General features: G+C 43.6%; 7 protein-coding genes and 1 long non-coding RNA gene across 12 annotated transcripts; 4 read left to right on the top strand and 4 right to left on the bottom strand.

The window, feature by feature from the left end:
• Positions 1-38,426: 38,426 nt before the first annotated feature.
• Positions 38,427-42,362, bottom strand: LOC134079497 (uncharacterized). 2 transcript variants are annotated; one of them, XR_009939075.1, is made up of 3 exons: positions 41,962-42,362; positions 39,870-40,000; positions 38,427-39,323 (listed from the first exon to the last, which is right to left on the bottom strand). It is a non-coding gene; the product is annotated as an uncharacterized LOC134079497 (long non-coding RNA). The 2 variants fall into 2 exon arrangements; XR_009939074.1 differs by lacking the exon at positions 41,962-42,362 and having other exon boundaries at positions 39,870-40,466.
• A 6,478-nt stretch (positions 42,363-48,840) lies between these two features.
• Positions 48,841-55,091, bottom strand: si:dkey-5g14.1 (lysosomal proton-coupled steroid conjugate and bile acid symporter SLC46A3). 2 transcript variants are annotated; one of them, XM_062536412.1, is made up of 6 exons: positions 54,979-55,091; positions 54,437-54,656; positions 52,821-53,688; positions 51,823-51,906; positions 50,988-51,144; positions 48,841-50,134 (listed from the first exon to the last, which is right to left on the bottom strand). In XM_062536412.1, exons 2-6 carry the CDS (start codon positions 54,626-54,628, stop codon positions 50,038-50,040), a joined length of 1,398 nt encoding a protein of 465 aa, XP_062392396.1. In that variant the 5' UTR covers positions 54,629-54,656; positions 54,979-55,091; the 3' UTR covers positions 48,841-50,037. The 2 variants fall into 2 exon arrangements, with proteins under 2 accessions (XP_062392396.1, XP_062392397.1); XM_062536413.1 differs by having other exon boundaries at positions 55,008-55,027.
• A 7,300-nt stretch (positions 55,092-62,391) lies between these two features.
• synj1 (synaptojanin 1) lies at positions 62,392-89,932 on the top strand. 2 transcript variants are annotated; one of them, XM_062536410.1, is made up of 29 exons: positions 62,392-62,475; positions 63,968-64,124; positions 64,358-64,444; positions 64,976-65,243; positions 65,515-65,740; positions 66,107-66,190; positions 68,097-68,158; positions 69,963-70,059; positions 70,354-70,529; positions 70,847-70,928; positions 71,125-71,277; positions 71,706-71,871; positions 72,799-72,990; positions 73,504-73,588; positions 74,132-74,272; positions 74,681-74,873; positions 75,789-75,947; positions 76,315-76,471; positions 76,760-76,880; positions 77,082-77,294; positions 77,444-77,522; positions 77,929-78,094; positions 78,522-78,707; positions 78,896-78,934; positions 79,261-79,389; positions 83,121-83,158; positions 83,550-83,742; positions 84,103-84,449; positions 85,847-89,932. In XM_062536410.1, the coding sequence occupies exons 2-29, from the start codon at positions 64,001-64,003 to the stop codon at positions 86,960-86,962; spliced, it is 5,079 nt and encodes a 1,692-aa protein (XP_062392394.1). In that variant the 5' UTR covers positions 62,392-62,475; positions 63,968-64,000; the 3' UTR covers positions 86,963-89,932. The 2 variants fall into 2 exon arrangements, with proteins under 2 accessions (XP_062392394.1, XP_062392395.1); XM_062536411.1 differs by lacking the exon at positions 78,896-78,934.
• A 476-nt stretch (positions 89,933-90,408) lies between these two features.
• cfap298 (cilia and flagella associated protein 298) lies at positions 90,409-94,415 on the top strand. Its single transcript, XM_062536409.1, has 8 exons — positions 90,409-90,503; positions 90,783-90,958; positions 91,039-91,206; positions 91,316-91,383; positions 91,767-91,925; positions 93,622-93,753; positions 93,840-93,935; positions 94,073-94,415. The coding sequence occupies exons 2-8, from the start codon at positions 90,820-90,822 to the stop codon at positions 94,181-94,183; spliced, it is 873 nt and encodes a 290-aa protein (XP_062392393.1). The 5' UTR covers positions 90,409-90,503; positions 90,783-90,819; the 3' UTR covers positions 94,184-94,415.
• Positions 94,416-94,863: 448 nt separating this feature from the next.
• eva1c (eva-1 homolog C (C. elegans)) lies at positions 94,864-98,129 on the bottom strand. 2 transcript variants are annotated; one of them, XM_062536407.1, is made up of 8 exons: positions 97,539-98,129; positions 97,252-97,457; positions 96,902-97,025; positions 96,637-96,786; positions 96,289-96,432; positions 95,863-95,940; positions 95,662-95,751; positions 94,864-95,470 (listed from the first exon to the last, which is right to left on the bottom strand). In XM_062536407.1, exons 1-8 carry the CDS (start codon positions 97,651-97,653, stop codon positions 95,076-95,078), a joined length of 1,302 nt encoding a protein of 433 aa, XP_062392391.1. In that variant the 5' UTR covers positions 97,654-98,129; the 3' UTR covers positions 94,864-95,075. The 2 variants fall into 2 exon arrangements, with proteins under 2 accessions (XP_062392391.1, XP_062392392.1); XM_062536408.1 differs by having other exon boundaries at positions 96,637-96,783.
• Positions 98,130-106,802: 8,673 nt separating this feature from the next.
• hunk (hormonally up-regulated Neu-associated kinase) lies at positions 106,803-117,468 on the bottom strand. Its single transcript, XM_062536406.1, has 9 exons — positions 116,811-117,468; positions 114,043-114,335; positions 113,465-113,520; positions 112,867-113,002; positions 112,606-112,733; positions 110,870-110,996; positions 110,453-110,621; positions 109,864-110,017; positions 106,803-109,064 (listed from the first exon to the last, which is right to left on the bottom strand). The coding sequence occupies exons 1-9, from the start codon at positions 117,045-117,047 to the stop codon at positions 108,316-108,318; spliced, it is 2,049 nt and encodes a 682-aa protein (XP_062392390.1). The 5' UTR covers positions 117,048-117,468; the 3' UTR covers positions 106,803-108,315.
• Positions 117,469-118,721: 1,253 nt separating this feature from the next.
• scaf4a (SR-related CTD-associated factor 4a) lies at positions 118,722-131,481 on the top strand. The gene is made up of 21 exons (XM_062535849.1): positions 118,722-118,871; positions 120,585-120,668; positions 120,830-120,874; positions 121,055-121,216; positions 121,585-121,726; positions 122,572-122,738; positions 123,070-123,249; positions 123,572-123,660; positions 124,296-124,443; positions 124,908-125,102; positions 125,701-125,789; positions 126,419-126,609; positions 126,783-126,883; positions 127,169-127,282; positions 127,412-127,568; positions 128,096-128,202; positions 128,431-128,593; positions 128,949-129,029; positions 129,455-129,535; positions 129,749-130,354; positions 130,592-131,481. The coding sequence occupies exons 1-21, from the start codon at positions 118,842-118,844 to the stop codon at positions 131,479-131,481; spliced, it is 3,822 nt and encodes a 1,273-aa protein (XP_062391833.1). The 5' UTR covers positions 118,722-118,841.
• Positions 131,482-133,417: 1,936 nt separating this feature from the next.
• Positions 133,418-139,352, top strand: sod1 (superoxide dismutase 1, soluble). The gene is made up of 5 exons (XM_062536404.1): positions 133,418-133,577; positions 135,060-135,156; positions 135,439-135,508; positions 135,800-135,917; positions 138,915-139,352. The coding sequence occupies exons 1-5, from the start codon at positions 133,506-133,508 to the stop codon at positions 139,020-139,022; spliced, it is 465 nt and encodes a 154-aa protein (XP_062392388.1). The 5' UTR covers positions 133,418-133,505; the 3' UTR covers positions 139,023-139,352.
• The last annotated feature ends 2,722 nt before the right edge of the window (positions 139,353-142,074 follow it).

The raw sequence follows: 142,074 nt of genomic DNA, 5'->3' as shown, positions 1-142,074 counted from the left end.
AAACCACAATAAAAGTCCCCCGTCTATTGTAGGCCAGGGGGGGCATACAGACTAAATACACAGCTGCACACAGATATGCATGCTTAGGATGGTTCAAGGTCCCATATCCCATATTCACAAGTCAATGTGTTTATAACAACTGCAGGAACTGCTAGAAGCCTTATAAAGTCAGTTCATCTGGCTACATCTATCCAGCAGAGCTGTTTTCTAAATGTTTCAAAATACAAACAAATGCAATTACAATTTGCATACGGGCTTTAGATGAATACTTCCCATTTCAGTAGCTACCGACCATTGGAAAACACGTTAATCCGGCAAGAACTCAAACATATGTTTCGTGTTATAACCGGAGTCGATTTTCAGGCGGGTGCACGCCTCGCCACGAAGTAACCGATCTCCTTTCGCTCGTCTGTGAGGTGGGCACAGCCAAACTGAACCGGGGATAATGTGTCACCGAACACGTCTCACTTTACATGACAAAACGGACTTGGTAAATACTTGCATTGCTTAAAAAAAATCTGTAATAACCAAAGGGCTTGAGGACATGTACATTATCAGACAACTGTGTCTATTTTCAAATTACTTAGAGGTTCCTTTCGCGTTAATATCCCTCAGTGACAGACATGGGTCCCTCTATATGCAGAGGAAATAGATTTCACATCGACTTCACTGAAGTCATAGGTATACATACGAATCATGCTCAGTACATCAGTTTGAATTATTTTATGTAGCCAATTAAAGCCAGCGCTTGATCAATAATTATGTCATAGCTGTAAATGTTTTAGATGATTAGAATAAAATGATATCGTATTTGGAAAACTTAATTACCATCAATTTATTTATTAGATAGCCTACTGGAATAACATATCGCACATTGCTATCGCGTCCCTGATCGATACCACACTGATGCGTGTGCATCTGCCGGTAGGTAGGCTACGCTACGCATCATAGACGTCTGAGCTAGTAGTCCAATTTCCCATAACCCTACACAAGTTCAAGTAGAAGGACGAGCTCTGTTCTACAAAATATCACAATCTAAAGAAATAGAGAGCAATGACAAAATAGAGTAAACACAAAATACGTTTTCTGATTGAATCAATAATCATTGCTTGCAGCGCAGCCTACTGACACAAGCGTTATCTCTCTCTCTCTCCCCATTCAAGATTTTCTTGCTAGCAGAGGGCTCTTGTAGAATTCATTGTAGGCATCTCAAGCAGAGAGGTGTGTGCAATTGCATATAATGGGATGCACTCAATAGAAGCACAGACACTTACATTCATCTGATCCAGCCCCGCTGCTGTGTCGATGCGCTCCCGTTGTTCAAAAAAAAAATATCTTATTGGAATACAGCTGTATTCCCCTCAGTGTCGTGTAGAATTCAGATAGAAAAATCGCTCAAGGAGTGATGTGAAGAAACTGCGCTAGATCTACGCGAAATCCATGGTCACAGAGAACACAGAATATTCCTTTATAACAACCACTCTGCAGCCTATTCTTCCAACACTGGACTGTAATTCCTTGGCTTTCCCCCGTCAGGTGAGCGAGTGCGCCCAGTGTTCAATTGCCTGCTGCCCGGCATAAACTAGCGGCTCTCCAATCCTCCGGAGCGTCCGTTCTCGATGCAGCCTCTACGCTACAGCAGGTACCTCAGTTCGTTTCCCCCCTCCAGCATCCAATTCAGCATTGACTGGACGCACAGAGGACACCGCACCTCGCCGAGTGAAATCTGACACCAAGATAAGGCCCGTCCTCCTTCTCCGATTTGGATTGCTAATGTATTGGACACGTGGGGAGCTGCACAAAAGGGGGAGCAGAGGAGAGAAGGGAAAGGAGAGGGAAGGGAAAAAAGGGTTAGGGTTGTTCTTCTTGCAGACTTTGGTGCCACCAAGCTCTGCCTGGGAGTACTGGTTTTCAGACAAAGGAAAAAGCTCAATGTGTGCTCCCTTCAAGCGCTTAAATCAAGTATGAATAATGCATATAGGCTGATGCTCAATTAATGACTACTGTCACGTCAATTAAATTGAAAGACTGAATAATCAATATAGCATACCCAATGTGCGTGGTTTGCATGCGCAGCATAGAGAGCAATGGGTTTGTTACCTCAAAAATTTAACACACAGAAGTGTTTTAAGATTACATTATGCCAGCTGTCTATGTGTGAGATGAATGCCATATGGCGTGGCATTGGCACCTCTACGTGAGTATCAGTGAAGATTATTATGGACTTTATTTGTTAACAGAAATTCATTGTTAAAAGCTGGACCTAGAGAGTGCACTGAATGAATCCCCATTATGAAGGTCCTCATGCACATTATGCATACACTGGCTTCTGAAATCATTACCGCTGGCTCTGTGTCTAGAGTAGTGCTATAGGGTGCTGAGGGACCGTGTGTGTGTGTGTGTGTGTGTGTGAGTGTGCGTGAGAGAGAGAGAGAGTGTGTGTGTGTGTGTGTGTGTGTGTGTGTGCGGTGGGGTGGGGGTGGACGGTATTGCTGACGCAGACCAGTGGAGGACCAGCTCCCTGCACCGCCCCACGGAGCATCAGCAGGACTGCGGGACCATCCATCAATCTGGAGAGTAGGTCAACAATCCACCTGCTTCACTGGAGACGCCGAGGGAGAGAAATGGGGGGAATGGCACCTTTTTTTCCCTCTCGCCCGCCATGCCCTGGAATGGGGAGGCTGGAGCTACTGAATGGGATAGGGAATTCTGGACCAAGCTACCAAGGTGCCCTCAATGTGAACATATGTATGTTAAATGGCAAACAATGTAAATGCACAACACGAGTTTCTTTTGTTTTGTAGACATATAGGCTATACCTATTTCCCTTGCCCTAATATCGAGAACCAACTAATTTACCTCACCTTGAGAATGCTGTACAGATTTTAGAATGCCACATGCTGTGTCTTGAATGGAAGCATTGTTTTGTCTTCATATTTTTTTTTTTTCCTAAACAGTAACATTTCATTGTGAGAGGACATTACCGCAGCATTTTCAATACAGATTCTTAACTTGGACCAGATGCTGCTGACACTGTGATGCTCAAATAGGCCTCTCGAGGAAGATACACCATGACAGTGAAAATTTATTCCCGGAGCAACTCCCCAAGACAGGCCTTGGGAGTAGGACACATTTGGCTCCTGTTTACGTAAAAGCAGACGGGAGCGGTTGCCTCTACCACTTCAGGTCTTCTTACCCGGATTTTATTTGGGTGATGTCGTTACTGAATGACCTCCATAACCAAATCACCTCCTATATCACCTTCAAATTAAGACCTACGCTCACTCGACGTGACTTTAACGGGCAGCAATGCACGGCTAGGGGATCCAGTAACTGATTGGCAGTCGCTGGCTCAGCCGCAATGGGAACTGAGGTCATGAGGTTCTGCCCCGTTAAGAGTTAATGGAGGCTCCTGTCTGGGATGGCTGCTCAATGCTTGGTGTCATTAGAGGACTGTGTGTGTGTGTGTGTGTGTGTGTGTGTGTGTGTGTGTGTGTGTGTGTGTGTGTGTGTGTGTGTGTGTGTGTGTGTGTGTGTGTGTGTGTGTGTGTGTGTGTGTGTGTGTGTTTTGGCAGTGATTCATAAATTAGCATATATAATGTGTTGAAGGACACAAAGCTGTCTTATATGAAAGGGTTCATTAGAGTCTTCTGATGCACAGGACTTTCCGAACTTCATTTGGATTAGAAGCTGTCTGCTCTCAGAGTAATTGCAGTGGAGCCATTTTTCTATGGTGCGAATGTTTTATTTGTGTGTGTGTGTGTGTGTGTGTGTGTGTGTGTGTGTGTGTGTGTGTGTGCATGTGTGTGTGTGTGAGAGAGAGAGAGAGAAAGAGAGGCACTCAAAAATCCCCATCATTAGCGTGCTTTTGGAACACAGCTTGGCCACGTTCGGAGCCGTCCCGCTATCTGGCCATCGCCACACATTCGGTCCCCGTCCAAAGGCGCTGCGCTGTCCAAGCAGGTGTTCATCTCCATTATCTGATTCACACTTCCTTCCCCTGAACTGCCTGGATGAGGTCACCCTCTCGAGCTCTCCGAGAGAGGAAAGGGTGTTTGTTTCCATCGTCAGACCTTGGCAGTTCTCCCGAGGGCTCTCCATTTCAAAAACTCACCGTCAACCCCCATATGGCAATGGACGGTGGCCACAGAGGGATAAAAAAAAAAAAAAAAAAAAAACTCTGATTCTCCATCCCCCACCATGTTCAGATGGTTAAAAAGAATAGGGGATCTGTCAGATGAACTACACATGTCAGCACAGTGCCGAAATTCAATTTGCGCACAAGCTCATTGCGGAGTTCACCGGTTTCACGTTTTCGGCAGAGAGAGAGAGAGAGAGAGAGAGAGAGCGAGCGCGGCGTTGGCGGCCGTCTCGGTGTCACACGTTGCTCTGGGTGAAACTCAACCTCCGATGTTTCTATGGTTCTGACAGCTGTACATACAGCGAGAGGCTCGCGCACCTCCACAGGCCTCCGTCCACACTGGGTCTCCCTTTGCCTTAAACACACCTAGCCTGCTTAGAGAGAAAACAGCCATTACGGAGGGCGCAGGGTGATCATTTCACATGAATGTTTGCAAATGGGAACTAAATTGCCTCTGATGGTTCACTTTCAAAGCCTGATGACTGTTTGATGGTTCCTTTTCGAAAGCCAACGACTGTTTGATAAGAAAATGGGAAAGTCCAGCTGGCATGTCTAGCTACAGTTCAGGAGTTCCCAGACATGAAAACAATGGACCCTAGTTCCCTAGAGCGCATCACACACACACACACTCACACACACACACACACACACCGCATAAGTGCTTAGTACTCTTTGGCAATCTTTCGACTGTTCAAATGGGCCTTATTTTTTGGACATTTTTGTTATGTTCAGGAAGAAGTTCCTTTACATATTATGCTTGGGAAAGGGAAGGCCACAGAAAGCCTCCTCTAAAACATCTGCTCAAGTCCATATGCGTCAGTGTTGGCGGAAATAAGCTCCATCTAATAACGTTTGCTTCCTGTTTCCACTACAAAGGCCCTGACTTATACGACGTCTTCACGCAGTCAACTCTACGCCTATTTTTAAGCTGCAGTGAGCAAACACACACACACACACACACTCACAGACACACACAAACACGTGCACACACACACATACACACACACACACACACAGAGGCAGGAACTCTGGGGCAGGAAGAGACTGTGGACGGTACCCATTCTCTGACAAAACCGAGGTCGAGTATGACCTGCTGTTTGAGCTCGGTAGGGAAACAGTGAGTGACAGCACTAAAGCATTAGCTGAAAGGCTATTTCATCTCTTGGTGTGTGGAGGGCTCGGCTAACTCAGCTGTCTGGCTTCCACTCGGTCTGACTGATTTCTTAAATCCACAGCAAAAATCCTTTTCTCTCTATACTCCTTGTGGGAATGAGAGTTTAGGCTGGTTCTTACTTTAAAGCACTTGTAATCATCATGCTTAATCTTGAATAGTGTAATTTCCATAAAACGCTTACACTGGATATGAAAGCAGAAACATTTATTGTAAGCTATGCTAATTCCACGAGCGCTGGCTTCTAGAGAAGTGTGGAGAAACTTTCTTTGGACAACTTTTCAAAGTCACCTCTGAAAGTTCCTTTCATGAGAACTATCTTGCCGAACATCCCGGTGCTGTGAGCTGCCCTGAAGGCTGGGGTAAAAGGAACAAAACAGGAAGGCATTCTTTTTTTTTCTGTCTTGTAGTTCCTGCTCAGTTTTAGCATTCAAAGCAATTATCATTGAGAAATTGCTAAGTTCCTATGACGATTTTCCAGCTTTTGTGTTGCACGGAAACCCAGGAGGAAGATAATTCACTCTGAATTTCAGTCTTTCTCCCACTCCGTCTTTGTCATTGGCTATCTTTGTTTGTCCTCTCTGCACACACACACACACACACACACACGTGCGTGCGCGTACACACACACACACACACACACACACACACACTACAAACTCATGCCACATGCACAAGGTCATTAAATCACCCCAAGAGACCTCCATGACACATCTCATCTTTTTTAATTGTCTGTGTCTTGCCCAAAATAACAGAGATGGGGATGATGTAAGTTGAAGGGGGGGAAGAGAGACAGGCATAGACAGATACAAAGATCATCCCTCCAGATGCAATGTGATCAGGGGGGAAACGCTACTGCCAAGCCTGTGATCTCTCCCCTAATGAGCCCAGTCCAGCATGGATACCACTGCAGGTCTCCAGAATCACAGAGGTGGAGTGCCGTAGGAGAGGACCACTCACGCCAGGCCGCAGGTCCTTATTTGGCATCGGATTCACTGGACAGTGAGACAGAATCATCCCTACCAAAGAAAAAAAATTCAGGCCTTATACATCCTGTTTCACATCTGGACAAAGTATCTCGGCTTTGAGACAACTGTCTGTTTTGTCTTCATCAGCGAGGATATGTGGCTCTGAACTCCTTGACATGGATGGGGATGAGTTTTCTCCCTGTTTGGGAGAAAAGTGGGGGAAAATCAGCGGCCTCTATTTACAGGCCCCCTTTGGAGCAAAGAGCAAGTTGGTGGAAGTGTGATTTTATAGGTGCGGATTAGAGTGGATTTAATGCAGGACGAGGGATCTGCAGGAGCTGGTTTTGATATACATCCTGCTCGATTCTGGTCTGCATCTCTGAGAGGAACACATCCGTCCACCCCAGCAGAGGCTCGTAAAAGACAAGACACCTTTTAGCTCTGGTGGTTTCTCCTTCCGCCCCCAAAGGAAGTTTCTCCCACACAGGTTCTCCTGATACTGCCGGACACCGTGGACAGAACATCAAGGGGGGCTTTCACGTCCAAGTTCTCCATCAAGTCTTGGAGAGGTCCTCCTGATTGACAGCTCATAAAAGTCAGGATGAAGTCCTGGCCATGAGGTGACCATCAGGGTTCCTACCTTCAAACGTCGAACAGCAGACTTCCCTGCCTCTACACTGAGTTCTGAGCGGACCATAACAATCCACATGAATGGCTGGTGGAAAAGGTCTCCCTACCTCGCATTGTCTGTGGTTTAAAAAAAAAAAAAAGAGAGAAAACAGGAAGTTTCCTGCGCTGAGAACTTCCTGTAGGTTATTTCGCTAACAGTGCAGCCCGGGGCAGGGGGGTGGGTGGACGTGTGGGGGAGGGGGGTGAGCAACATGGCGCACTACACCTCTGCCAGGCCGGCATTCCTCCCTATCAGCTTCCTTCCCCTCCACCAATGCCCCGGCTGTGAACGGCATCGTGGGAAAGAGCCGAAAAGTCACCGCCACGTTGAGTTTTTTCTTTTTTCTTTTCTCATTTTTCTTTGCTCTGAAAATGCTCCGTCACTCATCGCTTATAGGCCCTTGGGCTCACAAGCACACAGACAGACCACTTTTAGACTGTGGCGTGGGTGAGGGTTTTGTGTGTGTGTGTGTGTGTGTGTGTGTGTGTGTGTTTCTCTTATATAGATGTCTGTGTTACATTGAGAATAATAAGTGTGAAAGTGTAAATGCATTTGTTCAACGTCCTGCCATTTTTTTTTTTTTTTTTTTTGCATGAGATTGTGCATGTTCACGACTGTTGCGTGAGATTGACCTCTTAACTTTTGTTGGCCGCTGCCTCCTCTGTTCGGTGCGCTGCTCAAACCAGTCACCAGGCGTGCATTGTGCAGATAGGCTCTTATCAATGCCAATCTTTATTCAGCCCTTATCAGTGACAGAAAGCTTCTCCACGCGATCAGAACCGGATTCAGCCCACCGGCATTTCTGCACGCAGGGGGGGGGGGGGGCTTTGTGCACGGGGTCACATTTCCTCTGTTTTATGACTCCCCCCATTCCCCTATCGTTCTGGCTCTTGGATTATACGAAGGCTTGTTTTATGCGAAAGCCATCCGATCTGGTGTCAGAGAAGTCATCCTCTGAACCCCGCTGCTTCTGTTTAGGAGTTTGGCGCCGCCCTATAGGGCCGAGGTGTGCGGCGGAAGGGGAAGACGGGAAGGTCAAGTGCAACGTGTGTTGGGGGACGGGGGGGGGGACGGGGACGGGGGGGGGTTGCGGTAGATAAGGATTCCCTCACGTAGCTCCAATGGAACTACAACAGATCGTTCAGCTGCTTCCTGTTTATTCCCTTCCTGCTGTGTTGTGATGTGGAGATAAAAACGGGGCGACCTTCAACCTTTGACCTGGAAGACGTGGAGGTCCATCCTGTGATGGCCTCGGCCTGCGTGCAGAGGAGGGCTGAAAGGGTCGAGTTGGGTCCAAGTCCTTTTTTGCAGAGGTCTCGTGTCTCAGTCTGGGAAAGGATGGAGGACTTTCGTCAGACTGGGTCTTAGGCAATGTCTGACTCCTGACAGAACAAATTGAAGAGGAATTTATGATAGATTTGCCCTGCATGGATCATGTCACACAATTATTTTAAAGGAACAGAAACTAAATATCATCATAAAATAAGCATGAATCAAAAGTCAATTCTAGTCGTTGGTACATGACATTACGCACACCTCCAGCCATACGTTTTTTTAGCTAAAACGTTAATGTGGAAACATTAGCGATTAAAAGAGGAAAAAAGCTGCCCGATCTTGAGCATAAACTCATGGGCTATTTGGCCCTGGCCCTGGGTCAAGAACAACTCTTACGCCGCGATAACTCTCACAGCTGTCTTTGCTGAGGGCCAGCACATGGTAACTGCACTTTTCTAAAAATGAGAGGATATGTCACAAACTATTTACAAGATTGAGATCTTTCATGTGCTTTTCGGACGAATTCAAATCGACGAGATGGAGCCGATCCAGACACCACAGAGTTTATTTGCGCTGACTTCGTTTTGAAAGACATTGGCAAACCGAATAGACAGGGAGGCAAGATAGAGGGAGAGACAGGCATGCGTACAGCTGTAAATTCTGATCAGTGTGGATGGATGCTGGACTTTAAATCAAAAAGAGAATCTCTGTTTGGCCTGGATCTATGTCTGTAATCAGGTGGAATTTCCTGCGGCTGTGCTACCAATTGCCAAGCTTTGAGAAACTGTAATATAAAGGTTGGTGCGAAGGTCACTAAGCCATGTCAAAACTACAGTATGTGTAAATATTTGAGTGAACAATGTAATATAGTAATGTATGGCATATCTACTGTAGCACATGTGTTTGAATTAGGCCTAAATGGTTTCCTGTGCTGAAGTAGCTGTTACTGAGACAGAGAGCATTTATCCCACAAACCATAGTAAACATACAGTACACTGTCCCACTTCAACTTGATACACATACTGTACGTGGGAGCAAAACAGAACCATGTGAAGTGCATATGCTTCTATTTACAAATAAATCTTAACTTGATACGCTGTCAAACCATTCTCATTGTTGCCCGGCTATATGATCGATTTGTTTTTGTGCCTGGCATACAGCTACTTACGGGCACCAAATCTTTACAATTTTACCTACATAGTTTTCTTTAAACTTGAGACCTGAATCTACTGGTAAAGTATATCTCCATTATCTCAAAAACATGCTAATAAGTAGTGGTACAATTAGATGTGTGCGAGGCTGTAGAAACGATATCGCACGTGTCTCTGTTAGCAAGAATAACTCCCACGCACCATCAGCTCCCAGACAAATCAGACCAAATATTTACAGAAATGCATTTGTCTCACAAACATGAACAGTTTGTGACATATTTGTTCAATTAGATTACATTTCAGAACACGAGAAACACTGCAACCGGGGCCAACTTGTGAACCTTCCCACCGACAGCACCGCATCTCGAACTTGGCCTTCTATTCAAAACAGGCACATTTTTGATGCAGGCATGACTGTTAGAGAAGTCCCACGGGCAAAAGAAACGAGCATTTGTTGTGCAGGCAATAGTCAACACGCCTCGTTGCATCATACCTGTCATCACAGGTAAATCGTTCAAGCCAGAAAAACATCTGCTTAAGGCGCGTCGCACCCAGCATCCGAATAAATCACCCCAAAAATGTTGACACTTTGTTGTGTCATCTCTGGTGGAGCACAGCTTTGCACAAGGAGGGTAGAGAGTGCAGTCGCTGCACGGTTTACAACAAGCGCATTCCTTGTTTGTCGGACTCCAGCCTGTGTCTGTTTGTGTCAGTGACCTCTCTTCGGGGTCATCTGGAGCCAACCCATAGTGGTGGTCAATAGCGAAGGTCTGGAAAGGGGTTTGTTGCTGAGAGATCCCTCTCTTTTTCCCCCCTCTCTCTCTCACACTCTCTGACACTCTCCCTCTCTCTCTCTCTCTCACTCTGACTCTCTCTCTCTCTCACTCTGACACTCTCTCCCCCCCCTCTCTCTCCCCCTCTCTCTCTCTCTCTCTCACTCTCACTCTGACACTCTCTCCCCCTCTCTCTCTCTCCCTCTCTCTCTCTCTCTCTCGGCTCCCTGCCCTGAGAGGTGATGGCGCCTCTTGGACAGCGCTGCAGCTGCCAGGTAGCTTTAAGGGGAAATGAGCTCATCCTGGCCGTGTTGTAGATGAAAGTTTGAAATGAAGAGGGGTAGTGGGGTGGGGGGACCAAGACTCTGCTAAATCAAACTCCACAGGGCCCCTTCAATCTGAATGTGTTGTAATAAATCCAAGCTGACTGTTTGTGTTGTTCTCTTTCTCTTCAGAATTGTGCTTCAGCGATAAAAACATCACTGTGCTCATGACAGATGTTATGACAGCCTTATCTTCTATAAATGAGGGACAGGGAAAACAGCATAACCATCAGCATTTCATATTTTGACAATCAAGAACCATCAGATGTTGTCTGATTTGCAATGAAAAAAAAAAAAATTAATCATTCATTATAAGAAAACAAAAAAGCTAATCCTAGGTAAAAGAGTTTCAAAATACAACATGATTTGAAGTTGGCTTTTCTTTGGTGTTCGATGACTAACCGCATCTTGGCAGGCTGGGGCCCATGCAGTCACCATCTCCTCTCTGAGTGTGTCCTGCAGACTAATCTTGGCGTTGTATTTACATATGGTTCATGGCAATTTCTTAAACGGATAGTTCCGGTCCTTGATTATGATTGGCTGAATCGCGTTCGATGCCGTTGTTTATAGGACGATAAACCATAGATATATATAGGTATATACAAAGATCGTATAGTTACTATATATTTCGCGTCGTGCCTAACAACGCCCCTTAGCTGTTCGATTATACAGTATAACGCACGGCCTCTCGGGGCTTATTGCTTAATTCAACCACTGCAGGAGCTGAAGTTGGATGGAGGTTGGGTGGAGGGGTGGAGGGGGTGGGGAGGGGGGCTGAGGTAGGGCGAGGGTAGCCAGGGAAATCGAAAAAGGAGAGTGGGTGGGGGCAGGGTGGTGGTCTCGTTCTGCTTGCAGAAGTTTCTGCTTCCTTTTTTTCACGCATGAGCCAAAACAACCATTATTCATCTCCTGCTGATAGAAAGAGAAAAAAAAAAATGAATAGACAGAATACGAAAACAAAAACACCCTGTCCTCCGCAACTAAATGCACATAGGTAACACAAGACTGGCAAACTTGCAGACAGAAAATCAGACAACATAGGAAAAAAAGGAGGCCGAGAAAGAGAATGAGAGGGAGAGGGGGGGGGAGAGAGAGAGAGTGGGTGAATGAGCGAGTGAAAGAGAAAAAAAAGCAGAGCGATAGGCATGGAAAAGCGAGGTGGTGTAACACTGGGGAGAGATCTGCTGCAGTGCTTAGAGGTCCGCCTGCCCGCCACATCACAGGAGCCACTGATTCGCAGCCTCTGTAATTATCGTGCAAAGGGCTATTTCAGTGATATTTGACTATGGATTAGCCTGGAAACCGCCTAAGAGAGGGTTTCCATGGCAAAGCTGGAAGTCGCTGGTAAGAAATAATAAACAGAGCGAGGCTCAAATCAAGATTGGCCGTGACAGCCGGGAGACTCGGCAGTAGCCAGGGCCCGCAGTTTGGGGAGGACCCATTTTGGGGGGGAGGGCGTCACCACCCTAGGTGTGATCGTGCACACAGACAAGGACGTAGACACTGGGTGCGACGCAGGCACAGCTCTGGAGCCATCTTAGATCTGGGTTATTAAATACGGGTTAGCTCTGTTATTATTTTTACCATAGCAACCTCACAGCACTTCCATGGCCATGCATCCACACTGTTTTTCATTAAAATGAATGCTGTGAAATATAAGGTCTCTCCTGAGATGCTGGAAAATAAATAGACTGTCCATCACCATAGATGATTCTTCCGAAAGAGAAACTCAAAGGAAATCAACAAATGGGTCATTGGCACCAACTGTTCTATACTGCAATATTTTCTATATAGACAGAATTGGGAATGAAAATAAATCATGATCTTGTCGACTGAGGAAAGCACATAAACCCACCATGACCAAATTATTTGTCTATGTCTTCTCATGTTATATGAGGTTCATCATGGCCATGAGTACAGCATCCAGATTCTTCTAGTTAGCGTGTGTTCAATTATCCATAGTGACAAAACCTTTCCGTCAGGAAATATTCCGCGGTTGGGGAGTAAATTTGACTTCAAAAGGCTTCAACCACATGTCATTGACTATGAAAACACATGAAATTATCTACCAGTGTGCGTTTAATTAGAAAAAAATACTAATGTATATGACCTCAGACCTACATGGTTGTTTCATGTCGCCAAAAGTTGTGAGCTGCAAAGAAAACATCAAGCCATTGCCTCATAGTCTCGATCCCTGACTAATCATAATTTCTCAGGATTTTATGGGAAGATGACTTATGGAAGCTCATTATCTTTTCTAAAAGATGTCACGACTATGTGAAAGAAACAGTACTGCTTCCTGCCAAACTGTTTCTGAGGTTAAAGCCACAGGTAAAAAAAATGTCACAAGATGTCTTAAAAGGAGCCCACCAGCACTTTGGAAAATGTGCATATTGCCAGAGTTTTCATTTCAGAGTTAGAGTTAACTCCCCAAAGTGACAAAATCTTTATTGGCCAGGTTTGCATAAACAAACAAGGAATTTGACTCCTTGTTAAAGAAATCCTATTTACATGTTGTGACTTGTATAGTTGCAACATAAAGGCTATAAATACCAATGCAAAATGAAACCACAATTTTCACTTGGAACTACAGTATGTTCTCATTGTGAAATGTGAAGCACTACCACTTGGTGATTTGCATGCAGCACCTGAAAAGCTCCGGTGCAAATCTCAAATAGCAGTGCTTCACCTGAATTAGAATGTAATTCCAAGTATGCATGTGCTGTGCTTAGAACATCACTGTGTACCGTTGGTACACACAACAACTAGTCACAACTACAAATAGGACAATGTTGAGGCCTTTTGTCACTTTTGGGAGCTAAGCTAGTTGGTTCTGCCCACCTCAATGATATGCTAAGCTGGGCTAACCGTGGGTGCATGACTGTTACTGTTTACATAGACGAGAATTGTATGCATCATCAAGATTATTCATCTCATCCAACTCTGGGGGCGAGGGCTAATACGCTAATTTTCCAAATTGTTGGCGTGTTCCTTTAAGTTATTTTAATAAGACAAAACAGTGGATCATTGTATTTGTGTGTTTTTGTGAATAAACAGATTTAAGACACGAGAATGACAGCGAAATGAAACTGAGTGCAGTAGAACCACTTATCTTTAATCCTTAAATAATGCTGCACTGATTGAGGATATTTTATAGCCAAACTAACTAACAGTGCCCAGTGCATGCCAACTCCACCCCTCTCCCTTCCCAACACTCTCTCTTCTCTCTCTCTCTCTCTCTCTCTCTCTCTCTCTCTTCTCTCTCTCTCATCTCTCTCTTTCTTTTCAGACGTTGCACAAGCCTGCTGCATGTGTTTGTTTATTGGCAGGCGGAGGAGCTCATTGTTATTTGCAGATAATTTGTTCCTCTGGCTGATGCTGTTGTTTGGGAGCCCATCTGCGCCGCGTCCGGATCAGCAGCGATAAGAGCAACGTTTACCGCCGTCATTAGGGCGGAATGCGAAGGGAGATAGTTATTCAATTCCTCTGACAAAATAATTAGCTGCAGCATGGGTAACATTATTCACCTTTAGTTAGGAAAAGAGATGACACTTTGGACAGAATCTTGAACATGGCTGTGGATTAGTAAAATTATTTATGGCAATCTCTCCACAGAAAAGGATAATATTTGTGCCGAACAAAACTTTCACACTTTCAGCTGTGCAGAGAGCGTCACCGAGCAGCATAAACAACTCTGACCAGATTAAACAAGACCAAAAATGTTTGGTAAATACCAAATACATTATCATGTCAACAGTAGAGAGAAGTATGAAGACATAATAAAACAATTGAGAGCAACCACAGAGAGTTCGGAATAAATGTGGGAGCAGATGACAACGGGTCATTTGAGTGGCAGAGAGGAGGAAAATGAAGAGAAATGATACTGTGAGTGGAGGTAAAGAAGTCAACCAGGCTTTTAGAGGGGTGGTGTGGAGCAGAGAGGGGCAAGGCCTCAGATGCAGAAACAAAGGAGACACAAAGGCCACCAAGGCTATTGAGTGAAGTGACAGGCGCGAGGCCAATGTGGGGGTGTGGGGAGGGGGCACAATTAAAGATTAAAGTTGGTTAGCGACACATAGCAGCTGGGTCGACAGAAGCCGCAGTCTCATAGTAAAACAAAACATGTTTTTGTAAAAAAAAGAAAAAAAAAAAAATGCTTTTCATCAGAGTTAAAGTGTCAGGGATTGTGGCCAAATGTTAGCCTTGGGACTGTCAAGCGCAGTGTACATTACTATTAGGAACAGTTCTGTGTAGAACCAGGCCATGACCATTATCGTATCACAGAGAGGCTCTCACCTGCAGCCTGAGTACTTCATTTCCTGTGTGTGAGAGAATGGAAGGGGGGGGGGGCTCCAGGAACAAAAGGCAGGCAAGCGTTTGAAATCTGGGCGACCTTCAGCAGCAGCCATTACGTTCGGTCATATTTTCACACTTCTCTCCACAAATAAATATGGCGAGCACATGGGTCGGTTCTTGGTCTAGTGGAGAACGCTGCGAGTATTTCGTAGAGCACAGCAGACAGCCCAACGAAACACCCGCCACCTAGAATTCTCAGATTAACGTCAAGAGTAGGCTATGCAATATGCATGCACGCATAGGCCTACTTACTGAGATCCATTGAATGTTTTGGTGTGCTACATAAGGATGTTTATTCAATGTGAAGTTAATGTGGTATCATGAAAATGTTTGACTTGTTATCTCAACAACTTTTTTTTACATAACAACATCACACTCATAGGTCTCTGTTTACACAGTGATGGCAAATATTTATACTTTTGATAGGCCCATATGGTGATCATTTAGCTATGTGTTAAAGCACTATGAAGTGTACCACTGTTGTAGCTGAATGTGGCTTTGTTCAAAAAAGATAGATGAACCATTTGGGAATCAATTTGTTAATTTTCTTATTCGTACAAACACATACAGTACATACACACACACACACACACACACACACACACACACACATCCACAAAAATTGATTCATCCTGAGTTCCATACTGAAGCCTGGTAGGTAAAGCTCTCTCTGAATAGAATTGGTCACGTTGAGGCCATGTGAAGCACCTCTAAATCAGGGTAAATTGTGGCAATTGGGGGCTTGACACATGGGCTGTGGGTGCTCAGATGTGGGTTCCCCTTGCCTCTGAGGTAATTAAATTGTGGTTAGGCAGGGTGAGGGGTGGCCTTTTGTATATCGCAAGGGGGTCTGGCGCACACTTTTATTGAGAACAATCAAACATTAACCAGAGGCAAAGGTGGTAGCCATTTCCTGCAAGAAAGAAAAAAGATTAAGATCAATGAATGTGAGTGGTGCTTTGAGTTGTTTTGACTCAGGAATGAAATAATGCGTGACTTAAAAAGAGGCACTGATCTTATCACCAGGTCATAGTGTGTGGTAATTTGGCTTTTGAAAAAGAATGAATATACTAACTGTATACTCCTGCGCTCACATAGGAAACGCAGTGTAGCCCTTTACGCCAATGGCCTGTCCTTAAAACACACCCAAGCGTGGCTCTATGGCATGTTATCATGAATGTGCTTACTCAAGGCAGTAACAGTCATCAACGTTATATAGTCAGGGGGCCAGAACTGATATTAAAACTTTGTCGGACACTTTTTGGTACAAGCATACAACCTATCCAGTATTGATATTTAACCCCTCAACATGAGTTCTAGACAGGTTGTCAGCTTAGAAAATGTTATTTTGTCCATTTTAACACTATATTCTTAAAAATGGAAAAAGCGGATTTTCCCCCCAAAGTGCTTCCTTTTTCTTCCATGTTACCAACTGTAATTTTGGGCAAATGTGCAATATAATCCAACTTGTGTGCAAGCATGATCATTAAAAAATAATGATCAATAAATACCACAAGAGTATCACATCACAAGGGCCACTGTTGTGTCAGGGGGCCAATTCTGAAAAGGGCTTCCGTTAAGACTTTTGCAGACATGTTTTGGTTCAAGCTGTCAGTGTCACCCTATTTTTTTGTTGTTAGAAGACACAAATAGGTAAGATATCAGGGTGGTTGTGAAGACGAAGTTAAAGGCTTGTAGGGAGAGACATGCAATGCTGCACAAGTTATAATATTTAAATGTTACAGTGAAAATGTAGAACTGTAGATGGTGGTGTATAGTGCTATTTAACTTCATTAATATACCAGGCTGTGACACAAATGATATTTAATGGACATATTACTATAGTTATTCATTCAATCCAAACATAACTGCTCTCTCACTACTTTAGGGTTAGGGGTTAGTAACTAGTTAGCAATAACAACTTTGTTATAGTCGTAGGGCAAAGGTATGTTTTTCCCCTGTAAAACCCGGGAAGTTAACTGAACTCAAATTATTTGAGTATACTGTAAAGCCTGGGAAGCTAACTTATCTGAAATTATTTGAGCAAACCGGATGCCTTGACATTTGAGTTTGGCGACTCATTTAATTTGAGTGTCAATAAGTCATTCAACTGGAGTTATTAGTATATTGTACAGTATGTATTGCATTTTGTGTTGGGATAACTTAAAGGAGTCAAGTAAACTACACTAATTTTATTCACCTAATAACAACTTGAGTGAATTGTCATGACAAGTAAGAATTATGTAGGCCTACACACGAAAAAATGTACTACACAATGTACTCAATGTGTGAGCTATCATTTTCTATGGATTATGGGTAAATGCTTCTTTGATTTTCTAATAAGTATTTGTTCTCTTAGCTGTTAGTTGTGGCTTCTTACTGTTTACCAGGTGATGGGCAAAAATATTGTGTTGATGATTTTCAGAATATGGTCAGATATACCATTAAGGAGAAGCCCATTCTCAAAATATAAAGAACATTTTGAAGTTCACTTTTTCTTGGCCTAATGCAAAGTTGATTGCGTTTCCCAATTTGACTTTGACCTATAATCACTTGAAAGTATCACAAAGTTGAGTATCCCAATGGTGTGATTGAGCCTCCTATTGTCTGTCTGTATTGTCTCTTGGGGAGATACAGACACATTATACATGTTTACATTGAGTAACTATATTACCCCTCTTATGGACAGGATATGAGCTTCAGGAGTAAAGATTTCAGGATTTTTTTATAGGTTTAAATTTCTATTAAATGAATAGGATTACTGCAGAATGATGGTAGTGAAACATAATATTTATCACCATGGCAGTACTGGCCATCATGATATACTGTATCTTCAGATTATCATTACGTCTGTCAGAAGCATTACAAGTGATCTAAGATTTTAAAATCAGCCCACAGGCCAAGTCTGTTATGGATAGTCATCTGCTTGATGGTGTGTGGTGTCAATGTAAATAACACAATAACATAACAGCTATAGTATAGCCGTAAATATAGTTTAACTATTGCATTTAAGATTAAATTTCAGTCAAGATTAATATGTGATAATGTGTTAAGAATACTATGGACAGTGACATTCTGGGAAATGTAATGTGTGGTCAGCCATTTCTTATTGTGAATATACTTCTTGCTATGATTACTTATATTAATTGAAATGAGTGGCATATACAGTCATGGCTGAAAGTGTTGGCACCCCATGCAATGAATAATGTATCATGAATAAATAAATGTTCTTCCTTAAAAGACTGGGGTCATACGTATTGGCACCCCTATGTTAACCCTATGTTCTCAACTCCCATAGAGGCAGGCAGATTTTTATTTTTAAAGGCCACTTATTTCATGGATCCAGGATACTATGCATCCTGATAAAGTTCCATTGGTCTTTAGAACTAAAATTGCCCCACATCATCACACACCCTTCACCATACCTAGAGATTGGCATGGTGTTTTGTTCAGTTTTCTTCAGTTAGCCTATTAGCCTGTTTGATGCTCATTGAGCTCAATGCAAATCAAACCAGCTAATAGGCCAACTGAATAAAACACCATGCCAATCTCTAGTTATGGTGAAGGGTGTGTGATGATGTGGGGCTATTTTAGTTCCAAAGGTCAAGGGAACTTTATCAGGATGCATAGTATCCTGGATCCATGAAATAAGTGGCCTTTAAAAATCTGCCTGCCCCTATGTTAACCCTTTGTGTTAAATTCCCATACATTAGGGTTACATAGGGGTGCCAATACATTTATTTATTTATGATACATTATTCATTCACATAGAACGTTGGTGTCCTTAAAGGTTGGATATGTTCTACTTTTATTACTTAAGGCATTAAGATCAATTTCCAAAAGATGATTTTATATTCCTCTTTTTAGTCAACTTTAACATGGGTGCCAACACTTTCAGCCATGACTGTATTTTACTCAAGTTGAAATTAGGTGAATAAAATGAGTATACAGTAGTTTACTTGACTCCTTAAATTTATCCCAACACAAACTACACACATAGAAATAACTCAGCTGAATGACTTATATACACTTAAGTTAACTTCCCGGGTTTTACAGTGCAGCCAAGCAGTGGTGCTCAGGTAGGCAGCCAACAGAAGGTACCCAGGGACCATGTCCATGTGCTCAGTCTGAGTCCTGGTCAGGGACATCGACACTGCCTGGTACTGCACTGACTTCCACTTTCCTCACATCCACATATCGTCAACTCCAAGCACCTGACCTGTACTCACCAAGCTCCAAGCACCTGACCTCTGTGGTTAAAAGCTGGGGGGAAAGCATGCCATCCTTCATGTGCCTTCTTCTGTTGGCTGCCTATACCCGAGCACCACTGCTTGGATGGGGAAAAATGCCTTTGCCATACGACTATTACAAAGGCATTACTACTAACTACTGTAGTTACTAACCTCTAATCCTAAAGAACTGAGAGAGCAGTTATGTTTGGGTAGAATTGATAACTATAGTGATATGTCCATTAAACACAATTTGTCACAACCTGGTACATTAATGAAGTCAAATAGCACCATAGACCACCATCTACAGTTCCACATTTTTGCCATAACATTAAAGTATTACAACATGTGCAGCAGTGCACTGTCTCTCCCTACAAGCTTTAAACTTGGCTTGACTCATTCCCATAGATAGGGGTACTGATTGATAGAGGTTTGGGAATGCTATGTTATGTTTCCAATCTGATATTCACTTTGAAAACTGGTTCTCTTTAGGCGGAGATTGTTTTTTTCATGTTCTAGGTCTGTTGTCTCTTATACTGTACAATAAATGTTAATTCTGACACTTCAGCAGACATCCCACGAGTGTTAGCTTTCATTCCATACCATTTTTATCTATATGGTCCTTGTGGTTGTGGAGATATTCAACATTTATCGTTGGCATGTCATGTTGAGCAGGAAACCCAAAAAATGGCCTGAAATTGCTTGCACAAGTCAAAAAAAAAAAAAATTTGCTTGACAACCACCATAATATCTTACCTATGGGTGTCTTCTAACTAAAAAAATAGGTTGACTGCTTGTACCAAAACATGTCCGCAAAAGTCTTAACGGAAGCCCTTTTCAGAATTGGCCCCCTGACTAATATTTCAAATAACATCTGAGAACCACATTGCACAGTTTTATCACAAACATCCGATTGGATCCATGACAAAGCTACTCACAGAAAGTTACACTTTTCAGAATAAACCAAAAACATGTGCAATTAGCAATTGTTTTTGTCCCTAAAATCTAGAATTTGCATTATTTGGTACAAAAAAATGAATAAACATCCTATCATTCCAGCAGCACATGATATTTCATACAATAAAAAAATTGTGTGTTTGGCAGTCTCCTTATGAGGATAAAACACATCAAAGACATTAACTCACACGGACAGAATCAGTCATGAGGAATTTAAATACTACGCTGACTTGTTAGTGAGAGTGTGTGGCCTTGTGAGGACGTGAGGGAGGGAGGGAGGGAGGGGTAGAGAGGGAGGGAGCAGCCTCTCCTCCGAGGAGCCAAGGCGAAAGCTTCAGGGAGGGGAGCCAACAGGCATTCTGAAGCGGGCCAGAAAACTCCGAAGTAATCTCTCTGGCTCTCTCAGAAAGTGTCTGCGGTGGAGTCTCTTAATTTTGGGCAGAAAAATAGAAAACACTCCTGAAGGATTGCAAGTGTGTACAGGGGATTCTGGGTAATCAGTCCCAGGTTTTTCAGGGGTGGGGGGGTGGGGGGGGGGACGTCCTTTTCTGTACAGGCCAGAAGACTACAGTTACAGTTACTGCAGTTACCCACAGGTGGTTTCCATTTTAGTCGTTGTAACATCCTCTTGCTCACCTTCGCTGCGGCCTTGTTTGTTCCACCTCAATTTCCACCTTTAGTCTCCTATAAATTCTATAAATATTACACGGAGTGACTCAGAAAGGCTCTAAAAAAATGAATGGCTATTTTTTTCATTATTACTGATAATACACAGCTGTTTTTTTTTTTTTTTTTTTTTTTTTGCAACAGAGCAAGAATGAAATTCATGTGGTCTGCTTGACAATGCCAATTTCTGAGCTGCATTAAAAAAGCATTTGTGAGATTTTGAAACATCTGTAAGTAGCTGTCGCAGGACACCTCCAGCTGTCATTAAGGTGTGGTTTGTGTGATGCAAACTGCTAAAGCATATCGCTTTTTGTCTTATTGAAGTGTCACAGATTAAGCTCTTTGCCTAGCAGAGGTTGTTCCCATCTAATTGAGTAATGTAAACAGCATTCATCACTCAACCATACTCCACCAATACTGCTATTAGAGATGCTTAATCATTTCCTTTAACAGCAAGGTCATTTCTCATGCAGATAAGTGTTACTGAGATGTATAGTCAATGTCAGATGAACTTCGTAATGAACAAAACTGAACTGTCTCCACTGAGTTTGTGGTGGTGCAATGGAAGACATTGCTTTTCAAGGACTTAGAATCAGATGTGTTGTTGTGTGATGTTTTTTTTTGTTGGGCCTGGCTCTGGGAGTTTGGGGTATTTTGGCTTGGCCGGCACCGTTGTGTAAGAAGGAGCCTGTTCACACATGGAACCACAGATGCCACCCACAGCTTCAGGGTCCCTGGGGAGCTGTTTTGGGAAAGAGGGGAGGATGGATGGGTGCTGGGCAGAAAGAACTCTCCCAACATGGGGGATCTCCCTAGATCTGCTTGATGTCCAAATGACAGAAAAGCACCCAAATAGGAGTGCCATTTTTATTGTTGCTGTTGTTGTTGTTGCTGTTGTTGCTTTTGTGTTTTCCTACAGATATATATTTCTCTCTCTCTCTTTCTCTCTGTCTCTCTCTCTCAATGTCTTTCTCTCTCTCACTTTCTTTCTCAAAGATTCAAATTCCAAATGCACATACAAACACACATGAATAGTAAAGAATCTTTACTCACAAAGGGCCAGGAACAGTAATGTACTGTACTGTACTCAATACTAAATTGTAGGGTGACATTTACACAATGAACAAGCAAGGTACTGAACAAAACCGAGGGTTTAAAAAGGCAGGAGCTCTTAACACATTATGGCAAATTAGGGAGCAGCACAACAAGGGGCATGAAAACAATGTTTTTGCAGGCACACATTTTGTTTGATTGTCGTCCACACATTGCTGTGTTGAAATTGAAAGGAAAGGAAAGGAGAGGCGACAGAAAGACACGGACATGATAAAAATAAAAATAAGAGTCCAGAAAAAAACACCAACTCCAAGCTCATGACACTTTCCTGTTCTCCTCACAGTGGTGCTACTGGGATGATGATTAATGTGCACTCTGGGTGGAGCCCGGAGACAGACGTCTTACTCCTCAGACCCTGGCAGGGCTTGAGACGTATCTATCAATGCGCCGGATTACAGCTCGCATATGCGCTCATGCTATTGTTGCCCTGCCGTCGACAAACAGGAGATACAAAACTCAGAAGGCACATGGGCGCAGCGTTATTCATGACCTAGTTCCCATGGATCTAGCCCTATACGTGAGGTGGACCATTCAGCTGGGTACAGACCGACACTCACTCACAGGTCATCCGAAGCATAAGACAGGTTGCACCGTTGCCAATTTAAAAAATATATCACCGCATTTTAATCATAGAGATGCAAATGTCATCTGAGTATGTGATGGTCAAACCATGAAACCATGGACACAAACTGTAAATTAACAGACATCAAAATAGAGCGATCCAGTAAATGTCAAGCCAGTATTTCTAAACACATCAGCATATTTTCGTATTTGCTGTGATGGCAATAGGCCGAGTGTTCCCTAAAGTCTCACAGTAAATATCATTAATATGTTCTGAAATGGGGCCATGCTTTATCCCTTGCACTATGTCCAACATGAAAGGCCTCAGAAGGAAGTTATTAGAGGAAAGAACGCGAATCCTAAATTCACACAGACACAGGTTTTTTCCTCAGGACTGTTCTTATCTAACTGAAGGATACATTTAGGCACGGACTACGTATATTTCTATATTTTTTTGCCTTCTCCCTTTTCATGACAACCAGACTTGATTATCAACCTGTCTGATCTGCAGCCAATAAAACAAAAGAGCCTTCCCAAGGAACAAAATCTTGTTATTACTTCAGATGCCTTTTTTTAATGTTTGCATGCTGTGATTTTGTTTCCACACATGCAAGAACCTCTGTGGCATCATTTTGTTTTTTTTTTATCATTACAGCGCCAGAAATATTCTGAATGGTTGACTAGATGTATGTACAGTATGTGCGACAGGCCAAGGTGAAAATGTAATTGACATGGCCAGGCCCAACGGAGAATGTGCCAAATTAGGAGACAACACATCTTTGCTATGCACAATGAGAAATGCAGCTTTAGAGCAATGGCACAGGATCAGGTCATCTGGGTTTTCAAGTTAGTCAGAATTTTACAACTGATGGTGATTCAAGTCAATGTCATCACCCTACTGACTTTCACACAAACACTGCCAGTCGCCAGGGAGTTGTTCTCCAGAACTATAGGAAGCCAGATCAGACCACACAAGAGTGCAGAGGAAACTTTAATTTCATTCGTATAGACCCATCGTGTTGCTTGTGGACTATCAAGAACCCATTCGGATTTTTACAGAGTATCATCTTGTGAATACTTTGTCTTTTACCAATAACAAACGATGACAATGCATAACTTCAACTACTTAACACTGTGGAGCTGAAAACAAAACAGATCAATACCAGAGACCACAATACACTGTCTTGTACGCACACAAACAGTTTTCTTTTGTTTTCTTTTTTTTAAGTAATGTGAGTAACACAGTTAAAGAATAGCTTTTCTGATTGACACACTAAAACGACTGCTTGAATTGTGTAGCATTACATTAACATCTGAGTTTAGGCACTTGGATTTACAAACTATTTTGAATGATCCAGTGTGTGTGTGTGTATGTGTGTGTGTGTGTGTGTGTGTGTGTGTGTGTGTGTGTGTGTGTGTGTGTGTGTGTGTATAGGGCTCAGGGTGTGCACAGACTTTTGTGAGACTGCGGGCTCTGTGTGCGTGAGTGTGTGCGTGCAAGTTTGTTTCTAGCACAAAGATTAGCCGCAGCGATCTGCTTTCCATTATATCGCATGGGAAAACAACGTCCAATTTAATGTTTAAAAAGCCAGGCCCTCTAATTTACAGCCAGGCTAGAGTGTGACAGCAGGCTTAAACACATTTGCATGGTGCTTCAACTTAAAGCACAACAGGCCGTCTGAAGCATCATCAAAGATGACCTCGCAAGGGCCAGAATTTCCAAAACTAAACATAAGTGCTGGAGTATGTTCCAGTACATATTGATTACACTTCATCAGTTCATGCATTTTGACCACAAGTGTCGAAAAACTGGTGAAGTGAGGGGCGTGTCCAGGGGCATTTTGAAAGATTTTCCAAAATGTACTGTGTGCTCTGAGAAATGTTTTAATTTGGAAAGGTGAGGTGAGGTGAGGTGTGAGGATTGAGCACCCCGTCTAGTCCAGTCTAGATTAGGTAAAGGTGCTGAGTGCGTCATCTCCTGGTCTAGTTTTTATTATTATTTTTTTTTATGAAAGGTGAGACAAAAAAGGCCTCTTGATGAGACTACGATCAGCCTGCCAAAATAATTTCTCTTTCTCGTATATTCACACAATGATCATGCTCCTTTGTCTTCCAAAAGCACATAATGAATTTTTTTCATAAAGATTCTGTGCTCTAGTGTTGGCTTCCAGCCTCTATTGGCCAAAATAACTTGTTCTCTCCTCTCCCTGCTTTGTCACTTGGCGTGCAGACCAGTGATCACCCTGATTAAAGCCACTGGCCAGCAGTGCGCTAAGGAAATTGTTAAGGGGATCTGACAGGCTTTGCGTCTGGTTCGGCCAGATCACTGTCAGGGAAGCGGCCATTGGGTCACACGGCCGACTGCGGCAGATCCACCGTGTCCGAACCTGCACGCCGTCATGCGCCACCGCTAGCCTCCAGCGCTGGGCGGAAGAGGTAAACAGAGCGTTGCTTTCATGCGGCGCCAAGACGCTGGTGCGCATTTTGTCTTGTTAGCGCGATTGTTCCAGCGAGGCGGCAGACATACTGCAGGTTGATATTGGAGGAATGCTGGAGGTGGGGAAAACACACCCCACACACACACACACACACACACACACACACACAGTCACACACACACACACACACACACACACACACACACACACACACACACACACACACACACACACACACACACACACACACACACTCCTTTGCTGCAGTGATTCTCCTCCCATTGTCACGCCAACAGCAGTGTCTTCTCATAATGCCTATCAGATGAAGAGCTGGAAATGACTGTCTGGAGATGCGATGTGACTTTACTGTAATGTCCTGCTCATAACACTCCCATTCAGCATAACTATCAAGCAAGGAATCTTGACATGTAATGGTTTGGGATTTAACCTTTTATCTTCATTAGACTCTTACAGTAATCTCCCACAGCCTTTGATATGTCACCATGAGGAGTGACCAGACTGTCCTAGAACGCTGGACCGCTTTTGAAATCCAGCTGACCTCAGATAGCGGAAACACAGAAATTTGTCAGACACAGAGTTGGCCTATGAGCATGACACTCCACATGAGGCTTTCGAGGGGCGTGTGAGTGTGTGTGTGTGTGTGTGTGTGTGTGTTTGAGTGTGTGAGAGAGAGAGAGACGGAGAGATGGAGAGAATAAGAGAGTGAATCTAAGCCGTAAATCCAACAGGGGAGAGCAGAACCGCGCCCGTCAGAGATACCAGAGAGAAGCGTCCAGGCGCACATCTCCCGCAGCTGTCCAGTAAACGTGCGATGAGAGGATGGGAGAATAAAAACACGGCCTCCGTTAAAGCCTTCCTGTTTCCCCCTGACACACACATCTCGTGATGGGAAGGTTAATGCCTGTCGACGTGATATATTCACTCTAGGCCAAATAAACACATCAAAACGCCAGGCGAGCGAGCGAGCGCGCAGGAGCCAACAACTTTGATTACCTGGCCCCGGTCTTCGCCCCCATCAGCTGCGGGAGCCGAGCCGACCTGACGTCCTGGAGGCAGCCGGCCGGTGAGCGAGCGAGAGAGCAAGCGAGAGAGTGAGCGAGCGAGCGGTCGGGCTCTGGCACAGGCACAGCTCGGCCAGGTGCGGCGCAGATAAAAAGGAAACGATGGAGCCCTCGACATTTCACTACTGGAAGGGAAAGCACTTCCCTGGGAGTAAGAGAGGGGGTGAGGGGGGCAGGAGAGGGGAAAGGGATGGACGGGGGCCGGGGTGGTGTGTGTGTGTGTGTGTGAGGGGGGTATAATAGTGCCGTGGGAGATTACAGATTTGCCAGGGAGAGACAGAGAGAGAGAGAGAGAGAGGAGAGAGAGAGAGAGAGAGAGAGAGAGAGAGAGAAAGAGAGAGGAAGCATGCAGGAGGACTGAGTGTGTGGACATGTCCACTAGTGAAACTCTCTCACTCACTCTTAATTTTTTTTTTTTCATCTCTGGTATAGCAGCAAACACCCTTCTGTCGCGCAGCAGGCCAGGAGAGGAAGTGAGGAGGAGGAGACCGGCATTTCCGTGGAATGACGAGTAGCCCTGGTGTGGCTCCCATCATGCAACAGGACGCGCCAGGGGGCTGCACAGGGGTGCGGCGTCCGGTATCCCCCCCCCCCCTCGCCTGGGCATTTGATCATCTCACAAGGCCGACTGAGTGCTAAATACAGCAACGTATGGTGACAGATATTGCAGGAGGTGGTCAGAGCTCTTACCTTCCCTCGCACGGCCCAACATGCTGTGATGGAACGTGTGGGAGGGGCGCTGTGGCCCAGAGACGGACACACACACACACACACACACACACACACACACACACACACACACACCCCTGTGGCTTTGGCTCTGTGGGGAACTTCTGAGGGGGAAAGCATATCATTTCATTCCCATTTGTCCGGTGGTCATCACTGCTCCTCTTGGGCCGAGCAGTTGCTAGGGGAGAGGGACACAGAGAGGAGCCTGCACGAAGGCCTTGCGGAAAAGCGTGTGCCTGAGCGAGCTATACCCGCCCTTGTTTGTCCGTAACTAGATGCTTCCGCGGTCAGCGCAGGGCCGTCTGCTTTGAGCCCTGGTTGTTGGCCTTTGAAAGGGACTGACCGGTGGTTTTCTGGTTTCTCAGGCCCATGCTGACAAAAGACAATGATACATGTTGGTTGGCACGGTCTGTGCAAAAAAATATTTTATAAATAAAATGCAAGAAAAGTAAAAGGAGAGGGATTTTGTGAGGGGAATTTGGATCTTACGTGTGCAGATATGGTGCGAAGTACAGAGGTGTTCAGTGCATGAGCCAGTGGATCTCATATACAGTACAGTATGAAGGCTGGTACAGTACATACCAGAACAGCATTGTATTAAAGGTACACTAGGTGACTTATCCCCCCTGTACACAATGCAAATGCTTTTGTTGTGGAGGTGAAGGACTAACAACAGGAAACACTATCTCCAAATAGCTATGTCTACTGACAAGGTAATGTTTCACGATTCTTGCCAGATTTGGCGGCTGCTGCATGAAACCTCAAGCTACAAGTTGCATGGCTGGTATTATCGGTAGTGACACGCTACGTCTATGCTGTATACAGTAGCTATGCCAGCAGAACAATTCGCCTATTACAAGTTCGTTGACCATCACATTGGCTTTGTAAAGGTCAAAATATTGCATAGTGTAGTGTACCTATAATGCTCAACTACATTACAGCAGTCTGTGCCAATTTTGATGTAGTTTGATTGCTAATGGCTATGTGTTAATGACTGTCAATGCAAGGAAGCTTCTCCCAGTGTGTGTTGTGTGATACAGAGGAATATAAAAGCATTTATTGTGTCAAGGTTATTCATATTAAATATCACCTCACTGCAGTCGGCTTGGTAGGCACAAAGGAAACATTTAGACAGCCAGAGAATTGACTGCTAGTGATACGTTGTGGTCTCAGACTTACTGAATAGTATACACACTGTGCTCATTTGTGTCAATTCACTGATAAGAGAAAGACATTTTTCAATAAAGACCAAATAAATGTGGTGCTTAATACAGACCTTATTGAGCATTAATATATTAGGTATGTACTGTATTAATGGCTAACATGTGTTTGCTGAAATTAAGTGTTACCCACACAGAATTTTGATTGATGACATTGTCACACCCTGAACAAAAACAAATAGAACCAAACATGAGAAAAAAAGACAGAAAAAGTCATGACTTTGAACATCAGCACTTCTCATCACCAATCATTGTAAATGAATGATGAGTCAATATAGTTTCCTGGCAACAGGATGATGAAATAGAGGCTGGTATCCAAGAAATACGGCAAGGCAAGAACAGCTTATAAAAAGCTGTTAGGAGATCTGAGTGATACACTGTGCACAGAACTTCATAAAAGAAAACGAAAACAGGCCGCACTTAGCATAACATTGCAAAGACACTGAGTGAAGCCGGCTCCTACCTCTGTGTTTCCTAACACACTAAAAACGACAATTATATCAAAGTTGCATCCAGCCCATCCTGTGTGGGTCAGCATGCTGGAGGATGACAGATTAGGACCAACAGACACTTTCCACATTAAAAGTTCTAACAGATCCTACACATATTTTGATAACAGGACCCTATAGCCAGGACATTCTCAATAGGCCTACATGCCATGCAGAAGTTATAGCACAATGATCTTAAAAAGGCAAAGGGAATGGCATCAGCTATTTATGGACTCAATGGCTAACCTAACCAAACACCCTCTTTTGGACACTGGAGGGGAAGTGTAGGAGAGGTCAACCAAAGATAACATGGAGGCATAACAAGGCCACAGTGACTGAAGCCAAAACACTACACAAACCTAGCCTAACGTTCTCAATTCTATTTAGATTGCTTTCGTTTTATTTTCCACCAACAGTACTCGATGATGATCTTGAGAACTTGAATTGCTGTTTTCTGTTTGTTTTCTAAAATTATTGCACAGTCAATATCTTGACGTGATAGCGACATCTAAATATGTTGCTTCTCTCTACAGCCTTTTTGTTGTAAACAAAATCAACCAAAGCATGCGATAGCGACATCTAAATATGTTGCTTCTCTCTACACCCTCTCTGTTTTTAGGTTGTCCATGTAAAATGCTTAAACTGTGGTGTCTGTATATTCTGGTTTTCACCATACTAAGCTCAATTTTTAAGATTGAACATTAGTCTGGGACTAGAGGACTAGAGTATGCCCGTTTCTGATTGGAGCCAAAGGTTCTGGCAGTAAACAGAGGAGATAGATCTGCTGGTTTCCAGCCTGAGCTGCCGGGCGAAATTCAAATTCCCCGGAAGTTCAGGCAGGGTTCACCCAGCCTAGTGTCTGTGCTCACAAAAGGCTCCAAACTCCAAACTGCTGTAGACAAATTCATGTTTGTCATAACCGTATGGAATCCATATTTCACTGCCAAGCACCTCGGCTGATTTTCTTGTAATCTGTAACTCAACATATTTTGGATCATGGCATGCTGCATTTCTGGGCAAAACATTGCTGTTTTTGTTCAGAATTGTGTACCAATACAACAAGTCTTATATTGAATTTCAGGTATTACAGTATGTATATTTACACTATTTGAGGTAGTTAAAAGCCTACTGTACCATGCAAAGTTCAAAGTTCAGACAGTCCAGCTGAACCAGCAAAGTGTGCTTGCAAAAGAAATAATAGCTTTCTCTGGACGGCACTTTACCTCCATAAACATTACTTTCTTTAACTACATGACTTCACAAACTAGAAATGCAATTCCAAGGAATTACCAGTGCATGAAAATGCAAAAATGTAGAAAAAGATAATGTAGATATGGTTACTAAGGTGTTGCTAGGGTAGACATGGTGGTTGCATAATTTAATGAAAGTTGATAGTGTATCAGTAGGTTAAAAGTTGAATATGGATAGCTTAAAAGACAATTTAATGATTGTTGATTGACAGATAGTTTAATGCATGTTGATTGTTGCTAGGGTACTTAAGGTAATTGATAGGCTGTTGGTAGGGTACTTGAGGTAGTTGCTAAGCTGTTGCTAGGGTGGTTACTATAGTGGTTGTCTAGAAAAATCATGTTGGTTGCTATGGAAACTGACATAGATGCTTTATTTCAACGGTTGCTATGTTGGTTGCTAAGTAGGTGGAAGTTTAATATAGTTGGCTGGAGGTATAGTTGATGATAACTGACAGTTGGAATGGTTGAATGGTTGATACACATTAAGTGTAATGAATGATGATAGATAGTTTAATGGATGTTGATGCAGAAAGTTTAATGAATGTTGATATTTTAAAAGTAGATCGTTTAAAAGTTGTTCATAGGCTGACAGTTTAATGCAAAGATATGAAATTGAATTCAGATGTAATCTAAGAGATCCAGTTGATAAAATAGTTCATGCATAATGAGGAAGCAAGAGAGAGAGAGAGATCAATTTAGTTTGAACATCTAACATTCATGTGGTATCAAATGGCATCAGTAAAACATATGGATTGTTTATATAATTGATTCATGGAATATTTGATTTTAATTATCAGCATGTAATTCAAATTAATCAGCATGTAAAAGGTTTGATGATTAGATTCCTCCAAAATCATTAGCCTCAAATACAATAAGCTAGAGACAGTTCATAGAGCACACATCTATACAAATCAAATAGCCTCTGGATGTAGAGTTTGACGTTTTTGACCTTTCATTAAAAAGAATTTTCTTGATCTTTATCTTGATATTGAAAACAAGCAGTATAAGGGCTATTTCATTAATCAGTTCAACTTCATTTTTTGTAATTTAAACCCACCACCAACCCCCCCTCTTTGGAGGACAACTTTATTGTATGAGTGGCCCAACTTTTAATTATTCAATGTCCATTTGTTGGCTTTAAAAAAAGGTAAAAGATTATTGGACGCCACACAATTACACCAAAATCATTGGTTGATCTATTGTACCTTTCATTATAAAGTCTATAGAAATTCAGTTTTGTTTTGTGTCGGGGAAAAGTCAAGGAATTTTATATTTGACTTAGAGTGGGAACCCTGATTTTGGTTTTTGTCATAAAACATTCATCATATTTCATGGCTTCTAGTTGTTATAATATTGATAAAATGGTTCTAAATTAGTAAAATGTGTAAGTTAATATAATGGTTTAAAATGAGTAAAATGTGTAAAATGACATGATGTACAAAAGATTTGATGTACGAAAGACTTGATGAACAAAAAATTAATTAAGAATACAGAACACAGGATCATGATAACTGTAATATGTCTGTATAACACCTGAATGGGCACAGTGCTGAGGATCAGAGATGAAGATGTTATCCAACAATGTGTTCTTCTCAGTGGTCGAGGTGGTAATGAGATTTGTGAATCCTTTAGACTGGAACAACTCATAGATTGGCTTCCTTCCATTGGTCAACATGTCCTCATTGAAATCCCCACAGACTATAACTGGACTATCAGCAATAACATGTAAAGACTCCAATAAATGGCAGAGATTTGGCAAAAATAGGTTCGTGTTGTAATCCGGTGGTCTGTAAATCACTGCAATTAGTAGTGGAACTGGAGCAGCAAATTTCAAAACCAGGAATTCGAGATCAGTCACACCCTGTATGTATGGCATGTGATGGGCTTGAAGATGGCTTTTTACAAACATAGCAACTCCCCCACCATTTTTCTGTGCAAAATGTGAAAGAGTAGTGTATGACACATGTCTATTGCGCTTATACATTCTATAGTTCTCCAAATGGATATTTTCTGGGACAAATGTGCCAAAAAGGTGTGTTTCAGTAAAGCACAAAATATCTGCGAGGCACAATTCATGATGTCTCTTAATGTCATCAATATGGGCTGACAGTCCTTCAGTGTTGTGATGGATCAGTGTTAAAGATGGTGATCTCAGAGTGGGGAGGCAGTGAAGAAGGGGCATGGCATTTCTAAAGTCGACTTTTTGCATACTGTCCACGGAAACGGTCACTTCTGGATCGGCATATATTTTATTTTCATCAAAATCAACTATGCGTAGACCATGTAGTGAAGTCGTTCTGCTGAGAGCAACGTATGCCATGCCAGGTTCAAATATGCGCTGCAACGAGACCACTGCAGAAACTGTCGTCATGCCTTGACATTTGTGTATGGTACAACCAAAGGCTAGAGTCATTGGAAATTGGTGGCGAACCACACCCTTTTTACTAAGAGGTTCCTCTACTCTTTCAATGTACACCAAATTGTCCGGTCCTTCTGGTCCTTTATTGCGATGTCTTTGTCCTGCATTGGGACTGTCCAATTCAACACCAAGCATTTTTACAAGTGATCTGCCATTTTGGTCATGATAAACAATTTTTCCAATCTTTCCAAATGAACCATTCACCAGTCCATCTTCCACATCTATGTTTCTTATTAACATCACACGAGCACCATCAGCAACTTGTAGTCTGTCTGGTAAATCTCCTTTATGTCCTTCAAAAGGTGCACTCTGTCTTTCCATCCGACCAGTTCGTAGATCTTTCTTATAGTCATGTGCATCAATGTTGATCAGTTCAGAGTATAGAGCAGATATTGTGTTTGCATTGTGTTGGTTTACTTCTTTATTTGTAGCAAAAACATGCAGGATGTCTTTGGGACAGTCATCAGCTTGACATATGGCCTGTGCAAGTAGAGCTCTGTCTGATTCAGATAATGCCTCTCCTTTGCGTTTCACTCTTATCCTGTTGAGCAGCTCAGCAAATGGCACATCATCTTTCTGGCGCATGATTTCTGTGAGAGTGACTACTTGGAACCGATCTTTCCAGATATCAAGAACATGATCCTCAAACACACAGAGAGGTTTGGCTTTACCGGGGGGACTTATCTGGTTGAAATCGCCACAGGCAAGTATTGAGACTCCGCCAAAAGGTTTCTTGCTGCCTTTGATTTCTTGCAGTCTCCAATTGACATATGCAAAGAGTGATTTTGATATCATGGACACTTCATCAATGACAATTATTTCAACATTGGATAAGGTTGCTCTCACTTCATCTAGACGGTTTCCAAGGCACTGGTAAGGTGGTTTAAGGCTTCTTGGTAGTTTCAGTACAGAATGCAGTGTCTTGCCAGATATATTGTAAGCTGCTGTGCCAGTAAATGATGTGAGAAGGACAGTGGGCATGGACATGTCTCTTTCCTCTGTGATGCGAGGTAACTTGCGGAGTATCTTTGATGCCTCTATGTAAATGCATTTGATGAGGTGTGATTTACCAGTTCCAGCTCCACCAGTGACAAAGTAAAAGAACTGATCGGCATTCTGTCCACATACGCGTCTCATGCACCATTTACGCACTGTATAGAATATAGATGCCTGCGTTTGATTTAGATTTTGATACATGTTACGGACCACAGTGGGGTCTATTTGAGGAGCCTCAAACATTGGTGCTGCACTTCCTCTGTTTGTGGTACTTGAGCTGTATTCAGGAATGTCATCTCGTTCATTTATTTCGTCTGGATTCATTTCCTCACGCTCAGAAATGCACTCAAGTCGAAGAAGCTCTGTCTCAGGTGCAAGTGTTGTCCATGCATCCTCCATAGGTCCATTTTCTTCTATGTTCTCAATAGCTTTCTCTATTGCATCACTGTTCTTTTCATATTGTGACCTGTTCTTCTTGACAACAGAAACTACTCTCTCATTATAGTCTCTTCCAGGAAGACATATATAGCCTGATGTATAAAATGACTCATACGTTGGAAATCCTGTGGGTTTCAGTTGTGAATCTGAACGATAAGGGAGGTACAGTTTGAGCAATGTGCCATAGAACTTCTCTGGAGTCTTTTGTTCAGAAAATCGGGCATATCTGATAATGGCAGGCTTTCCTCTTGTTCGCTTTTGAATGAAGCCCATTTCATTTTGAAGTGGTAAAACCTTTTTTCCTTCTTTCTGCCTTCCATACACAACTCTGTAAGTGGAAGCAAACTCTGCCAAAAACATTGTTGCAAACTCTGGTGTATCTGGTCTGTTTTTGTATTTATCTGGCATTCCGGACATCCAAACATTCTCTGAATCAGGAATTCTGTTATTCAGGTATCTTAATGGGACACTCATTTTTAAAGCATTGTCATCAGTGGGTATAAATATCACATTTCGAGAGCAAGACTTCAGTTTCAAGCTACAGACTCGTGCAACAGCCTCTTGAACACTAACTTCTCTGTTTTTGGAGTATGCTTGCATGATTTGTTTCATTTCCTCAGTGTCAGAGGTATTGGATTGAGACGTGTCAGACACAACTCTTTTCAAATACTCACTCATCTCATGTTCAGCTTTCGAAATGTATGATAAGATGTACATCAGACAGGAATAAGGGTTCAGGATGAACTGAATATCAATATTTGCATTCCAGGCCCTTAACAAATGCTCATTATAGCCATTAATCCAGCAGTCCTTTGGTTGACGTTTCATCACTAGCACACTGGACTTTGTTAATGAACTGACACAGTTTAGGTATTCCTCATAGCTTAAGTTGCATTGGGCAAGTAGATGTGGGATGCTTTCAAACAATGTTGTGGAATTATTCAGCAATTCCCATAAAGGCCTCAGCTTAGTTTTGGCTTCTTCAGGAGACATGGGAGAGCGGTCATGATCAGATTCATCGTCAGATTCGTCCATGAGCTCTACTGGCATGGGTCGTGTTATAAATGTGCTCTCGACAGGCTGTTTCGGGAATCCAAACCGACAGTGCTTATTTCCTTTCTTACATGACTTTGAGTGCCTTTTGCTGTGGGTTTGCACCTCTGTCACTATTTTGAAAAGCTCAGGGTCTGTATTTGGGTCAGGCAGCTGACATGTTATGTACTTGTCCACAAATTCACACACTCTCTCATCTGGGTCATCTTCAAATACAGGTGCGTTCTTACACCAAACCAACATATGTATATGAGGCGAACCTCTAGCTTGATACTCCACTCGAAAAAAGTAGTCAATGACCTCACCAATGGGCTGTGCTGGTGACAAAAGTAGGTGTCTGAGAAGTGCATCAACACGCTTGTCAAACATGCGCATGGTGGTGACAGGGTTGCTACGTAAGATCTCACATTTTGATGCCCAGTCAAGCTCAGAAAAGTCAACCTGCTCTCCTTGCTGTGCCTTTATTGTTTCTATGACCTCTGGCCATCTCATTTCAGCAGCACTAAATGTACAGAAGAATGTTGGGGTACCCAGCTGACGAAGCATTGCAAAGAGGTCTCTGAGTGTTCTTTCCCAGTATGCGGGAGTACCTCTCAAAGGTTGCATGAATCGTGTGGCATCTTTGTTCCGTATCAGTTTTTGCACTTCATGTTTGTCTTGAAGCAATCTTGCAGTTATTTTGCGTCCATCTCTGGTCATAGGTTTTCCTTTACGCAGTTGAATAGACATAGAAGACTTTGCCAAATGCATTTCTGTGATAAATTGTGCAAAAAATATATAATTGGAGTCGAGAGCAAATCGATTGTCAACACAAAAGAGACGTGCATTGAAATATCTGCTTGGTGATAATTTCATTGGTCTTTGTGTTTCATCCAAAGTGTTCATTCCAGTGGGGAACTGTACAGGGAAAGCCATTGCCTCTAGTTTGGGAACTCTGAAAAAACTCACTGGTCTGTTTCCTTCTGCTGGTGCCACAGTGAATATACCTTCACCAAATGTGATCATTTCCTGTGCAATATCAGCTGGCTGTAAGCATGAATCTATAGAGCATCCACCATTTTGTTGACTTGTGTCCTGCTCAGAGTTAAGTGAATCTTGGTTATCATATAACTCATGTGTTTCATTATTAGGGTGATTGACAGCACTATTTGTTTCTGAATGTTCTGGGTCAGTAATGTCAAACTCGTCCACTGCATCAGTCTCCATTAAATCAACTTCCTCTGCTGCATTGATGTCATTTTCATCTGCCAAGCCATTAATTCCATCCCCAAACGCTTGTGTATCATTAGTTATGGTTATGTCCTTGTACTCTGAATGCATCTCTTTCAGTTTGGATAAGGCACGCAATACTTTGGTCATGTCTACAGTTTGGAACTGGTAATGTCCTGTGTAGTTCATTCTTCTTTTCAACTTCACTTTCAAAAGTTGTGACTGGCTGTTGGGTCTAGGCAAAGCATTGACTGTTGATTCTACCTCTGAAGGGACACACACAACTCCACCATGTATTAATTTCTGCTGGCCTTTGGGAAGACTGATTATTTTTGCAAATGGTATGTACCGTGCAATGATGTGTCTTTCAAGTATATTAAGATTACTGAGCTCTGGAGGAATTGGTGATAGCTCTAACATATTGTTTACAGCAATGGCCGGCATTTTCCCCATCTTTAAGTTTTCATCACAGCTGTAACAAATCCACTCTGTCTTTTCATCTGATGCACAACATGATTGAAGTGCACTGCACTGCTCGCTGCATGTATGTACATATTTGCCTGTTAAGCATCGATCAACCATGCCTCGATTCTTTCGATAACATTCATGATTGCACTCTTTTACCTGGTTATAAAACAAAGCTCTGTGACACACTGTACACACAAAAGTAGGCCCGTTCTGTACATCCATTTGAAAAGATGTGATGGCATCATGCAAAAGTGTGTTTTCTGTTTGTGTTGACTGTTGTTCAACCTCTTGCTCTGATTGAAGTCCAGACAGGCGTGTAAGATGATGGTACTTACGTCGTATATGTAAAGCACAACGCATTTTGAGAATCATTCTCTGGAAACTGTTATTTAGGTCCACACCTGCATTTTTCTTTTTTTGTAGATAACGATAATGCTTGAAAAGGGGGTCATTTCTGTATCTGTCAGTGTAGGTTTCCCTTTTTTTCTGCCTGTATGTTGGATCATTTGCATAGTGATTTTTCATGGTCAACTTCTGTCTTGAACGATAGTTTATATCATGGGCATAACGTTTCTGTATGTAAGCCTGCTGCCTTGATCTGAAATTCATGTCACTTGAGTAACGTTTCTTTTGGTAAGCCTGTTTTCTCGATCTAAAACTTAGGTTACAGGAGTACCAGCTGTTGTAGTATAACTGTTTTTTTAACTTATAGTTAGGTTCATGCATGTAACGATCTCTGAGGTACGATTTTTTATTGTGTTGAATGCTGTTTGCATACCTCTTTCGTTCATATTCCAATTTTTTCATTCTATTCTGTTCGTAATATTTCCGCTGTCTGATTCTGTTGTTCTCACATAAGGACATGTCATTTTGTGCTTTGCCAGTTTTTCGGCGCCTACGATCCTTATTACATTTAGGAAGTGAATTCACAGAAATGGCTGGAACGTGGAACTCTGCAGTCTGAGAAGGTTGCACATTGTCAGTTTGGCTTTCTTGTTCATTATTACACTCAGATGTAAATAACACTGGCATTAACTCATAGACCCATTCATCATGTGATTCAAGGATGGTCCAGAATGCAAGCAAATGATCAATCATGTCATTCAAGTTGACAAAGGTCAACATTACAGCAGTGCCATTGTTTGCTGGAAATCCATATGGTGTTCTTGAGTGTGGATCAAAAAGTCCATATTTATCATCAAATCTGAACAAAGCTATTGTTAAGCAACCTAAAGTTAGCAGTGCAAACGTTACATCATTTGACAAACAAAGCAGTCTTTCAGATAGCTGTATGAAGTCCACACCATCAGGTCCATTTTGCTTTAGATTACCATACCGTGACAGGCATTTCTCAATATGATACATCTGTCCATAGATCTCAACACTATCAGGTAATTCATCAAGAGCCAAGTGGTCATGTGCATCATTGCCTCTCATGCTCAACCCTTCCTGTACTTCACTGTACATCAAGTTACCTTTTTGCAAAACGTAGTCAAGATCATCACTGTTCAGCTCTGTTCGGTAGTGAAGAGTAGCAAGAAATACCAGGGAATTGCAGGTGCACTGCTTGTTACTGCTGTTCCCATATCTTACATCACCTTGGTAATGAGTTGCTTGAACACACGTGATGGTTCTCTGCTCCATGTTAATGTGGGAAGCACTAGTTACCTCATTTACATGTTCTCTGTCATTCAAGTCACTCTGGTCTAATGAAGACTGATGTGTTTCAACTTCAGAAAGGTCCAACTTACGCCAACGTCTCTTTTGAGCCTCTGAGCGGCGACCTTTTCTTCCCATGTTTCAAAATGTTATAAGCTTCAGAAAGTCTATTGGTCAAGTCTAGTTAAATCTAATATTGGTTGTACAAATTATTGGTATTTCACTGATTACACACTAGCAGATGTACTCACTGTTCCACTCACAGGTCAACTTAATTGTAGTATGTAAAGACAGATGAGATAAAGTGTTAATAAACTCAATATCAAAACACTAGGCTAGTATTTATTTCAGTGGTTTATTACAATGATTAGTAGGTCCAAAAATGAATTGCCCTTAAGATTATCAGTCATATGCAGAACTTCAGTCTTGCAGCACAGCTCAGGTGTAAAAGTGGATATACAGCAAAGACAACTTTGACAGATAGTATTGAACTAATATATATATATATATATATATTAGACAGGTTATATATTTCACAGTAATACTGTAGTTCTGAATAGTTCACAGGTAGTTATCGTTATGGTCCAGAATCTTAATTTAGTTCAGAGTATGTGCTTTCAAACTTTACACAAAATATTTACTTTAGTTTAATTATTGATTAAATTATGAAATATGGCACTGGAACTGTTAGGTAGAGGGAGCACTTGATGACACCGATGAAGAATGAGAGGGAGCCCTCAAGTTGAAGTCCTCACACACCCCAAGTTCAGCCTTGCAGCACAGCTCAGATGTAAAAGTAGGTATGCAACAGCAAAGACAACTTTTGACAGATATTATTCAAATATATAAATGGTTGAGGTTTGTAAAGTTCACAGTAATAGTTCTCTATCCGAATAGTTCACAGGTAATTCTTAGTATGTTTCAGAATCTTTATATAGTTCAGAGTATGTGCTCTCAGAAAGTGGTAAATTACTGTCTGAAATATGTTTGGTACTGTATGTTACAGGATGCTGCTGGTTCACAGTGGGATTCAGAGTGTCAGTATAATTCAAAGTAGTATTCACAGTATTCAGTTTCAAATGAGTATTCAAGTCTGAAAAGAGTAATCAAATCTCAAAGTATTCAAGTCTCAAATAAGTATTCAAATCTCAAAGTATTCAAGTCTCAAAGCAGTAATCAAATCTTAAAGTATTCAAATCTCAAAGTATTCAAGTCTCAAATAAGTATTCAAGTCTCAAAGGAGTAATCAAATCTCAAAGTATTCAAGTCTCAAAGGAGTATTCAGTTAGTTTCAAAGGAATATTTAGTCTGAAAATGGCACAGAGTAGAGTATGTACAGAGTAGAGTATGTGCAGTCAAATATGTTCTCAGGAAGTGTTCGGTTCTTGTTGTAGATATGTTTGCAGGTAGGCGTTAGTGGGTTCTGTTGTATATGAGTGCAGTGCAGGGTGTGCAGACAGACAGGCACAGTGTCACACGTGACAGAGACACCACTCTGGCAGAGCTGGTCTGGAACAAGCCTAAAAGGGAAACAAAAAAGAACACACACACGTTACACACTTCCAAAAATAAGGTACACGGCAACATTGCTGCTTTGCTTGCTCCACAGTGAAAAAGCATTATCGTTTCTATCAATTTCAGCAATAGTAATAATGATGTAGCATGAATTAAGTGAAGTGAGCGAAGAAAACTAATCCAAAATCCAGCACAGCTGTACATTAATGCACATCAGGAGCAGATTGTGTAGGCAGCTGTAGATTACATTGTCTGCCATCATCTTTTAGGTCGGACACATTTGTAGTTGTCAATGCCGATGTGGTAGGCACTTAAGAATATGGAGGGCTGGCCATTCTGACATCAAGACAAGAAACCTGTGAGTCAACTAGTTTAACTAGCTTGCTAGTTCTGTCAGTCACATTGCCTCCATAGGTTACAGTAGATCTATACCAAATTGGTGAGGTAGCTATTTTTCTTAAGTCAATTATAATTTACATGTTTGTGTAAGCAAAAAATGTAAGCAAGCAGCATGGCTAATCTAGCTGTAAAAAATAATTAAAATGACATACCTGAAAAGTCTGCAGCACCGCAAAAGACAGAATGAGTCTTGAGATTATTTTTCTTTGGCAAAAACTGCCACACCACAAGTGGAGGTGGTGATGGAGGATGGTGATTGAGTCTTTAGAAAGACTATTGTTTTCTGTTGTGAATAAAGAAAAATGTGTGAAATTGTGACCACTACTATAACTTTACAATGCAACACAATTACCTAACTTCTCATCTGTGTGATCAAGTAGTATCAATAGCATGACTTGTACTCGGGCCAAGCTTAGAAATAAGTTTGTTTGCTGTAACATCAGAATCAGAAACAAATTGTGCTAGTAGGTTGATAGGCTAGACATTTTTAAATTACAAGTCAACAAGTCTATTTTTTCTTTTTTTTTTATGTTTTATCATCCCGTTGTCCATTGCCCGTGTGCCTTATGAAGGTGTCTATGTTGGCAACATCTTGCCTACCTTACATGCTGGCCTAGTCATGTACGTCCTAGTTCAAGTTCAAATTAGTGGAACTTCGACCCCATTGGCGTTGACGTAGTGTTTTTAGCATAAATAAACTAGCAATAAACTAACTTGTTTTCTTGCAGCCTCCGGTACATTAGTCAAATGCAAAATACTGGTGTATTTTTTTTTAGAATGTTCGATGTGCTGCCGTGTCTGGTGTAGCCATGTTCCACTATCATCAAATGTCTGAATTCACGAGAAGGGTCTGACTGCAGAGCCGCAGAGCCACTACACTCACGCCACTACGTCACGCCACTACATCACGCCACCACGTCACCATGTACAGGTTGGAGAACCTGAGAAGAGATTACTCAATGTGATTCCTGTTATTTTAACTTTCATTGCCCTTTTTGTTCAGCAATTTTTTTAAACCTAGCGCTAACGCTGGGTTTCCACAGGGCATGTCACCACGCGCCTGTTAAAATTTCGCCCGAGGGGGGTGGTCACGTTTCGGCTGAGTGACAGGCAGGATACTTTCGTTGAAAACGGTGGTCAACGGTAGCTCAACAGGTTAGCTTAGTGGTTAGTTAGCGAGACAGTAGTGCTTCAGATTATATTCAGTGGTTTATCTAGCCCAAGTATGTTCAGGTGGCATACACACAACAATTCGTTTTAATGTTTTTATGTTGACAACAAGTCATGTTGTACAGAAACGCGATAGTAGTTAATATCAGTGTGTTAGCGATTTCGTTGCTATGTGTTTTCAATAGTTTATAATGGGTCAACAAGCTAACAAGCTAACTCTACCGTTAGAGAGCTTACGTTAAACGTCGACACTGACTGATGACTTGTAGGCTACAGATCAGTTTTACAGTTACAAATGATGTCTACAGTTTCAAAACATGATATACACTTACAAGACGTTTGTAGTCTATTTTAATTCCATAATATTACAAATCTAGAATGAACGGAAGTTGAAAACAGTTCAGATTTCCGGGTTATATCAGTGATATCCACTGCGCATGCGAGGCAAATCTGGCGTGACGTTGTGGTGGCGTGACGTAGTGGTGTGGCTACTGCGCATGCGCGGGCGTGACGTAGTGGTGTTGTGGTGGCTCTGCGGCTCTGCAGACAGATATTATTGGAATTCACGAGTACTACCCGACGTCGGACATAATTCATAGACGTTGTTTTTTACAATTCATACATCGAGTAAAAGTGATGATAATGGATGGCACACAATAGAGATGTTTAGTTAAAGTAGATAATAGCTAGACAGACAGTTAACGTTAGCAGCTAGCTGTCAAACAAGATTAAAGTTACCTCAGGTAACGTAGCAGGCAATGTTAGCTGCTAGCTCCTAACAGTTTCCAAATAGCAGACTTTGAGTCGGCTATGCTATTACCCAACCAATTGTTGAAAACAATTCGTAGTCTTTGCTTTTGGACAACATATACGTCGACTAAAAGTCACTGTACCTGTACCTCACAAAGTACAGGTCTAGAGGTTAGTAGCCTGGTTAACGAGGTCGTTTGCGTTAGCTCGAAAGTTAACGAAAGCCAGCCGTGTTAGCTATTATCAGACTCATTTAAGATACAAAGAACGCCGTTAAACATCGAACAATACCTTTAGTGTTAACATTAAGCAAACACAACTTACTTTGGAGGTAATATGAAGAGTCACAGCAACTTCTGGTCGGAGTCCTTGAAGGCACAGTAGCGACGACACCACTCAGTAGCAAGACGAATGAAGTGTAGTCAGCGAGTAGCTTCTAGCAGGTCGAAGACGAAGTGAATAACTTAGGTTTCATCAGGTCCCTGCACAGGTGTATTAATCAAGCACCATGCAGTCTGCATTGATAATCAAGGTGCTTGATTTTATAAGAGAGACACTGATACAGCTCTCTGAGAGTAGTTGATCAATTTAACTGGCTAGTCTTAAGAGAGCCAGACTGTGCTTAAAGCCTGAGACAGTAAATCATTTAAAAGTTGAATGTAGACTCTAATTAATGTTGATAGACAGAGAGTTTAATGGATGTTGATAGACAGTTTAATGGGTGGATGAGTGAATGGTCTGAAGAAGATGAATGGATAGAAAGTTGGATGGAATGTGCCTTATATTCTTGTAGAATGGAGAGACACAGCTCTCTACTGAGAGTAGTGGATACAGATACAGGTGTAATCAATTTAACTGGCTAGTCTTAAGATAGCCAGAGTGTGTGCTTAAAGCCTGAGACAGAGTAGATTGTTTAAAAGTTGAATGTAGATTGTCTAATTGATGTTGATAGGCAGACTGTTTAGAATGGGTGGATGAGTGAATGGTTTGAAGAAGATGAATGGATAGAAAGTTGGATGGACTTAGGAAGACTTATGTTGATACAGTTGATACAGGGGAACAGAAAATGTAGTCTCAAGAGAGCCAGTGTGCCTGAGAGAGAGAGAGAGCTGCTGCACCTGGACTGGCCACCTGGCGTAACATTCTAATTGCTGCCGTGATGTCATAATGAGCAATGTTAAGTCTATGGGAAAGTTTTTAATAGTTTTTAATTTATAGTTTAAAAAGTATAAAAGTTACAAAGTTGAAAAAAACATTGCACAGGTCTCCTTAGTAAGACCTACGTAGCAAAGTTTGAATCAAGTTTCTACGTTAAACGGTTCAAGCTGAATTGCGAGCGTTAGAAGAAGTTGGAATAATAAGAAACCTAGGAAGAACAGTACAGTGCATTTTCATGCACTGTAATAACCAAATAAATGCAGTCTCTCTGAGGTGCGCGTTCTAATGAACCCAGCTACTTTTAGCCCAGTGAGACCCGACTCTTCGCCATAACTTTTAACATGAGCAGGCTGTGAGAGCTGGTGGTTGGCAGTTCAAAGAGCGGGTTTGGGCTCCAGCAGTCCTGATAAACACAGCAATCGCACTGAGGTTTCTTGTCATGCCTCGAGGCCTTCTGGTGCAGCGCTGTCGGCCAAGTCCTGCGATTGCCAACTCTTGACTACGCAAACATCATCGCTGCACCCCACCTTTTAATTTTCACTATACTGATGACATCAGTTCAGATCTCCTGATCGAGTGGAAAAATTGAGACCTATTTGTTAGGCCGCACCAGACCAAAGTTTCCTTTAATTCCGGTTTGTTTATGCGTACAGACCTGCTTTGAGAAATCAAGGTTGACAGCAGAATGAGTAACAAAGATGATTGTTGTTCTTGCTCTGTGTGTCAGTCTCAAACACCGTAGAGCCGGTAAATGGAGCACAGCATAGGAACAGTGGTGCAGAAACGTTTCTAAATAAACCATCTGTATTAGTTCAAAGGTACAAAGGCCACAGTAGACAATAGTGTCCCAACGGACAGTGGGTCCACGTGTCTCCTGTCAGTCGACTTGTGGCTCGCTTTGTTGTAGCCAGGCTATTGTGAGTAGAGTTACTTCAACAGAAAACAGCCCTGTCAGGATCATACGTACTGTAATTAAGGCTGCCCTGCCTGTTTTGTATGCCCCAGAGATTGAAGAAATGCTTCCACCTATTTGCAGCAGAAAATCAATACACAATGAAATGGTATTCTATTTAGCAGAAATTATGTGTGGTGGTCAGTGTTGGCCAACTTAGAGACTGACATATACACAAGGATTTATTGATTAACAATGACCTTTGGTGACTGTTTTCATGTTCAGATTTCTGCCATTTCCCTTAGAACTTGTCATTGTGTGTGTACAGCATCTTGACAGGTGTCGTGTTTTATTATTAAGCCTCTTATCAGTTGTATTTTCTGATGCTCCCTTCATTTAATTCCATTACATTACATAGGTCATGTGCGACATTCAGCTAAATTCACCTGTTTGATTGTGGAACATTGTGATGGTGAAGTCCACAGAGCAGTGTCCACAACCTTTCATTGTTGCCAGACGTACTGTACTATAAAAAGAACAGTTTCCAGCATGATAGGCAACATGATAGCGCCTTGTCAGAAGAAATCAAACTCCTGGACAGAGAGAGAGAGAGAGAGAGAGAGCTGAACTCCAGATGAGAGAGGGGAGACAAGGAACAAGGCGGGGAGGTGGTGGGCTAAAGGGGGGATGGGGTGGACTGTTGTAAGGATGTGGTTTAAGGAGCGCTCACTGATCTATATTTGAAATTGAAAATAAATAGCCTGTCAATTTACCAAAGTGGTTTGGTTGACTAATGGGAATTAGGGTGAGTCAGGAAGGGAGAGAGAGATGAAGAGGAAGAAACGTGAAGGAATGAGAGCAGAGAGATAGAAAGAAAGAGAGAGGGAGAGAGAGCCAAAAGACCCCTCCTCCACCTATTTTGATGTGTGACATAATTACAGTGTGGAGACACTCTGACGTCTTAAATGGCCTGCGTGACACACATGGGGGAAACCTCATGAGATACAGCACAAAGAATCATACGAGGATAAATTGGAACAACATGGATCCGCTGGAAAAAAAAGAGATATGCACAAAAGGCAGATTGTCTTATGGGGGGAGGGAGAAAGAAAGGAATAGCAAGATAGACATGGACCTCCACTGTTATTCAGATACAGTATGTGGTGTTCATGATGTACAGTACGCTCCTTAAAAGCATCTTATTCAATTACTTTAACAAATGTGATCTTTAAAAAGCATGCTGATCTTAAGAGAAGTCTGGACAAACTGTACTTCAGTCGTAGACACATGACATTAATATTGCTTATAAACAAATGAGCTGTATTCTGTACCATTTTCTACAACTCTACAAAATGTGTGCCTGATTTGTGGATACAACCTTACTTGTCTATTACTGTCTTTAGACTAAATGTTCCTGAAATCATTCAAATCAATACAACACGAGGCAGAAATCTCCATAGATATTTACAATGTAAATGAGAAAAGAAATGCAGATTTGTCTTGACACAGAATCATTGGGGTGAGGTCTGCCACTTGCATTCAACCTGAGAGGAGTCAGGCGACAAACAATGATATAAAGCTTTAGCAGAGTTTTGAATCATTCCATCATATGAATACCCTGTCGAGGACGTTTTGTTTTAAAGAGAATTCACAGAGATGAGCTTCACTGTGAGGTTTATTTATTTTTTGGCAAAGCAATGAAGCTTGCACTCCACTGTGCCTGACAGCGGGACACATTTTGAAAAGGTCATCCAGTTTTTGTTAGGGGGGGGAGATCTGAATTGGAGGAATCCGAGCACGTCTCTCCACTGACCTTTGGCACTGACTGACATTAACGTTTTAGGTGTAAGTGAGCTCAGACGCATGCATAATGCATAGCTATTTCAGAAGAAGCATCATTACCCACACCGACACCCAGCGCCTTGGGCTCCAAATGAACATACACTCTTATAAAAAGGGTTCTTGGGGTACTATAGAGAACCATTCAGGCTTTAAAGAACCCTTAGGGGTTCCTTTGATGAACTCAACAAAATGGTTTAAAGAACTATTTAGGGGTGTCATATATAAAGCATGCAATAGAACCATTTTTGGTTCTATAGAGAACTAAGAGTTTCTAGTGTGTAGAGTGTTCTAGAGTGTAGACTGCCGGTGTAGGATTCTCCTCATGTACAGTATGTTTTCTAGGAATTAGTGGCATACCTCTGGATTCACTCGTTTCACCTCCATCCGTTTCCTCAGTGGCACAGCAGAGAGAGACTTCCACCTTCCCACTGAGGATCACCCCAGAACACAGCGCAGCTATAATTATGGTGGAGGGATAAAAATGCTCACTCTCTGGTTGGTATAAGGCATCGGTTAAATACAAACAAGCCCGCGAGAAATTATATGTGGAGAGAAAAGGGAAACACGGTCGACTGGCTTCAGAGGGGGAATTCGGAACGGTGTGACCTTTCCAGGCAGTGAAGACAAGGGGTGGGAACGTTATGCAGGGTGGCAGGTTTTCAACATCATTAATGGAGACATCTGTCTGAGCACCGTCAAGCAGCCATCTAAACAACCACAAAGATTTTCATTATTCACGCAGACTACAAGTCTTCAAGGACCTGTGTCATTGTGCCTGATGTTTTGCTTCACAGAATCAGGGTTGGTGTGGCTCAATTATAGTGCCCACTATAATAATAGTCACTATTGGGTGCATTTTGTTTGATCTGGGGGAGAAACTCTTTTCCTAATCTCACACATATCCTCCCATTGTGTCCGTGTTGTGAAAACTGAAAGTATAGAACTGATACGGTTCCAAGTGGTTATTTCTCAGACGACCAAAGCAAGGCACACCCGGTGCATTCCTCGCATATCAGTTTGGTCAGCATAGAATATTTTCATGTTTTGAATGAGAAGGCAGGCCAGGCACCACCACAAGGCTGGCCTCGGTGCCCAGTGCATCCCAGGGGCAGAGAGGTGCCAAGTCTGGGGTGTGGCACCTAGTACACAGAGTACACACGAGCCGATCAATCGACAGACATGCTAACTGCGATTCGCAAGACACCACAGGGAGACACAGGAGTTTCTGGAGCCTAATATCTGTGGCACGGCAGCACGCCTCCATGTTTGGCTCAGGTTCTGTGTGTGATGTGTGGGGGTGGTGGTGTGGGCCCAGCCAACAGCTGTGCCCAACCAGCCACAGATGTGTCCGTCTGGTGTTCAAACGTGTGGGAGTTTGTTTGACACAGGATGGCGCCCAGTACTTCAAGGTGGTGTGAGTGTGTGTGTGTGTGTGTGTGTGCATATACCTGTACACGTGTTTCAGTAATTGGCTGGAAGGCAGATAACTAACAGTAGTGTTGAACCTCCACTGAGTGATGCTTTATCAGAAGTTGCCCCGTCAGCTATTATGCAGAGACCAAAGAGCCCCACTGCCCCCCTGCACAATCCATTTATCTGTATATGTATCCTCCCCCAGACAGGATGGCTACCCAGCGGTGCCCGGCTCCACCACGGTTCCAAAACCTCAGCTCACGCCCGCGGGACATGGCGGTCAGACAGGGAAATAAGATAGCAGGAGATATAAAAGCAAAGCGTGGATTCAACTGAGGTTCCCACAGATCCCTATGATTAACACTGGCACTGGCTCCATATGGGACTGGGAAATAGATAGCATGACATGAGATGGATTCAGACACTTTTCTGAATATTTTACAGCTGAACAGCAAAGTATTGTTATTCTTCTTTTTTGTATCTTTTCACAGCCTATATGAAAGGTCAAGAATGTTTTAAACAAGATATTTCAATTGGATACTCATATTACGGTTATATACTGTTTAAAGACTAAGGACAGAAAATGTCATTGAAGTCATCAGTATGATCTCAGTTTCACTTACCTCATTTAGAACATTCTGAAGGAAGAGGAGTAGGCTACTATGTGACAGTATAAACTCTGTGACAGTTGAAAGAAACAGTTGGGTGTTTTTGAGTACTCTTCCTCAGATAGTAGCTTGACTATAATCATTCACAGTTGGAGGAGACCAGTACTGGCAGACGATAAATGATTCAATGTTTTTTATTAATATTATTATTTTGAAACTATATTTAAAAACAAAATAATATCAAATGGTGTATTACTTTAATGTCACTATACCACGGAACACTATCACTGAGTCTTTGATTACTGAATGCCAATGATAACAAGCACACTGTAAGAGATGTTAGCTTATGGTGAGAGACTTATGGACAGGAACCATTCGGGTAAAAAAAACGGCACATCAATGACAATTCACAAGTTCACACCCCTGTGATCTCCTTTACTCCCTTTCATCAGCAGTATATATCCCTTAGTCCTTGTTTTGTCTAGCTTGTGTGTTGTTAAAACAGCACTTCTTTTTCAGTCCATGCTTTGTTAGGCTGTAAAACTGGTTGTGAGGGAAGAGGCAGTAACATCACCCTTCAGCTGTTTGAATCACACATCTGTTCAAGTGGACCTTTGACTACTACACAAACCTTACCACAACCCCACACCGCCCCCCAGTGGCCATGATGAGGACACACACAGTAGGGTGGATCGCCCCAAGAAACAGCTGCTCCATGTGTACAATAATTTCCCGCATATAAGCCGCATTGTGTATAAGCTGCAGGACAGTGTTTTATGCAAGTTAAGAGAAACAAAACCATATTAACTCCATAACTGCTCCCCTGTATTAACCTCATAGCGGAAGAAATGTTGCAAAATCAATGTGCTGCGGCTAATAGTCGGGAAATTACGGGTATTCAGGAGTACTATTGGGTTATATTATTGGCAAGGAAAACAAGTAAGATACGATGCGAGTGCTATTTTGTTTTACTTACAGTAAGTCACATAGCAGATGAGCGCGGCAGCAGGTGCATCATGGCCCAACTGTGCAGCTGCATATGCGTAAGGCGGTGACGTCATAAAACATAAGAGGCTAATCTAAACACAGTTGCTTTCCGGATATATTCTGCATCCTTTTGGTCAGAAACATCACTCTACTGGTTAAACAACATACCGGTAATGTCTAAAGTGGTTCCATGTGCTACTACATACTGCCACCCACTGGACACCCAGAGTTACCTTTGCTTTCCTGTTATTTTTTCCCTAGCCAATATTTGACCAGAAAAAAAACACTGTTGCAAGTTTTTCGGGTTTTAATGTTTTATTGTTGTTTTTCCCCCTGTGTTTTAATGTTCTTTTTCACTTAAGCAGCTGTTAATCCAACTTAGGTGTGATTTTACTCATACTGTTTCTACGTGTCAGAATGATGTACATACTGTGACCTAGTGATCTTATAACATTTACAACGAGATCGTAGCCTGCTTACTTATTATTGCTTGTTATATATTTGTGGAATAATGTACAATTCCAGTAAAAGTCTGTGGTTTTGAGTGAGAAAATTGGTCATGTGCTCTTGTGTAGCAATAATATACTTTACACATATCCCCATTACATAGTACCACCTGGTAAGGTAACAGATAGGAACATTGTTTCATAATAAAAGTTATGCACCTCCATTTCTGGTAAAAATCCAAGAGATAGCAATGCAGAAAAAGACACAAATTTAAAACAGTGGTTTGAATTGGCAAAGAATGTGAAAAGAATATCCTTCATATTTTTCTTTCATATTCTTATTTATATTATTCTTTTCATATTTTTTGCTGATCACTTTGTGCTTAAAAAATATTACCTAGAATTCACTCCTGGTAGGGGAGGAAATGTCTTTAAAGATAGTTTTAAGTCTTATTTCATATTTTATATGAATGCAATGTAAGTGCATTTTTATCAGAAGTATTAAAAAGGCGGTGACATAACTACAAGAATCTCCCAACAAGAGCATAGACCGGGAATGGTTCCTCTCATGACTTCTGTATATATAATTTGAAAAATACTTTGTTCAAACATAAAAAAAAGTCAATGAATATAATAAGGCACAAAATCAGACAAAATCATGTCTGAAACACATCTGCTCATATGCAGACTAAAATGACAATTATATTGCTATTAGCAATGTCTAACAGCTTAATGAGAAAAATACCCATCTGTAGTAAAAGAGGTAAGAAAGCTTTGACAAATTAATTCAAACAAAAGCAACATTTGATATATAGTCGAATAATTGCACTCACCCATAACTGGCTTTTCAGTTAACTGTAAGTATTTGTTGATATTAGTTCTCAAATTCAGATTGTATAAGAACACTATGGCATGATATCCATGCCATAAAGTTAATCACTTTGGACAAAGGCAAGTCCAAAGAAAAAATGCAGTCCAATCCATAAAAAAACACAACCATAAGTCCACAGATGTAACCTGAGAAGAAGAAAAAGAGACAATTTTCCTTTGACCTTCAAGCTACGGGTAGGTCATCTGAAGGGATGGTCTGAGCACCTGAGAGGAGAGGTTCGGTCTCTTCAGAATCGTCTTCTCTAAACAAATTCACCAAGCTACAAAGAAAGAGAAAAGAAAACACACAGCCAAGGCAACCCATCATGACTCAGCAAATTTTCGCACCCAGTGAGGATGTGTGCAAAAACATGTTGAGTCATCACACGTATGTACTCTCTGTTCTATAAATACTGATCATAAGGAACTAGGACACCAACATCACACAAGTGCAGGAATTTCAGACTCAGCAGAACTGCAAGTGCCCATACTAAAGAAGAACACATTGTCCATTCTATAGGTATCACCCAGCTCTGGTTATTCAAAGGCTGACTGCTGTAAGTTTTCCAGCTGGTTAACCAGTTAGACCCACACGGATGTGATGAGAGACTGGATCTGCAGAGTCATATGACTGGTCAAACTGCATTTGGTCTAACTGAATCACACGAGCTGATCAAAAACATCTGCCCTTATTTCCTGAAGCCAGATCTCTGGACATCAATTTAAAAGTCTGAGGAACAGGGTGTGGCTGAAACTTATTAGAACTCAGAATTTGAGAAATTACGCAAAATAAGCAGATGGAGTAGAGGGGAATTCCGCACTTTCTGGGGAAAGTGAGGAATTGGGGAAGCCCCAAGTCAGGCCTAAAAAACATGTATTATCAGCAAAAAATTCAAGTAATCAAATGATCTCTCATGGAATTACTTCCTCCCAAAACCAGAAAGTTTGTAAACATTTGTTTAAGTAGGCAGTAGTCACCACTTCATAACAACATCACAACTCCCAGCACGTCAAAGTCTGTGCCTTGGTTAAGATCTTTAAAGCAAACTTCATTTGAAAACTCTAAAATTTTAACAGTGGCGTTCACAATTCTTTGACACAAACATGGTAAAAAAATAAATCATCGTAACTTACCCCAGCATCATGATGGGTATGATGCAGAGACTGGCAGCCAGGAGGAAATTGAAGCCGGGGTACCAGGCAACGGTAGTGGCATAGATACTGCTGAACACCGCTAAGCCAATATTACTGCTCAAGCTCTCCAGAAAGGCCACACAGGCAAACAGTGCTCCTGGAAGAAGCACAGCGCCATGTTTAGAAATGGGTAGTGGGCAAGTATGACTCACAGAATCTTAGGCATCACACGCAGAACATGTTCACCTTTACAATATTCTGAAGGAAGATGAGTAAACGTTATTCAATATCATTTCCATTGCAAAGATTAGTTAGGCCGCCGATATAAATCTTTCTTTGACTTTAGTTGGGTATATTTCACCACCGTGCATACTACTGGTGTGCTGTCAATAGTAGCCAAATGTCATGGGGTAGTGTGGCTGGACAGTAGGCTAGTGACACTGGACAGTGTCGCAGGACAGGTCGAGTGCCACAGGACAGCAGACAGTAGGCTGCAGGAGTACAGTACAGCTTTTGCTCCTCCTGCTGGTGGTCTAAGACATATTCCACATAACCATTCATGATCAGTGTAAAGTTCAGTTTATGTTATTATGTAATTGTGTAGGCTAAGGTACACGTCAGAAGTACCATACAGACTCTACGGAAGGATTACACAACTACTGTGTAAAAAGGTCCTTTCTCTAATCAACAGAAGTTTTATGGGTCACTGGGGACGAGACAGGTCTGTTCAGCTGGAGAGTCAAAGTTAGCCACTCAAAACTCTTCAGGCTGAACCTCTGACTGCGCACAAAATCACAAATATCCACTTACTGTAGGTGAGCTGAAGTATACCTACCTTGGTCAGATTTGGAGACGACCTTTGACATCATTGAACGCATGACAGGGAAGGGCATAACTGCTAGCATCATGGGTATTCTGGCTGAGATACAAACATATTATTGTTGACACTTGGTTATCTACCGCAAATACATGGACTGAAGGTTGCCATTTCAAATTAGTCAATCAAAGATCAGTCAATTAGGGCAGAATTAAAACCATATTACCTTGGTCAACACAACGATTGCAAGTACTATCATACAAAATCATCATAATACTAGTCAAATAACGTATGAAAGAGATTATACCTAAATTCTCCATTAGTTTGGAATGAACTGGTATAAACAATACATTTTCCTTGTTAATATCGTATGCTTCACAATCTTTTATGAAAGTCACATGAAATCTGAAATCTAATAGGCAGTGAATCTGGACATGAGGGAGCATGTAAGGGCCGATGGGGTGTTTGGTAATGCATCAGTCACTGGATATCTAACCTATTTTCCATCATAGAGCCCTCTTTCATGGATATCTGGAGGGACATGTGATACTACACCTCTGCATTTAACCATGTTAATCATCTCTGCCAGAATCTCTTTCTCACAAACTACATTTCAGTCACATCTAACGCTAGAGCATAGTATGTCATTGGTAATTTAGGATCAAACATACTGCACTCTAAGACTTTTAATTTGGTTTGTAACAGGCATGATGCCTGAAATCATGTCTTTGATGATTCCACTGAAATAGAGGAAGGAACAGTGGCTTTCAGATTGGGGCTTAGTATCATAATAAGACTGGTTCTGGGATATCTTGAATTTCCCCTTGGGGATCAATAAAGTATCTATCTATCTATCTATCTATCTATATGTGAATGTAAATACTCTTACTTCCACACACTGAGAAAATTCAAAACATCATTTGATAGACAGACACAGTCAAAACCCAACGGAATTAAAAAATCCCCCTGTAACGCTGGTGATTTTCTTGTGGTCTGGATATTTTTGCAGAACTTACCCAAGAACATCATAAGAGTGGTCTTCGCAAAGGCAACAAACACCAGGCCTGAACAGAGTGACAGCATGCCAATGAGGACAATGACCACATCGGGCAGACAGCGAGACAGCAGAGACAGCCCAGCAAAGCTGGTGAGGAAAACGGTGGTGGACAGGGCCGACCCATAGCCAATGAGGATCTCGCTCCAGCAGAGTGGTTCGTTGAGTTCATATAGAGTGACCATAGACAAACCGCCCATGTCAGCGAAGGTGTACACGGAGAAAATAGTGATCAGCAGTCCCAGTAGACAGTTCCTGTTGCGACTGCCACCCACAAATATCTGTTGGACCCCCTTCACAAGTTTTTGCAAGGCCATGCCACAGCTCACTCCCTCTTCTGGGGTCTCCACGACCCGGCTCTCTCCTAGGATGAGAACGGCGTAGAGCAGGTTGGCCAGCTGGAACAGGGCAGAGGTGAAGAACGGCCAGTTGAAGCCCGCCGCCCGTAGGAAGTAGCCCGTGGAGATGGAAGCCACGCCAGAGAGCAGCCCGATCACCATGTCCACCCCGGCCATGCGCAGCGTCTTCTGCTTGCCGTCCTCGCACATGTCGGCGATGTAGGCAAAGCAGCCGCCCAGCATGGTGCCGATGCCGCCGAACAGCGAGCTGACGAAGGAGGCCACGATCAGCAGGTACAAGTTGAGCTCAAAGAACGACACGGCCAGGAAGGAGAGGGTGTACACCAGGGAGCCCACCAGAGGCAGGATGATGGTGATTTTGCGGCCATACTGGTCACTGTAGGACACCAGGATCAGAGTCACGGTGAGACTGGGGATACTGGAAAACAGCTCCGTGTAGAGAGAGAATAGAGATGCTGCTCGCTGAACCTCCTGAAACATAAAACATTAAAAAAAATAATAATAATAATATTAGCCTCATAGTTAATGTGTTGTAATAATGTAATAACAAACGCATACTCAAATGGAAGATTCTGTTTTTTTCCTCTCTACACCTGTGTACAGAGAAGGAATCTGAGTTTCATCGAAAGAGGAAGTACCTAGCATTTTGTGTAATGTGAAACTCCTCTCAGCAGCTCAAATACATTCTACTATCACACAAAATAAATAATCCATAACCACTAAAGATTCTGGTTTGGAATGAAAGGGCTTGGGCTACACCAGAAAATTTGATCAAATTGACAGTTTTGCACAGTATGTCTAATAAGATCAAGTCAACAACAAGTTGACAACAAGTCAGCATCATCCCTAATAGTTTAGGGACTGTTTCCTCAATTCCAGACCAATCTCAGCCAGTTTGTCTAATTTTAACAAAACATTTCTCAAGAGGTAGGCTATTATGTTAATGTTCTAGTCACACTGCTGTCATGGTAGACATGTGATCATCAGGGATTCACAACAGGACTGATAAGCTGAAGCTGACAGTGAAAATTCTGCGACGCCTGTGTCAGTTGCATGAAATGCTAACATGTGACAGTCTCACCAATTTGACAGTCTACATTTTACACTGCATCACTAATGTAAGGCCTAACCTGCGTTTCAGGAGTCACATGCAAGACATGTAGGCCTATAGCCTACAGTGCACATAGAAAACACATGATGCTAAGTTAGAACGACTCACTTCTTGATGGTTCGAGTGATTGCTCCCGTTGGTGGGAGTGCACCGAGATGAGTTGTCCGACTCAGGATAGGTGCTATTCGTCAGGTCTTGCCACAAGCGGCGATACACATATTGAGGCACCAGTGGAAACACCAAAAAACCGGCAAATGCGTAAATGGCAACAATGGGTTCCACAAAGTACAGCCTCCTCATCCTTCCAAATGTTGTGTCTCACCGTTCGCTGCAAAGAAGAAGGGATTGAGAACATTATGTCCCCATATGATGAAAGTGTAGGTTTAAAACTAAGCTCTTCCAACAGGTAATGTAGTGTAGGAAGGTTAGCCACTGTAGCCTAAACAGGCAAATATTCGTTGACTTCGGAATATTGACATTTAACAGAGGTGAGGCCGGATAAAGCCAATCAGGACGATTACAAGATCAGTTCCGAATCATAAAAGTTAATGTATACTTCCACGCCATGAACAAATAGCTAGCCTACAGCATCAGTTTGACTTCATGCAGATGATACTAGCCCTAAGTTATCAGACTCTGAATCGTCCTACCTTTTAATTCCTCATTACAATAAAGTCACCTTTGTCCAACAGACGTTCATGTTCTGTAAGGAAGCTCAGTGCTCTGTTTACGAAATCCTTCTGTAGGATACCTTATGAAACACCATCGGTTTCCTATCGACTGTCTCAAACATTATCTGATTGGACAATTCTATTTAAGGCACGCCCTCTCGTGGGGTTGTTCAACATCACACGTTCAATACCTTTGCTTACTAAAGTGAAACCACAGTTTGGGTGGCATGAGTTTTAGCTATTTGATGTGTATAGCAAAATGTGAATTTGCAAGTGAAATTGAACATAAGCCCAATAGCCTAGGACTAGGCTGAATTGTCGCATCAGCCTGCATTTAAGTTTATTCAGATTTGGCCTAAGTTTTACGTTTCAATTTCAAGTTTTTTATTGTCACATATAGGCCTACTTTGCAATGTAGTGAAGTTCTTGTGCCACAGTTACAATAGTTTAATGAAAATAAACAGTAGGGTAGTAGGAAGGGGGGAGGGGGTCTTAAATAAAGGGAGTTGAAAGATGACTGTACACACATAGCCAAACTATCCATGTACACATTATAGGCTACAATCATTAACACACACACACACACACACACACACACACACACACACACACACACACACACACACACACACACACACACACACAACCACTATACTTGCATGTAAAGCATAAATAAACCTTATGGGTATGGGACATGCATTTAGTTTTCTGACAGCTTGTGGAGAGAAACTATCTCTGAATCGTGTGGAGTGGGTGGTAATGTTCCGGTAGCGCTTTCCAGAGGGAGGTACAGTATATCAGAGGTGTCATCAATACAATTTCAACAGTTTATAGCAGCCTAAATTAAAATATCCCAAAATACATATAATGAACTAGAATTTAACATAATGATAATAACAATAAGCATAATCATAAGGAGAAAAAGTCTTTAAACACTTTTTTGAAGATGCCGGAGCTATCACTACAATGAAGTACTGTAGGCTACTCTGGAAATCTTCTCGATTTGAGCACAACTTGAATTTGCTTAGCGACTCACTCTGGCAATCAGTAATGATGTTCATTACCCCATGCCCTTGGAGCCAAGCTGCATCAATCACATCGGTGAAGACCTACAGTATCTCTGATATAGGCGGGCCAGATGCGAGCTAAAGAGATGATGCCAGCGCTGCAATCAAAGTCCAGAATCAGTCAGTAAACGTTGATCATAGTGCAATTGCCTGCAGTGATATTTTCAAATGCATGCTTAGTGCCGCCCCTCGAGTAGGGTCATTTTCATTACTCATAGCCAGACCCTAAATCTTTTTCTAGATTTGGGTCTGGATTTCCAGGTCTGGATTAGGTTAATATTTTCACCAGTGAGGAATCAGAGGAAAATGGTCTTGACTGTGACCTCTGATGGAAGGTCGTCATGGCATACATGATCAGAGGACTGTAGAGGGTGAGAGGAAGTAAAGCTGCTACAGGAAGTAAATGAAGGTAACAAAACAGGTTACATGTCTTCTTTGGCTGATTGAAGACCAGACTGCCTTGCATCTGTTACGGTCCGTCAACAAATGCATTGGTCAGTTTGAACAGAGCCGTGGCCTGCACAAGAAGTTATTTGCCATATTGTGTTAAAGTCTGATCTTCTGAATATTCTATTTGAATGTAGACCTACAATATGGTTATGGTTATGGTTGCTTAACAGACGCCTTTGTCCAAGGCGACATACAAACAAAAAACAATACAATAATTAAATTTAGCAGTTGATCAGACTATGTCGAATAAAGACAATAGCCACATAAACAGTAAACAGCATCAATATAAGCAAAGCTAATGAAAATAAACAATGACTAGATAGGAGAATAGTAAGTAAACAAGTCATTCAATCAATGATAATAACAATAACTAGAGAAAGCAATTCCAGGGAATTACGAGTGCATGAAAATTGAAACAAAGATAGAGGTGAAGTAAAGAAAAGGTTGAGGGGAGTCATAGTTGATGACAATTAACAGTTGGAATGAGCAAAAAGTTTAACAGTTGAGTAGTTCAAATAGTTGAGCTATTTAATAGAGAATTATTGTGTGAGGACTTTTATTTTGAAACAGTTGTGGGCAGAGGAAACTGTTGGTGGGATACATAGCTGATGACAAATAGCTACATTATTAAATACGGAATTATGACCCTGATGACTTATTTTGAAACAGTTGCGGGCAGAGGAAATAGGTGGTGGGAGTCATAGTTGAAGACAACTGGCAGTTAAAATGGCTGAACAGTTGATTAATTGAGCAGTTTAAATGTTTAATTCTTTAATTGTGAATAATAGTAGTAAGGACTTTCATTAAGAAACAGTTTCAGGCAGTAGAAACAGTTGGAGGGAGTCATAGTTGATGACAACTGACAGTAAGAATGGCTGAAAAGTTAAATAGTTGAATAGTTTAAATAGTTGAATTAATTAATAGTGAATTATTTGAGTGAGGACTTTTATTTTGAAACAGTTTCAGGCAGTAAAAACAGTTGGAGGGAATCATAGTTGATGAAAACGGACAGTTGGAATAGCCAAACACTTAATAGTTGAGCAGTTTAAATAGATGAGTAGTTTAAATAGTTGAATTAATTAATAGTGAATTATTTTAGTGAAGACTTTTATTTTGAAACAGTTTCAGGCAGTAGAAACAGTTGGAGGGAGTCATAGTTGATGCAAACTGACAGTTGGAATAGCCAAACAGTTAAATAGTTGAGTAGTTTAAATAGTTGAATTAATTAATAGTGAATTTAGTTTTAGGCAGTAGAAACAGCTGGAGGGAGTCATAGTTAATGAAAACGGACAGTTGGAATAGCCAAACAGGTAAATATTTGAGTAGTTTAAATAGTTGAATTAATTAATAGTGAATTTAGTTTCAGGCAGTAGAAACAGTTGGAGGGAGTCATAGTTGATGAAAACTGACAGTTGGAATAGCCAAACAGTTAAATAATTGAGTAGTTTAAATAGTTGAGTAGTTTAAATAGTTGAATTAATTAATAGTGAATTTAGTTTCAGGCAGTAGAAACAGTTGGAGGGAGTCATAGTTGATGAAGACTGACAGTTTGAATAACCAAACAGTTAAATAGTTGAGTAGTTTAAATAGTTGAGTAGTTTGATGAAAACTGACAGCTAAAATGGCTGAACAGTTAAATAGTTGAGTAGTTTAAATGGTTGAATGATTTAAAAGTGAATTTAGTTTCAGGCAGTAGAAACAGTTGGAGGGAGTCATAGTTGATGAAAACAGACAGTTGGAATAGCCAAACACTTAATAGTAGAGCAGTTAATAGTTGAGCAGTTTAAATAGTTGAATTAATTAATAGTGAATTTAGTTTCAGGCAGTAGAAACAGTTGGAGGGAGTCATAGTTGATGAAAACAGACAGTTTGAATAGCCAAACAGTTAAATAGTTGAGTAGTTTAAATAGTTGAGTAGTTTAAATAGTTGATGACAACTGACATTTAAAATTGCTGAACAGTTAAATAGTTGAGTAGTTTAAATGGTTGAATGATTTGATAGTGAATTATGGTAGTGAGGATTTTTAGTTTGAAACAGTTTTGGGCACAGGGAACAGTTGAGCAGGATCTGTAGTCTTATCAGAGCCAGACTGCATGCTTAAAAGCCTGAGAGAGAGAGTTCTGGCATACAGTAGGATTCTAGAAGCCTGAGAGTTCTGGCATATGATTCTAAAAGCCTGGGAGAGAGAGTTCTAGCATAGGATTCTAATCGGAATTGTGATGTCATAATCACAATGTTAAGTCTATGGGGAAATTTTGATAGTTTTAATTAAATAGTTTAAAAAGTTGAAAAGTTGAAAAGTTGAAAAAAACAAAGCTGAAGTCACCTAAGTGAGATCTACGCAACACAGTTTGAATGAAGTTTCAAAGTTAAACCGTTGAAGCTGCATTAAACGCGTAAAAAGCGTTAGAAGAAGAAGTTTAATAAGAACTAGAGAAAGCAATTCCAGGGAATTACGAGTGCATGAAAATTGAGACAAAGATAAAGGTGAAGTAGAGAAAAGGTTGAGGGGAGTCATAGTTGATGACAATTAACAGTTGGAATGAGCAAAAAGTTAAACAGTTGAGTAGTTCAAATAGTTGAGCTATTTAATAGAGAATTATTGTGTGAGGACTTTTACTTTGAAACAGTTTCAGGCAGTAGAAACAGTTGGAGGGAGTCATAGTTGATGACAACTGACAGTTAGAATGGCTGAACAGTTAAATAGTTGAATTAATTAATAGTGAATTATTTGAGTGAGGACTTTTATTTTGAAACAGTTTCAGGCAGTAGATACAGTTGGAGGGAGTCATAGTTGATGAAAACGGACAGTTGGAATAGCCAAACACTTAATAGTTGAGCAGTTTAAATAGTTGAATTAATTCATAGTGAATTATTTCAGTGAAGACTTTTATTTTGAAACAGTTTCAAGCAGTAGAAACAGTTGGAGGGAGTCATAGTTGATGAACACGGACAGTTGGAATAGCCAAACAGTTAAATAGTTGAGTATAAATAGTTGAGTAGTTTAAATAGTTAATGACAACTGACAGTTAAAATGGCTGAACAGTTAAATAGTTGAGTAGTTTAAATGGTTGAACGATTTGATAGTGAATTATGGTAGTGAGGATTTTTATTTTGAAACAGTTTTGGGCACAAGGAACAGTTGAGCAGGATCTGTAGTCTTATCAGAGCCAGACTGCATGGTTAAAAGTCTGAGAGAGAGAGTTCTGGCATACAGTAGGATTCTAGAAGCCTGAGAGTTCTGGCATAGGATTCTAAAAGCCTGGGAGAGAGAGTTCTGGCATAGGATTCTGGAATTGTGATGTCATAATCACAATGTTAAGTCTATGGGGAAATTTGGTTAGTTTTAATTAAATAGTTTAAAAAGTTTCAAAGTTTCAAAGTTGAAAAATACATGCCTGAAGTCACCTAAGTGAGATCTACGCGACACAGTTTGAATGAAGTTTCAAAGTTAAACCGTTGAAGCCGCATTACACGCACAAAAAGCGTTAGAAGAATAAGAATAACTAGAGAAAGCAATTCCAGGGAATTACGAGTGCATGAAAACTCAAACATTTCTGCTCAGTAAAATATTGTTAGATAATGTTTCAAATATCATTCAAGCACAAAGATAGAGGTGAAGTAGAAAAAAGGTTGATGGGAGTCATAGTTGATGACAATTAACAGTTGGAATGGGCAAAAAGTTAAACAGTTGAGTAGTTCAAATAGTTGAGCTAAATGAGTGAAATAGTTGCATAGTTTAAATAGTTACATTATTAAATACGGAATTATGGCACTGATGACTTATTTTGAAACAGTTGTGGGCAGAGGAAATAGGTGGTGGTAGTCATAGTTGAAGACAACTGGCAGTTAAAATTGCTGAACAGTTGATTAATTAGTTTAAAGTAGTAATAAATGTAGTTAAAGTAGTTAAAATGTTTAATTATTTAATTGTGAATAATTGTAGTAAGGACTTTCATTATGAAACAGTTTTGGGTGGAGGAAACAGTTGGTAGGAGCCATAACTGATTAAATCTGACAGTTGGAAAAGCGTAACAGTTAAAAAGTTGAGTAGTTTAAATAGTTGAATTAATTAATAGTGAATTGTTTTAGTGAGGACTTATATTTTGAAACAGTTTCAGACAGTAGAAACAGCTGGAGGGAGTCGTAGTTGATGCAAACTGACAGTTGGAATAGCCAAACACTTAAATAGTTGAGTAGTTTAAATAGTCGAATTAATTCATAGTGAATTTAGTTTCAGGCAGTAGAAACAGTTGGAGGGAGTCATAGTTGATGAAAACAGACAGTTGGAATAGCCAAACAGTTGAATAGTTGAGTATAAATAGTTGAGTAGTTTAAATAGTTGAACTAATTAATAGTGAATTTAGTTTCAGGCAGTAGAAACAGTTGGAGGGAGTCATAGTTGATGAAAACTGACAGTTTGAATAGCCAAACAGTTGAATAGTTGAGTATAAATAGTTGAGTAGTTTAAATAGTTGAATTAATAATATTGAATTTAGTTTCAGGCAGTAGAAACAGTTGGAGGGAGTCATAGTTGATGAAAACAGACAGTTGGAATAGCCAAACAGTTAAATAGTTGAGTAGTTTAAATAGTTGAATTAATTAATAGTGAATTTAGTTTCAGGCAGTAGAAACAGTTGGAGGGAGTCATAGTTGATGAAAACTGACAGTTTGAATAGCCAAACAGTTAAATAGTTGAGTAGTTTAAACAGTTGATGACAACTGACAGTTAAAATGGCTGAACAGTTAAATAGTTGAGTAGTTTAAATGGTTGAACGATTTTGATAGTGAATTATGGTAGTGAGGATTTTTATTTTGAAACAGTTTTGGGCACAGGGAACAGTTGAGCAGGAACTGTAGTCTTATCAGAGCCAGACTGCATGCTTAAGAGCCTGAGAGAGAGAGTTCTGGCATACAGTAGGATTCTAGAAGCCTGAGAGTTCTGGCATAGGATTCTAAAAGCCTGGGAGAGAGAGTTCTAGCATAGGATTCTAATCTGAATTGTGATGTCATAATCACAATGTTAAGTCTATGGGGAAATTTTGATAGTTTTAATTAAATAGTTTAAAAAGTTTCAAAGTTTCAAAGTTGAAAAAAACAAAGCTGAAGTCACCTAAGTGAGATCTACGCAACACAGTTTGAATGAAGTTTCAAAGTTAAACCGTTGAAGCCGCATTAAATGCGTAAAAAGCGTTAGAAGAAGAAGTTTAATAAGAATAATTCGGATAACAATAGAGTGCATTTTTCATGCACTCTAATAAGAATAATTGGAATAACAATAGAGTGCATTTTTCATGCACTCTAATAATTCGGATAACAATAGAGTGCATTTTTCATGCACTCTAACTAGGAATAATGAGCAATAATAATAATAAAAAAAAACATGTCAATTTAATCAATGGCCTCATGGAAACAAAACAACGCTATAATACAAACCTTAATCATAAGAAACAATAAGTGCATATTGAATGACTGAAGCTAATAGCTTGTAGCCTATGATTTAGTTTCACATTCAAGCCTAGCTGCTGAAACACTAACACCACTTAGGCTAGGCCTACAAATTCTTCTTCACTTTTATTTTCCACTGCGCAAATGCATTATAATGGAATTCAAATTCAGAGTTTTGCCTGACTTAAGTTGTGATTCGTTTAAACGGTCATATAAATGTATGACCATTTATAGTGCTTTGTATTTTGAAAATGGGATTAGTTATCAAAGTTGAACAGATTTGGATACTCCATTGGGTTACAAAATGATTGTTTTGAACGCGCCCCATTTGTAGTCTTTCAAACGAGATTTGTGCCGCTCGTCACCCGTATGCGGAAATTACGTAGCCAATCTTAAGCAGTAGGTGGGTGGGGATTTTGTTAGCTGGCTACATTTGTTATCATCCTGGATACTACTCGGCACTGACAATCGCCGGGGGGAACGGTGACAGGTACCTTGGCACCGAATTAGGTACCACATTATGTTTCTCTCCATGGGTTTTTGAAGAGTAGATGTGTTTGAAAGGGACAAACTGGTCTGCAGTTTTAAATTGAACTCAAAGAGCCGTGGTAAATAACCTTTATACAGCAGCACGACCGACTGCGGTGGAGACGAGGAAACTGTAAGCTCAAAGCATACCTCTAGCTGGTTAGCTATGGCTTAGCTAGTGAAACCGAACAGGCAAAATATCCGTCTGATGCTATGGTCTGATGTTAGCAAGCTAGCCAGCTAGCTGTTTATCTGCTAGCATTCCCTCCTGCTGAAAGACCTTGGCAGGTTAGCTTGCTAGCTGTTTAGCACTATAGCGTTAATGTTGCGATGACTTCACTGTTGGTATGCACAGCATCCTGCCACTAATTTGCATTCCTTAATAAATACAGCCCGATGACTATGTTCATACATGCACTGTTTTCATTGTAATGTAGAAATGCCATCGTTATCCAATACATGCTTGCTTCCTTGTTAGCCCAGCGACGTCTGGTTTTAGTCAGGTAGTGTTAGCCAACAAGGTGGCAGCACCATCGTTTTCTCTCCCATCCCATCATAATAAGCTTAGCAAACGTTACGGTTTGCATTGACTTGGTCACCTTATTTGTTTAATGCTGCAGTTGCCTTTTTGCCAGCAAACGCTTTTGGGCATGGACACAGACGTTGATGGCAGAATTTATCATTTAGTATTCAGCTTATCCTATGTCTGTAACATTAGTAATAATACGCTAACTGGTCAGCGCACTGTCAGGTTTAAAGGCCATTGATTTGATTTAAAACCCTGAGGCATAAGGCTGATATTAATTTCATGAATGATACAGTTTAGGTGTCTCAATCGGTAAAATATCTAACAAGCTGAACATAGGTTTGGCAGCCTGTCGATTCAGGCTTGCGTCTAGGCTCTATCTGTTCCATTTTAGAACATGTTGATGATACTGATGATTGTCATCAGCAATTTTGAAAGTACCAAATGAAGCCTTAGCGTTATGTTTACTGGAATATTGCATGTATTCGTCACAAACTAGTATTACTGTGGTATGTGGGAAACGAATACTGTGAAGTCAAATTATGTTTATCATCCAGCCATGTAGCCTACTGTATCATCTTCCCAGAGTCTGGTGGTACTGCCGCGCGGTAGAGGGCTTGAAACGGTCTTTAAAAACGTATGCTGCCTAGAGTTGCGTACTACTGTATTCCATGCCACTTGTACTTTAGTGTTGCTAAACTCCACTGTAGTTGTTTCACTCTGACAGTTGTTGCCCTGAATGAGTACGATTCAAGGTGGTGAACTGTCCAGTATTAGCTGCTGTACAGTATGTCATACTTTGCAGTACCTCATAATGAATTAAATGTTTGGCTCACTATAATTTGCCCTTAGTAGCCTATTCATTCTAATCAGACATATCTTCTGTAGGTACGTATTTGTCTTTTTGCCTATGCGTAATGCTATCATGTTTTCCATTTTGCCCCATAGGTGTGAAACAGGATCACTCATCATAGTTTAATCATGGCTTTCAGCAAAGGTTACCGTATTTACCACAAACTGGATCCACCCCCCTACAGTGTCATCGTGGAGACACGAAATCGCGATGAGTGCTTGATGTTTGAGTCTGGGGCTGTCGCAGTTTTGTGTAAGATGTCCTACTGTGAATGTATTGTGAACTGTTCCATGTCCCTTCCCTCTTGTTGATTTCTGCCAGTAGTCTATATGTGTCAGAATATGCTCTTGTTATTTAATTTAGACATTTCCAGTAATAAGAAGCCACAGGGCTTTTGATATGATGCAGTGCATCATGCATGGTAAAATATGCCTGTCTGCTGCTATTGCATAAAACTGCATGTTGTTGTTTTGCATGCCACTCAGCTGCTGCAGAGAAAGAGGCCATCAAAAACACATACACCAAGATGCTGGATGCGTATGGCATTTTGGGAGTTCTCCGTCTAAACTTGGGTGAGTTAGTAAAAGCTTCTCCTTTCCTGTGCTCAGTTGTCCAGTGAATCCTGTTTCCATCACAACTCTAAGCCATGGCACTACCAACAGATTAAAAATGACATCACATGATACAAAGAGAGATATAAAGAGAGGAAAGGGTTTAAATCAGACTCAAACAATCAACAGGCTCAAAAATCAAAGTGGAAAGGAAATCAAAGGATGTTAATTTTGTTACTAATCTTGTGTAATTCTGTGTAAGGGTAACATACCATGACCAGCTAGGGAGTAATATGCTTTTTGCTTGAATGGCTTCCTGACATGCAGCACAGCAGAACATATGGGTGTTACCTCTTCCTGTTCAGTTTCATTCAAACAGTAGAGAGGCATTAAGTGGTGTTTCCCAATGCTTATACAAGCATGGGAACCTCATTCCTCAGTCAGTGTTTACAAATAGCAGCACTTGTTTGTATTTAGGTGCTTGAGAGTGTGCAAGACAAACTGCCTTCCTTATAAACAATCCTTCCTCCCTGCCTCCCCTTAACATCTCAGGAGACTCTATGCTGCACAGTCTCGTGGTGGTGACCGGTTGTAGCTCGGTGGGCAAAGTCCAGGACTCCGAGGTGTTCCGGGTCACAGCCACGGAATTTGTCTCCCTGAAGAATGACCCGTCCGACGAGGACCGTATATCAGACGTTCGGAAAATCCTCAGCTCGGGGAACTTCTACTTCGCCTGGTCGTCCTCCGGGATCAGCATGGACCTGAGTCTCAACGCCCACCGCAGGATCAAAGAGGACACGACAGACAATCGCTTCTTCTGGTGCGTCCTGTTGCTCCACACTGCACTGAAGTGCCCTGTAGTGCATCATTGTTGAGAGGCGCCTGCACTATTCATTGCTCGTATGAATGTTTTATGTACCAGATGGGAGCAAAATATATTTTTTTTCGGATGCCAGAGAACTGATCGAGTCTTACTGTTTTGCTAAGCTCAGAGGAACTGGATCACTAGTGAATTACAAATCAAGGGGGCCTGAAATTGTGTCTTTATTATGCTTAACTGTGTCACTTAACTGTGTCACATTTGCTCACAGGAACCAGTCCCTCCACCTCCACCTGAAACACTACGGCGTGAACTGCGACGACTGGCTGCTGCGGCTGATGTGCGGCGGCGTGGAGATCCGCACCATCTACGCGGGACACAAGCAGGCCAAGGCCTGCGTCATCTCCAGGCTGAGCTCGGAGCGCGCCGGCACGCGCTTCAACGTCCGCGGGACCAACGACGACGGCCAGGTGGCCAACTTCGTCGAGACTGAGCAGGTGAGGCTCACGCGGACGTTTTGTCCTGCGTTGTTCAAACGCTCACAGGTCACAGCTACTGCGCATTATCTTTCCCCTCTGGCCTGCCAGGGTTCAGTGTTTGAGTTTAACTCGATAACGCGATAAGCACAGTCATGCACCGGTTTCCCGCCATATCTCTGTGTTATTGAATCACGTAGATAACATCACGGTTCAGGCTGTGCCTTATCAACTTTCTGTGATTTCCTCTTTTTATACTCCTTCACTTCCTCTTAAGGCCTGTTGCAGAAACGCTCACAATGCACCTGCTATTTTTCCCCTTATAAGTGTCATTTATAAAGTGAAACTTGCACATCGTGTTGACATTTCTCTGTCTTTCTGCCCCAGGTCATTTTCCTTGATGACAAAGTGTCCTCGTTCATTCAGATCCGTGGCTCTATACCACTGTTCTGGGAACAGCCTGGCATTCAGGTAAGGGGCTGCTCTTTGATGCTTTTGGAGGCCTTTTGAACCTGTTCTGCATACATTGCATACTGCTTCTGTAGTGGACTAATACATCTGAAAAGAGTTAAATTGAGTGTACTAAAACTTTTAAGTATTCCTGAAGGCTTAACCCTAGCATGTTCTTTGCTCTAGAGCATAGCGGCAATACTTACGCTTGTTACTGTTCATGTCATCAGAAAAAGTCTATTCAGGGGATATTGTCTCATCTGAGTCAAAATCGCCAATCAGGCGCAGCAGGAGAGGATGTGAACCCACACCTGGTATTTGGATGCTGATACTGTTTGTTATAACTGGTGAAGGCCTGTTCTTTTGCAAGGGCTTTGTGCAATGTCAGGGAGGAGGGGCAAGCCATTGAAAATGAGCCAGATGTCTTCACTTCCTTTCCTAAAGGCACTCTGATTGCCAAATTCTGTTGATGCGTCAGTTAACAAGTCTCGATTTGTTTGTGTCTCTTCCTTGACATTGCACAGAATACTAGCTAGTCTTCATCAGACCTGATTTTGTAGAGGGCTTTGCTGTTTTCTCTTAGCTCGTTTCTGTGGCCTTTTCATGTCGGAAGAGTGGGAAACCTATCATTTAGATGTTCTTCTTTTTTTCTCTCTCTGCTGTATGTCTGTGGCAACCGATTATCTCTGGTTTGTTTTGTGGACAGTAAAACTTTATGTTTTTAGTGTTGTCAACTTGCTATAAAATCTTTATATGTAATTGCTATTGTTAAAGGTTGTTAAAGAATATGATTCCGTGATTGTCCGACTGCAGTCTTTTTTGAGGCACGCTTCGCAGGCCCTCCCCGTCACCCAAGCTGCCTCCATTGACGCTAGTATTGAGATTTCATCAAATATTTACAGGCCTGTGGTTCGGCTTTGAAGGGGGAAGAATAGTTGGCTCGGGCGAAGCATATTACGACGGCCCCATAAACAGGGAATGTTTGCTGCCTGTTCTTACTTAACTTCTTCCTGGGCAGAATTAATTTCCTGTTGTTCGACTCCACCACTGGACTGCGCATAGTGAGGTGGGGGAGGGGGGGGGAAGGATTGGACAGAGCAAGTGGGGGACAGGAGGGGGTGTGGGGGGTACCTGTTATCCCCCCTGTAAGGTGGCGCGTGCCAGTATGCAGAGACGGCGCTGTTCTGTGAGTCGTGACTGGTGTCTGCTGTCTCAGAGTGACTCAGCTACACTGAGCCGTGTCTGAAGAGATGGGCGGCCTAGCAAGATGCATTTTGAAGAGGGAGAGGGAGCGAAAGAGGCAGACAGGGACACATTCTTCACATAGGAGCAAATTCCGTAGCCTATGTTTCGCTTTAGCTTTCACTTAATCAGCAGGAGGAGCACTCCTATGTCTACGTCTTTGGTGGCTGGCTGGCTGTACTTTTCCATTCCTCATATCTCACATGATCTTTATTTTGTTGTATAATGAATTATTTATATTCTTAAATCCGGAGTGCTGCTGATATTATATGGTAGCAAATAGCTAAGTGTGATATTTGCATAGGAGAGGGAGAGGACTGGGAATGGGGCTGTGATGTAATTAAAGCAACAGAGTAGACTTGTCTCTGATCTCTCCGTTGAAGAAGACCATTGTCCTCTCTTGTTGTTGACACAGTGCTCCGGCCACTCTGACTACTCTGACTTTGCATGCGCCTACATTGTTCCTCCTGCACAAAATGTTCTCGCAGGGCTACTGTAGTTTCACTTTGCCTTCTGGCTCAGTTCTCTGAGCGTACCAGATACCTGTCTTCTGTGTTGATTATTTTTCCTTAAAATGAAGTTTTTCCCTCTTTGACGGAGGTCAAAAGATGCCAGTGACACCCCCCTCTTACTCTGTTGTGTTTTGTTTGTGTGTTTTTCCCTCTTTGTGTTTCCTTGTCCTAAGGTTGGCTCTCATCGTGTCAAGCTGTCTCGGGGCTTTGAGGCGAATGCACCAGCTTTCGAGAGGTAATTAAAGAAGCATGCTGCTCCCCACTGGCGGGTCCAGCTCTGCTCCAGCTGGGCTGGCGGTACTCCAGAGAGAGAGAGAGAGAGAGAGAGAGAGAGGGAGAGAGAGCAAGAAAGAAAGAGGGAGAGAGAGAGAAAGACTGGTGTGCTCAGATTCACCACAAACCTCTCCGCTGTTCAGGCACATACGCACACCAGTAAATTCCACCCAACAAGACTACACAAGCAGCCCATGCACTCTACCACTACCACTCCACTGTAGCCAACCCCTGAGGCTCATTAAATGCCATGTTCCAGAACTTCTGCATCTCATTGGTTGATGGCCCTGTCACTCATTATATACATTGAAAGCCTCCAGTGACGTGAAGGGCATATGAAGGAGATGCTTCTTGACGAATGCAGACCCCCCCATCCACCCCCCCCCCCCCCCCCCCCCCCCCCCCCCCGCATCTCATGGCCACTCCAGTGGGGCTGGATGAATTATGGGAAGATAGGAGGTCCTCATCTCTCACCCCCAGGGAGAGGCCATACACACTGTGCTGAATGCAGTCTCCAGCTCCCCTCCTCCTCCCCCCGCTAGGGAACAGAGCAGAGATGGACAGCTTTGATTCCGCATGAGTCACCCAGCACTGAAACCCCACTGCGTGCTGAGTCAGTGTGTTGTGCTATAACAGATTTCAAGGCCCTCTGTCTCGCTTTCTCCTGCTCTGCTTGGACTAGGTCACTCTCTCTCTCTCGCTCTCTCTCTCTCTCTCTACCTCTCACTCTCTCTCTCTACCTCTCACACTTTCTGTTTTGCATTCTCTCTCTCTCTCTCTCTCTCTCTCTCTCTCTCTCTCTCTCTCTCTCTCTCACACACACACACACACACACACACACACACACACACACACACACACACACACACACACACACACACACACACGCTATATTTCGCTGTCTCTTTCCATTTAACCCCCCCACCACCCTTTTCTGTTCCTCGTTTTTCTCGCTTCCTCAAACTTGTTGCCTCATATCTAGTTTGTTCAATTTATTTCATTTTATTTTAATGATCTGACATTATGACGGATTGCCTTATGAAATGCATAATTGCATTTTAATGAATTGATGGCTAGAGCAGAGGTGAGAGTGATTTTGTACACAGAGATTAAATATGTTGTACATGTAATTTCCACATTGTTTAATCAAGGCTTACAACTTTCAGGCACAGTGCCGGAATTCAGGAGTGGGCTGGGCTGTTAGAGATTTGAAAATATATCATTATTTTATTACGGCTCGGAAATTATCTGATAACCTCTAGCACACAAATGCTCCTAAGCCTGTTTAATACTTGCTTTGGGCAGAAAAAAATATGATTATGTCGATTTGGTTCCTACTCATGTCTTGATTACAGTGACGAATGACGTGTTCTAACTGTGGTTTTATCAAGATTTGAAAATATGTTGGTTCTCATTAAAGCAGCATGGATGCCCAATTCTCCTGGGGACCTACCACACATTACATCATAGCCTTTCATAACATGTCTCATCATCAAAATCGGCAAATTTACGACTGCGGTCGCTATCTTGTGCTCAGCGCCGGGCGTGGCTCAAGAGTCTTGGCTAGTGTGTGGCCTACGCTATTGCGTTTTTTTCTCCCCAGCACCCAAGTTGGTTAAATAGCATACACACACACAGTGTGCCCATAAATCACAGCCTGACTGGCCAAATAATTGGGCTTATCTTCAGATGTGTATTGTTGGTTGGTATGAATATATTTCCAGAACTTACTATGTCCTGCGTTTCCTGCATTTTGTCCGTGACAGACATTTCACTGGTATACGTGGACTCTATGGAAAGCAAGTGATCCTCAACCTCTTGGGAATGAAGGAAGGAGAGAACATGCTGAGCAAAGCCTTCCAGGTGAGTCGAGGGGCCTCAGTGTCATGAGTCATGACTGGTATTAATGGCGGTAGTCCTACCGCTTTCATTCAAATCAACTCATGGACTGTTTTTGAAATGGCATACTGCATACTGCTCCTTTAATGATTTTGGCTGTAAAGTGTGAAGTCGTATGCAGTAAGTAGTCCAGCAGTATGCAAACAGCCAGAGTCATGAATTAGTGGTGGTAGGTATAGCCATAGCCATTTATAGTGCCTGCTGATGATGAATGTGTCGTGGTATTGACTGGTACTCTTGTTTGATGTGTTTTGACAGAGCCATCTGAAAGCTTCTGAGCATGCGTCAACAGTGAGGATGATCAACTTTGACTACCATCAGATGGTCAAGGGAGGCAAAGCAGAGAAGCTGCACAGCGTACTCAAGCCCCAGGTCAGCAAGTTCCTGGAGGATTGCGGCTTCTTCTACTACTCTGGAGAAACAGGCGTCCAGAGGTAAAGACCCTCATTTCTCTCTCTCTCTCTCTCTCTCTCTCTTTCTTTCTTTCTTTCTTTCTTTCTTTCTTTCTTTCTCTCTCTCTTTCTTCTTTCTCTCTTTCTCTCTCTTTCTTTCTCTCCCTCCCTCTCCCTCCCCTTCTTTCTCTCTTTCTCTCTCTCTCTCTCCCTCTCTCTCTCTTTTTTCTCTCTTCCTTTCTCTCTGCCTCTCTCTCTCTCTCTCTCTCTCTCTCTCTCTCTCTCTCTCTCTCTCTTTCTCCTGTCACTGTCTCCTGCATGTACTCTGGAGCTCATCTGTGTCCTCCTCCCTGCTCTAGATGCCAGACTGGGACCCTTCGCGTCAACTGTCTGGACTGCTTGGACCGAACCAATAGTGTCCAAGCCTTCTTTGCACTAGAGGTTTGTCCAGCTTGTGTTTTTTTTTGCTCATCACCACATGAATAGATAAAAACATAGCTGTCATTGTACATTTAGGATGATTGTTACATGTGCTAGTTTGTTATTTTATGGCCTCTTGGCTGTCATTAAAGGCTTTTGATTGGTTTGGTTCTGGAAGGTCATCCTGATTTCTTCTTGTTCATGTTGCATTCCTCAGATGTTGCCCAAACAGCTAGAGGACATGGGGCTGACGGAGAAGCCCCAGCTGGTGGCTCGCTTCCAGGAGGTCTTCCGCTCCATGTGGTCCGTCAACGGAGACTCGGTCAGCAAGATCTACGCCGGCACAGGAGCCCTGGATGGCAAGGCTAAGGTACAGTAACACTGCACCTGGGGTTCTTCCCCAAATGACGCAACACAAGGCTAAGTCTCTCAAGGAGTTGCCTCTTGAAACACTGCCTTCTTTTCTCTTGGGGTGTCTCTTAACTTTTGTGTGTGTGCGTGTGTGTTATTCTCTTCTGCTCGCCTCTGGAATACTTTGTGCCTGCTTGGTAAGTGGATCAGTCAGTTGTGGCCTGCCTTACTCATTGTGATGTCTTTTCAGTCCGTCTGTCGTCTGTCTGTTTGACTGTCATCTTGTTTTGCTTTGAGTTCCACTGGAAAGTCTGTTCATTGGTCTCATAGCGTGGTCTTAACTTTCAAACAGGTCATATCCGGAGACTTTATTGTTCATGAATAAACAACTTGATTGGTTTCTGTTTTTGTTTTGATTTGACACGTTCCGTCTCTCCCGTCACTCAGGGTGGAAAGCTGAAAGACGGCGCCCGCTCTGTCACCCGAACCATCCAGAACAACTTCTTCGACAGCTCCAAGCAGGAGGCCATCGACGTCCTGCGGCTGGGCAGCACCCTGAACAGCGACCTGGCCGACAAGGCGCGCGCCCTGCTCACCACGAGCAGCCTCTACGGTACGCCTCAAAAAGCTCGCCGCAGATCTGACACTCCGACTCCAATTCTGCTCAATTCTAAATATATACAAACTCGCCTCGGATCACACCAAAGACGAAACCCTCGTCTTAAAAGACTTCGCTATAGTATCCCTTTCGTAGACCACAAGTGCACGTGTCAGTTAAAAGTGTCTTACGGTTTCTTTTTCTGAAGTTGTGGTCTTTTTATTCACGTCGATAATCATTTCTTTTTCTGAAGTTGTGGTCTTTTTTATTCACTTTGATAATCATAAGCCACAACGCACAAAGTGCATGTCTCTTTTAGTCTACTCAGTCAGAAGTGTCTTGAGGTTTCTTGTCTGAAGGTGTGGCCTTTTTCTGCCCTCTGATAACCATAAGCCGTCATAAGATGAGTGTGTCTCGGTACGGGGCGTGCCAGGTTGAATCCATCGTAATGAATGATTTTGTGCTGTGGTGCTGGGGATGAAAGGTTTGTTAATCTGGCTCACGCAGCTGTCCTGGCTGCGAGATTAGGACTGTAACCCAGCGCTAATGCTGTTATCTGTTTAACCGGCTAACCGCACTGCCTCTCTCTCCCTTTCTCTCTCTCTCTCTCTCTTTCTCTCTCTCCCTCTCTCTCTCTCTCTCTCCAATGCTTACAATGTTAGTCTCTGAGCCCGTATTACAATCAGGTACAGTATTCTGTATGCTACCCAGTTATGAATGGAGATGAGGTCAATGTTCCATCCTTTCATAGTTTCATATTTCTCCTCCCAATTGCTTTATTTTTTCCCCTTTGTTGGCATGCTTTGGTGTTGTTGTGTTGTTTTGTCATGTTGTTATCCCCCGCCCCCCTTCCTTCCCACTCAAAAGTTTTATTTATTTTTGTGTGTCTTTTTTTTTTTTTCCTGTATTCTGACACGGCTCTTTTTCTGGTTTGTCCTGAAGCGTCACCAAGAGTGTTACTGGGCATGTGCCAGAACTATCACAAGTACACCCAGCCCAAGCAGGTCAGGGTGTGCGTGGGCACCTGGAACGTCAACGGCGGCAAGCAGTTCCGCAGCATCGCGTATCGGAACCAGACCCTCAATGACTGGCTTCTGGACGCCCCCATGAAGGCGGGACACCCCGAATTTCAAGGTGAAGTGATATAGAATAGAATAGAATATATACTTTTTTGATCCCGTGAGGATCGTTTCTCTGCATTTAACCCAATTTAACCGAATTAGTGAACACACACAGCACACATACAGTGAAGTGAATCACACACTAACCCAGAGCAGTGAGCTGCCTGCCCAACCAGCGGTGCTCGGGGAGCAGTGAGGGGTTAGGTGCCTTGCTCAAGGGCACTTCAGCCGTGGTGGACTGGTCGGGGATCGAACCGGCAACCCTCCAGTTACAAGCCCGAAGCCCTAACCAGTACACCAGGGCTGCCCCGTGATAGACCAACACTGTCCCTCCCCCGTACGTCCTCATATCTTCCAGGCTTAAGCCCAGAATATAGAAGACCTAATGATGCCTTAAACAACTTGCCGTTTGGGAACATTGGTGTATAGACACGACATGCAGTTTTCTGTCACTGTAAATATCGTTCTGTGGGTGGTCAGTCTTTGTCCAGTATCATAACACCCCATTTTCTGCCTTGCCCCACAGATGGCAAAGCAGAGCCTGCAGACATCTTTGCCATTGGCTTTGAGGAGATGGTGGAGCTGAATGCTGGAAACATAGTCAGTGCAAGGTAAGGTCCAAGTTTGCCATCTGTCAAAACATTGAGGCTTGTCAATTACCCACAGGGCTTCTGCCCTAGTCAGTTAACTGCCCCCCAGCTATTTGCCTCCAGAATACATTTCCAGACCATTTTGTGCCACTTGCAGTCTGAGAAGGTTTGGATCATTGGCTGCACCAGCTGAAGCAGAATTAATTTGGTGACATACATGCTAGTGGAATCGTTTGTATTTGATCTCCTGCTAACTCCTATTCGCTGCCAGAAACATCACCATGTTTATGTCATCACTGACACCTCTTGTCGACGTTGCTGAAGCAAATGACCTGCACCTCGTAGGATTACAGTCAGTGTCCCCAAAGAGCTGACTCCTCCAGTTTCCCTCCAGGAGAGATCCTTGCGTGCCAGTCTTCAATCCCTTAGTGTATTTTGTTATGCGTGTAATGTGACTCTCTCCTCTCCTCTGCTCTCTCCTCCTCTCTCCTCCTCTCTCCTCCTCTCCTCTCCTCTCCTGTCTCCTCCTCTCCTCCTCTCCTGTCTTCTCCTCTCTCCATCCAGCACCACTAATCAGAAGCTGTGGGCGGCCGAGCTGCAGAAGAACCTCTCCCGCGATTGCAAATACGTGCTGCTGGCGTCCGAGCAGCTCGTTGGAGTGTGTCTGTTTGTGTTCATCCGCCCCCAACACGCCCCGTTCATTCGGTATGCGCCACCGACAGCCCAAACACAATGCACCCAGTGTCATTTTACCCCCCCCTGTTAATGCTGCGAATATGATCTTAGAGAGACATCACCAGTAGAGGGTATGGAATGTAAGATGAAGCGTTTTTTTAAAACAGAGAAGAAGAAAAAAGAGCTTCATGTCAGCGCTCTTGCCCATAAGTGTTTCTTCTGACACGGCAAAAAAACGGTTCCACCTCATTTCCTGTAAGCATTTTTGCTGGTAAGCCCTGAATGGGCATGTTTCCCTTGCCCTGTTTTGTGTAATGTGTGATGTATAAGGTTTCCTGCCATGGTCTATAGGGGTTGGGGGTGGGGGGGGGGGGGGGGGGGTCCATGGTAGATAGGATTACTTTGTAATGCAATGCAATGCAATGCTCTGTGGCACAGGGATGTTGCTGTGGACACCGTGAAGACCGGCATGGGCGGAGCTACAGGCAACAAAGGGGGCGTGGCCATTCGCCTGCTGTTCCACACCACCAGCATGTGCTTTGTGTGCTCACATTTTGCCGCCGGCCAATCACAGGTCAAGGAGAGGAACGACGACTACAATGAGATCACGCGCAAGCTCACCTTCCCCATGGTAACTCTCATGTTATTGTTTACAGTGATGGTGTAACAATAAAAGCCCCCCCCCCAACACAGACACGCACACACACACTGACACACACAACACACACACACACGCACACACACGCACACACACACACACACACAAAAGCACAGAAGTGAGACATGTGGATGTCACTGCATGAAAGGCATTGCTCTAATTCTCATTGCCATGGACAGTCTTAAGTACCGTCCGCCCTGCAGCCCTGCAGAGTTATAACTTAGTAACTGGGACACTGCTCACCAGGGTGCCAATCACACCATTTCACTGTCCCGCAGTACTCCTCACCTCTCTCTGTGTGGGAGATGACCGTGTGATTAAGGCAGTCTCCAGTGTCTAGAAATCTTTCCTTTTTACCCACCTATCAGTTAAAATTGCAAGTGTTTTAAGTCAACAAGAATTCTGCTCAGTTCTAAATATATACAGAAGGATTTGTATGATTCCACAGAAATGCAAAGCTTGATCCATATATGGCAAATATATATTGAAGGCATGTAACAGTGTAGAAAGAAATTCAACGTTTCCAGTTTTTTTTTTTTTTTGCATCCACTGGACTTCTATCCAGGAATATAGAGAACGGAACAACAAAAAAGATACAGGAAGGAACTCCCAAGCTGTCCTCTTACCGACATGCTACAGTAATTTCCTGTGTATTAACTGCATCGTGTATAAGCTGCAGGACAGTGTTTTTTGCAAGTTAGAAGAAACGAAACCATATTCATATCATATTAACTGCCCCAGTGTATTAACCTCATAGCTGAAGAAATGTTGCAAAAGCAATGTATAAGCTGTGACTAATAGCTGGGAAATTGCGGTATACGAAGTTGGAAGTCTTTGCGTCTTTACTAAATCTCTTCTGTGCTCTGATTCTGCCTCCTCTCTGTGCAGGGTCGTCTGCTGTACTCCCACGACTACGTGTTCTGGTGCGGCGACTTTAACTACCGCATCAGCATGCCCAACGAGGAGGTCAAGGAGCTGATCCGCCAGCAGAGCTGGGACGCCCTCATCGCTGGAGACCAGCTGGTGGACCAGAAGAACGCTGGCCTGGTAAAGAAGTCACTCAATGGATTGGCTTATTAGTCGAATAAATGCGTTTCATCTGGTATCAATGAGCAGATTTGGAAGGAGTACGTTTTTTAGTAGCCTCTTAATATGTTTCCCTTGCCATGTTTTGTTTAACGCTATATTGTTGCTGGTGGAAAGAAATCAAATGAATTGTCATGGTAATATTATAGTATTTGGCAGATGCTTTTTGTCCAAATCGACTTACAGAACGGTTCCATATGCATCTGGCTTTAAATAAGAACTTTGGCAGCAAAGGCAAATAGTAGCAACGGAATGTGTCAGGATCAGGAACATGGAATTACTGATGTAATGTAAATATTCTACACCCCCCTCCTGCTCCTCTGCCCAGGTTTTCCGCGGCTTCATCGAGGGGAAGCTGGACTTTGCGCCCACCTACAAATACGACTTGTTCTCCGAGGACTATGACACCAGTGAGAAGTGCCGCACGCCGGCCTGGACCGACCGCGTGCTGTGGAAGCGCAGGAAGTGGAACTTTGACAAGACCGGTAAGGAGAGAGGGATCATGGCGGCCGTAGTGAGACTGAGCCTCACACTGGGCTGCGTTAACTCTCCACGTGGCTGGGGGGTTTTGAAATTGAGCTTTGAATATGAAGCTCAGAGCAACATCTGCCACTTAGGAATCATATCATTCAAAGCATATTCATTGTGTGTGTGTGTGTGTGTGTGTGTGTGTGTGTGTGTGTGTGTGTGTGTGTGTGTGTGTGTGTGTGTGTGTGTGTGTGTGTGTGTGTGTGTGTGTGTGTGTGTGTGTGTGTGTGTGTGTGTGTGCACAGCTGAGGAGATGAATATGAATGTGGTGGGCGCTCCTTCATCTGAAGAGGAGGATCTGACCCCCTGGAACTCAGGAACGCTCAAGTACTACGGCAGAGCTGAACTCAAGACCTCTGATCACAGGTGCCATAGTGCTCTTAACACCCACACACACACACACACACACATTTACTCGCACATATACTAAGTATACTAATACATTTCTGCCATACTGTTGCTCTGTATTTGCTGGATGTCTGCCTTGGCTATTTCAACATGTTTGTTCTCTACCCTCCATCTCTTTGTTTACGTCTGCGTCTGCGTCTGCGTCTGCGTCCTCCCCAGGCCCGTGATGGCCATCATCGACGTGGACGTGCTGGAGGTGGACCCGGAGGCGCGTCACCAGGTCTACAAGGACGTGATCGCGCTGCAGGGCCCCCCCGACGGCACCATCCTGGTCTCGCTCTGCAGCTCCGGACCAGACGACTACTTCGACGACGCGCTGATCGACGAGCTGCTCGACAAGTTTGCCGCCTTCGGCGAGGTCATTCTCATCAGGTAAATGCTATAGCGAGAGGTTCATGTATTTCATTCATCATGCTCATGATTGATTTATATGAGTAAAAGTAGCAGATTTATTATCAGTATCTCATGCAGATGTGGTAACGTAGCTTTCATTATCGTTGTTTGCTCATGGTGCTGGTTAGGTTTGTTGAGGAGAAGATGTGGGTCACGTTCCTGGAGGGCTACTCTGCTCTGGCTGCACTGTCACTCAGTGCCTCTGAGGTAAATTTCACTTTTAGTGCACGATAAACATTTATCTGGTCAGAGCTGTGTTGCAGTCACCTGTAGGTGTGTTCAAATTCGCAAATATACACTAACATTTGCAGACAGTTTTCTTTATGACTTGAGTTGACTTGACTTTGACTTGAGTTCTCGGCGAAAGTTGGCAAACACTCGCAATCAATTTGAGTTTGTAGTTCTCCACGAACATACAGTGGAGCTGGAGCCGTTACAATGGAATGTTTTCACCAAATCGTTCAAATCTTTCAAATTTAGCTGTGCAGAGAAAAACATATTAGCCACGTACGCTCGCCACGTTTGTCGAATTTGAACGCACCTCTGATCTCCGTATTTGTCTGAAATCGGTGTAAGTTCATCTCTCGTCTGTGCCTTGTCTGGCCTGGCTCAGGTGTTGGGGAAGATCATAGACGTGCGCCTGAAGAGCCCGGGCTGGATCAAGAGTCTGGAGGAGGAGATGAGTGTGGAGAGAGTCTTCGGCAGCATCCCCACCTCGGCCAGCTCCACGCTCCTGGCAGAGGACTCCTACGTGGGCGATGACGAATTCGACATGGAGGGTACGACGAGCCTGGTGTCATATCTCGTTGATTAGTGGAATCTCAGTAGAATTACTGGAATCACGCGTAGAGATGGCAGTGTTTCCCCTAGAATATTTTTCCAGCAGTGGTGCTAGGGTCTGTCAAGTACCCCAATTTCAAGCGATGACGTTGGCTGTTGTGCTTTTAGAATGTGGAAGTAGGCCTTACTGATCATGTGAAGATGTTGCAGTGGTGCTAAAAATCTGCTGTGGTGCTGAAAAAGCTGCGCCACCGCTGAATACATTGTAGGGGAAACACTGGATGCACTATGTGTCTCCTGTGGTTGTACTTTAGCACTATATTTAGCTCCAAGTAGAGTTGCAGCGTATTCTGTCTTGTGAATGTGAAAGGCCTTTCTATCTATGGCTGACTGTGGGTAACCCCGTCCTGGTTTCGCTTCCCCCAGGTGACGTGGATGAGGAAGTGGAGGAGATCCTGCCACAGCACCTGCAGCCTGGAGCGGGCGTCGGCCCCGGCTCGTCCCCCCTGCCCTCCCCCCGCACCAGCCCCTGCCCCTCACCCACCCACGGGGAGCCCACGGCCCCCAGCCGCCCCAGTCGGTCAGCACCGCGCTCTGGGGGACCACCACAGGGTAAGAGCCCAGTGTCCAGTTAAACAGTGAAGGGTCACTTCATTTGGGTCTTTCTCTTCTTTCACCTTCTTTGTTTTGTTTTTTATTTTGTACATGTTTTATTCATTTTTATGATTTATTTAAAAGTCAAGTTTTTGTTTTGATTTTTGTTTTGTTCTTGTTCTTGTTCTTGTTTGATGCGCCTAAAGGAAGTTTAAGTCCCGTGCCTTTCAGGAGAGATCTGGCAGGTAAAGAGTTCAGTGAGTGAGTGAGTGCGGTGAGCCGCTTGTAGAATCGCCTGTAGTGCTTGTGTAGTATGTGTGCTCAGCCGTGTGCAGTGACTTGTGTGAACCAAAGCAAACATGCTTAATACAATCGAGTGCCCCCCTTGACTACTAACTTCCCTTGCCAACCTCCCCTTTGTGTGTGTGTGTGTGTGTGTGTGTGTGTGTGTGTGTGTTTGAGTCTTTGAGGAGCAGTAGTTTCAGAGGCGGGCGAATGTGTATGCCCCAGTGATCACCACGGGAGCAGCATGTGATGTCTGATGACCCTTAACACTCTCCGTTTCTCTCAGGTTCTCCAGTGGAGTCTGCGATGGGCGGACCGTCGGCTCAGGGTTTGGAACCCAAGCGGGCCCCTCCCCCGAGGCCCAACGCCCCTCCGGCCCGTCCGGCACCCCCACAGCGCCCCCCGCCACCCTCAGGTAAAACCCCACGACTCCAACCCCCCCCCACTATCTACCTCCACCTTGTTCATATCTCACCTAACCCCTCTCAGAAACTCATGTCCAAAACGGCTCAACTAACTTTTACTCCCTCTCGCTTCCATCCACTTCTACAAGGCGGTAGAAGTCCCATACCTGGTAGAAGGGAATCCGCAGGTAATGAATCTGTCTTCATGGCCCACCCATGGCTTACTGTAGATTGTTAGAGCAGACATTGCTGCACAAGATGAATTCTGCTACCTGCTGCAAAGCGGCGCCATCTGCCTGTAGTAGGATAAAAACCAAACATTTGTATGCCAGCATTGCAGTTCACCAGCATTGCAGTTGTTGATTACCATGCTCTGCTTGGAGCATAGCTGTTGCATAGGGTAAACCCCCCAACCTCAACCCCCTCCACCATCTACCTCCACCCTCATCTCTCAGATAATAACCCCTCTCAGAAACTCATGTCCAAACGGCTCAACTGACTTTTACTCCCTCTCGCTCTCATCCTCTGCTACAAGACCTAGGTAGAAGTCCCATACCTGGTAGAAGGGAATCAGCAGGTAATGAATCTGTCTTCATGGCCCACCCATGGCTTACTGTAGATTGTTAGAGCAGACATTGCTGCGCAAGATGAATTCTGCTACCTGCTGCAAAACGGCGCCATCTGCCTGTAGTAGGAAAAAAAACAACCATTTGTATGCCAGCATTGCAGTTCACCCCAAGTTGTTGTTTGCCATGCTCTGCTTGGAGCATAGCTGTTGCATAGGGTAAACCCCCCAACCTCAACCCCCTCCACTATCTACCTCCACCCTCATCTCTCACATAATAACCCCTCTCAGAAACTCATGTCCAAACGGCTCAACTGACTTTTGCTCCCTCTCGCTCTCATCCTCTGCTACAAGACCTAGGTAGAAGTCCCATACCTCCTGGTAGAAGGGATTCAGCAGGTAATGAATGTGTCTTCATGCCCCCCCCAGTCAGTTTGTAAAGTTTAAGTGAAGTAGGAAGTAGCGTTAGGAATCTGATCAATGTGATAAGTAAAACTAGACCAGTGATTTCAAAGTTAGTGCCTGTTGTGATGGAACTGTTGCAAACGTTTCCCAATCGAGAGTTGCCAGACTCTATTCACTTTGTGAATGAATTTAGATATGTCCAGGCTAGTTTATCGTGCTCTGCTTGTGGCATAGCTGCTGCATAAATAAATCCCCACGACCCTAACCCCCGCCCCCCCCCCCCCCCCCCCACCCCCTCTGAGATGTCCAAACGGCTCAACTAACTCTTGTTCCCTCTCGCTCCCATCCTCTTCTACAAGCTGGTAGAAGGGATTCAGCAGGTAATGAATCTGTCTTCATGGCCCCTCGCGGCTTACTGTAGATTGTTAGTGCGGACATTGCTGTGCAAGATGACTTTTGCTACCTGTGCTGCAAAAGGCGGCTTCTGGCTGTAGTTGGAGAAATGGCCATGTGTATGTCACGATGCGCACGTGTTGCAAACGTTTCCCAATCGAGAGTTACCAGACTCTATTCACTTTGTGAATGAGTTTGGATATCTCCATGCTAGTTTACCACTCTCTACTTCTGTCATAGCTGCTGCATAGATAAAGCCCCACCACCCCAACCCCCCCCACTCTACCTATCTACCTCCACTTTCATATCTCACCTAACCCCTCTCAGAAACTCATGTCAAAACGGCTCGACTAACTTTTGCTCCCTCTCGCTCCCATCCACTTCTACAAGGCGGTAGAAGTCCCATACCTGGTAGAAGGGAATCAGCAGGTAATGAATCTGTCTTCATGCCCCCCCCCCCACCCCCTCCATGGCTTACTGTAGATTTTTAGTGCGGACATTGCTGTGCAAGATGAATTCTGCTACCTGCTGCAAAACGGCCATCTGCCTGTAGTTGAAAAAAATGACCATGTGTACGTCAGCATTGCAGTTCACCCCAGGTTGCTGTTTACCATGCTCTGCTTGTAGCATAGCTGCTGTGTATTGTTGGACACATACCAGATCACGTACGCACATTCATACATGCTTTGCTGTTTCGTGACCGACTTGGCAGAGTTGTATTGTCTTGTGATATTGTGAATAGGTTTGCTTTCTTGAATGACTTTGCATTGTACTAAGTGTATGGTTATTTTGATAATGTTTTGGGATATGTGGAAATTACACAATTATCACTCTTGCTTGAAGCCTTCATTGAAGGGTTTGGAGATCCTCAAGGTCCGTCATTTGATATGTTGGACGTGGAAGGTAAATGGGAAATGTCAGGTAGACGTGGAGTTCTCTGTTCCCAAACTCCTGTGAAAGGGTATTCATCAATTAAGGCTTTGTGAACCAAACAACGCATTAACTTCTAGTTTAACTTCCAGTTTTGATGTGGCTTGCGTTAATAGGTAACTCACAAAGCCTCAATTGTTTTTCTTCCTCATCCCCGATGTCGTGTACAGGAACTCTGAAGTGGTTGTGGTGACTCTGTGGTATTCTTAGCGTAGAGGAACCGATAGTTAGTTGTGGCCCCGTAGATCAGAAGCTGTGTTGGAGGTTACTGGCGGAATATTCTGGTGTTTTTCCGTCTTGTTTCGATTCCAACGTTGCATGTCTGTGGTTAGTGCGAGTGCGAGGTATTTGAGTGAAAGTAATCCTTGGCTTTCCTCTCCGCATGCTGCATGAAAGGACCAAAAAGCCCTGCATTATCCCGAGCCGACCCTGCAGGTAAGTTTGAACCTTCGGCGCACGGATGTCAATCCTGTATGAATTCCTGCACAACCCCCCCCCCCCCCCCCCTCCCCTTTGTGCGTGCATCCAAACGGGTGTTACCGATGCTCTTAGCTGTCGTCGGAGCCGCAGGTTTGTCCTGACTGATTCGGGGACAGTGGGTGGGTGGGGGGGAGCCGCCCTCACATCTCCCCGCGGCGTAATCCCCGGGCTGGGCTTTCACCGCTACAAAACGGCAGCTTTATCTCCGAAGGCTTGGCTTGTCTGCACCACACCTGGCAGGTGCGATGAGAGGGCCCCAACTGTCCCCCCGCCCCCAACAACCTACCAACCTGTTCTCCCAAAGCGAGTGTGCTGGCTAGCCTCGCTTTGCTCCACTCTCCGCAGGCCGGTCCGGTCATTTAAGTTGCGTGGGAAACGGGGCTGTGGGCGAGGGAGGCCCAGCCCAGGGGAGGGCAGCCCCAGAGAGGGAGCCGTGGGGCTGGGGGAGGACAGGGGGACAGGTGCCCCTGTCAGCAGTGCCCTTCACCTCTCGTCCACCTAGGGGCAGGGGACAAGGGGATTCATTAGTGAGATGGAGGCCCCCTGCTGTGAGCTGGAGAAGGCTGAATGTGTGTGTGTGTGTGTGTGTGTGCGTGTGTGCGTGTGTGTGCATCATGGAGTTAAACTTCTGCAGCTGTTGGGCACGCCTTTTATGCTAAATTTGGATTTAGTCATGACACTTGTCTACTTGTCAATCCAAATCAAGAATTAAAGTGTGTGTGTGTCCTATATGTGTGTGAGGGTGAATGCAGGTGAAATAATACACTGTTGATAATCTGGCCCATTGTAAAAGTGCTCTCCCTCTTTGTGTATATCCTATGAACGTGTACGTTGAGAGAAATGAGCTGGACCCAAGGAGCCTGTCTGGCCAGGGGTGCGCTCGCACACTGCCCCCAGTGGGGCTCTCCTGGCCCGTGGCCCACCGGTGACTGCATGTGTTTGTAATGCCTGCTGTTGTGTTTTTTTTAGGGCGCGGCCAGGCTGCTGCAGGAGCAGTCGGACGACCGGTGAGTCACCGTCTCTCCGCTTTTCCTCTCCAAGGACAGAAATGAGAAAACATTGTTTCTGTTTCCTCATATCTAGTGAGCAGGCTTGGGCAGAGACTCCAGCAGCTACTGTGCAATGATGCATTACTCGCGTCCATTGAGTGTAACTTTGGTTTACTATAATTCCCCAATGTGGAAACATTATTGTTTTGAAGTTAGAACATCATGCTACGATTAGAGACCTCAACATACTGTAATCTGCCAACTCCACATGTCTAGCTTTACTCGTGACTGAAACACTGACCTTTTATCTTGTTATTCTCTCCATAGTTATAGATCTGCCTTTAAACATTAACTAAGCGGTATGTGTGTGTATGTGTATGTGTGTGTGTGTGTGTGTGTGTCTCTGTAGAATATCCCAGCTCGTGCGGGGGTCATCAGCGTTCCACCGATGGCCAGACCCCCACCCCCGGCTCACCCTGGAGCTCCGCGACCCGCCGGCGACGTGCACCCCGGAGCCCCGCGGCCGGCCCCCGACAACCACCCTGGAGCCCCGCGCCCCATCCCCGAACCCCAGAGCAAACCAGCACAGCCGCCCACCGCCGGTGAGCTCCGCCACGTGCAGTCGTGTACAAGCACTGTGTTTGGCAGTAGCAGTGGGAGCAAGCGCTACACTGTACTGTACTGTACTGCTGTTGGTGGCTCGCGCCACTCGCTTACTGTTCCGTGCCACTCGCTGTTACAACCGAGGGTTCACCACTTTAGGCGAATGGATAGTGCCACCAAAAACCGTACAGTACAGTTATTGCTCCTACTGCCTCTTGCTTTTTTCCCTCCCCCCCTTCTTTCTTTCATGGGGAATTGTCTTTATCTTGGTGGAGATAACAGACGTGTTGCATTTTCATCTGTCGGGAATTGCAGTGACCTGTCCAGGTTATTCACGTTGTGTGTCCTCCACCCCTTAGGTCCACCTCCTGCAATGCCAGGACCTATGAGACCCCAAATGGCTCCCCCCATGCAGCCTCAGATGGGGCCTCCCATGCAGCCTATGCAGCCTCAGATGGCGGCTCCCATGCAACCCCAAGCGTCAGTGCAGCAGCGTCTGCCGGCCCCTCTGCTGCCCTCTCCCATGCAGCCGCAGGCAGCAGCCCCCGGCGGCGGCCCGCAGGCACCTTCTCCGGTCGGCGTCCCGCCGCCCCAGCCGGGCCTGGCCTCCCCCAAGCCCCCGCCACGCAGCCGCTCCTCCCACGGAATCCCCCCGGAGGCGGCCCAGGGCCAAGCCCCAGCCCCAGCTCCTGCTCCAGCCTCACAGGTAAGCACCTCACCCCCATCGCTCAAGCTCTCAGTCCCTACAGCGTTCCTCTTCTGCTGTCCAACCCCCAGTACCCTTCTCTACTGGTCATACAGGCTCGTTAGTCCAGCCCGTCGGGTCAGTGACATCGGCTGTGTAATTGTGTCCAGGCTTTTGTTTTTGGAGTTAGAATGCGCTTCTGTGACGCCGAAAGACTTTAGCTTAAAAGTATCGCACGTAAAGTGAGATTCAGATTCTCAATTTGAAGATAAAACAATTGAAATCTGTGTAGTGGTGTTGTAGACTGACGTAAGCACAGAGAGAAAAGGAGGCGCTGTAGTACAGCATCTACTGTAGGCACATTTACAACAACTGGAGTCTGTATATGCGTAAGGCTCCTTTTCTTCGCTGTCCTTACACAGCCAACTTTTTTAATTTGCAGATTTCTAGACGCTTGCGAAATTCAGTTGCTGCTCTCTCCTCTTGCCCTGTTAAAAAGTCAGTGATGCCCAAGTGACTGGATCTCTCTTCTTAACTCTTGCTCTAACGGTGCCCTCTCTCCCCTGCTGCATGTGTGTTTTTCTCTCTCACAAGCAGGAGCAACCCTCAGGGTAACAGGTATTTATCAGTGATCAGACATTAGTGTTTCCTCCACAGTATTCCCACCATGCCTCCCACAAACCCAATGTATGGTCGGCTCCATCGTTCCATACATTGAATGAATTCACTTTTGAGTTGTTTTTTTTAGTTCCTTTTCTTCGTGGCAGTTCCAGTGGTAAAACATTATAAACCTTGTTTAGATTTTTTTTTCAGTCATGTATTTGCGTAAATATTTGTGTCGTGCATTCCATATTTCTTTGAAACCATGGTCGTTTTCATGGGGGGGACAAGTGGATGTGTTGGTTTTCTTGATATTCCCCACGATTTCCTCAGGAATTGGTTCGAAAATTAAACTATACGTAGCATAGAAACCAGCATATACACCTGGTCTGACCTACAAGTGCATTGTGACCCCAGTGCTTGGCTCTGTTTTGTATATGTACCACCCCACTCTTAATGAATGCCTATCAAAGTATTTTATTTATTCACTAATGTCCATATTGTGTAATGTATTATTAATCCAAACAGTTGTTGTGTATGTGTGTTGTCATCACCGGCTATGCATTCCATGGTCTCTCTCTCTAAGACCCTGTGGAAATAACGTGTACATTAGTTTATTGTCTTACAGTAATAATAATGATCTCAACTGTTGCTAGTTTATATAACATAGAACTCCTGGATGATGGTTTATTGGTTTTATAAAGGCAAAAGCCTGTAGCCTTGAATTAGAACTTCCTCTCCATTGTCAGCCGAGGCGACGTAAAGCTCACCACGGCACCATATTTTGATTCTGTCTCTATTTTCTTGTTCCTGCGCAGATCAACGGACTGAACGGCCTCCAGCGAGAAGCACAATGGAAACCGGACCCCTTCGACACGCTCTCCTCCGACCTCTTCCCCGCGCCCTCCCCCTGGCTCAACACCCAGTCCCTGACCCGCAGCAGCTCGCTGCGCTCCGGTCAACTCCCGCCGCCGCCGCCTTCCCAGCCTCGCTCCTCGTCCTCGGCCACGCTGCCGCCGGCCTCGCGCTCCCTGCACTCGGCGCCCCTCTTCTCCTCCTCGTCCTCTTCGTCCCCCCTGCAGGCGCCCTTCTTCTCCTCCTCCTCCGTCTCCTCCTCGTCCTCCTTCTCCTCCTCCTCCGCCGCCGCGTCCCCGGCCACGTGGGACTCGCCGTGCGGCGGCAGCTCGCCCTCGCTCCTGCCGCCGCCGCCGGTGCCGTCGCGCAGCCGCTCACAGGAGACGCTGCTGCGCGCCTCCCCCAACCCCTTCCTGAGCGAGCAGCAGCCCCCCAACCCCAGCAACAACAACAACAGCAGCAGCAACAGCAGCAGCCACAGCAGCAACCCCTTCACAGGCGGCCTGGCTCTGGCCCACACGCAGCGCCGCTCGCTCACGCCGGACTTCTCCGCACAGCAGCAGGCTCAGGCCGCCTCGGCCTTCCAGAGGACCATGTCGGCCATGTCCGCCATGTCTGCTTTCGCCCCCAAACAGCCTGCCTTCTCACTGACCCCACTGGCCCCCCTCACGCCCACTCCCGCCCTCGCCCTCACGCCCACTCCTGCCCCCGCCCTCGCCCCTGCCCTCGCCCCTGCCCCTGCCATCGCCCCTCCTGCCCCAGACACACGCAAGCAGCAGTGGGTCACGTTCGACGATGACTCAGACTTCCTGCTCAGAGGGAAGGCCTCTGCCACAGCCGCGGCAGCAGTGGCGGCAGCCCCCCTACTTCCGCCCTCCGCGCCCAGCCCAGCATCGTTTACACAGGCCCAGATGCAGCCTCCCGCCTCCGGCTTCGGCATCGAGAACAGCTGGGGCCCCTCCTCCACCTCCTCCTCCTCCACCACGTCTTTTCCCATCCTGCCGCCCCCTCTCCCCACCAGGACTAACCCGAACCACCCGCACATACCCACACGAACGAGCGAGTTCACCGAGAGATGAGTGTGTTGACTGATTGTTGTTCAAAGAGTGTGTGCGTGCGTGCGTGCGTGCGTGCGTGCGTGCGTGCGTGCGTGCGTGGAAAAGAATATCTAGAGAAACATATTGCGTATATATATGTGTATTATGGTTTGTATAAAGTGCGGTGTATAGGACAGGTTTGAACTCTCCATTCCCAAACCCCACAAACCAGGCACTCAAAGTCTGTCATTTAGGAAAACGTAGAGATAGTCCATGCAGCATCATTGCACGAGATGGGATCAAGAATATCAGATGTTATTTTCATTTAAGCAGGAGAACTGTGCCTGTGTCTGTTATATTTATGAAAAGTATATACAAATATAGATATATATATACATACATGTATTCACACAGATGTGTGTGTGTGTGTGTATGTGTAAAATACTGTGCAATACTTAACTGTTGTATGGTCACATGCTACCATTCTACCAGTTAGCCGAAGTCTGCACACACAGATTTTCATGGTCACTGTGGCCTCTTCCACTAAGACTTCCAGCTGACCCCCCCCTCTCCAAAAGGCATTATATACTATGGCCCTGGGCACTCTTTGTGTTGCTTTATTTTACTTATGCACCTGAGCAGAAGTGATTTTTGCTAACAAATCACGAGAACTGCAGCGACGCACATGCCCAGGCTAGGCCTGCGAGTCATCACCACAGTCATATCAGTAGGAGAAGTAGCCTGAACCATTGATATTATTTTTTCGGTCGTGTTTTCTTGTCCATGAATGTACGTTCAGCTCGCTTCGCCTCTTGTCTCGACAAAAGCATATTAGTGTGTGTAAGCACTGCAGTCAGCACAAATGGCATGTCGCGAGCCACTGCAAAGGTTACTTAGCACGGGCAACTGGACCCCTTTTAACAGACAGACACTGGGCAGTGCCAGTCCGTGCCAGTCAGTATCATGTGTCCACATGTGGCGTATCTTGTGCCCATACTGTATCTTAATGCATACTAATTTATAGCAGCATTTTCATGTATTGTGAAACCAGCAACTTGGTGTGTGTATATATATATATATATACAGTATATATTTACGGTATGTACATGTACATGTCATATCTGAAATGCACTGAAAAGTCAATGTTTTTGGGGCTTTCAAGGTTTGTGTTGAAGCCAAAGTTTGAGGTGTCTGGCTTATTGGAAGAGCATATCAGTTCCACTGGCATAGTTAACTTCAGCGTGCCCCTCACTCTTCGGCCACATGTGATCTAGTGCTTCTGTTTCTTCTGATCCAAAGCATTGAGCAGTACTGCTGTATATTTAATGAATTTTAATGAATGTGGTGTAATTGTTCTGTTGAGATCTGATATCCAGATGTTATTGGTAGGAAGCCGTGGTCCACATCGGTGTTTGTGTTTGTGAGCGTGTGTAGTGTGTGCGTGTGTGTGTGTATGTGAGAGTGCAATGAACTTGTGCTGGCTTTTTTTTTTTTTTTTTTTCAATTTTATTTTGGAGTCCACCTCTAGAGATGGCCATTTTTTAATTTTATTCCTGGTGTTTTTATTTCAATCTGGAAAAGTGCTGTCTTCCTGTCACAGAATGCATACAGTGTGCGTGTGGATGTGCAGGCTATAACAGGACCACTGTATTTTTTATTTTCTCATAGCAGTAGATGCATTTTAAAAGAAAACTAGCTCTTGGATAGAAATTGCTGTTGCCCCCATCAAAGTGGCTGCCATGAATAACAACTTCAACAAAAACGGTCTAGCTCGTTGGATCATGTACAAAAGGGCAGGCTTGCACATTTGCAATGTTTATCAGAGAATATGCTGCTTGTCCGCTTATTAGTCTTTGTAGGACTTTGTGAAAAGAGTTGCTTTCAGCACTGCCAGTATCTATTGCTCTTGGAGTTCCACCTTCCTACATTTTAAAAAATGAGTTTTTAAAACAGTGGCCTCTCTAGGCCACCGTATTATTTTTCACAACTGTATCACTCTCCTAAGGCAACACATCTGAGCAGTCCTTCACTGCAGTGGTTGGCCATGCGGGGATATTGTGCGTTAAATACTGTTTTGACGTTTTGTGTGATGGGACATTTTTTATCAGCTTTCACAGCTTTCAGTATTTGCGACATTTTCCATGATCAGGCATTGCTTTTCATCATGCCCCGTTCCTAAATAAACAGACACTTGTATGCAGGATTCTAACCATGCCACCAAAAGTTTTATGTATGTGTTTAAATGTGGTCTTGTCGAAGCAGCAGTGGCGTCAGTATTGTACCTTATATCGTACTACCTACTCTTTCTGTATTGTTGGGTTTACATGTAACTGCACATGCATTAATGAACATCAGTGGATGGCTTAAATGTGGAGGATTGCAACATTACCCTTTGGGTCAAGTGGTCCATCCATTCCTCTCTACTGGAAGCATTGATGGCTCCACCAGGTAGCTTGTTTTGGCTTCTATTCTAAAGAGGGGCCACTCCTTACCAGTGGTGGAAACAGCAGGGTAAGAAGAATGCCTCCTAGTACTAATTCCCGTGCATTGTTTGTTCAGTAACAGTAACAGTCACTTTCTGTATTTACACTCACTGATTAGGGATGTCTTTTCGACATGATTTCATGACCGTTCAGTTGGTGTGAGATCACATCCAATAGGAACTCTTGGAAAGCTTTGATATTGTGATTGGGGTGTACAGTGAATGAGAGTGTTCATTCTGAGAGACATAGAGCCAGAGGCTTAAGGGGATCGCTTTTACTTAAAAGGCCAGATTTTCTAGGAGTCTGTTTACTCCCTTTGTGAGGTGAATGTTCCCTTGTAGCTGTAACCCAGTAGTGACAAAAAAACTTCTGTTGTTGACCATATTCTCTATATCAAAGAAACCAGGAAACTACAGATCATTAATTAGTATTTAAACATCTGTGATTCATGTGCAAACCTGAGTGCACAGTTCTTGTATGAAGCAATTGGTGTTGTATGTATGCAATAATAAATATATATCAAACTGACTATCATGTGTCAAGTGTACAGAAGGATAAAGTATGAAAGTTTGGACACTCACAATGTGTAATGAATCCCTTTGACATAATTGGAATGAATTAATGCATAGCAAAGAACCCCCCTCCTTACATAGTCATATTGGGATACATTAAACGGATAAAAAGAATGCTTTTCAAGCCTTTTTACTGTCAATACATAGCCTACACATCAGTGTAGGCAGTGGCCCTTCAGGATGTGCAAAAGTGAAGATGTGTCAAAAGGTAGACACAAATCATATCTCACTGGGAGAATGAGGTATCATATTTTCTCTTAAGGATTGGAAGGAAAATAGTCATCAAAGTATCTTAATTATATTCATCCATGGTTGGTTGCAGTTGTAGAAATATTTACCACACCTTAGCATCATCTGGATGGGGAAACTGCTTCACAACAGGAAAATGTGGTACATCTACACTTGACATTACGGTAAACTGTAATCGTCGATAGCGGAAGTATGTCAACGGAAGTTGTGAGTTGTTGCTCTGCTGTGGCCAGGCTCCTCAGAAATATTAAATGATAAACTGGAAACCTAATATGAAAGGTAATTTTGCCAGGTTTTTCACATTTGTGTGCATGTCTAGTTAGGGTGCATTAGATAGCTTATTTTTTGTTTGTGTTAGTTGCTGTTGTTTTCTTCTCTGTTTAGATGAACAGTTTAGCCTGCTGTTAGCTATTTTCCAGAAACCTCAGGAGTCACGTTTCCATAGTAACTTCACAAGAGGGGGACCAACAACACAACGAACTTTGTTCGTAAACGTATGACTGGGTCTGGATCTCTCAAGCAACTTCGTGGCATTTACTTCGTTGTGCTCTGTTTTAGGTTATTGCTCCTGTTGAAATTATTCGAAGCTATCAACATGGTTCAGTTACACGTGAAACGAGGAGAAGAGAGTCAGTTTCTTTTCAACACCACTGTCGACATCGCACTGGAAACTCTGTTTGAAGAAGTCACAGCAATCTACAATGGGAGATTGAAAGTGGAGAGGATTTGTTCAGGTTATACTTTATCCCTTACACACTCAATGTTTGAAATGTCGGTTGTTTTAGCAAGTCTTGATTGTTGTGTATTTTTACAGAGGTGCCAGAGCTTGCAGAGCATGGCATCACGCTACCCCCAAATATGCAAGGCCTCACTGATGACCAAGTATTAGATCTGAAACTTCATGATGAATGGGAGGATACGTGCATACCTAGTGGGGGTGCTGAATTTAAAAAGGATGAAATTGGGCGCAGAAATGGACATGGTGAGAGGACATTCTGTACCATAGACTAAGTTCTGTACTCAAGTGCTCACTTGTGCTCTCAATGTTTTGAATCATGTTCACCAATTTCCCTCCTGTTCCTTTAAATAAGCTCCAAATGAGAAAATGAAAGATGTTTTGAAGAAGACTGTGGAAGAGGCCAAAGCTTTAATCTCAAAGGTAGGCTTGTTTCGGACCAGTCAATGACCACATCAAATAAGGACCTAATAAGAACAATAAGAAAATGTTGAATAGTTAATATAAGGAAGATGAAAGGTTCTTTAAATGTAGAGTAGACAGAGGAGGCTTTAACAATTCAAAATAGAGTAACCAGGTTACTCCTTCAGGCTTCTTTTGGTAGCTGTGTTAGTGGTTAGTATTTCACTTAACCACCTCTGAAGAATGGTTAATAAATATGTTATTATTGTTTTATTATTAGTAGTAATAGTGGTAATATTAGTATTAGTAGGCTAGTGTGTAACTTGTGAATATATTGCTCATCGGATTTGTGCATATGGTATGCTAATGCATATTTTGTTTCTCATTTTTGTTGCCCAATACAGAAACAGGCACAGGCAAATGCGTGTGTCACTAAGGAGATGGTAAAGGAGGCTTTGGATCTCCTACGGGGTGCAGTTATGATTGTTTACCCCATGGGCCTTCCACCACACGACCCAATCAGAATGGAACTGGAGGATAATGAAGATCTAGCTGGCACACAGGTAAAGATTTTTATCTTTTGTTTTCATCCCAAGACCAAGCATAAACATTCAAGTTTATTTGTGGCAGATTTGAAATTGTAGTCTGGTGCAGTCACCTGTGGCTTGTATTTGTCTAACATCTTTATATTTAACTCAGTGACTCTGTATACAGGCTCTGGAAAAACAAATCTAATTCGCAGTGGTCTTTCAATTTTGGATATGACCGTCAACTCATTTGAATGTCGCTTAGCAACTGTAGGACATCAGAAAAATATGCAGTGGTCTCTTATTTTTTTCCATTTTCCCCATGAAAAACATTATGTATATATATATATATATATATATATATATATATATATATATATACAGTACAGGCCAAAAGTTTGGACACACCTTCTCATTCAATGAGTTTCCTTTATTTTCATGACTATTGACATTGTAGACTCACACTGAAGGCATCAAACTATGAATTAACACATGTGGAAATATGTACTTAACAAACAAGTGTAAAACAACTGAAAATATGCCTTATATTCTAGTTTTTCAAAGTAGCCACCTTTTGCTCTGATTACTGCTTTGCCACACACTCTGCATTCTCTTGATGAGCTTCAAGAGGTAGTCACCTGAAATGGTTTTCACTTCACATGTGTGCCCTGTCAGGTTTAATAAGTGGGATTTCTTGCCTTATAAATGGGGTTGGGAATCAGTTGTGTTGTGCAGAAGTCAGGGGTGATACACAGATGATAGTCCTACAGAATAGACTGTTATAATTTGTATTATGGCAAGAAAAAAGCAGCTAAGTAAAGAAAAACGAGTGGCCATCATTACTTTAAGAAATGAAGGCCAGTCAGTCCGAAAAATTGGGAAAACTTTGAAAGTGTCCCCAAGTGCAGTCGCAAAAACCATCAAGCGCTACAAAGAAACTGTCCGTCCCAGGAAAGGAAGACCAAGAGTCACCTCTGCTGCGGAGGATAAGTTCATCCGAGTCACCAGCCTCAGAAATCGCACATTAACAGCAGCTCAGATTAGAGACCAGGTCAATGCCACACAGTTCTAGCAGCAGACACATCTCTAGAACAACTGTTAAAATGAGACTGCCTGAATCAGGCCTTCATGGTAGAATAGCTGCTAGGAAACCACTGCTAAGGACAGGCAACAAGCAGAAGAGACTTGTTTGGGCTAAAGAACGCAAGGAATGGACATTAGACCAGTGGAAATCTGTGCTTTGGTCTGATGAGTCCAAATCTGAGATCTTTGGTTCCAACCACCGTGTGGACTGCAGAGTGAAGGCAAAAGGGCCAACAAGTGCTAAGCATCTCTGGGAACTCCTTCAAGACTGTTGGAAGACCATTTCAGGTGACCTCTTGAAGCTCATCAAGAGAATGCCAAGAGTGTGCAAAGCAGTAATCAAAGCAAAAGGTGGCTACTTTGAATTAACACATGTGGAATTATATACAACATAAAAATGGGAAACAACTGAAAACATATATCTTATATCTTAAATCTTATATTCTAGGTTCTTTATAGTTTTGATGCCTTCTGTATGAATCTGCAATTTTCATAGTCAAAGTCATGAAAATAAAGGAAACTCATTGAATGAGAAGGTGTGTCCAAACTTTTGGCCTGTACTGTATATATATATATATATAGAGAGAGAGAGAGAGAGAGAGAGAGAGAGAGAGAGAGATTAAACGATTATGTCTTCTCCGCCATGCAGGCGGCTCTCCAAGTGATTCCCGCTGAAGAGGGCCAACTCTGGTGGGCACAGAAAGAAATGCAGCGTGGCAAGAAGCTGCAGGACTACATTGGCAAAAATGAGAAGACTAAGATTGTGGTCAAACTACAAAAGGTACCTGCCATTACTTCTTGGCCCGGCCTGTCGTTTGATTTCAGTGTGCCAGGGGAATTTGAAACATGTGCGGCATTTCTTCGCAGAGGGGCCAGGGGGCGCCAGCGAGAGAGCCAATGGTCACTGAGGAGCAGCAGAAGCAGATGATGTTGCACTACCACAGAAGACAAGAGGAGCTTAAGGTGAGACCTGAAACAGTAACTCTCCACAGGTGTATTGTTCTGCCCTTGTGTAACTTTTCAACTGTCCCATTTTTCTCTGTCATGAATGTAGCTTCTTTTTTTTTTTGGCTAAGCAATTTTTCACTCTTCTCCGGTAGAAACTGGATGAAGCTGATGACGACACCCATCTGCACTCGGAGTGGTCCGACAGACAGGCCCTGAAAAAGCAGTTTCAAGGACTGAGTAACATCAAGTGGGGCCCCAGATGATCCGCAGAGCTCAGAGATGGCGTGAACACTAGCCTCACGATCTCTGTGTTCTGTTAGTAATGCCTTACTGTCCGGCATTGCTGTGATTGCTGTGTTCCTTAGCGCGCTAATGTTTGGAATCTGCAATCTGTTTGTTTTTCCTGTTCTTCCTGTTTTTGACCCACATATTTTTGCACTGTACATACACACTGTAAATGATATTAGCGAGTAAATAAAACAGCCATTAACTGGGTGTGTGATCTAGCTGTGCGTGTGGGTGTGTATGGGTATGTGTGTCAGTATTTGGCTCAAGGTATATCCTGATGGACTTTTATTCATCGAGCGTCCAGGTGTCTCTGGTGAGTAAGCTGATCTCTGACAGGGCCTGGTTATTGTCAAAGTGCTTCAGAGTGTAAGGATGTAACCCTCCTTTCCTCTCTTTGTCCATGCCAGTGGTGCTGGCACCACTGAAGTCCAGCACTGTTTACGGACAGGATGTTGATGCAAGGCCTTCGAGAGCCTCAAGTGGAAATGATAGGGTTCACGCAGAGAGGCTTCCGCCAAGGGAAGGACTCCACTATGATGAACTCATGCTGCTTCAAGGTTCCAAAAAGCCTCGACGTCTCTCACATAGTTCTCTATGCACCTTAGAGGTAGCACCTTAATTTAGATTGGAATTTTAGAGTATGACAAAATTATTTAACTTTACAATAACAAAAGGAGATTTTATTTTATTATTTTAGCATAACAAACAGATATGAAAACACTTGATTTTGATCTTGATACTGGTAGTGATACCTATGCCATTATAGGTTGTCTGTTGAATAAGTTGGACTGGTGTACATTCGTTTTAGTAACAAAGCTCTGCAGTTGAATTGAACCTGCTCAGGTGTTTTATGTCCTGTTGAGCAGGTCAGAGGTGTCCACAGGAGGTGCCATTCAAGTACGAGTTCATCCAGATCTCCTGAATCACAAGCTCCCGACGCTCAATCCTCTCCATGAGCTCGGCAGCCTCGGTGGTATAGGTCACTTCCTCCCAGCACTCCACTGGCTTCCTGTTGCCTTCCGACAGCAGAGAACTGTCCATCAAAGTCACTGACCCGCCATCGCCGCAATCCCGATCGTCGTCACTTTCCTCCTCTTCCTCGCTTGTCTCCTCTGTCCTGCTAAGCAGTCTCTTGTTGAGGTGTGCCCTTCCCCAGGTGTGCCTGCTGTGACAGGACAGCCTGAGAGACATGGCCAGGAGCAGAATGAGCAGGCCCACACACACACTGGAGATGAAGAGCAAGGCCGCCTTGTCCTGATGTTCTGTTGGAGGGGAGAAATCAAATAAGTGAGTCGTAAAATGCAGCGCAGGCAAGCCCAATCACATGCCCTCTCGCCAACTGTCCACAGTGTATTTATAGCCAACAAGTGTCCTAGCTCCACGCTTAACGTTTAAAGCATAGACATAATTTAATTTGCTGTTCTAAGGACATGGTTAAAACATGTTTTATTACCTTTTATGTAACCGTATATCACAAGTGAATGGCTCACTATGATTCCATGGCCTTCTGGCAGCTTAGAGCCCCTGACATTGGGAATTCCCCCTGAGTGGGGCAGATGGAATGGATGTGAGTAACAGAAAAATGCTATTCACCATGTCTGTTGTCACGCACAAGATTAAACCACATATACAGCATTTTCAGTAAGGCACCTACCCATGTCATTGGTATGCTGTGGTACCAAGGTTGGGTTGAAAATATTTGGTTCCGCCTCCTTCATTAACACCTGGGGCACTTTAAACAGAAGAGTGATATTTTAATGGACGCTGTTGCCGATTGCGGATTCACAGTTGATAGTTAAGTAGGTGGCTCCAAATTAAACAGTGCCAACACTGGCCAATCACAGGAAGTTCTAGAAGGTTAAAGTCTGTAGTTGCTGAGCTCACTCCCTATTTTTACTCATGTATAACATATCCAATTGGTTTGTTGTGATTTCCTGTCGCAAAAAGAATAGTTGTGTTGCACTGAAAAAAAAAGATCAGATTACAATGGACAATGTCTTACTTCTACATTATTTTCCAGTCTGATATGGCACAAAAGTCATTCATTTTGGTCTGTAGTTTTCTCAGAGGACATTCTTACCGCATGAGTAGAGTATTGTGAGATATTTTGTTGTCCTTGGGGGACACGGGTCTCTGAATGTTTGGTCATTGATAGCGATTGAGCACCTCTGCTTGCCATAGCATTTCTTTGACACCGTGTGGGCGGCCCCAAAGTATAGACAGTCTGAGCCCAGAAAAGAGATGTTATTCAGCTTCAGATATGGCATTCATTTCAAAATATTCAAAGCAGCAATGAAAACATTTCTTTGTAGGCCTAGAGAATGTTGACAGTTGTATCATTTGTGGGTTATCGAAACAAAGGCTGTAGGCCATAGACTTTGTTTGTCCATACCCTACGCATACTAAAGCTTCCAAAGTGAACTCTCACCAAATGGCGGAAGGTCATAGTGTGAGCTGCACACATCCTTATCTTCCATCTCTCTGCCGTAGACCGCCGAGTAGATGATCAGCACCCGTGGGTGCTTACAGTGGAGCAAGACAGTCTCTCCCTCACACCCCACCCGTCTCTTGTGCTCTGCTGAAACAGTAAGTACACCAGTTCATGTCATAGGTCAGAGAATAAGGATAGGGACATACAGTACCTTTAAAGTTAGAAAACTATAAGAGCGTATAGGTTCAGTCAAAACACTCACTAGGTTTGCACTTGTAGGTAACATGAAGATACTTAGAGTTCCCAGGACAAGGATCGCGCCCAAATACATGATGATTAACCAGGAGATGACAGTCTCTATGGCCTTGGCATTCCGAGAGTAGCTTCTGGGTACCAAATCAAAACAAAACCACAGGAGATAACAGATTCATACAATTCCTCATTGATTTAGCAATGAATGATCTTGAATTTCCCCTTGGGGATCAATAAAGTATCTATCTATCTATCTTTATATCTATCTATCTATCTATCTAGCAAACAATAGTCTAACTCCACATAAGGTGACAACAGTCTTAAATAGTGCTTCCATTTAAATAAATAAAAAAAAGGAACCTGTAAGGCAGTTGAAGCTGAGCAGGAGCTGTTCCTATGTTTGCCCAGTAGAGTAGTTTGATAGGGACTCGGGCAGAATCGTGGGTCTGCCAGTCCATAGTGCGCAGAGAGAACCGAAACTGTTGAGTGTCGTGGGCACTGAAGTCGCAATACCTCTCCATCACAGCCATACGCAGAGTGGCTTGAGATGATTTTTGTCAAGTATTCTTGAAGAGAATTTTAAAACAGATTTAAATAGACTGAAGTAAATTATGGTAATGACTTCATCGCTTATGGGTGTCACTTACTTGAGAAGTCTGACAGTGCGTCCATCTCTTCGGCCCACAGCAGCAGGAGTCCGTACAGTATTTTAAGAAGGCACCAGTGACATCTGTAGGAACTGGCGTGGACCATGGCAGACATTCCCGTTCTCTGAGCTCATGTTCGAAAATTTTACATCAAAGTCTCATACCAAGCGATCACTTATACCAGAGTAGGCTATTGAAGTCGTACATTCACCTGTTGCTTACTCTATCTCACCAAGTCACCAATATTCTACTCCCGATCTAAAGCGTGTATAGCCTACATTACTAAACTGCATATAGCCTTTTAAGATAGTAAATTATGAATACTGTTGTACCATGCCATGAAGGAAAAGAGAAATAGGCTATCAACTAAAGGCTACGTCTAGTGTCACATACGCGTAATGCGAGGAAACCGCTGTCGCATGAGAGGGAAATTACACATACGCAACAAGTTGATGCTGTCCTAAACTACGTAGCTTTTCCGTATCTCCTCGATCGCAATGAATGCCCGTCTAATCAAACGACAGTGAGCATATTAATAATCACCAGAGGAAGGAAAAAACTGACTAATGTCCAATCTAAGTGATTTGTACAGAAAGGCAAGGAGGGGATCCAAACGGGGGCGTGGCGAATAGGGGCACTACAAGGAAAAGACACGCGCAGTTGTACTGTACAAGAACTTAATCATTTGCTCTTGAACAGCTGCACCGACTGGCCGAAATTCCGTTAAACTTAAAACCCACATGATGGTTTTTGCGCTATTGGCCTTGTTTGTCATTTCGCCTTGTTTTGGGTGTAGTTGTCTACACATTAATGGCATCTCCAAAAAACTGAAGAAAATCCAACCTTTCTCATCACCTACAGAAACTTAATCGTACTGCCCACCCAAAGTCAGTGGAGAAAAGTAAAACTTTAGCGGTTGTTATTTGTATAACTGTGCTTACAGAAAAGTAGGCTAATGACAATGCATTATTGTCTTCCATAGTGAATTCCTATTACAATAAAGAAAAACAAATGAAGATATAGATAGGCCTTGCTTGCTGTATAAAGTTCATATTTCAGCTGGCACAGGCACAATCATTTTACAGGAGGAGAATAATGTAGACATCGAGAATATCTCTTGGTGGTGCTGTTGAGTCAGTCAAATAAAAGGAAAACATTTTCTTTTTACAGACAAAAAGAAGAAAATGTAAGCGAGACAAAGTTATTTATCAAGCCTACATTATATAATTAATTAGATGGTTAGTAGCGTGTGCTGTAGTGTGTATTTCAACACACTACAGCACAGAGTCATTTTTTTTCTTCAGAGAAAGAGAAAGATTTGAATAGTAGGCTATAAGCACTTTATGAGACCATGTTGAAAGTGCGGACTAGAATAGGTGATAGATAGATAAATAGATAGATAGATAGATAGATAGATAGGTTGTTATAAGTCACAATGTGTTGTAAGCAAATAGGTCTATAACCCTCATGCTAAAAAAAATGGACACCTATTATGTGTGGGTCATTATGACCCAGGACACATTTCATCTTGTAACACACCTTATAAATGTTCTGGTAGCTTTCCCACTTCAGTGTGAATGTTGCTGTTGAGCTTGATGAAGCCAAGCTGTAGCTAGATTTGAAGTGTCATATTCCGAACACAGGACTGGAGAATATAGATCAGTGCCGCACTACACATCTTTAGGAATTGTTTATTATCAGTTCTCTTTCATCATTGTTATTGAATATGTGAGGCCATGCCCATGTCTGAGTTTGAAGCAGTTTACCATGTGGATGAGATACTGTATAAGTGTAACATCATCATCAGCTTCAGTGAAATGTCATTGTCATGCATGCACTGACCAATGAGCCATACACAGAGCTGCGGACTGTCCAAAGCGGTTCTTTCCACGTGCAGTTTGGTTTTATTTGCACAGACAATGCAGGCTGATGTGTAGCTTTTTTCCCCCACTCTGTAATAAGTAAATTGTAGTTATGAAGTAAAGTTGGCTTGCTGTGAATTACTTATGTATAAACAAACACATTGTGTCTTATCTTTAAAGTCTACATTTTGAATTCACAATGTGTCTAAACATCGGAAATTGACTACCTCTAATCAATTTCCGATGTTTAGACCCATTGTGAAATGATAATGTCGACATTAAAGATAAGACACAAAGATGTATTTGTTTCTTCAACAAAAATGGGTCAAGTAATGATTATATTTTTATCTAGTTACCACTTTGAAGAAAATGAGAGAAAACCCTAAGCAGGCTCCTCTTGTGTATGGTATGACCAGTAGATGGCGCACTGGAACAAGTAAAGAACACTGTGGCAGTGATTGATGAAGTCTACCTGAGAGAGGCGTGTCTGGACATACTAATTTACACTGAGCCTTGTTCCTCTCACAGCCATATCGCCTTTGTCTTTTTCATTGGGTATATTCACTCAGACCTTAAATAATCTTTTTTTTGGTCTGTTTGTTTGTTTTTTACTGCTAAATATTGTCAGAGATTTACATTATTCATTGCAGCATATATCTCTATGGTCTTTGACATGCATGTGTGACAAATTTTAGTGAAGAGGTGCTTTGTAATTACAAATCCATCTGTAGGTTTGGGTTATGATGGCTGTCTAGCTTGGCTAGCTGTGTAACTTGTGTACTGTGAATGGTTAGGAATGTGCTTTACCAATAGGGGGCGCCTATGATTTGAGTAGTGGTCCATGGCCAGCATTCAGGGTGTGTTTCAGGAACAATAGGTAAGGGAAGGTTGAAGGCCCTCCCCAGAGCATCCTGAAACCATTTAAGTTGTATGTAAATAGACAATCTAATTTTGATCTTTCATTTATGAAGACCCATTTCCACAATATAGCCACTTATTTGACGAACAGATATTTTGAATGAGGTCATTTCACCACCTTGTTGCTGTTAATTAGAGGTCTCTTTGGAACATTGCCTGTTGAACTAAGAATTCAGCCAATTATTGCTCATTCTCCCCAATTTCTTTAAATCAGTGACAGGAGGAAGTGTTCATAATATTCAATATTTGATCATTAATATCGAAAATATCGAATATCAAAAGGCAGGAATTAAATGCTTCCTCTTAATTAAAACAAGCATCCTGATTTTCTTGACCAATTATATGAAATGGAATAGATTATTTTCAGATTGTAAATTGGCAGCCCAAATTGATCAACAAGTACAAGTACTTAAATAAATAATTTAACTTTTGATTTCATGTCTAACAATTTCATTTTTGTAGCCACTCATCATGAATAATGAAAGCTGTCTGTCTGACTGTTTTCACTTACTGGGTGGTCAACCTTTTGCTCATGTGTCCCATTAGACACAAAGAACCTAAAAAGAAGATTTCTTTAAGATACCAAAGTAGAAGTGAACATGCTCAAACAGATTAAGCCACTGTTATCATTATGGTATTATCATTTAGACTTTTAAACTTAACCTGTTGTCATTATGGTATTATCATTTAGACTTTTAAACTTAAGCAGGTTAACCCAATTTAACCTCACTGATAAAGAATCTCTTTTATCACCTGGCCAACAATGGTAACTGTAGCCCACAAATATGTGTCAGCAATAGGCCTAATGTAATTGATAGTTCATCTAAAATGACAGCAAACAAAGTTAATCAAACGTGGCATGGCAACTATGCAACATTCTGTCTGTACCTGTGCCCAAGCCTCACGTGAAATGCCTTTGCCAACTGAAGATGTGCCAACATGGCAGTGTCTCAATGCTCCTTAAGGTTTCTTGTTCAGCTTGCCCATGAAAAACACAATTATATTTGGCATTTCACAATTCAAGGTAATTTCCTTGTAGGCTATGCCAGGTCATGTGCTGTAGGTCTACATAAACTGGCAGTGCATCAAAGATGCAGATATGCTAGCTGATAAGACGTGCTGTTTGTTCATGTTCACATGTTTTTATGCTTCACTTTCTTACAGATGGTATTGTTTAAATACCATTCAGACACGTCAAACAGTGGATCCAAGAAACCAACCCACTACCGTTGGGAGGGTGGGAGACTGGACCACGTTTGTTTACCCGGTAATGTGCCTAGCAACACTTCATGAGAGGGCGGGAAAAGTCGTCCTCGCAGGCCCCTGTAGCTGAGAGGCTTGCCCCTCTCCTCGACTGGCAGAGTGTAGCATAACAACAACAGCTAAAATATTGAAGGCGAGCGGCGCAGACCAACCAGCACGCTGTATCCAAGGGCAGTTGCGATGGAAACAAAGCGCACGTGCTCACGCTGCGAGCCTGTTGCCAACGCGTCAGCGTCTCCCCCCGCCAGCAGCCAGCCATCCAGCTCGCTCGCCGGCCCGCCTGTCATCCGACGTTAGCGCGAACCGCGCGCGGCCGTGGCTGTGAGGAGGAGGGGCTGGGTGGAGCCTCCCTCCTCCCCCCCCCCCCCTCCTTTTTAATCCCTTCAGCGTGTTTTTCTCTCTTTCTCTTTCCCTTCCTCCTTCCTTCCTCCTACAACCCCCTCCCCCTCGCCCATCCCATCCCTTCTCCTCCTCTCTCTCTCTCTATCGTTTCTCTATGTCTCTCTCTCCCTCTCTTGCCCCTCTCTTGTTGTCTCCAGCTCTCATCCCTCCACCGACACATAGACAAACATGCGCACGCACACTCACCCACACAGACTCAAACACCAAAACAAAAACAAGCAGCATGGCTTTTGTTGTCAGCGGGGGGTGACATAGCTCTCTCTGCCCTCTAAGGGGGGGGGGGGGAGTGTCACCCCTCTGTCAGTGGCTGGGAGCTCTCAAAGGGGTCGGAGTGGACGGAGCAGAGATGTTCCCGCCACCTCCTTTGTCTGGTGGCTCCCCCGTCATCACCGGTCTGTGGCGAGCTGTTGTTTTCACCACCAGACCCCCTTTAATGGATCCACTTTACTGAATCATTGATGATACCCCTCGCTGCATGGGGCAATGCAAAGATCGGAGCGGAGCGGTGTTGGTGGTGCCCCCTGATTTTTGCCCCCCCCCCCCCCTCCTGTGCCCTCTTTGCCCCCCTCCTGTGCGTGTTGTGTTAAGCGACGTGGGACTCAGGGGGACCAAGGCTAAATAATGCAGACAGTCTGTCTGAGGGAAGGTATCCTCAGATCCCCTGACCTGATGAAGCAATCGGGTGGCAATGAGGCACCGTGGCGCCAGGGACACCGGCTCAGCCCCGGTGAACTCGACCACCTCGGCATTTTCAGACATGACGTGTTGCTCTCGCGACGGAGACTCGGACGAGGCGGGAGCCAGTGTTGGTCCCACAGGCATTTCTTATAGCGAATGGCAATGTCTGAAGCAACAAATGCTTCTGTAAGTGATTTCCCCCCCCCCCCACCCCCCCTGTTATGTTCAGACGGAATTAACCACAGCAGGGGTCTGCTATACTCTATTGAAGGTGCTGTGCAGACACAAACTCATCTGGCATGCTCATCTCAGTGTGGAGGTGTGTCACGGCTCGCCCGGTATTTTTCACCTGAAGTTCTTAAATGATATGTCACAAAGAGATTTTTGTCATATCTTACTAGCCTGGCCCCGCCCACCTAGATCTAATCTGGAAACCCATACAATAAATCATAATAGTTTTCCACAGAATAAATGTCTTGTCAATCAGTGACCAGAGGTGACAATGAAACCTACACCAATTGTGATAAATAGAAGCGGAAAAAATGTCAAAAAAAAAAAAAAATGCAGTTGAAAAAAGACAGAAATTTAGGTAGACCCACGTTACTGTTGATGGTGTTTATGGTTAGTTTGTAAAGTTTAGATGAAGTAGGAAGTAGCGTTAGGAATCTGATCAATGTGATTGGCAAGGCTGGTAAGGCCGTCGCGATGCAAGTGTTGCAAACGTTTGCCAATTGAGAATTCCCAGACTCTATTCATGTCGCGAAACAGTCGGGGCAGGGCCAGGTGTTTCGTGATCACGTTTCGTGGTCACGTTTCGTGATCACGTTTCGTGATCACTATCAGAACAAGAACAAGGTCAACAAACTATCTCTGATGAGACAATTGTTCAAAGTTCAAAATATCTCTTACGGGGAAATGGGGTCTAAAAGAAATCCTTATCACTCACTGTTATCTTTTTTTTCTGTGTTATTGTTTTTGATATCAGTCGAGCCTTAAATCTGTGGGTGTCGTCACTGACCCTAAGCCTTGATGTGAGATTAATGGTGTCTGTTTTTCAGACACAAAGACATGTTATTTCTCTGAGCTGAAAAAGACCTGGAAAACAGGATTAGCCTCTATCAGGGTCTAAGCCTGAACAGATTGACTGGGATGAGATGCTGAGGCGCAGCGAGTGGGCCCTTGCCTGCTTTTGACTCTAATGATGTTGACATGAGTAAAAACCGTCGTGTTTTTAACACCCATCGCATGATATCTCAGCGTAATCTTCTGATAGTGAGCACTGTTGGATTTCCAGTGTGTTTGTCATATGTTTGTTGTTATTGGCATGTGGTGGGAACGGAAGTGCTGTGGATATTTAGTGATCAGTTGTTGGAGTGAAGAATTATTTATTGACATTTACAGGTGCGTTGACATTTATATGCCAAGAATTGGTAATTATTTTTCACCTTTGCCAAGCCCAAAGACCTTTCCTATGAACATTCCGAGCGTTCTTAGGCATCACGTTTTCTGCCGTTGTGTCGCTCATCCCCTTTGCTTCCATGATTTACTTTTTCTCAGGTTTCTGTCTTTTTCACCAATATGTGGTCAACCATTCCAGGGACACAGGGGCACATGATACTTTGTGGGCATGTAGCCTCACTAGGCTGATAAGGAATAGAAGCTTTTGGTCCCCGGGGGCCACCCCTCCGCCTAGGCCTGAAAGCCAGGGAGACAGAAGGTTTTCACGGGTTAACTTGGCAACCTTTGCGCCCAAGATTACGTTTTTCTTTGTGCTCTGTTGGTCTCAAGGAGATACATCAACACAGCTCAACTGCTCATTTCAGGTGTAGCGCCACCAAGTGAAAGACGTAAATACAATAATTGGGATCTTCAATCAGAAGTATCTTGTGAACCACACAAAATTTGACATGTAGGGTCACTACAACAACCTCTGGTTGCAGGAAAAGTTTTGTGATATTCTGCTCATAGGGGACGCTTTGATTATGCATTTCTGGGAGGCAGCGTGGGGATGGTGGCCTTCCTCAGATAGGACGTTTCCGACTGGAAGGCGGAGACGTGGTGCGATGGGGAGAGTGCAGCTTTGGTCCACTTGGGCTTGGACTTAGTTCTAGACTTGTCCTTCTCCCTCTCCTTCTTGTCCTTGTCCTTGTCCTTGTCCTCGCGGGGGTCCTGTTGCATGGGCGACTGCGGCGTCTGTGGGAACAGGGGTTGGATCTCCAGGTACTCTAGCGAGGAAGAGGAAGTCACAACAGAAAGAGGCCTGAAAAAAAAAACAGAGAAAGAGCAAAGGGCTAAGTACACAAACTAATTACGATGCACTTTATCTCTGCACGCTATCGCTATGGTATTATGCACAACAATGGTAGCACTACCATGGAATCATATCATCTGGCATTGAGAATGCTAAAAATTTACATATTAAGCTATGGAATTTACTGGTAATAGTTTCTTAGGATTTCATGTGTGGGTGTGTTTAAATATTTCATAGTTTCTCTGTGTTACCTTCATGATACCTGTGGTATTTCCGTGCTAATTATCCAATAAAGCTGTGCAATATGATAATAATAATTTCTTTATACTTCATGTGTAGTCGTCATGTGTAGTTTCTCTGTATCTACCTTCATGTTACCTGTGGTAATGACCTAATAATGTACTCAAATATATCATGTAGCTTATTTACTAGGCGGGGAGAGCGTGCCGTTGGTCAGCTTGTACCACGGTGACGGTGGCGTCTCCTGCACGGGCTCCTTGGTGAGGCCCGAGTGCCAGGAGTGGGCGGCCAGGGCAGACGACGGTTGAGTGTTTACAACAACAACATAGCTCCATGTACAGTATATTAAACCTAATTATCAATAGCCCAAAATATTAGTAGAAGCAAGGTCAGTCCAGTTCAGCCGTTGTGAAGTCCTTCAGAGATTCATTCATTAAGTCAACTGTCAAGTCAGTCATCCGTTCTTCTGCGGGCACTGCCTACCTCACTCCTGTGCTGGAGTCAAGCCCAGTATTTATCTGTAAAAACATGGTAGGCTGCATTCATATAGAGTTTTTTTCCTAGGTCATAGTTACATAGTATTTTAATTTGCATATTGCATAACTAAAGCTGTGGAATTTACTGGTAATACTTTCTTAGTATCTCTTGTGTGGGTGTTTCTTAGTATTATATTTTTGCTGTAATTACCTTCATGTTACCTGTGGTATTTGCCTAATAATCACCCAATAAAGCTGTGCAATTTAATAGTAATAATTTTATTTACATTTTACATGTACAGTAGATGTTTCTTAGTCTCTAATGTGTCATTACTCTGTATCTACCTTCATTTTACCTGTGGTAAGTTAATAATATAATAAAATATATAATATGTTTACTAGGTAAATACTTTATCATGAGAGGACAATAAAAAAGGAGAGTTGCTGAAATAAGAAAATAAAATATGAACTCTATTCATAATCTTTTTTGTCTTTTCTATATTTTATCTTTGCATCATCTGTTGAGACATTAGAAAGAAGATATGTTTTTTTTCTGACCTCTAACCTGACTTATGAATCTTATATGCAGTAGCCGCTGATGTTTTTTTTGACTGGCATAATACGCAATAGCCGCTCATGTTTGTGTCCTAGGATGTTTGTGTCAGTTTAGAAGCCGTGGGATTTTGGGTAAGTGTGTATAATATTCTGTAAACAAAGAGCTTGACTGTAATATACTTTACAGCCACTCTTGCCCCCGCAGCTTTCATCGGCTTAACTGCAAATACTTATCTTCGGGTGTTGTGTTTTTTTTCCTGATTGCGTACCCCCTCCTTTTTGTCTAGAATATTACTGTGTGTGCGAGTGTGTGCGTGTGCATGTATGTGTATGTGTGCACTGTGGAGTCGCATAGATCATGGTGGGGCAGCTGACAGGATTACATTAGGGTGGTAGTTCAGCTGTTCTTGGTTTCACGCTTGCCACAGGTGTCTCGTGGGATATGTGGGACACTCCCACAGACATGTTTGAATTCAGAAAAGGTCTGTGCTCTCTTGGGAAAGTCAATGTAATGTAATTTATAAAAAGTAAAAAGTACTGATAGTATATGAGTTAGTTAGTGGTATGCACATTGCAGTGTTTCTATGTGAAAGAACAAAGATACCATTGAAACAAAATATACATTTTTGAAATATAAATATTTATTTTTGTACATCATAATCTCTTCACTCATAAGCAAATCCTGTCATTACAAAAGCTTACAAAACACCTCAGTTTCTGTCTTTCATTTCACCAAAAAAGTTACAAAGTTTTATCCAAAAAGTCAAGTACCAAAAGTCTTTGCATGCAAGAAAAAAAGCTTTTCTCTTTAACAGTGTAAAGCCTTCTGGACCCGTGAAAAACTTTCAAGTCAGTAACTGTTCGGTGAGGATCTACAGTGGTGTGCTCTCAGTATTAAATCACAGCTGAAGACAAAATACAAGCACGAAACATGTCAAGACACTTAAGTCGTATTTACAAGCCGATCGTTCTACTTGACCCCTGTCTTCATTCATAGAACAAAAAGGTACTTGGCAATGCGCAGCACTTCTGTCAGAGACTATGTATACACTATTGCACACACTACATTTTTTTCATAGTTCATAGAAACCCATTCATGTTCATCCCTTGACTTTTTTCAGTCTCCACTTCAGCCATAAAGTGACTTCCATGAGAGAATTAAGGCCATAACAATTGACACACAAATCCAACACCGACAACAAACCCCCTGGGTCACTCCAAAAAGAGAAACAGGGCAAGTATATAAAGTTACAAAAATGACAATAACAAAATTGTGTGCGCCCCTAGGCTTAAAAAAACAAAGCCGTTCGCTGCTTTTGTTCGTAAGACATTTAGCAGCTTTATAAACTCGTGAGGAAGAACAACACAATTTGCGCAAACACAGTAAAGGTAGTTGCTTGTATATTGCTTGGTTAAGAGCCCAGAGACAAAAAAACGAATGCACATGCAGTACTGGAAGTTCTACAATGCCTTGACATATGGCATTTAGGTGGCAAGGGAAGGCATTCAGACTATTTGTGATGATATTTCACGTAAGATTGCCTAGGAACTAAGACGGAAGAAAGAGACGTTCTATCTCTACTGTGCAGAGAGTGGCAGATGGCTGTGACACGTTCTCAAAGCTTACAGTGACTCAGTGCCTGTGCCCAGCCACCGGTGACATTACGTAATCATCAATATTCCTAGTGATAAGTACTGTTCAGTGCTGAGGTGCATGTTTGTTCTTTTCAAAGTACTCAAAGGCCATTTCTTTTTCTTTTTTTTTTTACTCGCTCTTTTTTTTTCCATATCCAAGCAAATGTCTGTACAGGAGGCCAGAACAATCCTCCTACGGGGCGTTTTCTGTCCAAATCTCTTCTCTCCACATTCACGTGGCCAAGCTTCTCGCTCCAGAGTGATATGAATAATGAGGTCATCGTACAGTAACAGAGAGTAACCGGAACATTTTAAGTGTCCACACGGCAAAGGGTTATGTTGACGTGGTGATGCTGGTCTGATAAGCAGCTGAGAGGGGGGGGGGGGGGTGTAAAGGGAGACGGGATGGAGGTGGAGGGAGAGAGGTCTTTAGGGGTAGGCTGCTAGCTGTGGAGAGAGGTCTCTTTGAGGGTGGCGCGACTAGCTGCTGTGGCTGTTCAGCAGAGAGTCTTGAGCGCCTTCCCGGAGGAGCAGAGAAGCGTCTGCATGTGGCAGGGCATGGGCGACTCCACCTCCACCGCCTGCTCCGGCCGGAAGCTGAAGGGCGGCACGCGCTTCTTCAGGATCTGCCCGATGCCCATGGAGGGGAACTTGGAGCCGGCGCTGCCGCGCCTGTGCTGGGGGCTCTCCGGGCCGTCGCTGCCCCCGCTGCAGCTGCTGCCTCCGCTGCCGCTGCCGCTGCCGGGCGGGCTGGCGCCCATGTCCGGCCAGTCGGAGGACGGGCTCTTCTTGGGCTGCGGGGCCACGATGGCCACGGGCTGGCTGTGCGGCAGCGTGGGGATGGTGGGGATGGTGGCCTTCTTCAGGTAGGACGTCTCGGGCTGGAAGGCGGAGACGTGGCGCGGCGGCGAGAGCGCGCCGTTGGTCAGCTTGTACCACGGCGACGGCGGCGACTCCTGCACGGGCTCCTTGGTGTGGCCCGAGTTCCAGGAGTGGGCGGCCAGGGCGGACGGCGGCCGCACCGGAATGTCGACGGGCTTCCGCTTGGGCTTGGACTTGGACTTGTCCTTCTCCCTCTCCTTCTTGTCCTTGTCCTTGTCCTCGTGGGCGTCCTGTCGCCTGGGCGACTGCGGCGTCTGTGGGAACAGGGGGTGGATCTCCAGGTACTCTAGCGAGGAAGAGGCCACACAGCCTCCCTGACCGGAGTATGCGTCCTTCAGTCCCCCAGTCACAGCACGCAGTAGGCCTGAAAACGACAGAGAGAGAACAAAGGGCTCAGTACACAAACAATGCAAATAATACATCTCGCCACGCTATGGTATTATACACAACAATGCCAATGCTAGCACGGCATCACATTATCTGCCATTGAGAACAATAAATATCGTTTTTCCCTTGAATGCTCTTTCTTTTCACCACAGAATATGCTGTTGTACCACTCCATTTCAAACAAAGTATTTACAACAACATAGCTCTAATAGTTCTATTAGAACTATTAAACCTAACTATCAATAGGCCAAAAGATTAGTTGAAGGTAACTCCAGTTCAGGCACTTTGGAAGTCTTTTTGAAAGACATTTGGTTCTTTGTTCCTGACAAAATTGAGTTTAGCCAAACATTCTTTTTGAGGCCACGAGCAGATAGTGGCTGGGTGGAGTAACTTGATAAGTGACATCGAGCTGAGATATTTTGAGGTGAATAAAAAAAATCTCTTAAGGCGGTCTTGACAGACATGCTAGAACTTGTTCTGCATGTTCTGGGCTTGTGCCTTGCCCCAGAAATGAAAGTATGTATGCAAATATTGGTTTGCACGAACATGTTATAACAACGTATTTTTGCCCTCTTCTACAGCTATCACCACGTCTTTGTCAAGATGTGTGATTATACCAATTATAAATGTCTAAACCTAATACTCTCCCTTAGGTGCTGACATATATACAGACTCACGTGTGAAACGTGAAACGTGACTTGAAATCACGTTGAAGTAAATAATTAGTCACTCTGTGGTGTTAAAACGTAAACGTCTCTGCGCTTAAGAGCTCTCACCTGACTTGTGCTTCTTCTCTTTGGTGGGACCCTTGCTCACGGCCAGGTAGACAGGAGTCTGCTTCGGGGGGATCGTGATCTTCTCGATATGCTTTCGCCACTGGGTCTGGAAGAACAGTTCGTTCTTCTTTTCCTTCTCCACATTCTGCTTCTCCTAAAACAGGGATACACTACATTAAAAAACCTGCAGATTTGTTTTATTATTTGAACAATTAAGAGTACGTAAACAGAGCACATATTCCCTGTTTGACTTAGTTATATTATTACTACAGTAATTTCCTGTGTATGAGCCACATTGTGTATAAGCCACAGGACAGTGTTTTATGCAAGTTAAAAGAAACAAAACCATATTGATACCATGAACTGCCCCAGTGTATCAACCTCATAGCTGAAGACATTTTGCAATGTATAATGTGTAGGTCGCAGCAGTCATTACGTAAGTTACGGTTATTAAATTCTCGGGTAGTAGCATTGTATATTTTGGAATTGCGCCAGGTGACACACACACACACACACACACGCACAGACCTAGTGAATCAAAGGGATTATGAGATTGTGCACCGTCAAAAAGTGAATGACGCAAGCGTACCCGGTATTCTTTGGAAAGACGCTTCATCTTGTTGTTGAGCAAGAAGTAGACGGCGAGTGTGTGGCAGGCCCGGTTGGTGAGCACGGCGCTCAGCACCTCGCTGTGCTTGTAGTCCATGTTCTCCGTCATGTGCACCAGCACCATTTGGTTGATCTCCTCAATGTGGATCCTGGGAAACGAGGGGCGAAAAGGGCAGTTTAGAGGCATGAACTTCATGTTTGTTTCTCTGTCTGTCAGTCAGTCTGTCTGTCTATCTATCACTCAATCTACAAATATACCAATCTAGCAATCTATCTGTCTATCTGTCGATCATATCTAGATGAATGGATGCAGGTGGAGAGGTGAATATATATATACATGGAGAAATAACAAGTAGGAATAGCTGGCACATGGTTGGTGAGTGTATAGTTAGCGCACCTGTTCAGGTAAGGGGCGAGGGTGTGTGGGTTGCCCAGCTGAAGCCAGGAGTCGGACATCACTTGGTGGATGTTGGGCCTCTTGGCGGGGTCGGGCTCGAGAAGACTCTTCAGAAGGTTCCCAGCAGCTGTAGGGGGGGGGGGGGGGAGAGAGAGACATTGAAGGGTCAGTCAGTGCCACCCTGCTGATGTCTTTTCAGAGGAGCCTCCACAGTACAAAACAGAGCAGAGCAGGAGGTCTCAGTGACAGCCAGTGACAAGTGTGCTTTGTGGCGCACTCAAACAAAAGCCCTCTTCGTTGGGTCCATGCTGATTACAATGTTCCGTGAATAAAACAAAAAAACCTATTTATGTGCTGCTACTACACGAAAACAACAATCCACTGTTGGGAGGAGGAAGAATGCAGGCCTTTCTTGACTGATGCCAACAGAAGCCAATAAATAAATCCACCAGTTCATTTGCAAGGCATCACAAATTCCTATCTTATGTAAGCGCTAGGATTACTATTGTGGATAGCCACATTGCATAAGCCTGATGTACCATTTACGTACATCGATGTTTGAAAGTAAGTTGGCATGGCTTTTACAGGTGCACACTCCGTGACAGGGATGACTGAAGGCTGAAGTATAAAAGCTTATCATGTATCACAAAACATGACCTGGGTCTTTTCGGTCCTTTCAAGAAAAATCAGGCTAAAAGTAAAATAACTTTTTTTAAGAATCTGAAGAGCCTGTTTGTCTGGTTGTGGATAATGCACAGCTGCCAACTCACTCAAATCAGTTTTCAGTCTGGTGGAAAGGCATTAATTGGGTTGTTGTGTAAGCAGAATTCCAGTGAACAACCACACGCACCTTTCCTCTTTCTTTATAGGTATAACACAAGTGCACTTCTTCCTGGTTCACTGGTGTTAAGTAAATGTTTATCCTCATTGTACAGACTTGCAACATCTTCCAGAGAACCAGAGATTCTAATGAGCCATAAAATTGTGTGAGGTACTGTAAGTCCTTACATAACATGAATCACTAGTCTCCAGGAAATAAATTAACATAAAAGAGTTCCTGCTAATCCTAATGTTCATCGTAATTGACACAGACTTGCAACATCAGAATCAGAACCTTCCAGAGAACCAGAGATTCCAAAGAGCTAGAACATTGTATGACATAACTCCCTGTTATAACAACCACTAGAAAAAAAAAAAGAAGAGTTCCTGCGAAATCCAATTTGCCCCTCGGCTCCAACACTAACTTTAAGGCATCTAGAAAGCGAGTCCTACTCTATAGTCGCAGACACCCAACAACCGCCCTTTTGCATTAGAAGACCATCAGACACGGATAACTGGAGTGGAGGGAGGCATAAGACTGAGGATATAAACGGACACTTCACAACATCATGTGAGAGACACCGGGAGTGTGTTGCTCATTAGGCTCCAATTAAAGACTGGACAAAAATTCTGCGGCCAGTCACTCTGGTCTGGATATGTATCCACACAATGAGAGTAGGTTGATCAAAAAAAAACTATAACGCTGCTGCCACAAGGTGAATTGATTGGCAATCTCCCACTGAAACATCTGAGCTCTTCATATTCTTGCCAGATTTCCCAACATCCCAGATAGATCCCAGGGCTATAACAGGAGCTCTCCCTCTCTTATCTAACACATCTACACAAGACGGTGCTTGTTTGGAATGGATAAGGATCGCTATCCAATAATATGAGGGCATGAAGTATGGCAGGCTCACCTGAGGAGAGGTTTGAGGGCAGGGGGTTCATCTCTTTGTCCACCATCTTCTGGTGCAGGGCCCGCAGGCTGAAGGGCTCGACCGTGAAGGGCAATGTGCCGGTCAGCATAGCGTACATGTTCACCCCTCTGCACAGTAACCAAACAGAGAAACACTTTTAATCAATGAAAATATACACACATTCAAGGTGTGAAATTCAGCTGACTTGAGGGTGGCTGGGAAAGGTTTTTTTGAAAACATGCGATGAAGTGTGTCACTCACATCGACCAGACGTCCACTTTGGGCCCGTACTTCTTGCGGGACAGCAGTTCGGGGGCCGCATAGGCGGGGCTGCCACACTGCGTGCTGAAGGGATCGGAGTAGCCCAGGATTCCAGCACAGTTGCTGAGGCCAAAGTCTACAGAGGGAGAGAGAGAGAGGGAGAGAGAGAGGGAGAGAGAAGGTGTCATTAGTCCACATGCTGTTCTGGGGGCAGCATTTTACGGGTCTGGCAGGGAACACTTGAGCTGTCCATCACATATAGGCGTCGTATAAGGGGCCTGTCTACAGAGCAAGTCTTGCACAATGGTGAGAGGTCATTTAGCTTTAATGGGTATTTATGAGTCTCAACTCACCACATGGGAAAAGGCTACATTTCCTTTGTCTCTTTAAACAGTAGATGATCATCATTTAAGTGTCTTTCTATCAAAACATTTTGAAATAAATTCCTGAATGTAACCATTTTTACGTTTTTGTCTATGCATATTTGCTGCGTGTTTTCTATATTTATTGCTAATCTACTACAGACTATGAAATGTAAAAGATTAAAATGGGATCAGCGGCACAATTATGTTTTTGAATGCATAAAACACAAGCTTACCGATTAATTTGATGTTGTCATGTTCATCCAACAGAAGGTTTTCAATCTTCAAATCTCTGTGAGAAAGCAAAACAACATGCAGCTGTCAATTTAAATGGAGCAACTGTCAATGTGGTCCAACTCACTGGGTAACAAAAGCCTTCGCAAAGGGGCTTACCCCCATTCAAAACCATGGCACCCTGTTTGTCTATATGGGTCACAATTTCATCCTGCCACAGCCCCCTCCCAATACAGTACAATCACCGGCATATCCACATGAGCCATCTGCGTTCACACACTTTTCTGATTCATAACCAATCTGACACTGAGTTTTGGAAGGGGTGTCAGATTCACACACAGGTATACGAGAAGGAAGTCAGCGAATGCCAGTGAAAGTGGGAATGTGACTGTTACCGTAGCTGTTGTTGTTGTGTGTGAGAGTGAATGACATTGTGAGTGAATGTGTCTGTGTGTGAATGAAGGTGTGTGTGTGTGTGTGTATGTGTGTGTGAATGAGACGGGGATAGAGTAAATAGAATGAGAGAGAGAGAGAGAGAGAGAGAGAGAGAGAGAGAGGGGATCTCTCGGCCGGCTCTCACCTGTGCACCACGCCGGCCCGGTGGAGATGCTCGACGGCCATGACCAGCTGCTGCACGTACTTCTGCGCCTCGCGCTCGTCCAGCCGCTTCTTCTCGTAGATGTGGTTCATGAGGTTGCCGCCCGGACACAGCTCCATCACCAGGTAGTAGCTGTTCTCCGTCTCCAGGATGTCCAGCAGCTGCGTGATGTTGGGGTGGCGGATCATCTGCTGGATCTGGCCCTCGCGCCGCAGGTTTTTGGTCACGTACGAGTCCTTCTTGGCCTTCCTCTTGTCGATCACTTTCACTGCCACCTACAAGTGAACGGACACATGGATTTAATACATTTGGTAGCACTAAATGATCATGTTCTTGGAAAAAATGCTTCACTAAAATAGTTAGAATTGATTTGGATGATTTTTAAGGGCTTATTCCACTGGATTTTGACATTCAATCAACACTAAATGATCTCTAAATGAGTTCACTGTACACAACGCCCCAGCCTAGGCTAATTTCCCAGGCTTTTGCGTGGAAAAGAGCTGTCATCGCGTTAACCTAATATTCTCTCATTCCACCCCATGTGGCGCCGGGGCTGAACAGGTGAGGCTGAGCACCAGGGCCTCTGTCACGCCCATTAACCCTGCCTGGGGCGCCCGCTCACATTTGCTCCCTGAGAGAGTCCTAGACAGAGGCTTACACCTGGTTTACCATGGGGCCCATGAGGCAACTGTGTGTGTGTGTGTTGGGTGTGTGTGTGTGTGTGTGTGTTGGGGGTGTTGGTTAAGGGGGTTCACTGGACAGATACGAGAACAAACAGGCCCCACCGGCCCCCTCTCTTTCCCACTCCCATGGGAAGACAAGACCCCAAATGGCTTGTTCATTTCCCCCATTTGTCACGTGCGTGTCGCAAAAGAGCTAATGCTGGATAAACACACGGCGAGCCCCGGGGGCAACAAATGCACACAGTAACCCTGAGACGAGTCCGGGGGGGGGGGGGGGGGGGGCTCACTCAATTCCTTGATGATAAGATAACCCCCCCTCTCCCTTCCACACAAAGGCGAATGTAGACAGAAATTCAGATGAAGTAGGGGCTGACAGTTGACCGACCTCTCGGTCTTTCGTTCACCCCGCAAATGTTCCAAGCTAGCACAATGAGAAAGGGGTGATTTGTTATGCTTCGGATGAAAGCAGCACCTCACGCATAATCCCTGCCACTCAGGCAAGGACAAAAAAAAAGAGAGTTCAAGAGGCTGCCTGGGCTGTCTCGCCTTTACCAATCGCGGACCACGAGAGACCATTGAGCAAACAAGTCATACATGACCAATTGAGCAAATAATTAGATCAATTACCCTAACAGAGGAATCCCGAGTGTAAGGTCAGAGGGAAATGTGTGTGTGTGTGTGGGGGGGGGGGGACACACACTGTTCCCTCCCCAGCCTTTAGAGAATCTTCTCTGATGCTAATTCGGCCCCACTGTATGCTCAGGCGACAACAAAGGACTGGCTCTTTTCGCTGAAGCCCACGTTGTCGATGAAGGGAGGTGGGAGTCAGGGTGTGTGTGGGGGGATGGGGGGGGGCTGATGTTGAGGGGGGTGAGGTGGGGGCTGATGTTGGGGGGGCTTGGGGGGCTGCTGCCACCTCTGCCGCCGCCTGCGGGCTCCTGGCCGACACATTGTTTATCATTCCCTCAGACAAAGAGTGGGTGCGGGGGGAAAGTGGGTTAGATATGATCACACAACAGACACACACACACACACACACACATACACACACATACACACACACATACACTCTCAGGGAGCATGTGCTATCCTCTCACTGCTTGCCCACCCAGCCCCACCCCCACTGTTTTTCCTGGTGATGTCAGATCGATCCTGTGCGAGCAGGCGAACGAACGGGCAAGCGAGCAAGCAAAACAACAGCTCTAGCGGAGGAGAGAGAGAGAGCACGAGGAGGACTAGTGCCTGGCTTTGTGATTTCGAGGGTTTGCATCATCGCCCGGGCGGCGCGCCTCTCTCCTTGCCACAGCAACAGGGAAAGAGGGGGGGCTCTAAGGGGGCTCACTGGGGTTGGCGTAATCCTTCATATGCAAAGTAGGAATTCCAGGTCACACATTCAAAAAACAGAGACACTTGTTTTTTTCACCCCATGCTAATTGAATGCCAGCGCACTGAGCACATCACCCACAAAGAAGTTTAAACACACAAAGCAATTGGGGACATAAACAGCAAATCCAATACGAGATCAAAAACAAAACAAAAAAAACCCAAGAACACCATTCATGAATAAAGCCACTTAAATGGGAAATGTAAGATTTACACCTTCTGAGGAGCCTGTGGTGTCAGAGTAGCCTAATATATGCTGATGTCAGGGACTTAATTAGTATCTCCAGGTTCCCACTGCTTGGTGTTGATCACTTTCTCTAGGGTAAGCTGTGATTAATACAGACACCTTGGTAAGCTCTTGGACTGCCACTGTTATCTAACATCAGGAAGGTGTTACTGTAAACTCCAGGTCAGATAAGTTACAGTAACTATAACTGGCCTTAGCCTCCTCAACCCCCATACGACCCTAAGAGGACTCAAGACATAAGAGTGCTCACAAGAATGTATGAGCATGTGCACAATATCAAAAGACAATTCTCCAACAAGCAGCCCTGTTCATATTTAATAGTCTACATTTGTACCTCTGTATTAAAGGAAAAAACGTGACAACTACACACATGCAAATGGTGCAGATAAAAAAAACATGTGCAAAGTTTTTCATTCATCACAATCATGTTATCTTACCTTCTCCCCTGTCAACGCGTGAAGACCCTCTCGAACTTTAGCAAAGGAGCCTTCTCCCAGTTTTCTTCCAATTAGGTAATTTCCAACTCTTTTCGTGTGATAGAAGTTGCGAAGGATGTCCCCGGGTGGACTATTATTAAGGTTAGGTAAGGCATTGTCAGTCCCTTTGGAATTTGGAGCTTTCACTCCGATAAGTCTTTGACCGTCGACTACCATCTCCTTGACAGCTTCGGGCATGGTTCCAAATGTGTTCTGTGCGCTCTCACGCCCTGTTATGTTTCCTACCTCAACCACGTATGTCTCCTTAAGTGTTCTAAAATGAGATCGGCTCTGTCAGCAACGTACATCTGAAGTAAAGTCCCTTCTACGCTGTCGTTGTCCCTAATAGCCTGTTGCGGACGTCTTAAACGAAATTGGCACACGCACCTGTCAGACCTGACGCTTTGTCTGACGTGAGTGAACCATGGAAGCGTTAAACCAAAGTTGCGCTCTCAACAGTTTTTAATCGTTACTAAAAAAAAACAAACGACAGACAAACCAATTCATGTCCTGGCATAAAGTCTCCAGCGATGTCTATGTAAGATACCCAAGTCTAATTGCTGAGCGAATAATCAACAAAAATCTCAGAAGCTGCTGATGACATCCACACCTAACCACGGTAGCGATATACTGTTGAATGCTTTGTGTGCGCTAGGCTGTTTAAAGCAAGTTTCCCGGGACTAGGGGTAGGCGTGACTTGTTTTTCTGAAAAATCCTCACCCAGTTACTAGGTTGAAATTCTGTCCAATCAGCTGCGTTGGCAAGGGCACTTGTGCCTGTGCCATACATGCTTGCGAATGAAGCTCCGCCCGAGACCCATGCGGTTCACAACAAAGACCATGTTGCGAGGGGAAAACTGTCAGGACGTGACTTTTGACATCTTAAGGTTACGGCACTGACTGATACTGGCCAGGCAACTGCTTAACCTATGGCTACTTGACAAATGTGGTGTGGGGAAGTAATAAACTGTAGGCTAAGTTGCTGGGTGTGAAAATACGATGATGGTTTCAATTGTTGCAGTAGGCTATTTTACGATAACATTATTCAGACAGACAGACAGAACAAAAGTAGGCGTTCTCTCCCGGTTCATCTAACACAAGAGAACCAGGAATAGGCTTAGTGGTTGCCCCGATAGCCTAGGTCTATAGGCTATTACACAGGTGTAACACCTGTATAAGGCCTTGCAAAAACATGTAGGCCTAGGCCTACATTCATAATTTAGAATGTCAGGTAGACAGTCACCAAGATAAGGTTTGATTCACTTGATGTAGGCAATAGTCTTGAGCAAGTGGGATGAGTCATTGGTTCGTGAATATACCATGAGGTTTTTTTTTTTTTTCTCGGAAATGCAACGTTTTACCATCTTGTCTGACTCATTTTATTTCTCTGACATTACGACATTTTTTACGTTCTATTTTAAGTATCGAACGGTAGTTTCATCATCTGCACACGTGGTACCATCCATCATAGAAATTTGTTTACATTACCATGTGGATGGATGCCTCTAACAGCTCAGTGCCACCCTGTGGCAAGATTTGGCACCGCGCTCAAACGATAGTCCACATCCTTTGTCTGAAAGAGTATAGAAATGCATAGGATACAGTGGGGATGACATTGTAAAGGTTAGCCTACTTTACAACATATATCCAACACAGCCAAGACAAATGGAATTACATGTCAATATACAATATATTTTCTAGATGTCACTTTCTTTGTTGTCCAAATTGTAATTGTCTATAGTTTGGCTCCTCATAACGTAAATCAAAGCTGTAATACATGGTAATATATTGCCATCTACCGGTGAAAATTGGAAACTATTCAATCCCGTCCTGCCCTTCGCCCGTCCACCGCTACCACACCATACCAGCCGACTGTCTGCTTGTCGAGCCACCACCAGTAACACAAGCGGACATGTTTGGCCGGCCTCTTTGTGGAGTGTAAATATACATTTATCTTGCACGATAACGGAATACGTAGCCGAGGCCGGGAACCATGGACGCTGTCAATGCATTTAACCATGAGGTTAGTCTGTCCTTGGTACAGTCATTGAGAAGATGAGGATTGCCAAGAGTGACTGAAGTTAGCTAGCTTGCTAGCTTCCTAGCTAGCTAATGTTTGTCTTTGACCATCTTGCTAAGCTAGTTCAGGCTGTGTGGGGTGGAAAGGCCGCAACTGGCGCTCAAGGCCTGTTGTCTAAATTTAGTTATTTACAGCACATTACTTCTGCTTCGGGCAAGGAATCATACTCTTGCTAGTAATCACCACATGCTGTTTGATCAAAAGTGCTTTCAGAACGGGCAAACACTGCATCGTTTTCTAGCTTGTTGTGTGGCTAGTTAGCTAGCTAGGATAACTGGCTCTCGTAGTAAAGTAGAGTTTAGCAAGTATGTGAAGCCAACCAGTCAACTAACGTTTGCTAGTCAACAGTATCACGCTATGATACCTGTTAGTTGGTTCCATAAAGGAAATAGCAACACCGTTGTGCAACTGTTATTCGATGTTCAATAATACCACACTGGAAGATCTTCTTTGCGACCAAACACGTTTCATTTTTGCTACAATAGATGAGTAACATTAGTTCAGATAGCATTGGTTAGCAAGCTTACAGGTGACCTAGCATGGTAATATTGTGATTTGGGTTGAAATGTAGCTTGCTAGAGCAAGTTGTAACTTCAGCAAGAAATGTTGATGTTGCATGGCCTATGCACGACTCTATGCTTGTATAGGAAACTATGCTAGTTTGATGCACTTCAAAATCAAGCATAGCTGCTAGTGCTTCTGGTGTCGTTTATGTGAGGGGAGGCCGAAGGAGTGGTTACCAGTTGACCCGCATCAGCCTTTGAACAGTCAACAATACTAGGAGAGTTGTTTCTGTTGTGATACGGATGGATAATGGTTGACACGAGAAACTATGTCTGCAGGTTAGCTTACCTTTGTCTGAGAATCGTTAAAGTGGACATCAACGTTCACCACTTCTCTGAAAATTCTGTGGAGGGAATTAGTTTGGGCGCGCGAGAGATGACAATTGCTTTCATATGACCAGTAACTATACGATCTTTGATATGACCATTTGTTTATACCATAACTGTTAACCTTTAACACATGCATGTCGGTAAACACGTTTACATGTTTTTGCTTATTCCATGGTGCACTTTAAGCGCCTTAGGAGACAGGGCATATTTTCAAAAATATTCATCTTATTTGGAAGTGTGTATGGGACAGAATTGAGGACAGGCAAACCAGTAGCCAAACATACATGTGCTCCTTAGTAATGCTAATGCAGAGTAGTAAGATTCAAGTAAGTGTGCATTCTGTGGAGTATTCTCAATCTGAAGCAGAATTAATCGTGTGAATGGACAACACTGGTGGTCTGCATCAAATTAAAAGTGTCATGTTTAAAAACAAAAACACAACGTTACAACAAACGACACTCACTGACAATTGAACTGAGAAAGAAAAAAAGAAAAACAGAGATTTGGTCATAGCTGAGATGTTGGTCACAACAAGAATAGGCCCTGTTTTGAGTCACTGTTGGATTCCTTTTTCTTTTGTGCATTAAATCCTGTACAGCACTCTCATGGGGTGACATTTATTAATGTGTTGTACAGAGACATACAGGTACCAGCAGCTTGATTATTGGATGCTGTCATAATTGTGGACATTTTATTAACCATGATATTAAAAACTGTTTGATTCCCTGTTTACCCACACTATGTTTTTTTGGGATTCTTTCAGTTGTTCTCTTTGATGGACTCAAAGCCCCCAATCTCTCGGGCAAAGATGATCTCCATCACAAAGTCTGCCATCAAAGCTATAAAGGTAGGTACTGGCTCAGAAAAGTGAACTATAGCTGTACTGGTTGTAGAGGAAGCAGTTCCAGTTTCACTTGAAATCATTCTTGCATAAAGAGTCTTATCCTGATGGCCACTCACTGTGATCATAGTCTTGTACCCAATTAATACTTCCATTCTTTTTTGCAGTTGTATAAGCATGTCGTCCAGATTGTTGAAAAGTTTATCAAAAAGGTTTGTGGCATTGGTTTAAGTTTTAGCTTGTATTGTTATGTTTTCTCAAAATACATATAATAATTATATGGTAATAATACTCGATTTGTTACATATGGATGTTCTCACGCAATTTCATTAAAATGATTCAAAGTCCTAAAACATTGCAGTCTGTGATTTTCATGTTGTTGTCTCCTGTAGTGCAAGCCAGAGTATAAAGTTCCAGGCCTGTATGTAGTGGACTCCATCGTGAGGCAATCACGGCATCAGTTTGGATCAGATAAGGACATGTTTGGGCCCAGATTCACCAAAAACATAACAGGCACCTTCGAGAACCTCTGCTTGTGTCCGTCGGAGGACAGGGTAGGAGTCACCTGCACTTCTCTAACTCTTAATGACATTTGTGGCAGCTGTAGATTAGAATTGTAGATGGATGATATGAAAGTCAAATTTGATTTACTGGGGTTTCTCCAGATTGTCCGTCATGGAGCCTTACTTTTCCCTGCTTCCCTGAACATAGTGTAGTGTTTACTGTGTTTGTGTTATGTCCGCATTTACATGCATTCATGGTAATCAGATATCTATCTCACATGTATTCTAAACTAAAAAGTAACATACATGTAATCATATAAAGTTATCCAGCAAGGCACACAATCATTCCTCTTAACCCTAGTTCACCGATATATATGAAATATTTCCTCTTATCTATCCTCTTTGTCTTTTTTTCACAGTGTAAGATTGTGCGTGTGTTGAACCTATGGCAGAAGAATGGTGTGTTCAAAATCGATATCATCCAGCCTCTGATGGACATGGCCACAGGGTCCGGCAGCGCGGCCGGAGTGGCCGACGAGGACCAAGCGGGACCCAATGGAGGTGAGACTGAGACACTCGTTGATGCCTCAGCACTGCCGAACGTGGCCGAAGGGTTGAGCCGCTGTTGCAAATCCTAGAGTTGGTCGCTGAGGGAGTCCTCTTAATTGTGGAACAGGAAAGGTTATGTGGGGCAAGAAGAGCAAGAAACATGTAGATGTAGCCTGGGTTGAAAACAAGTTAACCAACAAGTTGAAGCACCTGAGCTTGAAGTACAGTTGACGCTCTGTTTCCTCCTGGGTCGTTCGGTTAGATTATATAACAGGGACCATTTTTAGTAGTTGGAGAAATAAAGGTAGTTTTAAGATATTACCTCCAGTGTTTTGCCCCAGTATTTATAGACCTTTCTTATCAGAATAACGGTGTCAGGTGTAAGAGCTGTTTGTGTATGGGGTTGCTATAGTGATTTGTTACCGCATAGGGCTGCTGAAATCACATGAAGCGTCCGACTCCAAGCTGACAAAGGAGTTTGTGTCCTTTTGGCTGTTTTATTGAAACTTCCATAAACAGTAATGGTAAACCATCTTTTGGAAAATGTCATTGTAGCACCTTCAAATTAAATGCATGTGTTGTCTATGTATGATCAAATTAGCAAGCATCATCACTGTATCATATTGGTGGATGGTCTGTTTAATAAGAACATTTTAAAACAATTATTTTAGCTATGGAGTTTGGACCGACTTAAGAGCATTGCCACCAGTAGAGCCTTACATTTGGAAGTTTCCTACGGTCTTACCTTAATATATCTCATGGACCTTCATATTTGTCATGTTGGGGAGTTTGCTAATATTTGCTAAACTTTATGAGTTGTCATGACAACACATGTGGTTAATCACATTCCTTCACAGCTTCCCCTCCTATCCCGATGAAGAAGATGCCGGAAGCTCACGCAGTCGCAGCTCCGGAACATCACGCGGTGACGGCTAACTCCATTGCCGCAGCCGTGCCTCAACTTCAGAACTCTGACGCCTTCGCTGCTGTAGCACAGCTCTTCCAGTCTACCCAAGGACAGCAGGTCAGTCACCACCGCAGTCACTGCACTCAACTACTGTATTAGAATAAGCAAGTGAAAAAGTAATGACACCAAATGTGTTCAAAAAGCAAGTTTATATGACCCTTAGTGTCACATTCTTTTTCTTTCAAATCTAAGGCCTTACAGACAATAAGTTAGCATTAGCTTTGGTGTACAAACTTAAGGCCTTGGTGTTGGGTCTTTATCATAATAAAAACAATACAAAAGGTTTCAACAACATCTGAGGCACCGTAGCGATGCACTTTTTTCTCTCTGATCTGATTTCTGAACAACCCTTATGACTAGAAAATGGTCTCTCCCCCTTCACCTCCAGCTCCAGCAAATGCTACAGACCTTCCAGCAGCCCGGGAAGCCCCAGTCCCCAGCGCTCACCAACAGCCTGTCAGCTCAGATGAACCTGCAGCCGCACGCGGTCCCCCCCGCGGCCCCCACGCCCGCCTCCATGGCCTCTCACCTGGCCGAGTCTGTGGAGAACAAGGCCACGTTTGACACGGTGAGTCACACAGACCCACCTGAAACGCAGCCTCGTTATCCAGTATTCTCTTGTGCTCGGAGGGTTAGAGGTCCCACCTAACATTAGAAGAGCACCCTGTCTCTTCTCAGACTTGCAGTACCATAGGCATACCAAGTCATTCATTTTATCTCAGCTTATTGAGGTTTTTGACATCATTAAAACATCATATTCCTTTGTTAAAAATATCTTTATTACTAGTATTATGCAACAAGTTTGAAATGTTGACATGTTTACAGATTTACATTTGCGGAATTATTTACCGTTTTGGATAAACTGATCGCCTCTGACTTTTTCTTTGCAGACGCTCCTCGATCGCTTCGACTACGACGACGAGCCAGAGGGTGCAGACGATATAAAAAAGGAAGAGACGCCCTCGACCCAGCCGGTCTTGTACGTCCTGACCTATTTTACTCCCCTACCTCGGCCGCCTCTCGGCACCATGACAACCTATAATTGGACGAGAGGAGATGAGCTAATGGGGAAAAGTGCTCAAAAATAGGATGTTGCTACAGATGGGATGTTGAGCAATAGTGCAGATGGACAAAAGGTTATGAGCATTGTGTGGATAGGTGCACTCTCTCTTGAGAGGTGTTTATGAGTTAATGAGGGGTGGTGTTATTCCGGGCTCCTCCTTAAGTTCACGTGATATTGGGTTATACGACTGGGGGTGTGCTCTGATAAACCTGGTTTAATAGTGAAGTTAGTGCTGGAGTAAGTGGTGAAGCTCATAGTTGTACAGCCATATGGCGTCATTGTTTTTTTTTTAGCTTAACAAAGCCATGTGTTCTGAGTTAACGTCGTCGGGTTTCTAAGTAAACTGCATTCTCGCAGTACCTCTGTTTTACTTGACGTTATATATGACACCACGGAAGGATTATTTATCTGTCCAATTGATCCCTCCTCTCAGGAATGTAGTTGTCTAGTCATCTTAAGCTAACATAAACTAGGGAACCCTCTTAGTTCCAAGATGGTGGTGCAGACATACTTATTAACAGGGGGTTGTTCACCATGTGGTTTGTTTACAGCGGTCATATAGACAGCATGTCCCATCATCAGCACATGCAGCAGCAGCAGCAGCTTCCCCCTGGCTTCTCCCAACACCCTTCTCAACTCCCCAACATGGATCACTTCCAGCAGGTCATGATGGCCAAACCTCACGACGCCACACAACAGGTAATAGCCTATGCGAGCTGTGATTGGATGATGCTGTACAATGTATATTTTACTTGCACCTGGGGGGGGGTATTCCAAGAACATGGTTTAGTGACAAGTTAACTCAGAGTAAGTGGTAAATCTTCTATGACAAGAACTCTATGCCATTGTTAGGAGAATGATGCCATACAGCTCTTATATTAGGAGGTTTACTCCTTACTCTGAGTTAACTTACCCAGGTTTGTCACTAAACCACGTACTTGGAAAAAAACCCAGATGTCTTGGGTATATCTACCACAGAAGAAGACATGGGACATAATGTATTCTGCATGGCTTGTGTTATCCATGTGTTGTTGATACAAGCTCAACATTGCAAAACCCCCATGCTTAATTGTTGCGTAAGAAGTGTTTTCTCTTTCTCTCTCTCTCTCTAAAAAAAAAAGAAAAACAATTACAGCGTGTTATCTCCTGTTTTGCCCTGTTAGGTCCCTCTACCTCCGAACGGGCAGCTCCAGGGCTTTGGCATGATGCCACCCCAGCCCTACCCAGGGATGATGCCTCCCATGGGGCAGCCTCCCATGGCCCAGCCCCAGCAGGGAGCCGGGATGCCTCCGGGCTTTCCAGGGGGATTCCTTCCCCAGAATAACGTATTTCCTCAGCACATGCATCCGCATCAACAGGTGAGCCCTGCAGCGCCTACCCTCCGGGTACAGATCCACACTGAGCCATTGTTCTCTGTGTGATCGTTTGCATGCAATTATAGACTAATCCAGCGAAAGACGGAAGTAACGCAGTGCTGCCATTACTGCGTGGCTGGCTGCTAAGAAATTAGCCCGTTGGTTCCGTAGGCGGCTGTTGCAGAGGTTAGCTGTCATTAATACACGTCTTAATACCATATGTTGTTAATAAATTACCTTCATCGGTAGGTTTTGGCCACAGTCTGACATCATTTATCCTATGTTCCCTTTCACCTGACATTTTCTTTCATGAGCAGGATCTCTTGTTAGACATTCTGACAGGATGCTTTCATGGAAAAGCACAGGCAAGTGTCACTCGTCATACTCCGCAGGCACGCAGTAATGGCGATATTCAAGATGGCAGTGCTCATAAACTTTGCGCTGGATTAGTGTATAGCCGTTGTAATTGTGCCTGTGATTACGGTTTGAACGGTTGAACTGCATGTCAGTGTGAATTCTCCATATGTGGATATTTACAGGACTTTTGTATTAGGTTGTTGTATCATTGCAGCGTGTACATGAGATCTTTGTGTGTTAGCAGGATGTCTCCATGGACGTTGACTCTCCATCAGTGAAGGACCGGAAGCACTGGCCAGATAACAGGAGGTCCCATTCTCGCTCAGGCTCCAGGTGAGAGACATTCCATTCAATTCCATTCTTATTCTCCCCAAAGGGCAATTTCTCCATGCAGGAATAGTGACATGTAAGATATAACACAACATATAAGACAGGACAAAAGAAAGAACAGGACAGATAAGATTGTAAGGAGGAGGATGAGGGGGCCGGGAGCATATTCAAGTTCAAAAGGCGAATAGCCTCAAAAGTAAAGGTAGCCTTCCTCCTGTTAACCCTAGCAAGAGGACAGCGCAGACGCCTGCCAGAGGGTAGCCATTCAAAAACTCCATGTAGGACATGGGTAGAGTCTTCTAAGATGCAGAAGGCTTTCTGAAGTAGCTCCCTATTTATTTATGCCTTTTCTTTTATGATTTCCTTATCTTTTTATTATTCCCTTTTAAAAAGTGTATTTTATGCCTGACTTTTATTCTTGTTATGTGTATTTTATTATGTATTGTAAAGCACTTTGTGATTTTATCTGTGAAAAGCGCTATACAAATAAAGTACTTACTTACTTACTTACTTATGGTACTGCAGCACCAGCCACAGCCAAACGCTAGCATCGTTTAACGACCGCATTATGCATTACACAATGGTAGCGTTTTTGTTTAAAAAGAAAAAACTGTTTGGGTTCTTTCGGTCAGATCTCCGAAAAGGAGACGGTCCCGATCCAATTCCCGGTCCAGACGGATGCGGCACCGCCGGTCTCGCTCGTGGTCCCGGGAGAGGCGGCATCACTCCCCGCACTCGCGCTCGCAGGAGAGGAAGGACAGAGAGCGGGAGCGGGAGCGACGACAAAAAGGGCTCCCTGCCCTCAAAAACGAGACCCTCAGCGGTAAGGCCACACGACTGATTTACATCTTAAATTCATTTAACCTGCAAAGGCAGACAGTGACCTTTCCATTGGCCTCTCTAATGAGCTCTATTCACATGCAGGGCCGGCTCATTTAATGACTCGGCAGTGGGTAATGAGGTAGTGACCTTCGTCTGTCCTTGTGTTTGTGACAGTGTGCAGCACGACCTTATGGGTGGGCCAGCTAGACAAAAGGACCCAGCAGCAGGATGTGGCGTGTCTGCTGGAGGAGTTCGGACAGATCGACTCCATCAATGTGAGTTTTTACACCGTAACGTCTTCAATTTTTCACTGTAGTTGTTGGTCAAAAGCAAACCAAAAAAAAATATTTGAGCAGTGGCTTTTCGTCCACTGCATTTAATTAAGCCAAATATGGTTCTTGAATTTCCCCTTGGGGATCAATGAAGTATCTATCTATCTATCTATCTATCTATTTATCTATTTATCTATCTATCTAATTGTTTTCTCAAGGAATGTATATATTGTCCAATGTGTATGATGCAGTATCATCTAATTAGTTGGCCTCTCCTTTTGCTGATAGATGATTCCCCCACGTGGCTGTGCATACATCGTCATGGTCCATCGGCAAGATGCTTTCAGAGCTCTGCAGAAGCTGAGCAGGGGCACATTCAAAGTCAACCAAAAAGCCATTAAGGTAAGTCACCATGCACCACTAGGCCACCTCCTAGAAGACACTTAAATCTGATGCACGATGCTTTTAATCATTTAATAACTGCCATCTATGTGGAATAGGTATAACAACTGCTCTCTTTTTCATCCCCAGATTGCATGGGCGCTAAACAAAGGCATCAAGGCTGAGTATAAGCAGTACTGGGACGTGGAACAGGGGGTCACCTACATCCCCTGGAACAAGACAAAAGTGGAGGATCTGGAAGGCTTGAAAGAAGGTGGCATACTGGACCCAGACTCCTTATCACCAGGTAAAGAGGCATCCTGTGTCTGTGCTTGTGTTGTGTATATATATATATATATATAAACATTGAATTGGGACCATTTGACATACATGTTGAAGTAACATAATTATAATATAATAATAGCACTTTAAGTATACATCCTGGTTGTATTTTCTTACAACGCTTAGGTATCTTGGATGTAGCATAATCTGCAAGTCATTGGTGCCTCACTCTAATTGGTAGTCGCCTCACGTTATGTCTCTTTGAAATAATGATTAGAGTGCCATTGTTGCAGAGTTGTTGAATTTCACTGGCAGTCAGTGCTCTTGTCGCTGCATTAAGCATGTATCGGAGTTATCTCTTATTTTGTGAACTACCTCACAACTGTGTACTGCTGATGGAATGTTTTTATATATATATCACCGAATCTTGTAACCCTAAAGGATATATCACATTTTCAAAATTGTGATTGTAAGCCACCGTTTGCTTGCAATAAAGATGTTACTGAGCCCACACGGCCTGTTTTTCTTAAACCCTCCCTGCTGTCCTCACAGGGTGGCCGGGAGCTCAGAGTGAGCAGGACCAAGTGGATGAGGCGTCCCAGAACGGGCGTTCAGAACCTGCCCTCATGGAGGAGAAGCCAGCCGTCGCACCCATGCAGGTAAGGAAGTGCTTGGAAATGGGAAAATGGAACATTTTAGGAACATTTTAGTTATGTGTGTTTAATAATATTGGTTTCACAACTTTGGTTTAAGGAATATTAGTATAGTATATTAATGTAACATAGTGAAATATAGTGAAGTATCTTAGGATAGGAGTGTAGAATAATATATGTACATAAACAGTTCTGTCGTAATGACTACTTATCCTTTGTGTCTTCTTCACTCAGACTCCTCCAGGCCAGCCAATAGGAGTGCTGGGAACAGGGCCACCTCCAGGGTTCCCTGGCCACATGGGTATCCCACCTCCAAACTTCCCTCCAGGGGTGCCCCCTCCCCCTCCCTTCATGAGACCGGGCTTCAACCCCATGCAAATGCCACCGGGACCACCAGGTACGCGCCACGCCTCTGACTTGGACTCTGTGCCACACACAAAAAAACGTTTTTTTCACATAGATCTCTATTTCTCAAGGACGCCAAGTAACGTTACTGTACTAGTAGGTGCTTAAAAATAAACAAGTCAGGCAGCTACAGTGCTACACTTTGTGCGCATAATTTTAAAGAGCACAGTGAAAATGGGATTGTACACCCTTTGTAAAGACTTTATTTTAAATGAATAATGTCTCAAATTGCTGAATGGGACTGCATCAGACCGATTTCTTTCTTCATGAATCCTTCATTATGAATATAATCTATCATTTTAATATGTTTAATATTCAATTTATGCTATCAACTTTCTGTCTGTCAGGGTTCCTTCCCCCTGGTGCTGTGCCTCCAATGGGGGCGTCTGGACCCCCACCTCCAATGCCAGGGCCTGGTATGTCCTTAGGTAAGCACCTAGTAACCACTATCACTACACCTGTTTATTAAACATGTTTGAAATGCACTTGGATGATATAATTGTGTGGCCATCTGTAATGAGGCGCCGTGTTTGTGACGTTAACACTGGTCAGACTCCGACATGAGTGCTAAACTGGTTAGATGCCAACGTGAGTGGTGAAGGTTATCAGTGTAAAACAGACGCTACTGGTAGACTCCTCCCATATGGTGATGCGTACAGCAGACCAAGTAGGTCCACTAGCAGGCTCAAGAGACAGCTTAGCATTATAAACGTAGCAGAATGAGGACCGTCTACGTGACGTACCCTTTGAATCACTTTACTGAAGGTAGTCACACTGCTGTCAGTGTCCGTTTTTCGTTTGCTATTTGTCCTCCATTGTGATGTGTGTTTGCTTTTCTTTCCTCTTTCCTCAGAGGAGCCCTCAGGCGATCTTGCTGGATTGGGCCAGAGAAACAGCGATGGTGCAGATGGATACAACGCAGCTCCACAAATGGGTAGGTGTTTGATCACCTTGGGCAATCTTATTCGGTTTACCCATGGGCAAATGTTGTATGCTTTGTAATCAGTATGCTCAATTAGTGGATTAAAATATGTAATATTTTCACTTAAGTTTCTTCTGGACTACAGAGTTAAGCGTAGATGGTGTTGCCAGGTTTCATAGCTTTCTTGTCTTCAACTGAGGACTTGTTTTTGTCTGTTCCTTACAGGTAACCAGGTTGGTGCCCCTCCAGTTGGCCTTCTTGGGGCGAGGCCTGGTATGATCCCTCTGCAGCGCCCCCCAGGCATGCCACCCCCGCACATGCAGCGCTTCCCTATGCCCCCCCCACACCCCAACATGCCACCCATGCCCCCCCAGATGATGCCCAGGGGACCACCTCAGATGATGCACCGGGAGCCTCCACCAGGGGGCTTCGGGATGCCACCTCCCCACCCTATGAAAGGCCCCTTCCCCCCGCCAGGACCACCGGGGGGGCCTCCACTCGGTCCGCCAGTGGGCCCCCCTCCTGGTCATCCCGGGCCCCCAGGACCCCCTGGAATTACTGGCCCCCCCGGACCTCCTGGACCTCCTGGACCACCTTTCATGCGGCCGCCTGGGCCTAGGGGACCGGAAGGGCCTGATGGCAGGGACGGAAGGCCCGATGGCCGGGACGGAAGGCCTTTCCGGAACGAGCGAAACATGGGCTTTGGACGAGACCGAGAGCCAGAGTGGTTTGGGGGACGGAGGCCGCCGTTCGGTGAAGGACGGGGAGGAGACCGTCCAGAGGGTAGAGAGAGATTTGGGAACTGGCACGAGGAAGAACAGCAGCATGGTGGTGGTGGTGGTGGTGGTGGTGGTGGTGGTGGTGGTGGTGGTGGTGGTGGTGGTGGAGGAGGAGGAGGAGGAGGAGGAGGAGGAGGTTGGGACCGGGACCGGGACCGGGAGAGGGATCGGGAATCCCGGGATAGAGATAGAGACAGAGACCGAGATAGAGACAGAGTGAGAGATGGGGATCGGGATAGAGTGAGAGAAGGGGATCGGGATAGAGTGAGAGATGGGGATCGGGATAGAGATCGAGACAGAGAACGAGAAAGGGAGAAGGACCGAGACAGGCCGGCAAGGGAGAGGGATCGCAGAGACTGGCGGCAGAGTCCTGAGGGCGACAGAGGAGGCGACCGAGGAGGCGACAGAGGAGGCGACAGAGGAGGGGACCGAGGAGGCGACAGAGGAGGCGACAGAGGAGGGGACCGAGGAGGCAACAGAGGAGGGGACCGAGGTGATAGAGGAGGGGATCGAGGAGGCGACCGAAATGACAGAGGAAGCGACAGAGGAGGAGACCGAGGAAGCGACAGAGGAGGAGACCGAGGAAGCGACAGAGGAGGAGACCGAGGAAGCGACAGAGGAGGAGACCGAGGAGGCGACAGAGGTGGGGACAGAGGGGGTGACAGAGGAGGGGACAGGGGAGGAGACGCCACAGAGGAGCCCAGTCGGCCGCCCAAACGGAGTCGCGACCGCGAGCGGAGTTCCCGCTGGGACCGCGACGACTGGCTCCGGGGGGACAAGAGCAACGAACTCAGCAGTGCTGAAAAAGCCCCCGATGCCGCCAGCGTCGTCGTCCCCGAGACCCCCAGCGTCGTCCCCGAGACCCCCAGCGTCGTCCCCGAGACCCCCAGCGTCGTCCTCGAGGCCCCCAGCGTCGTCCCCGAGGCCCCCAGTGTCATCGTCCCCGAGGCCCCCAGCGTCGTCCCCGAGGCCCCCAGTGTCGTCCCCGACGGCCCCAGCATCGCCCCTGAGGGCCCCGTCAAAGACTCGGCCAAAGAGCCGTCCCCCTCCAAGCCTGAGCCCTCACCAGATGTGACCACGGGGGCTCCGGCCGAGGTGACGGTGACCGACGAGGTCCCTTCCTCAGAGCCCGCGGCAGAGAATCCGCCCAGTGAAACCACAGAGGCTGCAGAGTCGTAGAGCCCTAAGGGCATGTCTCTGCAGAACAATGCGAGCCAGTCAAGACTGTCATGTGTTTGTGGCCAATGTGGAACATTGCCCCCCTTTTGAAATGCCCATATCCTGCTGAGGAGCGTGAATGTCGGTCAGATAGCTTAACACAACTAAACACCACCACGTGTAACAAAAAAAAAAAAATCTTACCAGAAAAGCAAAGAAAATGTTTATGCTGTAAATATGTTTGTATTTTTAAGTGTAGATTTTTTGGAGGGATTAATTTTTTTTTAATTCTTTTCCTCTGGATTTTAAATACAGACATTGACTCTAAATATGAAATATGCCCTTTTTGTTGTAATGTTTTATTACCTAAAATGTTTACATATAGGAGATCTTTCTATCATTTTTAAGCTTCAGAGGGAGAAATCAACCCGAGAAAAAAAGCATCTCCAAAATTTCAGCAATAGCGTTTGGTTGAATAAACTATTTTCATACCAAAATGTTATGTCACATTGTATTCACCCTCCAGGGATTCATTGATTTAAAATCATAAATTTTCTACTTAAAAAAACATGTTTTATACCATCACCCTCATGTATAATCTGGTTGTAGACTGTGCCGTCACGGTGCACATGTTCAGTGTAGACTATAATAACCAAGCAAATCTTAACTTGGATCACCCTCCCCTCACCCAGAGATACATCGGTCATATGACTTGTGTATTTCATGGTCATGAATCATGTGCCTATACCTTTGACATCAGTCATCAGGACAATTTTACCAAAGACATGAAGACGAATAAGATCTATGTGTATATATAGAAAAAAATATGTTTTCATGCGAACATGTGAGATCTTTTTCCGAGTGATAAAAAAACAATTGTGTTCACTTATGTTTTTGTCTAGATAAACTGTTGATCCCTGATTTAACCACATGATTCTAATCCTCTGGCAAATGTGCGCATATTTGCGCTTTAATATCACTTTAAAATATTTAAATTCCTTGAGTGCTGATCAGCAGCTTTGGCTTTTCAGACTGATTGTAGGATCAGCATCTGATAGACTTGGATATAATCTCTAAGAATGAATGTCATAGTATCAGCCGCATACCAGTTTGATCCTCCACCGAATCAGAACCAGGTTTATTGGGCCAAATATTTGCGGCATATGATGTCACTCCGCCTGTATAGACAAAATAGAGAATGTGTCAATATTTTTTATACCTAAGACGTGTACAATAATATATAGACAGCATAAAAGACAAAAATATGCATACTGTGATATGATGGTACAAACAGCCATTGCACACGGAATGTGATGAGTATCTTTGCACAATAGTATAGTGAAACAGGATGTACCAGAGAACAACAAATGTGTGAAATCTAATCGGTTGATTACTGTGAAGTTTTAATGAGGGTGGTGGCAGGAGGAAATCAGGTGTGTTCCTGTGTTTTGTGGTTTATATTAGGTGTATGAGATTGATAACCAGTCCATAACTACTGGAGAACTGAACCAAAGTGGCCATTTGGCTACTGTTATTTCATCAGATTTCTCGGTGTGATGTTGACTCTGGTCTTTCTTGATAAATATTAGTATATTGACATTTAATGCACAGTGACCTCCATGTGATGTCTAGGCCTGAGAGGGCCAGAACAGATGTTTGTGTCAGATGTCTGTTGGTGTCAGCTCCATCCTCTTAACACTGATGCATCTAGCTAATAAGCAGGTAGAGGTGCTGGAGTCTAACCCACTACAACCCTTACTAGACATTCTCTGATACAAGTCAGTGGTTTCACCATGGCCAGTAAAAAGGTAAAACTAAAGAAAGGAGTTCACACCGGTTCACAGTTTATGAAGGGTTAACCATACTTCCTGCAACTGATCTCTACGTCACTATCTCTTTCATCCAATCAGATCGTACACTTGTTACTCCGCCTCCCTCATTCACACTGCCTTGCTTATATCAGAGTGGGTAATCTGCAGAAAAGCACCATTGCCTATTTGCCTTACGTCCATCTTTCCGTTCGTCTGTTGTGCTACGTTATCAACATGGTTCTCAAGGCTGTATGTGTTCTCAAAGGCACCGGGGAGGTGACTGGCACGGTGCATCTTGAACAGCAGGTAAAACCTCGTTGCATGTGAGGTATCTTAATTTATAAATACTTATCAGTGCGTTAGCACGGCCGCCGGTCTCTTAGCACTCTGACAGAGCCTAGCTAGCCAGGCAGCTAGCTTGAAAACTGACCGACCAAAGTAGTAGTCTGTAGTTGATTAATATACGCACTAATGACGTTAGCCCTGGAAACTGACATGTTTGGGCATGCTGCACTGTGTATTTCTCTTTCAGAAAATATCTTTGTGCCTCGCCTATCACTTGCTGCCAAAGCTTCGTGTTAGCTAACGTGTTAGACGCGAATCTGACACATTAGCCAGCATTATAAAATGGTGCTTAGCTCGTGCAGGGTGCTTGTGATTTTAGGAGTATAGTTGACGTTAAATGGTAAATTTAGTTGCATGCAGTGCTGATTGCTGCCATTAGCTTAAACCCAATTTTCATCAAATGAGTTGACACTTGCACAAGGACACGGGTAGCTATTAGTAGGCTATTGTTGTGCATTCCAAAGTTCAGTCAAAAAAGATCTCGGTTCAGTCTAGATTACTTGCCAGCAGGGGCTAACCAATGTTGCTAACGCACACTAACTTTCTGGTAAAGGAACTTTGCCCTACCACGGCACGCCATAATATTGAGAAGCAGCAGTTGAACGATTTGACCGCGTGTTTAGCATGGATTCTGACCTGTTGCTGTTCTAACGTCATTGTTTATCCGATTTGAATGCAACCTTATCATGACATAGCAATACATTTGGGAATCAATCAACGCTCACAATTAACGTCCTACTAACAATTGCATTACATAACTGAAGCCACATCCCCCAATCTTGGTTATAGTATTTTGCTTAGTCATTGTTGACTCGACTTCCTTTGGCGGTTAACAATTCAAATCCGCTTAAATGGCACTGCTACAAGCCAGTGATTTTTAGTTTGGTTTACCATTTAGCCAACTCCTCAGTCAACCAACTGACGTTGAAAAGTACGTTGTCATTGTTTTTTAGCATCTCACTCAGATCTGGAATGCACAGTCGCAGATAACAGTGGTTGCAAACTGGCCTGTTTGACAATTGACATAAAATATATGCAACTTGAGTGGCTAAAGGGTTCAGAGGGAAGGTTAGTTGCTTGACATTAGCAGCGTCAAAATAATGTCAGGTTATGACGTAGCTTTTCTTATGCATCTCTGACGTCCTCTAGCCCTTGTATCAGTTAGCTTCGTTAGTGACCACAAACCAAGGCAAATTGATATTTTAAAACCATGGAAGTGAAGAGCACAAATCTGTGACGGCACAAATCTGGCTCTGCAAATCTGATTTATGGCTGTAAATTCTGTAGCTGTAGCTGAGGTCCATTGTTTGTCATGGCTTGTTTCGTGCTCATATGATTTATATTATCTGAAACGAGTGGCTGTTCTTGGTTGACTGTTAAATACAGTTAGGGTGTGTGTCATTTTGTGTGGTTGTTGAATTTATTATTTGTTATTTATTTAAGAGTGACACTGCTCCAGTGAAGTTGACGGGCGAGATCACTGGGCTAGAACCAGGTGAGCATGGCTTCCATGTCCATGCCTTTGGAGACAACACAAACGGTGAGTACGTGCATGCTGCAAAGTGGTAAATGAGTTCTGCTGTTGCAAGTCAAGTCAGTCATGACTGACAAGAGTGTAGCTACCTGACATTGACGATGTCAGATGTCATTGGTCTTAGCATCCCATGTATTTGTCAACATGACCATAGTTGTTGTTCTAGTCTGTTGTGTGTTAGATTAGATTCAACTTTACTGTCATCGTGCAGACTGCAAAAACAAAGACAACGAAATGCATAGAGGTGTGTCCTTATCTAAATAGGAAATGCATGCTTTATTATTTTAGGGTGCATAAGTGCTGGTCCTCATTTCAACCCTTTCAACAAGACCCATGGAGGACCAACTGATGACGTCAGGTAGGTTTGGTCACAACTGTGAATGCTACTAATTGAAGTATCTCAGTTATCAGAGCTCGTAGTATCCATGATTGAAATAGGCCGATAATAAACCACACACTTGTCAGTCATTGAATTATAGATGTAGTTATTCTCACAGAGATTTGGTTCAAATAATTGTGAATGGTCATGCTTTTCTTTAACTCCACACAAACATTTTCTTTTAGAAGGTATTAATTCCTTTATTTGGTATGATGTGGTGGTGGTGGTAATGATTCACACAAGATGTGGTATTTTGTCTTTGCCTCCTAGGCATGTAGGTGACCTCGGCAATGTCACTGCAGGGGGCAACAATGTCGCCAAAATCAACATTGAAGACAGTCTGCTTACTTTGAATGGACCAAACTCAATCATCGGAAGAACCATGGTGGTAAGGAATAGATAAATGCCAAACTATCCCTCACCTGTCCAGGCTTTCCACAGGGCCTTAAAGTCTAAAACTTAATATGAATTTAGGCCTTACGTATTTTAAAACATTACAGTATATGTACTGAGGTATTAGTTTTGATTTTGCTCATTTAACATTTTCTGCATTACTCATTTAGATGCTTCAGTTCAAAATGTAGTTCAATAATACAAATGTGCCACAGTTGTATAAAATGACAAACCGGATTAGCGTGGAGCTAATAAATGATAGTGAACTGATAACTAATTTGCAGAATTTCATAGGAATTCTGCAAATCATTTTCATTGTGTGTTTCCTGTCATGGGTGTAGAATAGGTTTTAAATTTCACTTGAGACCTTAACCCTGCCTGGTGCAGTGGTCAGACTATCATGTCTAGCTAAGCCAAGTGCTGTAATCCAATGTCAAATCAAATGTCAAATGTGAGTATTGGGGCCTGTACTACGAAGGGAGTTCAACCTACCCAGATGTAACCCAGGGTTACTTTGCTAAACCGGGGTTGACAAAACCTGGTTATCTTCATTGGTGTTAATCGGTACTACGACGCTGAGTAAGAAGTTGATTTGTTGAACTGGGGTTAACCTCATCGGAGTTGGTGCGCGTTCACATAAAATGGGCGGGTTGCAGCGCAAAGCCACCACTTTTAATGATGACGCGATCACGTTATTTTACGGATAAGGAATGCGCAATGATTATAAAAAGTTGCAATGAATTAAAACCCACTCTATGACACATCAAATATGTCGGCAGCAAACAAAGCAAGACAAGGCTGTTGGCAACGTATTGCAGATCGGATACAGAAAGTAACGTTTTATTTCATGTTCCTATATAAGGTTACGGAGGATTAATAGCTTGCGGAAAGTCTGAAATGTGTTGAAATAAATACATTTAGAGTTCAAGAGTCCTACAGATGCAACACAATTCATGCCATGTAGATTAATAAGGATAATTGAATGTTTAGCCCCATTGACTGATTTAGTGTATGCCTATAATTCTGTGAACATTAGATGCAACAGCAGTGCCGCTGGCAGCAGGTGAAAATGGAACTCAAAAACATTCAGAAGGTTTATATAGGCCTAGTTGTAGCTTGTATTAATATTTCTTAATTATGAAAATGTTATATTGCCTATATGCTTATAGCCTCCACTTTGCCTCGATCAGCTGACAAATGCAACGAATTCCCTCTGCTGAGAATGTATATCTTTCATAGAGAATATTCTATATGTAGAAAGATTCTGGCGGTCTTTAAAAACCCTCGCCTTGCGAAGAGAGCCGCTTACAATTTGCGCTCCAATAATGGATATGGATCTTCCAGGTAGCCTACGTCGACATTGTGGGGTGGTACTTTGCCTATAAAGGGTGTGGTTAACCACAAACCTCGGATTAACCAAGAACATAACCTGCTCGGAGCAGGTTTGAGATGCAGCATAAATTGCCATGGCAGCATACCTCGGTTAAAACCTATCCACCTTTCGTAGTACTGGTTAATCAGGAAGTTACGCCACACGTGATCAACTTACTCTCGAAGTTACCCAGCTAAGCCTGTAACCCCGCATCGTAGTACAGGCCCCATGTCTTCTGAGGGTATACCAGAATAATAATTCATTTTCATTGAATAACTTCAACCACAGGGGGGCACTGTTGATGCATTAATACTGGCTGATTGTCCTTGGAGGCTTGTTCCTTCACCTACTTCTCTTAGAATAAAGTAACCCAGCCCAAATTATCTGAAAGGGCGTGTATGTACTGGCTGAGTCTGTTGAATTTTCAATTGATGGTTGATTCGTGTTGGATCACGTTACGCCCCTTAAAATGATCTAATTGGTTTGTGGTGAAGCTTAGATAACTGAGAGCATTTAGGCTGCTGGAAACAATGGAAACCTCTTTGATTGAGAGGCATGGTATATCCCACCCTCAACCACTGGTGTCTTTATGCTGGCTTTGTATGTACAGAGGGCAGGGACTTTAATATTGTGTGTGCCCTGAAGGATGGCACCCAAATGCAGTGTGGTCACCACATTTGGTCAGTCCACACATGCCACAGTCCGAGTGCCCCCTCTTGACCTCACTAGCTCTCCTAGCTGCAGCCTGGTGGTAAAGTGGTAAACACAGAGCAAATAGCAAGGTGTGTGTGTGCGCGCTTTGGGCCAACCAGCTACGACATAACTCATACTTATAAAACATATCGTTTCGAGCAAAAAAAGGTAAAGATACAAGATGGTGTACATCATTTTAAATTCTGAGTGAAAGAACCACTATCCCATGAGCCTTTTCAAATGTACACACATATTGAGCATTTGCTGTGTAAAGATAGTTTTAACATGATTCCATATTAATCTGAGACACGAAGATGATTACTTCCTACCTCGATTCCAGTGACCAACGAGACGACAGGCACAGGGAAAAAAATGCAAAAAACATTGCCCATGGCAACGCCGATTTCTACCAATCGAAGACTTTTGCTTTTACCAAATTTATTAGGATGTTGGGTAGTTTAGAACAAATATAAATAAACGAGGTTGATGCCCCATTAACTTTTGGCATCTATTTGACCAGGTACAATCGCTTAAGTCACGTCGTAGCTGGATTTAAAGTCTACCATGGACAGTTACGATTTTATGGCTTATTCTCCAGTTGTCAATGGAGAAATTGTATTGGATTCTTACTTCCGGAATCGTCTGTGTGCGGGACTGTCGCTCTATTGCAATTTAAAGCTTCTGAACTTCAGCAACTTCCAGGGATTACGGCTTGACCTGTGCATCACCTAAAGCAAGTGTATGAAAGTGTAGTTTTCAAGCTTGTTTCAAGTGTCCTTGCAAGTCCCAGATTTAACAGAAAAACAGGAGACAGTTTCATAATTTGGGACCGCTGCTGCTCTCTGAAGGAGATTGAACATAATTGACGACAGATGAGTCAATAAATGAGTGACTGAAACGTGCTATTTTTTATTTTTTTTGCTCTAGATTCACGAAAAGATTGATGACCTGGGGAAAGGAGGCAACGACGAGAGTCTGAAGACGGGGAACGCTGGTGGCCGCCTGGCTTGTGGAGTCATTGGGATCACCCAGTAAAGGCCACAAGCCAGCCTTCTACAACAGCAGCACTTAAACCACTCTAAAGAGGCACTGTTATGGACGCCTGAGCAAGCACTAAACTCTTTGAAGATCCAAATGTAGTTATTTTATTCCCCAACAATCAGGATGGTCTAAGAATAGCTTTAGATGCACAGCCCTCTGGTGAAGCAGTTTTTTTTTTCTGTTTTTTTTTTTTTTCTTTCTGTCTTATTTCTAATGTTCATGTTAACAATATATCCATCTCCTGTTAAATGGCAAATACATGGCATTGGTACAACCAATTTATGTTCTTGCTGCTCTCATTATTCAATAAATGTTAAATGAGAATATGAGAATCTGGCAGTTTCTTCACAGCTGCATGTACTCTTGCGATATGACATGAATATTATTGGTACTTCACTCTGTGATTCCATCATATCACCAATAGAGGTCACTGTTGCTCTAGGGGAGCCCAGGTACGTTTTACGCCTGTATAATCACACATCTTCTCACATTCATTTTGTGTCTGGTCATTCTCAGTAATTTTCAGAGACCCATTTACAAACATAGTTTATACTATTTGCATAATACAGCCTTTCCAAGTTATTATAAAAGTCTCATAGTAGCCTGGTAGTTCCAGTGCTACCATAAAAAAATTATAAATGTGTCTGTCAGAGATGGCATTATTCATAACATTTAGATTGCATCTGGAATTGAAAACAGTTATTCTCTTTTCGAGCCGAATCCGAAGTAGGCGATCGCACCCTTGACATCCGACCTCTGTATCTTGATGCCGATATTAAACAGCTGTGCCCAGCACAAGCCAATTCACACAGATGGCCAGTGTATTGCTACTGAAATTACATGCTCCAAAACCTTTTCTCTTTTTTTTAATAGCGAAAGCTCCCATGTGAAGAAACTTGGCATGTATTCAGACCTCTCCAGAGAAGATGAGATGGCGGGATGTGTGGGGGGGTGGAGGGGGTTGTGGGGGGGGGGGGGTGAGCGTTGTTCCCCAGAGATCCCGAATCTGAAGTGTGCAGATGAATCCTCCAAGCATTCAAAGGCAAACATGAAGTGATAATCAGGGTGCATGGGACCACGGTCGACATAAAAGAGCAAGCTTCACATCTCAAATTGAATAGAGGATGGAAACCCGTCTGTTTGCCATCTGCCTGTGTATTTGCCGTGTGTTCCCGAAACCAGTCTTTGTGAACTGGGTGAGTGAGGTGTGGTACCTACCACCAGTTAGGTGGAAGCAACCTGGCCTAGTAATGTGCAAAAATGACAACCAGTTTTGCTTTTTTGATAATGGACAAAAATGTCCAGATCACTTATTCTTGCGTAAGGGGAACTGACCCACTACTTAAATATTTTTTGTATTACATGATCTCTCACAGGGTGGCTATGTATTCGTCTGAGGGTCAGAATCCTGGCCTGCAAAAAGACCAGAGGCAGGCTCGGGCAGTGAAGCGTGATGATTCAAAAAAGCCTGTATAAATAGCCTTGGTCACAGAGGCCATGAATAATGAAGGAGATATCCTGTGAAGCCTGAGAACAAGCTGCCACAGCAAGACAAAAAAATATACCGGTAGTCATCATCACAGACCCTAAACCAATTCTGCAAACGCCTGATGCCCAGGGACTTCCATGTCAGGTGTGTAGGAAGGCTTCTGGTTACAAACTAAGGAAACAAACAAATTTAGGCAAAAGAGTTGGCTTTACTGTCAGCATTCTTGGACTCCTCTGCCTGAAGATCAACTACTGTTGTTGTCCGTAATACCAAATCACAATGCATGTCTGTACTGGGAACAAAACAATGGGGGGGGTTTTTCTTACTTTCTGTACGCTGGAGTGGTCATACAATTGACTAAACATGTCTGGCGTGTCTGGCTGTGCAAGTAACTTGGAATCTCTGATGGTGCTAAAGCAAGCGTACAGCTCAACGCTGCTAAAGCTCATTTAAAACATGTTCACGATGGTGTGAACCATCTACTAGGCTACTATAACTACTACATCCACTACTAAAACGACATTTTACTTGTTAATATGGGAATAGTATAAATAAACTAACCCAAAATAAGATAATTCACCCACTATTTGGCCTCACCCTCCTTAGGAATACTGTATGTCATGATCTAACTCAGCGATTCCCAACTTCTCCCCCCACATACAGTAACGCCTTCTATGTCCTGACTTGGCTCGCGTAGCCCCTACCATCACATTCCAGGCATCATGATTAGGCCTAATAAGCCGCCTTTTTTTAATGAAAACATAGCTTACTATTACATGAGTTTACAAATGATTTTGATGTCATGTTTCCATACCATTATAACCCGATTCTAAATTATTTATTTATTAATGAATTAATTACAGAAAATGTGAAAAGTTTGTTTTGAATACCCTTCGACATAGCCGGCCCTTTTCATCTCGCGTACCTCCTGGAAGCAGCTCGTGCACCACGGGTGGTACCACAGTTTGGGAATCCCTGATGGAACTGATGGTTTGACAGGCTTAATGCTTTCCTGTTGTTTTCCAGTGGTTCTTTGAGAGGAATGCTTAATAACACTGCTCAAACAGCCCCATGAACTATTGTTACCTCAACACTGTGTCAACCTCCATCACCCCCAACACACACACACACACACACACACACCCTCCACCTCCATCTCTTCACCTTTAATTGTATTCATCTTCATCTTGATGCTCTGCCAAACCTCATACTCTGATTTCCCTTTGCCATCCAACTTATAAATGTAATGTAAATAAATATATAATTTAGCCAGTAATTTAAAAAAAATCTGCCATGTTAGTGGTTTAATGCGTAGGTGTTCTGAAGTGCAGAATAGGGACATGATGACATCCTCTCACATCCTCTTTAAGCTCCTGCTGCAGGTCATCTCTACCTGTGGGAGTGCCCAAACAGCGGTTACTTAGCAACAGTGTGCGAGTCCCTTAGAGAGTTTAAGGGGTGAGTCAGGAGGCTTTGTAGGCGGGCGGTTGTTTTGGTTGAGGTTACATAAAATACACACACACACAACACCCCCCCCTCACATACACACACACACAC

Source organism: Sardina pilchardus, chromosome 5, assembly GCF_963854185.1.
Source record: "Sardina pilchardus chromosome 5, fSarPil1.1, whole genome shotgun sequence".
Lineage (NCBI taxonomy): Eukaryota > Metazoa > Chordata > Actinopteri > Clupeiformes > Clupeidae > Sardina > Sardina pilchardus.
The sequence above is the reverse complement of the archived record's forward strand: the minus strand, read 5'-3'. Positions and strand labels throughout refer to the sequence as shown.

Bases quoted from the DNA above. Each gene is read 5' to 3' on its own strand.
- si:dkey-5g14.1 (XM_062536412.1), bottom strand. From the start codon at position 54,628: ATGAGGAGGCTGTACTTTGTGGAACCCATTGTTGCCATTTACGCATTT. The intron at 53,689-54,436 runs GTGAGTCGTTCT...TTTATGTTTCAG, and splicing joins ATCACTCGAACCATCAAGAA to GAGGTTCAGCGAGCAGCATC. The intron at 51,907-52,820 runs GTAAGTTCTGCA...TTTGTATCTCAG, and splicing joins CACTCTTATGATGTTCTTGG to CCAGAATACCCATGATGCTA.
- sod1 (XM_062536404.1), top strand. From the start codon at position 133,506: ATGGTTCTCAAGGCTGTATGTGTTCTCAAAGGCACCGGGGAGGTGACT. The intron at 135,157-135,438 runs GTGAGTACGTGC...TTATTATTTTAG, and splicing joins CTTTGGAGACAACACAAACG to GGTGCATAAGTGCTGGTCCT. The intron at 135,918-138,914 runs GTAAGGAATAGA...TTTTTGCTCTAG, and splicing joins TCATCGGAAGAACCATGGTG to ATTCACGAAAAGATTGATGA.
- cfap298 (XM_062536409.1), top strand. From the start codon at position 90,820: ATGGTTCAGTTACACGTGAAACGAGGAGAAGAGAGTCAGTTTCTTTTC. The intron at 91,207-91,315 runs GTGAGAGGACAT...CCTTTAAATAAG, and splicing joins TGGGCGCAGAAATGGACATG to CTCCAAATGAGAAAATGAAA. The intron at 91,926-93,621 runs GTAAAGATTTTT...TCCGCCATGCAG, and splicing joins AAGATCTAGCTGGCACACAG to GCGGCTCTCCAAGTGATTCC.
- scaf4a (XM_062535849.1), top strand. From the start codon at position 118,842: ATGGACGCTGTCAATGCATTTAACCATGAG. The intron at 118,872-120,584 runs GTTAGTCTGTCC...GGATTCTTTCAG, and splicing joins TCAATGCATTTAACCATGAG to TTGTTCTCTTTGATGGACTC. The intron at 124,444-124,907 runs GTAATAGCCTAT...TTGCCCTGTTAG, and splicing joins CTCACGACGCCACACAACAG to GTCCCTCTACCTCCGAACGG.
- hunk (XM_062536406.1), bottom strand. From the start codon at position 117,047: ATGCCCGAAGCTGTCAAGGAGATGGTAGTCGACGGTCAAAGACTTATC. The intron at 113,521-114,042 runs GTGAGAGCCGGC...GCTTTCTCACAG, and splicing joins CGGGCCGGCGTGGTGCACAG to AGATTTGAAGATTGAAAACC. The intron at 109,065-109,863 runs GTGAGAGCTCTT...TGTCGTTTTCAG, and splicing joins AGAGAAGAAGCACAAGTCAG to GCCTACTGCGTGCTGTGACT.
- eva1c (XM_062536407.1), bottom strand. From the start codon at position 97,653: ATGTCTGCCATGGTCCACGCCAGTTCCTACAGATGTCACTGGTGCCTT. The intron at 96,433-96,636 runs GTGAGAGTTCAC...TTCTGGGCTCAG, and splicing joins CTATGACCTTCCGCCATTTG to ACTGTCTATACTTTGGGGCC. The intron at 95,941-96,288 runs GTAAGAATGTCC...TTCTGTTTAAAG, and splicing joins CACAATACTCTACTCATGCG to TGCCCCAGGTGTTAATGAAG.
- synj1 (XM_062536410.1), top strand. From the start codon at position 64,001: ATGGCTTTCAGCAAAGGTTACCGTATTTACCACAAACTGGATCCACCC. The intron at 64,445-64,975 runs GTGAGTTAGTAA...TTAACATCTCAG, and splicing joins AGTTCTCCGTCTAAACTTGG to GAGACTCTATGCTGCACAGT. The intron at 65,244-65,514 runs GTGCGTCCTGTT...ATTTGCTCACAG, and splicing joins ACAGACAATCGCTTCTTCTG to GAACCAGTCCCTCCACCTCC.